Here is a 144,179-nt window from a genome sequence, read left to right as displayed (position 1 = left end):
GAGTTTGAGAAGGGTAGGCATTAGCTCTTCTCTAAATGTTTGATAGAATTGTCCTGTGAAGCCATCTGGTCCTGGGCTTTTGTTTTTTGGGAGATTTTTGATCACAGCTTCAATTTCAGTGCTTCTAATTCAGTTGTTCATAATTTCTATTTCTTCCTGGTGTTCAGTCTTGGAAGACTGAACTTTTCTAAAGATCTTCCATTTCTTCCAGGTTATCCATTTTATTGCCATATAGTTATTCATAATAGTCTTTTATAGTCCTTTGTATTTCTGCATTGTCTGGTATAACCTTTCCTTCTGCATTTCTAATTTTGTTGATTGGATTTTTTTCTTTTCTTGGTAAATCTGGCTAAACGTTGTCAATTTTGTTTATTTTCGCAAAGAGCAAGCTTTTAGTTTTATTAATCTTTACTACTATTTCTTTCATGTCTTTTTCATTTATTTCTGCTTGGATCTTTATGATTTCTTTCCTTCTACTAATTTTGGGGGTTTATTGTTCTTTTTTCCAGTTGTTTTAGGTGAAAACTTAGGTTGTCTATTCGATGTTTTTCTTGTTTCTTGGGGTAGGATTGTATTGTTATAAGCTTCCCTCTTAGGACTGCTTTTAGTGTATCCCATAGGTTTTGAGTTGTCATGTTTTCATTGTCATTTGTTTCTAGAAATTTTTTTATTTCCCTTTTGATTTCTTCAGTAACCTGTTGGTTATTTAGAAACATGTTGTTTAATCTCCATGTGTTTGTGTTTCTTACACTTTTTTCTTGTAATTGATATCTAGTCTCATAGTGTTGTGGTCAGAGAAGATGTTTGATATGATTTCAATTTTCTTAAATGTACTGAGGTTTGATTTGTGACCCAAGATGTGGTCTATCCTGGAGAATGTTCCATGTGCAGCACTTGAGAAGAAGGTGTATCCTTCTGCATTTAGATGGAATGTTCTGAAGATATCAATGAGATCTATCTCATCTAATGTGTCATTTAAGACTTGCATTTCCTTATTAATTTTCTGTTTTGATGATTTTTCCATTGGTGTGAGAGGGGTGTTAAAGGTGTTAAAATCTCCTACTATTATGGTGTTACTGTCAATTTTTCCTTTTATGTCTGTTAGTGTTTGTCTTATGTATTGAGTAGCTCCTTTGTTGGGTGCATAGATAGTTTGTTATGTCTTCCTCTTGGATTAATCCCTTGATCATTATGTAGTGTTCTTCCTTATCTCTTGTTAAATTCTTTATTTTAAGGTCTATTTGGTCTTTTATAAGGATTGCTATTCCAGGTTTCTTTTGCTTCCCATTTGCATGGAATATATTTTTCCATCCTCTCAATTTCAGTCTGTATGTGTCTTTAGATCTGAAGTGGGTTTCTTGCAGACAGCATATATATGGGTCTTGTTTTTGTATCCATTCAGCCAGTCTGTATCTTTTGGTTGGAACATTTAATCCATTTACATTTAAAGTAATTATTGATTCATATGTTCCTATTGCATTTTCTTAATTGTTTGGGGTTGATCTTGTAGATCTTTTTTCTTCTCTTGTATTTCTTGACTATATCAGTCCCTTTAACATTTGTTGTAAAGCTGGTTTGGTGGTACTAAATTCGCTTAACTTTTGGTTGTCTGAGAAGATTTTTATTTCTCCATCAATTTTGAATGAGATTCTTGCCAGGTACAGTAATCTTGGTTGTAGATTTTTTCCATTCAGTACTTTAAATATATCCTGCCATTCCCCTCTGGCCTGCAGAGTTTCTGCTGAAAGATCAGCTGTTAAGCATATTGGGTTTCCCTTGTGTGTTACTTGTTGCTTCTCCCTTGCTGCTTTTAATATTCTTTTTTTTGTTTTTAGTCTTTGTTAGTTTGATTAGTATGTGTTTTGGTGTGTTTCTCCTTGGGTTTTTCCTGTATGGGACTTGTGACTCTTGGACTTGATTGACTATTTCCTTTTCCATGTTGGAGAAATTTTCAACTATAATCTCTTCAAAAATTTTCTCATAGCCTTTCTTTTTCTCTTCTTCTGGGACCCCTATAATTCGAATGTTGGTGCATTTGATATTGTCCCAGAGGTTTCTGAGACTATCCTGTTCGTTTCATTCTTTTTACTTTATTCTCCTCTTCAGAAGTTATTCCAACCATTTTATCTTCTAGCTCACTGAGTCATTCTTCTGCTTCAGATATTCTGCTATTGATTCCTTCTAGAGTATTTTTTTTATTTCAGTAATTGTGTTCTCTTTGCATGTTTATTCTTTAATTCTTCTAGGTCTTTGTTAATTGATTCCTGAATTTTCTCTGTTTTGTTTTCAAGGTTTTTGATCATCTCTACTATCATCATTCTGAATTCATTTGCAGGTAGTTTGCCTATTTCCTCTTCATTTATTTGGACTTCTGTGTTTCTAGTTTATTCCTTCATTTGTGTAGTATTTCTCTGCCTTTTAATTTTTTTTTTTAAACTTATTGTGCTTGAGGTCTCCTTTTCCCAGGCTTCAAGGTTGAATTCTTTCTTCCTTTTGGTTTCTTCCCTCCTAACGTTGGTGCTATGGTTTGTGTAAGCTTTGTATAGGGTGAGATTTGTGCTGAGTTTTTGTTTGTTTGCTTTTCCTCTGATGGGCTAGGCTGAGTGAGGTGGTAATCCTGTCTGCTGATGACTGGGTTTGTATTTTTGTTTTGCTTGTTTGTTTAGATGAGGTATCCTGCACAGGGTGCTACTGGTGGTTGGGTGATGCTGGATCTTCTATTATTACAGTGGTTTCCTTTGTGTGAGTTCTCACTATATGACACCCCCTAGGGTTAGTTCTCTGGTAGTCTAGGGTCTTGGAGTTAGTGCTTCCACTAAAGGCTTGATCTCTGGTCAGGAATGAAGATTCCATAAGGGGTTTGTTACGGCATTAAGTGAGATTAAAACAAATATCCAAAAATGAGAAACCAAAAATGAACCCCTCACAAATGTCAGTTACAAAATCAGGCAAATAATAATTAAAATAATGGAATATACACATATACATATACAACCATGAGCAAAGTCAAAACAGTCCAACAAAAATAAAGTAAAACAGATTGACCTGGTGAATAAAGAAAATAAAAAAGTATATTTACCAGTTAAGAACAAAACTAACTAAAGCACAAACTGGAAAACAAAACTAAAGCAAGGTACCAATTGGGGAATAAAGCAGTGAAAATAAAACCACCAAATATGTTGAGAGGAAAGGAAAGAAAGAAAAGAAAGAAAGAATAGATACGCAAAGTTAAATAGAGGTAGATGAAGATTTTTATATGTTAAAGATTAACTGCAAGGGGAAAAGAACAGTAGGAAAAGCAAACAAAGGAATAAATGTCGAAAAATAATAATAGGTTTAAAAAAATAAAATTAAAAAAAAGAGGAAAAAAAGGAAAACTCCCCAGAACTGCAAAAGGCCAATGTAGAGGCAGAGGTTTATAACAATAAAAAAATGTGACTGAGAAAAGAAAAAAAAGCTCAAAAGCTTATAAATTTCATAGTGCCAGTAAAATCGACAAGTACAACATATGGAGTATAAAAAGGAAAAAAAATCCAAAAGAATCTACAGAACAAGTCAAAACATAAGAATAATAAATGTTTTTCTTGAGTCACTGCTGTCAGAGTCCTGTCCCTTGCACAGCCCACCTCAGCTCCCTAGGATGCCCTCTAACACCGTGCTATCTCTTGACCTGTTGTGAGGGCAGCTCAGATTGTAATCTGGTCCTTCTCCTCTGTGTTCTTGCCTCCAATGTTCACAGCGATCAGTAGTGTGTTTTCTTTTGTGGGAGCTCTCAATGACCTTTTATGTATTCCATAGACACAGAGGCTGCCTAGATGATCATGTGGATTTAATCTGCAGCTTGTGCAGCTGGTGGGAGGGTATTGGATCTTCTTCCTTAGCCACATTGCCCCTGGGTTTCAACTGTGGCTTTATTTCTACCTCTGCATGTGGGTCGTTCACTGGGGTTTGCTCCTGAGGCTGCCCTGGAGGACTTGGGTCTACTCCTGTGAGGGCCAGGTGTGGAGGTGGTGCAGCTGCTTGGGTCGCAGGGGTTCTGGCAGCATCAGGTTCTCAGGGGAGTTGGCAGCTAGGGCAGCAGGAAATATAGTGCCCTATAAGGGCATGGCAACCAGTATTGGCCAATACACTCCAATATTCTTGCCTGGAGAAGCCCCTTCCCTGACAGAGAAGCCTGGCAGGCCACAGTCTGCAGGGTCGCAGAGTCAGACACTGTTGAAGCAACCCTGCCGCAGAGGCACAAGACTTTCTTTGACAGTGGCAGCTCTGCCCCAGTGAGAGCTGAGCATGAAGGTGGCACAGCTGCTTGGCTTTGGGGACCCTGGTGGTGTGAAGAGTGCAGGGACACGGACTGCCTCCGCTGCAGGAGTTCCGGCCCTAGCAGAGTCTTTTTTCGAGCCTCTTGTAGCTGGTGATCAGAAGGCCCCTTTGGCTGGTCTTTCTCTGTAGCTCCACCTGTTCAGGCACTTAGAAGGCTTCCTTGCCTGGGGTCCTTCTATGTGGTTCAGTGCATCAGGCACATAGAGGGGCCACCCTGACTGGGGTCCTACTCTGCAGATAGGCATGTCAGGCACTTAAAGGAGCACCATGGGGTGCATCAGGCATTTGATGGGCCAGCCTCTCTGATGTTCAGCTGCCAACACTGGTGTGTGGGGGGAGAGAGGCTATGGTGATGGCTCCACCCCCTCCGTGTGACAGTAGTATCTCCTTGTTTCCATGGCTGCCCAGCTTTCCTCCACAGTCATTTCCCACCACAGTCTCCTCCCTCACACTCCCTCCAGCTGTCTTTCCACAGTCAACAGCAGCTCTCACCCAGGGATTGCTCCACACTCCCTGGACTCCAGCTCCCAGCTGCTGCATGGTCTGGGGTATGTATGCCTGTGGGGAAGGACTGTGTGATTCTCATTCCATTTAGGCCGCCACAGATCAGCTTCACTCTCAGCCTTACATGTTTCTTCTCTGACTCAGACAACTGCCTTGATGTGGGGATGGGACCCCTGCTTCAGTTCCCCCACCCGCCAAGGGCAGGCCCGCCAAACTAACACTGCTGTTTTTCTCCTAGTTCCTCTGCCCTACCGAGTTTTACGTGGGTCTATATATTCTTTTCCTCTGGTCAGGTACTCCTGTCCTTTCTCAGCTGGTGTCCTGCATGTACTTCTGTGTCTGAAGGTGTATTCCTGTTGTATCCGTGGAGAAAAATGTACTCCACCTCCACCTACTCCTCCGCCATCTTGTCCTAAACCTCTCATATTTCTTACTCAATAGAAAAAACCAGAAGAGTTCAGGAAAAAACTTCCACGTGCTCTTGGTATCTGCCAGTATATCTACATATACACCCACACACTCAATGTCCCCTATTATCACTATGGGTAAACTGTTCAGGCCATTTTCTAAGTCCTTTCTTCAAATACTGGATTCCATTCCCCCTCACTCAACAACTTCCCTCCCGCAATCATTATATCATCAATTTCCCCCCTCTATGCTCTACTTAGTCCCATCAGGACATAAATGACCCATAGAATTTCATAACCATCAAATATTTTGCCCTGACACCATATTCTCCTCTACATTTTAGAAGGTAGTAAATTGCAGGGAGTCAGGTGACCTGGCTCTATCACCATCTCACCTTGGGTAGCTGATCTCTGGCACATCTCAGTTTTCCCATCCATACAATGAAAGGGTGATAGAAGTTCATCTCTAAGGTCCCTTCCTTGGTTAGCATTTGACATCTATGACATGTCACCTTACAATGTATATATGCGGCAAGGCACCAAGGAAAGTCAAGTTGTTTAAGAAAGCTGTCAGGTTCAAGAAGCACCACAAGAAGGTCAGGGATGGGTAAGACACACATTTTTCCCCTGAGAAAATGTTGGGGGACCGAGACAAGAGCACAATGATCCTGACTCCATCACACAAGAGATGGAGAAGTTCGGGTGAGATTCAGCTCAAACGTTTGAAGATAAAGGAAATACTGGTAAGAAGATGAGACTGCAAAAATAGGCTGGATCTTGGGATCTTGAGGTTTGGATGAAAAGCTTGTATCCTTTACAGGCCACATAGAAACTAACACTGGGAAAACTAAAGATGATGGAAACAAATAAATGTTGCAATTTAGTTTGAGTCGTGCACACGTCCCACCTTCCTCCTAAAATTGTGTAACTAAGGTCTGGTCTCCAATGGAGTGAATGGGGATCATTTGATTAATTTGGTCAAAAGACATTTGGAAATTTAAACAGAATAAATAAGAAGAGCCCAAATATTATTATTTTTTCATTTATTTTTATTAGTTGGAGGCTAATTACTTTACAATATTGTAGTGGTTTTTGCCATACATTGACATGAGTCAGCCTTAGATTTACATGTGTTCCCCATCCCGATCCCCCCTCCCTCCTCCCTCCCCATCCCATCCCTCTGGGTCTTCCCAGTGTACCAGCCCTGAGCACTTGTCTCATGCATCCAACCTGGGCTGGTGATCAGTTTCACCCTTGATAGTATAGTTGTTTCAATGCTGTTCTCTCTGAACATCCCACCATCGCCTTCTCCCACAGAGTCCAAAAGTCTGTTCTGTACATCTGTGTCTCTTTTTCTGTTTTGCATATTGGGTTATTGTTACCATCTTTTTAAATTCCATATATATGCGTTAGTATACTGTATTGGTCTTTGTCTTTCTGGCTTACTTCACTCTGTATAATGGGCTCCAGTTTCATCCATCTCATTAGAACTGATTCAAATGAATTCTCTTTAATGGCTGAGTAATATTCCAAGTTATGTACCATAGCTTCCTTATCTATTCGTCTGCTGATGGGCATCTAGGTTGCTTCCATGTCCTGGCTATTATAAACAGTGCTGCGATGAACATTGGGGTGCATGTGTCTCTTTCAGATCTAGTTTCCTCAGTGTGTATGCCCAGGAGTGGGATTGCTGGGTCATATGGCAGTTCTATTTCCAGTTTTTTAAGGAATCTCCACACTGTTCTCCATAGTGGCTGTACTAGTTTGCATTCCCACCAACAGTGTAAGAGAGTTCCCTTTCCTTCACACCCTCTCCAGCATTTATTGCTTGTAGACTTTTGATAGCAGTCATCCTGACTGGCGTGTAATGGTATCTCGTTGTGGTTTTGATTTGCATTTCTCTGATAATGAGTGATGTTGAGCATTTTTCATGTGTTTGTTAGCCATCTGTATGTCTACTTTGGAGAAATGTCTGTTTAGTTCTTTGGCCCATTTTTTGATTGGGTCATTTATTTTTCTGGAATTGACTGCAGGAGCTGCTTGTATATTTTTGAGATTAATCCTTTGTCTGTTGTTTCATTTGCTATTATTTTCTCCCATTCTGAGGGCTGTCTTTTCACCTTACTTATAGTTTCCTTTGTTGTGCAAAAGCTTTTAAGTTTCATTAGGTCCCATTTGTTTAGTTTTGCTTTTATTTCCAATATTCTGTGAGGTGGGTCATAGAGGATCCTGCTGTGATTTATGTCGGAGAGTGTTTTGCCTATGTTCTCCTCTAGGAGTTTTATAGTTTCTGGTCTTACATTTAGATCTTTAATCCATTTTGAGTTTATTTTTTGTGTATGGTGTTAGAAAGTGTTCTAGTTTCATTCTTTTACAAATGGTTGACCAGTTTTCCCAGCAGGTTGTCTTTTTTCCATTGTATATCCTTGCCTCCTTTGTCGAAGATAAGGTGTCCATAGGTTCGTGGATTTATCTCTGTGCTTTCAATTCTGTTCCATTGATCTATATTTCTGTCTTTGTGCCAGTACCATACTGTCTTGATGACTGTGGCTTTGTAGTCGAGCCTGAAGTCAGACAGGTTGATTCCTCCAGTTCCATTCTTCTTTCTCAAGATTGCCTTGGCTATTTGAGGTTTTTTGTATTTCCATACATATTGTGAAATTATTTGTTCTAGTTCTGTGAAAAATACCGTTGGTAGCTTCATAGGGATTGCATTGAATCTATAGATTGCTTTGGGTAGAATAGCCATTTTGACAATATTGATTCTTCCAATCCATGAACATGGTATATTTCTCCATCTATTTGTGTCCTCTTTGATTTCTTTCATAAGTGTTTTATAGTTTTCTATATATAGGTCTTTCATTTCTTTAGGTAGATATACTCCTAAGTATTTTATTCTTTTTGTTGCAATAGCGAATGGTATTGTTTCCTTAATTTCTCTGTTTTCTCATTGTTAGTGTATAGGAATGCAAGGGATTTCTGTGTGTTAATTTTATATCCTGCAACATTACTGTATTCATTGATTAGCTGTAGTAATTTTCTGGTAGAGTCTTTAGGGTTTTCTAAGTAGAGGATCATGTCGTCTGCAAACAGTGAGAGTTTTACTTCTTCTTTTCCTATCTGGATTCATTTTATTTCTTTTTCTGCTCTGATTGCTGTGGCCAACACTTCCAAAACTATGTTGAATAGTAGTGGTGAGAGTGGACACCCTTGTCTTGTTCCTGACTTTAAGGGAAATGCTTTCAATTTTTCACCATTGAGGATAATGTTTGCTGTGGGTTTGTCATATATAGCTTTTATTATGTTGAGATATGTTCCTTCTATGCCTGCTTTCTGGAGAGTTTTTATCACAAATGGATATTGAATTTTGTCAAAGGCTTTTTCTGCATCTATTGAGATAATCACATGGTTTTTATCTTTCAATTTGTTAATGTGGTGTATTACATTGATTGATTTGTGGATATTAAAGAATCCCTGCATTCCTGGGATAAAGCCCACTTGGTCATGATGTCTGATCTTTTTAATAAGTTGTTGGATTCTGTTTGCTAGAATTTTGTTAAGGATTTTTGCATCTATGTTTATCAGTGATATTGGCCTGTAGTTTTCTTTTTTTGTGGCATCTTTGTCTGGTTTTGGTATTAGGGTGATGGTGGCCTCATAGAATGAGTTTGGAAGTTTGCCTTCTTCTGCAATTTTGAGTTTGAGCAAGATAGGTGTTAGCTCTTCTCTTAATTTTTGGTAGAATTCAGCTGTGAAGCCATCTGGTCCTGGGCTTTTGTTTGCTGGAAGATATCTGATTACAGTTTCGATTTCTGTGCTTGTGATGGGTCTGTTAAGATCTTCTATTTCTTCCTGGTTCAGTTTGCCACCAAATATTATTAAAGAATTTTTCTTTCTGATTACTACTATACATTGAAGTCTGGCATCCAGTCTCTCCAAATCAAAAACATTCAAGTCACCACAGGAGAATACCCATTTTTTGTTTCATATTGGGACGTGCTGTTATTTGTGGGGTGACCAAGACAAGTTTTGTTATAGGAAGGGCAGTTGTTTAATGATATGACATACTCAGTTCTAAGGTCAAATATACATTCCCATTCAACTGCTAACATATTCTTCTTTGTCTTGTATAAAGCTCAACATTAAACACTTCAATGCCTAAGAAACTTTAACACTGATGCCAGTTGCAAGGTTCATAAAGCTGTTTGAGGAGCCCGAGAGCCTGAATTCTATCGACCCCACTACCATTCATAGGGTGTCCTTAGGGAAGGACCTGACTCTATTAGTTGGAAAATTGGAAACTTGGGGACTTCAATATTAGGTTCAAATTCTGGCTTTTCTACTGATGTGACTCAGAGCCCTAACTCTCATTGTGCCTCAATTTCCTCATCTGTATAGTGGGGATAATAACTAGCTTCACAGGATTCTTGGGAGGATTAAATGTGTTCTTAGATAGAATAACCCCTGGCACATAAGGGATTATACATACTGACTGTTATTATTACTCACTTCAGCATGATATTTCAGCCTCTCTGAGGATATCACTGCTTACTGAAGATTTTAAATACAAAAGGCAAGAACATAGTTTCAGTACACTCAGATGACTGAGAAACAGATTTCAGGATGTTCAGAAATGTGACATTATACTTCCACTTCTTCTAGACTCACTGATGTGTATCCTATGGTCAGAGACCTCTGGGAAGGAAGAAAGAAGCTCTGTGAGAATTTTTCCTTTGAGCTGGTCACAGTCATCCTCCAAAATAGCATGCTCTTTGAGAAAACTCTTCCCCTCACCTATCATGTAACCCATTTCCATCTGCCTTTTTCATAGTTCCTTTCCCTTTTTTCCCTTTGGTTGCTTCACTGATGCCGGTTTCTCTTTCCTTCCCTTCACAGCCCATTTTTCATGTGTGTTTATGCACATATTGGGGGGGGGGGTCCCAAAGGCTCAGTGGTAAAGAATCTGCCTGCAATTGTAGGTGACACGGGAGATGCAAGTTTGATCCCTGGGAACCTGCAAATGGCAACCCACTCCAATATACTTGCCCAAAAAATCCCATGGGCAAAGGAGCCTGGCAGGCTACAGTCCAAACTGCCACAGAATAAGAACAACAGAGCAAATGTGCCAGAGCTCAAAGCCTGATAACTTGGGTCAGAATATCTGTGTCTCTCATAAGAGGTTGATAAAAGAGAGTGCAGAGCTTCTTGGTTTACACAATGAAAGAAAATGTTTTGGGAACCATGTAGAAGACTTTCAACAGCAAAATTTCCTCTGGGAAATATAGAGAATATGCATTTTCTATTCCTGTGTGCTTTGCTCACACATGGAGGAAAGAGACTTTAAATTTCAGCTCATGAGTGCCCTGTCTTAAGATGCTCTTAAGACAAGGTAAAAATGCAGTTGAGTTCAACATACTTTCAGATCTGACCCTCTGGAAAATCTCTGCAAGGTCACAGCTCACCAGTACCATGACAAAACAAGGACAACCTGTATAGTGTGATTACTGTGGAATATCTCCGGAACAGCCTCAAATGCCAGTGAAGTTCTAGTCTCCAAAAATGCTCACCTGCAACTGTCATATCCCGCAGTCCCAAATGTTTACAAGAAAGGAAGTACTAAAACTCTAAGACATGAAACTACAATATGCTATTCCTGTCCATAGGTCACCCAGAACAAAGGTCAGGACTGACAGTTCTCTGCTGGAATGTGTTTATTTTCAAGTCTTCACAGCAAAGTGCGATTCTTTAAATAAGATAGCAATAATTTGGTGAGGAGATGGCCAGTTCTCTTGGTCTTTATCACTGAATGCAACATCCTTGTCTTCCCCCTCTCATTCCATGACATATCTACTTGAGGAATCTTGACATTTTCATCACTTCTTTCCTCTGTCTTCAGGTTGGTTGCCAGCCCTTGCTAACACAGCAGCAGGATGTAATCATAGATTAAAACTTACAGAACTTCATGAACTTCTTCTGTTGCACTGTGTTCTTTTCAGGCATTTGCTTTGGCAAAGTCCTTGCATTTATTATATTAGACTTAAGTGGCCAGAGGTCATTGCTGAAAGATATAATTCTAGTAGATCCTTACAGTATCCAGAGTCAAAGGTTTGGTACTGAATTTACAAAGGATGCGATGATGATTCTTCACTAGTTGTAGATTGTGGTTTCCAGTTCACAGTTTATCTTCAGCTACATTTTGAGGTGATGAAGTATAAATATAAGAAGACAATAAGCTTAGAGACAAAGGTCAGATAGATTTTTTTAAAAAAAACTGAGAGGTTGGGGTTCAAACCCAGGTCTTCTAATTTCAGAGCTTATGTTCTTTCTGCAACATTTTACCAAGTTAAGTGCTATAAACAAGGAAGACAAGGAGAAAAGGAATCTTCAGCTCTTAAAACATAGGATATAATTAAGCCTTTATAAATAGGAGCAGGCTCTCTTTCACCAAAGAACGCAATGTTAGTGAAAATATATCCATCCTTTACGTCTTTATAAATAACTCATGCAAGACCAAAAGTCATTTAGATATTTAAGCAGAGCAAGATATTGATTTTCCTGCCTCTTCTTCTTCCTACCTTCTCCACCCCTCAGTTAAAATGCATGGCTTTCTAGATACATGCCTAATTGGTCTTCACGATAGTATTACAGTATAAAGTAAAACAAAACATAAAAATGGGTGTGAAACTGTTAAATACTGCTCATATCCCTGGCAAGAAGTAGGATATTTTTTAAATGTGTTGTATTTTTAAAATGAACTTCCTGGGCAGTTCAGTGGTTAAGACTCTATGTTTCCACTTAAGGGGGGATGGCTTCAATCCCTGGTTGAGGAACTAACATCTCATATACAAGGCAGCCAAATAAATAAATAGGACCTGAGTTTGAGCAAACTCTGGGAGATGGTGAAGGACAGGGAAGCCTGGTGTGCTAGTTCATGGGGTCACAAAGAGTCGCACATGACTTAGCGACTGAACAAAAGAAACTCTGTATTAAAAAAATAAAATAAAATGTGGTGTAGTCAAGGAGTGCCTATTTTAATTGTCACAGCCAGAACTATAAAGGCCAGGGCTTCTGATTGAGAATCCAAAGTGGCACTTAGCTCAGTGTCCGTGAAAAAATTACTTAATGCAGGTGTTGTGCTCAGCGCTGTAGATACTGGGGTGTTTAAAACTGGTCCTGCATGGTTTCCCCTACTGAAGGGTATAATATAGGTGGGAAGCTGTTGTCTTTTGCCAAAACCTACATGGAAGGTTAACACAGTTCCTTTCATTACTGCAGCAATATGAAGAAAATATTTTGTGGCAGGCAGCATCCAGAGGTCTACTTGCAGAGCTGATGAAGCTTGACAAATCTGAATACCACAAAGTTTTCCCAAGTTGCCAATAGGTAGAAAGACGACTGCAGTGATAGAAATACAGCTGCTAAAGACCTTACATTTATAAGCTTGAACCTAGAGAAACTGCTCATAGTGACAAGTAACTCTCTGAAATTTTTTGCTATGTGAAAAGAAGGTCACCGGTCTCTAATAGACCACCTGGATACCACAAGCATATGCATGATGCAGACCAGCAGAATCTGAATAAAAGCAGGACTCTCATGAATCAGGTATTGGCCTCCTAATGGTGACATTCTGCTGGAAGAAGAAAGTGTTATCAGGGACTGAATCATCGTAAATGGGGAGTTGGTGGCTCCCCTTCTGAGGATGGGCATGTGGTCCCCAAACACATTCAAAGGATAGATGCTAGTATTTAAAGAAAGATGGGGGGGGGGCGCGCTTCCCTTGTGGTCCAGTGGTTGAGAATCTACGGTACAGGGGATACCGGTTCACGGAGCAACTATGCCTGTGTGCCACAACTACTGAGCCGTCGTTCTAGAGCCTGTGACGTGCAACTACTGAGCCAATGAGCCACAACTACTGAAGCCTGCACACCCTGCAACTTCTGAAGCCTGTGCCGTGCAACAAGAGAAGCCACTGCAATGAGAAGTCAGTGCACCGCAACTAGAGAGTAGCCCTTGCTCGCCCCAACTAGGGAAAACCCACGTGCAGCAACAAAGACAGAGTGCAGCCAGATATAAAGAAAGATGTCAGAGTGCGACACGGGAAGTTCTAGACAGGGACAATTCTCAGAGTGATGTGGAAGCAGTGAAATGCACAGCAAGAAAGGCTAGAATTATGGTCTGGCCCTGATTAAGTAGAAAGCCTATTTATCACCTTGCAGTAAGTGGGTCAATGAGTCTATGTGCTTCCAGACATTCAAATACCAGACATATGGCAGTCATGGAAAACTGGGCAACTACATGGTACATTAACTGTTACTATTAGATTTCAGCATTTTCTCCTGCTCAGCCCAGGAGGACAGCATGGTCATTCTTACCACAGTGATGCAAGTAACTGTAATCAGAGTTAGTATCCAAAACATAAGCTTTTTGCAACACTTGGACTAAGCTTTTTCCAGACCTCTCTTATGAGTGGGGAGGGACCTACTAGTTGTGTATCAAGATTCTCACTGGATGCAGGACTTCGAAGGGAAGCTTTCAGGTAGCTGATCACATTTTAATGCAGAAAGGAGGACTCAGAATATACACTTCTTTAGTCCCTCTGGCTAAGGATTTTGTCCATCCCCTGTTGTAAGAGAACTGATCATGAATATGATTCACACTTGTCCTGCATGTTTACAAGAAAATTTTAAAATTTAATATCCCTATCAGGCTATGAGATGCATGAAGTTTAGAATTATGACCCTCTTGTACAAGATTATATTCCAGGAGCTCAGGGCATAGCTGCTGCTTGACCATTATTTTTTTGAGTACGTAGTAAACTTGTTAACTCCAGTAGGACGCAGTAGCATGGGTTTAGTTGCTCACAACTACAGCTGATTCTATTTGTGATCCTTATGTTCTATAAAGTTGCTGCAAACACTAAACACTGAAACAGTACTTCTTTTTTTTTCCATTTATTTTTATTAGTTGGAGGCTAATTACTTTACAATATTGTAGTGGGCTTTGTCATACATTGACATGAATCAGTCATGGATTTACATGTATTCCCCATCCCGATCCCTCCTCCCATCTCCCTCTCCACCGGATCCCTCTGGGTCTTCCCAGTGCACTTGTCTCATGTATCCAACCTGGGCTGGTGATCTGTTTCACCCTAGATAATATACATGTTTCGATGCTGTTCTCTTGAAACATCCCACCCTCGCCTTCTCCCACAGAGTCCAAAAGTATCTTCTACACATCTGTGTCTCTTTTTCTGTTTTGCATATAGGGTTATTGTTACCATCTTTCTAAATTCCATATATATGTGTTAGTATACTGTATTGGTCTTTATCTTTCTGGCTTACTTTACTCTGTATAATGGGCTCCAGTTTCATCCATCTCATTAGAACTGATTCAAATGAATTCTCTTTAATGGCTGAGTAATATTCCATGGTGTATATGTACCATAGCTTCCTTACCCAGTTGTCTGCTGGTAGGCATCTAGGTTGCTTCCATGTCCTGGCTATTATAAACAGTGCTGTGATGAACATTGGGGTGCATGTGTCTCTTTCAGATCTGGTGAAACAGTACTTCTAAGAGAAATACAAAGATGAAGTTCCTTTGATCCTCCGGTCACATTTTCATCAAGCAATCAATTCGTCACTTTGTCTTATGTGTGTCTCTGTTTAAAGATTTTTTGTGTGATATAGACTGTTGATTCATTAACATTGAATTCATGGCCAACAGTACTGTAACTGATGCCTGAATGAAGCTTATTCAACACTTTATGGAGTTATTTTCTCCATAAAGCACACCATAGCCTTCTTGCATTTAGCAATATGAGACAGCACTTCAGCACTCTTCTGGGAGCCACTTTAAACAGAGAAATCAATAAGGAGCAAAATTGCCAAATAGATGGCACAAAATAAACACAGAAAGGAAATGTGCTTATAGTACGAGACCTGAAATGCGTAGGCAGAAGCAGCACCTTGATCCGCATCAATTATTTTGCTGTCCTGAGGAGGAAAACACAAAACCTCTTTGGTATGATTAAGAAGAGTCATGGACCCAGAAGGCAGTCTGTGGTTACCATTGGGTGCCCTGCAGTTCCCCAAGAACATGGGGCCTGATCAAGAGCTATTTCCATCTGGGGATGGTGACACAAGACAGCAGACATTAGGAAGATGAGTGTGGCACAATTTAATTTACAATTTAAACCAAACTGTAAAAAGCTTTGTTTAGCTGGTATTTCTAAAACCTTATAAAAGGCATTTTTAGAAAAAAAAAAGAAGATTCTATATCACAGAGTAAAAATAAAAATCACAATAAACTGGAAAATTCTTAAAGAGATGGGAATACTAGACCGTCTGATCTGTCTCTTGAGAAACCTGTATGCAGGTCAGGAACTGGACATGGAACAATAGACTGGTTCCAAATAGGAAAAGGAGTACGTCAAGGCTGTATTATCACCCTGCTTATTTAACTTACATGCAGAGTACATCATGAGAAACACTGGGCTGGAAGAAGCATGGGCTGGAATAAGCACACGCTGGAATCAAGATTCCCGGGAGAAATATCAATAACCTCAGATATGCAGAAGACACCACCCTTATGGCAGAAAGTGAAGAGGAACTAAAAAGCTTCTTGATGAAAGGGAAAGAGGAGAGTGAAAAAGTTGGCTTAAATCTCAACATTCAGAAAACTAAGATCATGGCATCTGGTCCCATCACTTCATGGGAAATAGATGGGGAGACAATGGAAACAGTGTCAGACTTTATTTTCTGGGCTCCAAAATCACTGCAGATGGTGACTGCAGCCATGAAATTAAAAGACGCTTACTCCTTGGAAGGAAAGTTATGACCAACCTAGATAGCATATTAAAAAGCAGAGACATTACTTTGCCAACAAAGGTCTGTCTAGTCAAGGCTATGGTTTTTCCAGTGGTCATGTATGGATGTGAGAGTTGGACTGTGAAGAAAGCTGAGTGCTGAAGAATTGATTCTTTTGAACTGTGGTGTTGGAGAAGACTCTTGAGAGTCCCTTGGACTGCAAGAAGATCCAACCAGTCCATCCTAAAGGAGATCAGCCCTGGGCGTTCATTAGAAGAACTGATGCTGAAGCTGAAACTCCAATACTTTGGCCACTTCATGAGAAGAGCTGACTTATTGGAAAAGACCCTGATGCTGGGAAGGACTGGGGGTGGGAGGAGGAGGGAACGACAGAGGATGAGATGGCTGGATGGCATCACCGACTCGATGGACATGGGTTTGGGTAGACTCCGGGAGTTGGTGATGGACAGGGAGGCCTGGCGTGCTGCAATTCACGGGGTCACAAAGAGTCGGACATGACTGAGCGACTGAACTGAACTGAACTGAACTGAAAAATAAAAAAAGCACAGTTTGGAAACAGCTTCAGAAGTTCAGGACATTCAGAAGTGGCTTTTGAGGACAGACAGGAAGTGTTAGAGAACTCTTAATCATGTACCACACTAAATTTTGGATTCTGCCAAAATGATGTGAAATGCACATTTCTTCTCTGATCCCTAGCTTGACAAGACACACACACTGATATGGTAGCCAGGTAGGTGCAGGTGAGCTTTAGTTGAGAGTAAGGGGAGGGGGGAGACAGTGAGCATCCACTCTTTCTCTCTGTGTGTAGATGCCCAGCTGTCAGGAAGGGCAGGAACAGCTCTGTCCACATAGGCTTTACAGCTCAATTCAGTTATTCTGGGTGACCCCATCTCCACCATCACAGAAGACTGCACAAAACTCCTCGGCAAGCCTACCGCATCATCTCAGAGTCTTGCTTCAGGCTTCCATGCCTTGTTGGCTACTACCTTCAGGTCTAGTATTTCATCATGAATGAGGCAAATTTGGACCTGAAACCCAATCCTCACTTATATTCACCTTTCCTGAAAAAAAAGCAAATTATTAAGAGCTAATGTGGTGAAGCAAAGCTGCTCACCCAAGGAAAGGCCATTTGGCTGAGACCTGACTTGCACTTGGCTCATGTCCTTTCTGCTCCCATGCCTTATTAAATCATTCCCAAATCCTGATTCATCAAGTGGTTTTCCTGCTTTAGATCTAACTTCTTTGATAACATAAGCACAAAACACAATCTTTACTTTTAACAATTATTTAAAAGCCTACTACACATTGGGGACTATTCAAGGAGACGCTGGGAATATGGCAATGCATAAAAAGGAAATATTTATACCCCAAGTCATTCATATGTATTCATGTATCTATTCATATACACTATATAGTATATAGGAATGTGTGAACTCATACACATTATATATATATATATATATATATACACACATACACACAATACATATAGTAATATAGCCCACCTAGTGGCTCAGATGGCAAAGAATCTGCTTGCAATGTGGGAAACCCATGTTTAATCTCTGGTTCCAAAAGATCACCTGGAGAAGGAAATGGCAAACCACTCCAGTATTCCTCTTGCCTGTGAAATCCCATGGACAGAGGAGCCTGGTGGGCTACAGTCCATGGTGTCACAGGGTGGGGAATGACTGAGCAACTAAAATGTATGGTAATACACTAGTGTGATGTTTAAATGGGTGTGGCATTGGAACCAACCCGTCAGAAGAGACACTAGTCACAGTCTTGGAGTGGGGTTCTAGAAGGGTAAGTGGCATTAACCCTTTAGCTGCTAGATTATAAAGAGATAGGAAACTGGGGGATGGCTGGGGTAACAAAGGATATTTGGAGGGCTCAGGAGAGTAGCTATATACCAACGCATATAGAGTATTCCAATATTTTTAACAATTGATGTGGCTCGATATGAATCCTGGTAATAAGTGCAATGGGGAAGAACTAAATGGTATGACCTGACCAAAGTATGAATAGAGAGACTGGTTCCAAAAACGCTAAAAGAAAATACACAAATTTCAGAATGGGACTTCTTTGGGAGATTGCAATGAAAGAAAGTAGGACAGCATGTACATTATCTATGGTGAAACAGACCACCAGCCCAGGTGGGATGCATGAGTCAAGTACTCGGGCCTGGTGCACTGGGAGGACCGTGAGGAGTCGGGTGGAGAGGGAGGTGGGAGGGGGGATCGGGATGGGGAATACGTGTAACTCTATGGCTGATTCATGTCAATGTATGACAAAACCCACTGAAATGTTGTGAAGTGATTGGCCTCCAACTAATAAAATAATATTTAAAAAAAAAAAAAAAAGAAAGAAAGTAGGAAGGGAACAGTAAGTTATTGTAGTACCCTAATATTTTTAAGTCACCATAATCAACAGATTTTATTTGTATAACATTCTGTGAAAACAATTTAATCTTACTATTTACCTGGAGTGAGTCATGATCTTAAGGTCCTGATGTAAATGATAAGGGTATATAAAGAATAGCTGCCTTATAGAAGAAAACAAAATTCAGCTAACATCTGAATTTAATTACGTTGGAGTATCAATAACCCCTTCTCATTGACTTCACAGAAGGTGGTGGGGTAGAGAGTAAAGCTGTAAGTGACTGACAAGAAGCAACAGCAGAAGACCTCTTCGGAGTGACTTACTGGATTCAGATCCGGCAGTGAGGAACAGACACTGCTCTCTCAGCTGTATTCCTGAGGGTAAAAAATTGCATGTTCATCTTAATAGGGCTTGGTTTCTCCCTTTTGATGTTGAAGCAACTTGGACCCAATAAAAGTCATTTTTAAGTAACATATTTTGAAAATTATGATTTGTAAGAGAATCCAGTTTTAAAAAGTATGCCTGGGAGCTATGAGCAACTGTAGAGAAGAAAATGTTTTAGGCCTTGTTTAACACTTTTAATATCATGATTTAAAGTTATCTTGACAAGAAGAAACAAGACACCTCCAAATCCTGTTTCCATATTTAGGGTAAGAATTATAATCAGTATTATTCAGAGTTGTGTAAATAGTATCTTCTTTCAGCAGCTAGCCAAATACTTAAGGCAAGGTTTCTCAGCCTGAAATTTATCTGAAGAGATGGTTCAGAACTTTAAATTATTTCCCAAATGTATCCCTGATCTTAAAAAAGATTAAGGACCACTGGCATAATGGATGAATTCATTCATTCATGAATTCAGTTAAGTATTTGTGCAATGTTTATTATATGCCAGGTACTAGTCTAGGCACTGGGGGATTTAGCACAGAGTAAGTCCAATGAGGTGCCCACTGTCATAGAGTGTTTTTTATAGGGAAGCTTAGAGGGTTGATAGGAGTCAGACACCTGGGTTTAGACACTGGTACTGTAATCTGGAGCAGATTATTTGCCTCTGAGTTTCCATTTCTTCATCTGTAAATGAAGATAAGATTCATCCATCTGTAAATGTGGATAGTAAGATTGGAACTAAAACGATTCAAGTATCAGCACAAAAGCATAAATTCAGTTAATGAATAAACGATAAATATTATTAAACTCCCTTCGCGAGGAAGAAGTAGGTGTGGGTCAGAGAGTTATTACTTCATTTTCATAGATAAAAAGGTTAAGCTGAAAGTGGCTGCATGACTGTGTTAGAGTAGGGAGTGATTAATATAGTTATGACCTGGGCTAGCTAGTTGATAGATCAACTAGCTCTTAATTTTCTTCCTTTGCATTGCTTTTCCCTAGTGAGATTCATTAACTTTAAAGAATTATTGAATTATTTAAAAAGAGGTTGGCAAAACTAAGGCCCACTGCCTGTCTTTATATGGCCTTCAAGCTAAGTGTGACTTTGACATTTTTAAACTGCTGAAAATAAAGAGAATTTTAATATACTTGAAAATTATTTAAATTCCAGCCCCTGTAAATAAAGTCTTACTGGAACACAGGCACACGCATTTGCTTAAGCATTGTCTATGGCTGCTTTCACATTACAGCAGCACAGATGAATAGTTGTGACAAGATACCATATGGCCTGAAAAGCCTAAACTATTTACTGTCTAGTCCTTTCCCCAAAATGTTTGCCAACCCCTGATTTTAAATGTCATTTCCTCTGGAAGGAGATACATACCAAATATATCATACATCTTCTGAACTGGTAATACGACACAACTTAAAATTAAGGGGCCAAATGCCTCAGTCTGCAAAGGTGAGACATTTTGATCATAGCACTTAGAATATTTAAAGAAGACAACAGCTATTTGAGAATTTTAGAACTATTAAATCATTGGATACTCACAACTCTAAGAGGTAAGTACTTTTTACACATGAAAGAACTGAAATTCAAAGAGATAGGGAAGTAAGTCCAAGGTCATAGAGCTAGTGAACGGCTGAGACACAGATTTGAATAGAAGCCTCTCAAAGAGTGCCACACTACTGAGCACACCTGTACACACTCACTATGCTTCTGTATGCCAGACCGATGTCACTAATGGGCAGCCCGAGTTTAAGAAAGATGCTTCGTATTGGTAGTTACCCAATCTTCTCTGCCCTTCCAAAACCTATTCCCTATGGCCAGCTTCTTCACTTTAAGAATCCCACTCCCCGCCCTCCCCTCATAAAATGGGTGAGATAAAGCTTGCAAGCTTTATCCTAAGGATGAGAGGTAATATATTTCACAATGCCTGGCATCCTGTAGTCGACAGCTGCTAGTATTTCATTACTGTTCTGTGGAAAATGCTTTTGCAACATGCATGCACAGCAAATCTGCTGAGGTAACTCTGGGGGCAGAGGGGAGGTGGCAGCTCTAAGACTGAAAAAGTTAAATATGGGCCATAATCCCTGAAAAGTCTATCGATCAGTCTGAGGTTGCCAATTGCCCAAATTAGGCAGCTTATCCTCCTAGAGAGGGTTTCTGCACCCCTGATGTTGGAAAGGAGCAATAAATACTGCTGAAGTTGGGGTGAGGGTGTGGTAACCCACCTTGGAAGGTCAGTCTGTTTTTACAGCTGATGGACAGTGCTTGCTTCTGTGTTCAGTATGGGCCCTCCGTGAGACTCAGCATCAGCACCAGTAGAGAGGAAACAGCTGGCAATGCAGAAATGGGAGAGGATGCAGTTGTGAGATAAGAAAAGGAACTGTAAGTTGCACTCTAGAATTTCCTCTTCTTTGAGGAAGGGATCTGGGGAGACTGAGGTCAGGAAAGTGCATTGCCACTACTTTGAAGCCTTAGGGTTTCACTTTCATTAGGCTTCAGGGCAATGAAGTCTTAGGGTTTCACTTTCATTAGGCTTCAGAGCAATCTGGTGGCGGGTATTTCCCCTGGTCATCACCCTAGGGGTTTCTCTTTCCTTGATGAACAAATACATAATTGCCTTCATGGTGTGGGTCAGGCACTATGTCCAGTGCTCTAACTGTATTTTCTCCAGAGATTCTCACAACCATCCTGTGAAGCAGATATTGCCATCTACATGTCATGGATGTAAAAACTGAGGGTGAGAAGGGCTTGTTCACTCGCTTAGTTGTGTCTGACTCTTTGTGATCCCATGGACTGCAGCATGCCAGGTTTCCCTGTCCTTTACTGTCTATTTCCCAGAGTTTGCTCAAATTCAAGTTCAGTGAGTCGGTGATGCCATCCAAACATCTCATCCTGTCGTCCCCTTCTCCTCCTGCCCTCAATCTTGCTCAGGTTCATGGTCTTTTCCAATGATTTGGTTCTTTACATCAGGTGGCCAAAATATTAGAGCTTCAACTTCAGCATCAGTCCTTCCAATGAATAATCAGGTTTAATTTCCTTTAGGATTGACTGGTTTGATCTTCTTGTTGTCCAAGGGACTCTCAAGAGTCTTCTCCACTACACAGAGAAGGGCGAAGTGGCTCTAAACCCAGAACAGCACTGCCAGTGAGCATCAGTCAGGATTTAAATCCAATCTTTTGACACGGATTCCACTGCCCTTTCAATTACTCCCAAGTTGCCACCCCCTGGCTGGTGGCTTTGTGGGTATTAACTTATTCAACGAATATTTATTGAGACTTTCTACCAACGAGAGCAACACAAAGTGTCTCAGAGGCAGGACACATGGCAGTAAGGTCCAGATGCAGGAGGGAGGCTGAAGAGGAGTGGGAAGGGGGAATGGCAGTTCACGGCTATGGGATTTCCTTCAGGGCGCTGATGACACTCTGTGTGTGTGCTAAGTCGCTGCAGTCCTGACTGACTCTTTACGACCTTGTGACTATAGCCCGCCAGGCTCAACGTAGACAATGGTGATGGTTGTGCAACTCTGAATGTCCTAAAAGCCACTGAACTGTACACTTTAAATGCTTGAATTTTATGATACGTGAACTATATCTTATTAGTGGTTCAGGCAGTAAAGAATCTGCCTGCAGTGCAGGAGACCCAGGTTTGACCCCTAGATCTCGAAGATCCCCTGGAGAAGGGAATGGCTACCCACTTTAGTATTCTTGCCTGGGAAATTCCATGGACAGAGGAGCCTGGAGGGCTATACTACAGTCCACGGGGTCACAAACAATCAGTCCTGACTGAGCACCTAACACTTTCACTTTCAAAGCTGCTTAAAGAAGGAAAGAGAAAATAAAAACAAACATACCAAAAAATGATATACTCCATAAAATTAGAATAGAAATAGAAGTCTTTATATTCAAAAAGAATATAACATAGAATTATATTATAATCTGATTTTGGTACATGTTACAATAAATTATAAACATAAAGATAAAACAAACAAGAAAAACACTAGATGCAGAGTGGCTTTACACTGTGCCATTTCACTACTGTGACTAAAACATGGGATTTTTGCCTTTTTCCCGCTTCTTGTATAACTCCTGTGGGGGTTAGATGAGGTTCAAAACTGAATTTGTTTGTTCAACAAACCAACAAGATGGATTCAACAGGAAAGTGTTAGTGCCTCTTAGTTCTGGTCTTGCACTAAGTGTTGTACAAAGCAAATAACTTGCAACATTTTCGACCTCACTTGTCACATGGGAAGGATGATTCCTCTATGACTTTGAGGCCAGGTCTAAATGCATAGGGGCATATACAAACTTAGACTTAGATGCTCCCATCTGAACTAAAATGCGAGTAGTTCTTGTCTTGTTCCTTTCTTTGAGTGAAAGCCATAATAGTTAGTCTTTCAATTTATTTCCCAGTTTTAAATAATCTGATGAACTACAGTAAGCCACCCATAACATCAATAAACATAACTTATTTAAATTGAAATTTTAAAATTGTAACTTAGGAGCAAGAGGAAAAAAATCAAAGAAGCTGATATTAGGATCTGACTTTAAAGATGTTTTTAAGTCTCAGATTGTATTCTTAGAGCAGTACCTATTCAGCCTTATCTCTGAAAAAATTTCTAACCACATAACCACTAACCACATAGGATTAAGAGAAACAGTATTAAAAAGATAAACCCAAGGTGCTGACAGATCTAGATATGCATTTTAAATCATTACATAAAGCAAAAATTAACTTTAATATGCATATATTACACTTACTAAATGAGACACAAAGATTACACAAGAAAAACAAATTTCCAAAAGGCTGAGAACCAAGTTATTTTCTGGTTGAAGCAAATTATTTAATTTATAAATAAATGGTTTTTCCTGTTTCAATTAATCTAAGGTTACTATATATAACTAAAGTTCCTTAAGAATTTACTGTCTCTCAAGGTTGGGCATATAAGTAGATCGCGTCCGTGTATACTTTAAAGTTTACAAAATTCATTGATTGAGATCATGGCTGCTGTCTATATTAGGGCTTACTGGGACAAACACCACTCACTGACTTTGGAAATGTTTATTTTTTCTGAGCTGATACATTTCTAAGGAACACTAAACCATGTGAATAAAAGACCTCTCACCATTTCAAAGGGCTGAAGTCCTATGGGTTGAAAGAGGATGTGTTCAAAGAGTTAACAGTTCAAAGAGCTGTATCTCCTTACAGTTGTTTTTTAAACTAAATACTTAGTGTAAGAAAATATCCAATGCTTGCTGACTGTCAGGTGTTATTTAACATTTGTGTACATTATCTCTAGAGAGATATCCCAACATCCAATTACCCCCTACTCTACAGATGAAGGGAAGGGACAGAGTTGGGGCAATTTAGCTAAAGTCACACTAATAAGTGTCAGAGCCAGGATCACAATGTGACTCTCAAAATTAATATGGATGCCAATCACTGGGGGAACCTTGATAAGATGCACATTTTGATTCCATAGTTCTGGGGTTAGGCCTGAAGAGTATGCATTTCTAAGAAGTCAATACTCTTGATCCACAAAATTGAAGTAGTAAGATATATAAGATATATAAGTAAGATATATAAGATATATAAGAAGAAGTAAGATGCAGTAACAGGCATCTGGATGCCTCCATATTCTTTCAGCTCTAGAGTACAAGCACATTTGGTGTAGAGGGTCTGAACCAGGAGCTTCAGTTTACAGATACATCCTAAGCTATGCCATGGGATTTTGTCTCAGGCAAAGTTGTGATCATGTGCCAACATCCTTCTCTGACATTTGACATCTCTCTAGTGGAGCATTTCTTTCATTGCAGGGCAATTTATTCCTATGTGGTTGGAACATATTTTTTAATATTTTTTCTAGCATGTAGTAGACTGCTTGATTATTGCCAAAAGTTGGGCACCAAGTTCCTATGCCTTTCTTCCTGGGCCCCCAGTTACTCTACATTCCCCAGCTCTTGACCTTGCTGTTAGGTATAGCCAATGATTGAGTTCTAAATAGTGGAATATGAATGGAAGTGCTATGTGTCACCTCCAGGTGACAAGTCCTCCGGGTTCTTCCCCTTCTGCCTGCTTGAAAAGGAAAAGTGTGTATCCTTTGAAAGCCATGGAGCTTCCCTGATGGCTCAGAAGGTAAAGAATCTGGCTGCAATGCAGGAGACAGGGGTTTGATCTCTGAGTCAAGATTTCCTGGAGAAGGGAATGGCTACCACTCCTTATTCTTGCCCGGAAAACTCCACAGATGGAGGAGCCTGGCTGGATGTCTAGTCCATGGAATCACAAAGAGTCAGACATGACTGAGCAACTAACAATTTGAAAGCCACATGTTGAAGATGATGGAGCCACAAAATTGAAGGAGTTTAGGTCTCTGAATCAGGACTAGGAGTGCTTGCTCACCAGTAATATCTATTCAGGCTTTATGTGAGAAATGCATTTTCTAACGTGTTTAAGCCATTAAGCATGTTCATTGTTATTTGTTACGGCAGCCAGCATTATTTTAATATACAGATCCTTAGGAACTATTTACTGAATGAGTAGAAGTAGTACAGCATCTGTACTGTATAGGATCTCTGTACTGTGATCTTGCTTACTGACTCAGGAAGAAGTAGAGAATTTCTATGCTATAAAACTACATGACAGAAAAATGGGCTCATAGATAAGAATTTAGTTTCTCCTGCAAGAGCCTCCACAATGTTAATACAAAGCCTATTTTGGTGTGCTTTGGCACTGGATAGGGTAGCACTGGATAGGGTAGCTAAAGTCTGTGCAGTTCTCTAGGTGGTATACGTTTATCATATTCAGATTGGCATTTTCTCAGTGTTTCCAAAATCAAACGCTTTAAAAGCTGCTTTCTTGTTCAGTTTTGTTGGAAGGAGGAATTTTTACTTAAGAGGTGGACAGTGAATGGGAGTGAATGGATAGTTGGGTAAAACACTAAAATCATACACCTATAACTTCAAATGAACAATTATCTCCCATCCCCAAATATTTCCACAGTCCCTGAATGACCAATAACCTCTGCTGTTAATTCCTCAACTTGGTCCTTCCCTGGAACTTGGCTAAGTCAAGTGCAACATAAATAAAAAGATGATAAAAAAAAAAAATCTTCCTTGGAGGACATAAGAGGGAATGTGAAAATCAAGCAGCTGGGCAAACACAGTTAAACCAAAGAGCTCCAGCTATAGATGTCAAGGTCATCTTCAAACAATCTGCAATCCGCAGGATCTGGTGAGGCATCCAGGCTGCCTTAACTTGTCTGGGCCTCTACTTCTTCATCAGTAAGATGAGAGAGTTCAGTGGTTTTTTATTCTTTGAGAACCAATACCCCCTTTCATATAAAATTTTAAAAACCTACTTTTACTACAAGAAATAAAATTCATAGAAAACATAACCCACCTATGCTTAAAAAGTCAATGATGTCATAATTCATAACTAGTATTTCAGAGTGAAAATGCCAGACACATCTGAACTAGGAGACATAATGAAACAGTCAAATGCTTCATATACCTACTCCTACAGAGAACAAATCTGGATTTTAAAGATGCAAAAAACCAGAGGGCATTACATCCAAAGAATAAGAGAAAAGGTATAAAGAACCAGTTTTAAAATTAATAGAAGAAAGAGGAGACTAACATGAACTGAGAAAGGGCTCATAACCCAAATCAATTAACAGACTGCTAAAATAGAGAAAATCAGGTAGAACTTGGCCATGTCTGTGATATGAAGCCACAGAAAGATTTTTATGCTGTGCTATGGGGTGAGGCAGTGAAGTAACACACAGAACACAGCTTTTATCTTGATAACTCACGTGGACAGAGAGGCACACATTCATTGAACTTAAAGATCTTGATGATGGGGTGGGGGGAAAAAGGCTGGATTGGAAAAAGAATCAGTAACTTCCACAACAGAGATTATCCTGCTTCTACGTAAGATGGCATAAAGGGAAGTATTTTTACAATAGATTTTAATAAAATTCAATGACTGCCTCACATTTTGTGTGGCTCCAACTAATTCTAATCATTTATCCAAATGTTTACTATCTTTGTTAATAAATGAGTTCCTCTTACAACTCCCTCCTAGTATATTCTCCCAACACCTAATTAGAGAAAAAAAAGCAAAACAAAACAAAAAAAGAAATAAACATCTGGCCAACAGATGTGTTTGTTCATTTTTTAAAACTCTAGCTTTTTTTTTGAACAAAAACTAGGAAATGATCGACGTACTAGTAGGAACAATTTTAAAGAACAGTTAGTACAATTTTTAAAAATGTGTCTCACAGGTGAAAATTAAGATGTTTGTGTATTATTTCTCAGACTGTCAAGGAATACCAGGATAGTATCATGGGAAGAGGGAATTATTTTCTGCAAAAAAGCTGCACTGAGAGAGATTCAATAAGAATCTCATGTTATATAAGACCATTAGTTACAGGTCTTAAATATGCAAAAGAACAATAATGGACTCAAGTGAAGCCTAATGGACCTAGTATCTTCACTGGACCACAACCTAGCATGACAGCCTTTAAAACAAACTTACATTAACTATGTGTCAATTTGATTAGAACATCATACAATTATTAAAAGGAACCTAAGCCATTTCCCCTTCAGGGAAACATTAATTCTATAACAAAATTTTTGAGAAAGTACAATTTAACGTTAAATAACTTTTTAAATAAGTAACTTAGTGCTGACATTCTATATTAATTATTTTTTATAAGAGCATGAGCTTTGCAGTCAGGATTTGAACCTCAATCCTACAACTGAAGCCCCAATACTTTGGCCACCTGATGTAAAGAGCTGATTCATTTGGAAAAGACCCTGATGCTGGGGAAGACTGAAGGCAAAGGAGAAGGCAGCAGCAGAGGATGAGATGGTTAGATAGCATCACGGACTCAATGGGCATGAATGTGAGCAAACTCTGGGAGACAGTGAAGGACGGGGGAGCCTGGCGTGCTGCAGTCCACGTGGACACACGGAGTCGAACACGACTTAGTGGCTGAACAACAACCATCTACAACTCAGTACGTAAGAGAACACACGCAGAGAGTTTAGCAGCATTAGAGGCACAGAGCGAATCGACAAAGGTTAGTTATTACTACTTCTAATCAAAGCTATGGTAGCTACCATTTATAAACACTTACTATGCATGCTTTATGAATATGATTACATTTATTTCTCTTAACTATTCAATCAGTATTATTATCCCTATTTAATACATGAAAACAGTGGAATTCAGAAAATGCTGAGAAACATGCCCAGGTCTGAATCCAGGTGTGTCAGAAGCCAGAGGACCAGTGCTGTTAACCACCATGAAAAATTCTTGTTGGGAGAGAGAGAGGAGGGGAAAGGGGAATTAAGAGTCTCTGTGTGTATGTTTGTGGGATGAGAGCCTCAGGAGTTTACTATGAGAATTAGACAGTTTTCATGTTGATGGAACTTCTAAGAAATCAGCATTCATGTTCTGAATTATCTGAATAACTGCCTGAATAATTTAAGCCAAATATGTTTCACAATCCCAGTTTGTATCATTTAACTTGCGTGTTAAAGCCAGGATCTGCGCTAGTTGTGGAAGTTTATGGAGAACAGAGACTAATTTAATAGGGGAATGATGTACTGAAGCTACATGAAGAACAAACGCCACCACTATGTGCTACACAAAGAAATGTTACAGTTTGAACAGAGAGCGGGAGAATGGAGTCGCCACTCACATGCTAGTAGGGGCATGCTGAATGTATGAGCTGTGTTACAGTACTCAGTACCGTAACCACTTCACAGCTTCCCCTTGGCAAAACGCCGTCATCCACCACACTTAGTCAACGTTATTTTAAATTGCATTAGTTTCATAGTTTGTGTCTGATCTGTAAACTTTTGATTTTATACTTGTGCAAGAGCTATAAGCATAAGGCATTTATATGTAACTTTATATATACATAGATAACACTATAATAAATAAAGTAAAAAACCGAGGAGCTAAGAGAATTTTTCTGTATTAAAAGGGGATGTGCGTTATTCAAGTTTGAGAAATACCTCTCTATACTGCACTGCTTGTGTCTTTGGGCTTTAGCAGCACTGAACTTCTATCACCACGTACTTCAGAGAATTTGTTAAGAGGATTAAATGAGATAAGGAATGTGTGAATGCCTGGCCTGCAGAAGGTATTATTACAATGATAAGTTCTATCTCTTTTACCAGAAACAGGGACAATATGGAAGCTAGATACAGCCTAGGCTCTTGAAGTGTGGTCTTTCAACCAGGAGCATTGATATCACTTAAGAGCTTGTTGGAAATTGAGAATTGGGAACTTCCTCAGTGGTCCAGTGGTTAAGATTCTGGGTTTCCAAGGCAAGAGGCACATGTTCAATCCCTGGTCAGGGAACTAAGATCCCACGTGCCCTGTGGCATGGCCAAAAAAAAAAGAAACTGAAAATCCCAGGCTCCACCCTGACCTACTATATCAGAATCTGCATTTTAATGTATTCCTGGCTGATTTAATACATGCACATTAAAATTTGAGAAGCACCAGCCTAGGTCTCCACAGAGAAGGTTGACAATAAAATTTAATGCATTTTATACTGCTCTGTAGGCTAATTTAAGTGATTAGAAAAATGCCAGGTATAGTGGCCATAGAAGACTGTCCTAACCCTGGGGTTCAATATAAACATTACCATTTTACTAAGCAGCTCTTAATGGCTGTATTCGTATAGAGGCGGACTCTCTTTAAAAGAGATCTAACTTCTAATTCAAAAAGAACAAAATATATTTTTAAATGAAAAATATTCAAAACTTGTGAGTTTTGAATAAACAAATCTCAAGATCACATCAATCAAAACTTTGTTAGGTCTCCTTTGCCCAAAGGCTATTAAAATCATTTACATATGTTCATCTCTTGTTTAAATGTTTTGGTCCACAACATCTGGTTTGACAAAATCTTGGCTCAGTTTATGATGACTGTGTGATCACACTAACAAAACACACCAAAAAAAAAAAAGATATGATTGTGTACACAAAACGTGCTGGTTTTAACTGCTCAACACAAATACTAGCTCACATTCAGCAGTTATGGTTTTGTCAGGGTAATTTACCCAGAGCATATTTATACTTCTCATCTTGAACTCAGACTTTGTTCATGTTAGTTGCTCAGTCATGTCTGACTCTTTGACATCCCATGGACTGTAGCCTGCTAGGCTCCTTTGTCCATGGAATTCTCAAGAATACTGGAGTGGGTAGCCATTCCCTTCTCCAGGGGATCTTCTCAACCCCAGGACTGAACCTGGGTTTCCTGCACTGCAGGTAGCTTCTCTATCGTCTGAGCCACGAGGGAAGACCTGAACTCAGAGGTCCTATACATTTAAATCATGTTGTACTTAAGATTCAGAGATACTGTTCTTAGAAACACAGAAAACAAAGTTAGTAACTAATATCCAAGGGAGTCACTAATATCTAAAAAGACCTTGGTATCATCTTTTCAAGGGCTATTTTGGTAAAATCAAAGCTTAAACTAGGCTATTTATTGCTTTATGTTCTCTACATATGGGCCATTTAAACCACATTCAAAGAATGTAAAACAAACCAGATTACTGTGTGTAAATATAAATATGTATGTAGATATAGATATACATGTATAAATGGTTAGACCTTCTAGGCAATCCTCATAATCTGTGTTTATGACATGACCTTGATCACAGGTTAAAACCCTCCTTTATCTTTCACGTTCTTTGGCAACTGCAAACCAAGAGTCCATCCCATACTATGAGGTATACTAGCACTGACCTAGGTGAAGCCTTCTAGTGCTTGTTGATTATGATGACTATAACCTAAGAGAACCACAATCTGAAAGTCACTGGCTGACTCTAATCTTAGAGGTTTACATGCTATCTTGTACTTTTGGTCCTTAATACAATCAACCCCTGTTACTAGAACCATAAAAATTTCCTCTTTCCAGGGCAAATTCCAGTAATTTCTGTTCATATATTAAGCAATTTAAACTATATATACACACACACACAGACAGTGTGCCAGGGGAAACACCAGGAGTGGTTTTTTTATATCATACTGAACCTACATTTTCTGGCTTTCCTAGTAACTGCAGCAAAGGAAAGATTAAACCATTATCTATAGTTTGAATTCATTAAATAACATCTAAGCAAAGAGAAGACAGGTAGAAAAAGGCAAGCCACGCTTTGCTACTACAGTGATTATACCCATCTCTCTCTAGAAATGAGAGATTAAATCATTTTGAACTTCAGATATTTGATTAAAAAAATCTATATCCATTTACCCTAAAAAGTAATCTAAAAATCCTCTATTAGTCTCAACTATTATGGAGGGTTTACTTTAGAAAAAATAAATATAATGGAGCATCAGTCAATGAAATAAGATATATATTAAATAAAGAAAAAAAATCTTTAAGATATGAACCACCTGGTCTCTAAACCTTGAGTCTAATAAATACTGAGCTTTTCTCAGGTCTTTTCGCCATCAAGAAATTGCAAAATAGATGAGTTAAGGATGAATATAGATGAGTTAGGAACCCAAATATATACTGAAGCAAGAAACATACTTAAAAATCATATTATGTCTTCCATGAACTAATTTAAATTAACTTAACAGCCTATAGGCAGTTTCTCCCTCAATTCAACTAGCATTTGGCATGACAGAAATTTAATTAAATTAAGAACTTGAGGATGCTTTGAATTAATATCAGATGCTAGGGGTCATCACCCATTTATTCTCTAATGTGTGTATCCTTGAAAGTGGTATGTGTCACCTAGGCAGATATACCCTGAACGTTACTTTATCATTTCGACATCAAGGTCACTATGCTCCCTTTTTAGGATTTAGTACGTTGAAAGAACTTCATTACATAACATTTCAGGCAGCTATATAAAAGCATGAACTTGGTCCAATACCAAATTCAGTTTCACTGAGAAGAGCAACCTTATCTTAAATTAAGTCATCATTAAATTATTAAATGCAGTTGATATGTATATAGCCCCATACCACCTTTACACTCTAGGACATCGATTGAACATTCCTGCTTGTTATTAATCATTAATATATTGCTGTGAATATTGCAAAGGGACATCTTTTATAAATTACTGCCTATAAGAAACTATAAAATTTGGTTCTTTCCAAACAGCAAAGTAGCTTGAACCCGCTAAGGAAATGATTCAGGCTAGATGCCAACATGAGGTAGCCAAGTCCAGCTATAACAGAGAAAAGTAGGTGTATTTTTACAACTGGTCCTAGTGAAATGCCACCTCAAATATGATCTAAGAACTGACTGGAGAAGATGAAGCTAATTTTCCAGATTTTTAAAAGTCAAGGCTCAAAGGATCGAAGTAGTACTGTTTGAGATGAAGCTTAATACCAGACATTTGACTGGCTGTCTAGACCTGATGACCTCGGGAGCATAAAAGGAAGTCCTTAACAAACAAGCATATGGAAGGAACAAGTGGTTTTGATTATTGGCACAAAGCAGATGTGTCCATTACATGCAAAAGACAAGACTGCTTTTCTGAGAAATGTAAAGGCCCTTCTTGTTTATGCAGGAAAACAGAGGATGGGGTTAACACAACTACAGGGGCATTTTTCTATCACAAATGGAAAACGATGTTTCTTTTTATCTCCACTGAAGAACTAATTTGAACCTACAGGAGTGGGACCCTTGGAAGCATCAATCCTGAGCACATTAGAAGAATTCTAATTTTTCTTCTACGAACTGCCAGTGTACATGATGGGGTGAGGGAGATGAGGGGGAATGGTGAATGCAGGAATTAAAAGGAGTATGAAGAAACCCAGATGGAAATGATGTTGGTGTGACCTTCATTCAAGAAGTAACATTTAAAATGGCTAACACATGCCTCTCGCTAAAGTGTAGCACTGGAGGAGGAGTAGGCCAGCAGACACCTGGACAAAATAGGAGGGGATCCTAAGGGTTGGGATTTTGCACTAACAGCTCTTGTTCCAAGAAAAGGGAAGTCACTCAAAACGTGCCAAGGACATGCGGAGTGTCCTGTAGCACTCCCTCAAGGATATTTATTCTCATTGAAAAAGTAACTGAAGACACCCCACTGCACAGCATTTTTCATCCAAAGACATCAAAAGCCCTTTCTGAATGCTGTCCTCACGATACCTATGTGAGGTAGCTAGCATCATTCTAATTTTTAGTCAAGCTAAGGCACAAATAAAGACTGAGTTGCAAAAGTGGTCTGGCGTTTTGTTCATGCCAACACACTTCCTTCATATCGACGTAGGCAACTCAAGACACACTGCTAGGAAATGTCCTCAGAGGAAGTAGACCTAAGAGCCAGATAAAATCATTCACAACTCTGGGAAAGCCGTGCTCTCTCTAAAGCTCACTGATGGCGTCTCGGGAGACACCCTCTACTAGGATTACTAATACGTGCTGTCCTGCTGAACATGGAGACAAAACTACTTCTGACGGTAGGAAAAAGGCTGAAAGAAGTCTTCTTGTTTTTCCTCCACTGTTGAGACCATAACAGGGACAATCTTAAATCATACAAGTTCAGGAACTTGAGTCTTTAAGTCTGTGTCTTAACTGGTGCAGTAAAATTCTAAGGCCTGTATCTTGCTAATGATTTCTGACACTTTTGATCAGATCCATTTTTTTCTACATCCTTGATCCCAGATGATTCTCTTTTATCCTCACCAAATTATCTGTTATAAAACGTTAATGCCAGGATGTGAAGCAAACAATGCATCTGGTCAGCATACATTGGTTCTATATATTTTGAGAAACACTTGCATACACACAGAAGGCGTGCAACGTGAGAGGGATGATGTGAATGATATTGTGGCTTGTCTAATGGAGAACCCAGTGTCCTTCCAGGAAACTGAAGATACTCAGAAGTTGCTCCCCAATTGCTATTAACAATCCTCTAAAAGTGAACATTTTCATTTGATACAAATATACAAATTTAAAATAAGTGTACAGTTCAGAATGGCCTACCATTTTCAGATTGCCTATGTGCCAGAAAATATACAGTCAATAAAAAAATACCAGAGAGGCGGGGGACAAAAGGCTCTCTGGAGCTGTACAGCAAAAAGGAGCATCGCTTCAACAGGGAGTGGATCTGCGGAGAAAGTGGAGTCTTTAGAAACCAGGAGCGCTGAACGACAGCAGGTCACAAATCTGGTGATGGAAGATAAGACGTATAGTAAGGCCCATTTTCCTGCAGAAAGGAAAAATGACAAGAACATTAAACATTAAGACCAATGTAACTGGGAATATAAAAGAAAGGGATTTAGAGTCAATGATTTAATGTATGTGAAATGTCCAGCACAGGCTTGGCGCTGAGCAGGTTTCCGTCAACATAGCAATTCCACTGGGGTCAGTCAGAATTGCTATAATGTAGGCAGAGGTAATCAGGATAATGATACTTAAAAATATTACCATTTATCAACATTCAATATGCAGACACTTAAGCAGTTCTTTTCTTTCATTATCCTTTAATATCCTCACATAATGCCATGAAGTAGGTAACATTCTCATTTTACAGAACAGAAAACTGAGGGTCACACAGATTAGGTCACTGAGCTGGTAACCAAAACAGTCTGAATTTAAATCCATGTCTATCCAAATCTAAAGCCCAGATTCTTTTGTATTAGACTGTGTTGTCCTGCTGTGTGCTGAATCTTTGAGATAAGAAACAAAAATTCTCCTTGAGGAATTTAATAACCATATTGGCAGAAATGAGCTTCTCCATGACATGCCTGAGTGGCAAGGTTTTTAACAAGGACAGTTTTTAGGGCATTTAAGATCCCATCACTTCATGAGAAATAGATGGGGAGACAGTGGAAACAGTGTCAGACTTTATTTTTGGAGGCTCCAAAATCACTGCAGATGGTGATTGCAGCCATGAAATTAAAAGACGCTTACTCCTTGGAAGGAAAGTTATAAACGACTTAGATAGCATATTAAAAAGCAGAGACATTACTTTGCCAACAAAGGTCCGTCTAGTCAAGGCTATGGTTTTTCCAGTGGTCATGTATGGATGTGAGAGTTGGACTGTGAAGAAGGCTGAGCGCAGAAGAATTGATGCTTTTGAACTGTGGTGTTGGAGAAGACTCTTGAGAGTCCCTTGGACTGCAAGGAGATCCAACCAGTCCATCCTAAAGGAGATCAGTCCTGGGTGTTTATTGGAAGGACTGATGCTGAAGCTAAAACTCCAATACTTTGGCCACCTGATGTGAAGAACTGACTCACTGGAAAAGACCCTGATGTTGGGAGGGATTGGGGGCAGGAGGAGAAGGGGATGACAGAGAATGAGATGGCTGGATGGCATCACTGACTCGATGGACGTGAGTATGAGTAAACTCCGGGAGTTGGTGATGGACAGGGGGCTGGCGTGCTGTGATTCATGGGGTTGCAAAGAGTTGGCCACGACTGAGCGACTGAACTGAACTGAACTGAACTGAAGATCAAGATGGAGAATCAAATGCCAGAATTTTATTGTCAAATGCAGAAAGCAACAAATCAGTGTAAGGGGAAAGTTTTTGACTTTATCTTGGCTAACTTTATGTTAAAAATCAAGACAGTTTTATGGTAGCTGGACTCTAAATTAGATTTATGAGATTTAAGATTCATTTCGTGTTATTAAAGTATTTCTTTGACAAGTAACTTTTTTTTAGTAAACTATAAACAAAAAATGCTCAAAATAAGATAACAATTAGATATGAAGAATGAGGTAGGGTGAAACAGTAATGCTTGAAAGTATATTTGCATTACAGTTCTGGAGTATTAAATCTATTCAGTCTTAAACACAGTAGGAAGGTAAATGTTATTTGAGTGACTAGGTTAATCCAAAGCTCTGTATTCTTCAGGGCAGACGCTTTGGAGCAGAAATTGATCTGGGACCATAATCAGGAAAACAAAGAGAATATCTAGAAAAACTTTCTTTTTTTAAACTTTCTGACCAGGTAGCAAAAAGATTAAAAAAATTTTTTTGGTAGAACCAAATCAGAAGATTGGCTACATTTTGGGATACTTGGAAAAAAAAAAATAATGGAAACTTTTTTTTTTTTTTAATTTTAGAATTTCCTACCAAGATCTGTTATACTAACCCCACCAGTATCCTCAATATGCACAGATGCTATGCTTAAGATACATGCTTGAAGAGAGAAATCCTGAAATTCAACTAAGAAGAAACAGTTCATAATCCATCTTTAAGATTTCTCCATTTTATTCCACTATGGTATTTTTCTAAGCTTCCTATATCAACATTAAATTGTGATAAAGTAAGAAGGGAAAATCTAATTCTTAATGCCATGAAATAGATCTTTTATATTAGTCTCACACTGTGGAAGAGCTTGCTGAGCAATCAAATATTTTCTCTATTTCTGGAAACAACTGTAAAACTTTGAAAAATTGTGACCAGATAAATCTCTACACTCTCTTCTCTGACTATACGAATGCTGACCAGCTCCCTTTCTGAAATGGTCTCAGTACCATTTTGATCTAGATAGATAAAAATTACCTTCTAATTACCATCAAAAGTGCTTTTTAATCCTATAAAATTTATGTTGCTATTCTAAGTCACATAATATCCAGAAAAATAGAAGCTGACGGCCAGTAATGAACAGTGTATCATATCTTCATCAAATAAGTAATCTACTACGGGCAAAGCATTCTTGAACATGATAATCAAACTGACCAACAATACACTCATTTCTTTTTCTCTAAGCATATTTTTAATTCTTTCTAGGAAAGGAAAAAAATTTCTTTACAATGAAATATCCAACTTCTAGACCTTCACTTCAGTGTCTCATTTGTTATTCAGTCACTCAGTTTGTAACCCCATAGACTGCAGCATGCCAGGCTTCCCCATCCTTCACTATCTCCCGGAGTGTACTCAAACTGATGTCCATTGAGTTGATGATGCCATCCAATTATCTCATCCTGTGTTGCCCCCTTCTCCTCCCATGCAGCACCTCAAACCTAATGTGTCACACACTTAAGAGACCACCTGTCTCCTCTCTCTGAGTTCCCCAGTGCTACTTCTCCAAACTGCCTCTCTGGTATGGTGGCAATAACATTCCCCAAGTTTTCCAAAGCAGAAATGTTGGCAGTCACCTCAGGCTTCTTTCCTCCTTTATTCCTCCCAGTGGCTGGCTGCTTGGTCACCATAATCCTGGGCATTTTATTCCCTAAAATATCTAATTTTAGCTGTCTCTTAAGATCTTCAAACCTTACCATTATCACGCCGAGCTCTAGTCTCAAGTCTCCCCTGGCTTTCTTGAATAGCCTCTTACTTGTCTCCTTGCCTATGGTCTTACTCTGTCTAATCCTTCTCTACATGGTTTCTTTAGCCATCGTTCTAAACAGGAACACAGGAGTTCTCCGTGTACAACACTCTCCACTGACCACAAAGGCACCAAAGGACTGCAGCATAATGTGAAGAGCTCCAGGATCTAGGGATATGCTCTCTGCCTGCTCTGTCCACATCATCTCCTGACGCCTTCTTTTTGTTTCCTCTCTCTTCTTATTCCTCTCTTTGGCTTTAGGTATAGAGCACCTAATATTTCAGTTTTAGAAAGCTCTAGTACAGATACAGAGATAATCCAGAGATGATGTTACATTGCAGGTTATTTAATTTTGATTAATAAAATTATTAATTAGGCCTGTATTTGATAGATAAAATCTTAAAAAAAAAAAAACACAACAAAAACCTAAAAGCACATACATGTAAGACAGAAAAACAAAATGAAGCTTGAGGATGGTGCCGATATCTAATGAAAGCCTTCTTTGGGGGCCCTTAGGTATATAGAAAGGGCTCGCCTGGTGGTTCAGTGGTAAAGTATCTGCCCGCCAGCGCAGGAGATGTGGACTCGGTCCCTGTGTCAGGAAGAACCCACTCCAGTATTCTTGCCTGGAAAATCCGATGGACAGTGAAGCCTGGCAGGCTACAGTCCATAACGTCACAACAGTCAGACATGACTGAGCACACATACCTATCACATAAAGGGGAACAGAAATCACAACTGAAGTTGGAGAAATGCTAGAGAAAAAAATGTCTTGTAGGATATTTACTTTACTATATATATGTTGTACAATAGTTAAGGAAGAATAATTTACTTTAAGCTTAAGATAACCTACAAATATATGCTCTGCTTCATGCCCCAAAAATATGCAACCAGCAATAGTTAAATAAGGCAACTGATAATTGCCTTATTATCACTTGCCTTATTTGGCAAGCATGTTAGACTTTTTTGTTTCTAACTACTAAAGTGAGTGCGAATAACCACAAAGGACTAGAGCTCTGATGAAATTCTAGAGTAGCCATTTCTTAGTGTTTAATAGATTGATGTAAGTAACAATGCTAATATTATTGGTTGACACTCTTACAAACATTATACAAATGGAACTTTTAGTAGGGTAAAGACTAAGATGGCTACTTGGCTTACAATGAATGCTGAAAAATGCTGGACACCAACAGACTCTTCTGGTTCTATTTATGTAGATGAAAAGTCATTTAGTCTTAATAAAATTAGGCAGAGGTATGTCTCAGAGGTGGTGGAAAACTGACAAATACAAGCAAGGATTGGATTTATACCTACAGCAAAAATGTTTATCATTGAAAAGAGGGGGGAAGGCCCTCTCTTAGAATCAAGCATTTTCCTAAAAGTTACCTTAGGAAAAGAATGTCAAAAAAAAAAAAAAAAAAAGTCAAATGATACTATCAAATTTACTAAAACATGTTAATTGTATTAACGGCATCTTATAATGAAAAGATTATGTGCTTAGACCTGTATTGTAAAATAGTTACAATAATATACTAGGTGAGGAAGAATTCCTGGTACTTCTTACCCTGGCATCATATTCAAGGACGAAAGGAGGAAAGTCGATCTGTTCTGGAGAGATGGCAGAAAACAGCTGGTGGAGGCTGTCCACATGGTGGATTTTGTCCTTCAGTCCTGAGACAGAAAAGGTGGTAAAAAACCATGTTGATACCTGATTAATAGAAGAAAAAAAAAAATGATTTAAGCCAGTGGCAAGAATCAGAAATACACATAGGATTTTGAAAATTTATGCTAGATAAAAACTATTTCAGAACTGAAGTTGGTATCAAAAAAATCTTGTAATAAGCAGTGTTTTTTGAAATGCAGGTTGTAGTGTGTCACTGAATTATGCAGTAAGTTTAGTGGGCCGTGAACAGTATTAGAAACAACAAAAAGAAACATGCTAGCCAACAACTACTAAGGAATGTAGTAAGAATGAGCTCTGTCTCCTGAAGCCTCAGTTTCTGTTATATGAGTGCGTTCCCGTGCAGGCAGTGTCTTGTGATGTGATACAACGTGCTTTTTGTGGGCAGTGGTCAAAATCACTACACTCTTTGATGGAATACTGATTCACTGGTACTGTGAAAATGTTTAACATCTCCAAATCTCAGAAACTCTCTCACTTAAAAAAAAATGAGATGGAAACCTTTTGCCAAATTTTGAGACATTTACTTTTCAGTTGACACTTGGCACGCAATCTCTCAAAGTGCATTCTTTGTGGATGCAGAGCCACCCTTGCTCATTTTACTTCACAACATTTAATTTTTCTATGAAAACTAACCTGCAAAATTTGCTCATTGCAAAAAAAAAAAAAGAATTCTTGACAGCAAACAATACTGGCATGAACTAGGCAATAGCTAGAACTTACAAATTATTGCTCATCTACCCAAATTGACAATCATAAATAGTCATGTTTACCACAGGCTTGTACAACAGTTCTGTGCGGTAGGTACAATGTTACTGCTATCCCCATTTATAGAAGAAGGTAACCTAGGTATATGAATTCTCGGTGTACTGGCACAGCACACTCCAGGATATAACTGGGTACATTATAAATACACTACATGACACTTTGGGCAATTGCCAATCATTTTGTTAGTTTCTCTTTGACACCCTATCATGTTTTTCAGGGCTTGTTCCAAACCTTTCACATATTCCCAGTCCCTAATGCAAAATACTTTCTTCATGCTTACTTATGAGAAAAAGCACGGACTAACAGAGCCAACACTGAACTTATCTTTATCAGAATCTTGCCCAAACTTCCAGGCTTGGCAGAGACCCATCTCCATTTCTCCATGACAGCTCCAAACAGATTATCCCATCTATTGAATTCTCACAACCTTATGTTTAAATCTCATGTACAGCACTTATTTCTATTTCACAGGAATATAAACAGTTTCTTATAATTTCCCTAGCACTTGGCAGACAATCATAGAATGGTCTAAAGTTTTAAAAGCTACAGACAGAAGCATGCATTCATTGAAAATGAATGAATGAATGGAGATAAGGTCTACTGCATAATGAGGTTTATGACCTGGGTCACCATTTTATTTTGGTTGTACTATGAATAACTGGTATAAGGCCTCAATATTAACATTATCCCCTGCACCCTCCCACCTTAACAAGTTTATTTGGAGGGTGGTGGAGGGGCGGGGGAGGCACTCAGCCTTTCCAGAACAAAGTGAGTTAATAGAAATCAAATTAGGCAGTCGTTTAATTACACACCAATCCCCAGTTTTTTTACATCTCTTTTTTTTTTAATACAAGCTGTTATATACCTAACTGATATAAACTGCTGCAAACTAGATGAGTGAAAATTCTAGATTAGGATACAACCAGCCAAGAGTTAGCTGATAAATTAGTAAGAGCTACAGAGACACCATGGAGATTTTAGAGATCCTAGGAAGAGTTCAAGAGGATAAGACTGCAGAGTCAGAACAGAGAAGTATCTCAAGGATGTGTTAGGAGATGCACTTGCACAAGGAATCTACTAAGTTCTGGGAATCTACTAAGTTCTAAGCACTGTGCACAGCTGTCAGTAACACAGGGCAACGGTGACATGGCCATTCCTCTAATGAGGAATTAGATTCTAGTAAAGGAGCCAGCTCATAAGCAGAATAATGATCTCCTAAGGCAAAAAACAAACAAACAAACAAACAAAAAAAACAACTAAATGCAATGAATGGTTCAAAGACATACACAACTACATATCCTAGGCAAGGCACTGTGCTACTTGGATAAAAGTATAAAATTATGGAGCCAGAAGAAATTACACAGGGAATTCGTGTTCCACGGTCTCTTACCTCAGGACATTTTCACATGCTGCTTTGTTTACTCCTAAACCCCTTTTCTTCAATTCTTTGCCTGGTGAAAAACTGTCCTTCAGAGCTCAGGTCAGAATTCACCTCCGTGAGAAAGCTTTCACTGACCACCCTCCACCCAAAGTGCAAGGCGCAGCTTTCCTTAAGAGTTCCAACAACACCGTGTTACTCAAATTACCGTGTAACTGACATTCTCTGTGGTAGGAGCTGATTCTTTCAACCAATTCCCCCTGTGGGGACTGTCTCCTTCAACACTGTATTTAGAGGGTCTAATCAAAGCCCAACATGAAAAGTAAGGAATTCAACATATGTTGAAAGAAATAACAAAGAGCTTCTGGACTTACTACTTTACTATGTAGAGATGGTCTAATAGTCCTCCATTCTACAATAAAAACAAATGTACTTCAATCTGGGCCCAGTCTCTTCATCTACAAAATGAGGAAATTATACCTGAATGATTTTAAAGTCCCTCTTAGTTATACAGTTCTATGAAAAGACTCGTCTACGCTGCACATACTGACATGGTAAGGGGTGGTGGTAAATTCAAAGACAAGGCTGGGTTTAGGAAGAATGGGCAGTGATCATATACACTCAGTATTTGAAGGTCAAACATTTCTCCATTGCATTTTTTCCTCATTACCTCCCTTACATTCTTCAGGCATTAACAAGAGAATGTTACTCAAAGCAGACAGAAGTTGAACCTTAGTTAAAAGTTTTCTGTCAGGGAGACCCAAGAGCATTGTCTTCAGTTTTTTATTTGTTTGTTTTATTTTTATAAAGCTTAGCTTTTAATTTTCAATTCAGTTCAGTTTAGTACCTCAGTCATGTCCAACTCTTTGCGACCTCATGGACTGCAGCATGCAAGGCCTCCCTGTCCATCCCAACTCCCAGAGTTTACTCAAACTCATGTCCATTGAGTCGGTGATGACGTCCAATCAACTCATCCTCTGTCGTCCCCTTCTCCTCCCACCTTCAATCTTTCCCAGCATCAGGGTCTTTTCAAATGAGTCAGTTCTTCCCATCAGGTGGCCAAAGTACAGCATCAGCCCTTCCAATGACTATTCAGGACTGATGTCCTTCAGGACGGACTGGTTGGATCTCTGTGCCGTCCAAGAGACTCTCAAAGAGCAGAGGCACAGAGGCGTGAGTCAGTGGTGGCCTGCTGCAGGGTCAGGGGTACCAAGTGTGGAGTGCTGCATGGGACCTTTTGAAGGAGGTTGCCATTATCTTCATTACCTCCACCATAGTATGGCCTCAGGTCAATTAACAGGGAGGGAACACAGCCCTGCCCTTCAACAGAAAATTGGATTAAAGATTTACTGAGCATCCGCCCTTCAGAACAAGACCCAGTTCCCCCCTCAGTCAGTCTCTCCCATCAGGAAGCTTCCATAAGCCTCTTATCCTTCTCCATCAGAGGTCAGACAGACTGAAAACCACAATCACAGAAAACTAGCCAATATGATCACATGGACCACAGCCTTGTCTAACTCAATGAAACTATGAGCCATGCTGTGTAGGGCCACCCAAGATTGGATGGGTCATGGTGGAGAGTTCTGACAAAACGTGGTCCACTGGAGAAGGGAATGGCAAACCATTTCAATATTCTTGCCTTGGGAACCCTATGAACAGTAATTTTCAATTACTTACAACATAAGTCATACATATACATTTATTTAGGTAAACTTCCATTACTCAGTATCTACTATTTTAAAAAAACGAAGAAATCTTTCCAGGTAAGAATACTGGAGTGGGTAGCCATTCCCTTCTTGAAGGGTTCTTCCCAACCCAGGTCTTCCAAACATGGAAGCAGATTCTTTACCATCTGAGCCACCTGGGAAGCCCAAAGAAAACTAAACATTTGAAAAAAAGACTCCTGGAATATTCTGTGAATTCCAAAAATTCTTTCACCCAATCATTCACAAGTGCAGAGCCAAGAACATGGGATCACAAAACAACATAAACTAGGAAAAGATTGTTCACATGTGTGCTCTTAAGTGATCTAATAAAGCCAGAATCAACAGTGGGTTTAAATATTATTAGTTTGCGTTCTATTAGGAAATATCAAAAAAGAAAGAGAGTGGTGATTTATATGAGCAGTCAATTTATTATCACTTTGGGTGGAGTGCACTGGAAAAGATCTGAGAAGTATGGAAATCAGAAGAGTGTGATTCAATTGTTTTATTATCTCTTGATTTCTTTTCATCTCATTCTTTTATAATTACAACCACTCCATTTACAGTTTTTGACTTAGTATAAAATAATGGTGGATTTCTTTACATATGAGCTTTATTCTCTCAGTCCTCCAAAGGTTTCTCCATGCCAAAATGTTATGGAAAGGTAACATAATGGTTCTTACTTCATACATTTTCCCTTCAGTCTCTGCCCAACCTGTCATTTGTACCGACTCCTACATGAAGCAGTTCTAGTGACAGCCAAAGTGAGTGGCTCTAACACTGAAACTTCTGGTAATGTTTATCCACTGATGTCACAGTGAGGGAAAGATAGCTGTTCACTGACTCTCGTGTGGGGGAGGAGAGGCTAAGTCAGATCTTAGCAAACAGTGGCTATGTATTTTCATAAGTCTGGTGAATTCACAAAGGAATACTCTTTAGATAAGTTTGAATTTGTGATAGAAGTAAAAAACAATTTCGACCATTGAAAAAATTATGAAAATGTTCCAACATTTACCAAAGTTGAAAGAATTTTACAAGGAACATAGGTACAGAAACCACTCAGACAATCATTAACATTTTCCTTAAGCTTTTTTTTCCTAAATTTTTTTTTATTAGTTCTGTCATTCATAATAAATTAACAGGATTCAACTTTTTCTAGCTTTATGAATAGATACTGAGGACCACAAAAACATCTTTTAAATTTTAGCCATTCTAATAGGAATGTAATATCTCATGTTGCTTTCATTTGTACTTTTCTAATAACTAATTGTGCTCGACATCTTTTCATCTGCTTACTTGCCATATGCATGTCTTCTGGTTAAGCCAGATTTCTGTACAAATCTTCTGTCTATTTCTAAACTGTTTTCTTATTACTTAGAGATTTCTTTATATATTCAAAAGAAAAGACCTTTATTAAATAAATGTTTAATTTACAAAGATTTTCTCTTAGGCTGCAGTTGATCTTTTCATTCTCTTAACTATCTTCAAAAGAGCAGAAGTTTTAAATTTTAATAAAGTTCAATTTCTTTTATAGATTATGCTTTTGGTGTTAATTTAAGAAATAACTTGCTTTACTCAAGGTCACACAAATCTTTTTCTCTTATACTTTCTTCTAGAAGTTTAAAAAGTTTTATGTTTTACATTTAGGTTCTTGATTCATTCTCAGTTAACTTTGTACATGAGGCAAGTCACAGATCAAAGTTCATTTTTTTTGCATACTGATATTCAATTGTTCCAATATCATTTGTTGAACAGACTATCCTTTTTCCACTGACCCAACTTTGCACTTTTGAAAAAGATCAGTTATCCATATATATGTGAATCTATTTCTGGGTTCTTAATTCTACTCTGTTGATCAATTTGTCTACCTTCATGCCAATACCTCACTGTCTTGAGTATTGCAGCTTTAGAATTAGTACTGAAAGCAGATAGTGTTGGTCCTCCAACCTTGTACTTTTCCTGAGTTGTTTTGGCTATTTTAGATTTTTTTGCATTTTAATTGGTCAATTTCTACCAAAAAAAAAAAAAAAGCTTCCTGAAATTTTGGTTAGGACTGAACTGAAGCTATAGCTTCAGCAAGAAATGACAATTTAACAATTTTAAACTTTCTAATCCATAAAGACCCAGAGGGATGGGATGGGGAGGGAGGTGGGATCAGGATGGGGAACACATGTAAATCCATGGCTGATTCATGTCAATGTATGGCAAAAACCACTACAATATTGTAATTAGCCTCCAACTAATAAAAATAAATGGGAAAAAACCCATAAATACAGTGTATGTCTTCATTTACTTAGTTCTGTTTTAATGTATGTCATCAATATTTCACAGCATACAGTGGGCTACAGACCATGGGGTCACAAAGAGTCAGACACAACTGAGCAGCTAATACTACCACCACTATTACTAACTTGTACAATGTATGAGTCTTTCACGTTTTTTGTCATAGTTATCATTAAGTACTTAATATTTTTGATGCTGCTGTAAATCATAATGCTTTGTAAATTTCAAATTGTTTCTTTCTAATATGGATAATAGATTTTTGAATAATGATCTGAAACCCTGAAATTTTGCTAAAAAGTTACTCATTAACTCTAGTATTAATAGCTTTTCTCAGGATACTACAGGGTTTTCTACCTAGATAATCATGTCATCTGTCAATCAAGACAGTTTTATTTACTCCTTTCTAAATTGAGATGCTTTTTGTCCTTTTTCTTGCCATATTACACTGGCTAGAACCTCTAGTACAATTCTGAGTACAAGTGGGAAATAGCAGGCATTCCTGCAAAGACATACTAAAAATCAAGCTAATCCTTCTGTGTGTCTCCATTTAAGAAAAAAAATTCTGTAGTTTCTGGATTAATAAAAATGAAAACGCATGATGAAATTTTGGGAAATAGTCAAGCATTACTTCCATAAGTGCTATAGAAAAAAAAAATTAGCCACCTGCTGAGCATAATGAAATTAACTTTTCCCAAGTTAATAGTATACTATCTGGTAAGACTATGTAGTCAGAAGTCAATTAAAAGAAGAGCAGGAAAGACAATTATAAGTGATTTAACTGACTCCTCACACATTTTACGTTTTTAAAAAAGCCTGACCAAGCAGTGTTCCTATAAACGTAGCACTTAATACTGCGCTGTTCTAACACTGAGGGACCAAAAGGAAATTTGCAACTTTAAAAAGAATTATTTAAAACACTTCATGCAAAATTTAAAGATGGCATTTCAATAAGAAACAACAATTTTGTAACAGTGACAAATTCCCCAAAGTGGAAAACATTCTCACCGAAGTCTTCACTCATCTTAGTTATGAAATATAATGAGGACTTTTCACTAATCTTATTTAATTTCTCTACAGCACTTTAAAATAATAACTATTTCTACCATCTCTGATGCTTTGCCCATCCACTGGCTTCCACAGCATTAGTCAACCTTGGTTCTCCTGGTGCTTTTTTTATTAATGCTCGGACTTCTTCCCCTATCCTAGTGCTCTGTCTTCAGCTGTTGTCTTTGGTCTAAGTCTGTGATTTTATTCATTAACACTTTTAAAGAGTTAAAGTTCTATTTACTTGATGATGACTCTCAAAATTTATATCCCAATCCATGACTGCTATATCTGATGACTTGTAGGAGTACCTACTAGTGGCAGGATTGGTCAGAGAGGTTTCTTTTTCTTTTTTTTACATGAAGTAATTGTTGAGCTGAGATCTGAAGGATAAAATAGGAATTAGCCAGGAACAGGGGCAGGAAAAAGCCCAGATTAACTAAGAGCTGTGCTTAGCCGCTCAGTCATGTCCGACCTCTTTGCGATCCCATGAACTGTAGCCTACCACGTTTCTCTGTCCATGGGGATTCTCCAGGCAAAAATACTCAAGTGGGTTGTCATGCCATCCTTCAGGGGATCTTTCCAATCTAGGGATCGAACCCAGGTCTCCTGCATTGTAGGGGGATTCTTTATCTGAGCCATCAGGTAAGCCCAAACAAAGAGCACAGAGAGGCAAGGACAGGGGCTGATGGCTTGTAAAGGTCACCAACAAAGACACCCGAGTTACACGGGACCAAAGCATTAGGGCCACAACTCCAGATCACTTAAAAATGAACGGCAACAAGGAAATTAGCAGTCACAACGGTAACAGCAAGAATTAAGATGACGAAATATATCTTAATACGCAGGTATGTAGTGCACTTAACTTCGAGATTTGGCAGAAAGAAGAATACCTACCTTTGAACGAAATGTTGGATGAACAAAATAAACAGCCTTCAAATTCCTCTTGTACCTGATTCAAAACAAACCAAAAAAAGGGTCAGTATAAGCCATGCCTAAAACCAAATCAACACTAAGAACAATTAACTCTTTCTCCAAGAGTTTAGAAGTAGGAAAAAGTTTACATATGAATTTACTCTGATACAAAATAAACTGGAATTAAGGGGAGCCTCCTATTATTAAAATACCCAATCTATATATTATAAAAATCTGTTATATGAACTATCCCTTCACAGAATACACCACAATGTTTGCTACTGCTCAATACCAGGAAAGGAAAAAGTTATTGTTCCCCTTCAAAATTTGAGAAAGTAACTAACTTGACATCAACGACATCATAGAGTTTCTTCAGGAAGTCTGAGTCCAGGTGATTGTATTCGCTGGTCAGTGTGTGAAAATACACTAATACATATTCCTTCACAGCAATGTGGTCCATTACATGGATAAAATATAAGAGAGCCTAGAAGAAAAAGAAATAAAAGCAATGATCATTTTGTATAGGAGTCTATTTCACAATGCGTGTGTGCTCAGTCGTGTCTGACTCTCTGCGACCCCATGGACTATAGCCTGCCAGGCTCCTCTGTTCATGGGATTTTCTAGGCAAGAATATTGGAGTGAGTTGCCATTTCTTACTCCAGGGGATCTTCCTGACCTAGGGATCGAACCTACATCTCTTGTATCTCCTCCACTGGCAGATGGATTCTTTTACCAATGTGCCACCTGAAGCCAAGAGAGAAAAAACCCAGGAGCTTAATCTAATCTATGTTCCAGACACTGCAGACATCAAGAACAAGTATCTCTTGAAAAAGATCTTCCCATATAGTTCCCATAAGGCTATGGTACATTCCCTTTCTGTCCTAAGTGATGGAAGAGAATATCTCCATCCTCTCAAATGAGCTCTGTGTATATACAAAAGAGCTCTTCAGTCAACTACCAGGTCTTTTCTCTCTGGGATAATGATTTCAAAACTGTTAGAGAATTTCTAGACTTTTAATCATTCTTGAAGGTTCTACCTGAATTCAGAGACAAGTTTTTGCAGTCTCCACTGGGATGTGGACTCACGCCTCACGTGGCTCACTTTGAGGGCTAATGTGCTCAGTATCTTTAACATTGAACTGAATGAGGAAAATGGGAACAGGTTCAGTGAGCAGAAGGTAGTGGGCTGGGCAGCACTTCTGCTCTGACTCAAACTTAATGAGACCTGGATCAGTTAGAAAAGTATGCCATTACAAGAAGGATGAAATTTAAGAGAAACATTAGGTATAAAGCAGAGATACAACGTGGGCGGGGCCAGCATGACCCACCGGGATAGCTATAAACGATGACACACAGGACGCTAAGAGGCAGCAACCGAAGGATTACTATCAAGCAGGCTACTTCCCCATTTTTGCCTCAGGGCAGTCCTTGGCACTCACATGAATGGACTACCAAGGATTAGTTAGCATGGGTCCAACTGCTACCAGAGCAGACAGAAGAGAGCATTAAGGAAACGCATTTTATTTCCAGTCGTTGGCTGGCTTGGACCTCACGATGTAAATGAAACGATATATCACAAGCATTCAGAACACCATGCAGTTACACATCAGAATCAAAGGGGTTCACACTTTAACTGGTATGAATCACATTATTAACGCTGTGAATAAATGTCATACTGGTTATTATAAATGGATGAGTGTTTAAGGGGTGTGTGTGTGTATGTGTGTGTTTATTATTTCTGCTCTTACTAGACTGCTTCTGGTCCTCTTTCTGGCCACTTACCACCTCCTGCCCAGGGCAATTAAGATACCCATTTTCAGCTTAAAATTTTCCATCTTTGACTTAAATTTTTTCATTTATAAAGAAGTATAGCCACATGACAGAAAAATATAGAAAAGAAATTCTCCCTAAAACTATGAAATCCATTTTAAGATAATGACTTCCAGTATTTACCTTTATGTTTAAACTTCTGTCCTGCTCCCCTCGCCCAAAAAAAGGTCAATGTACACACACTGTGTAACACTTTTTCTTCTATTGATACTATATCATAAACATTTCTCTATAGTACTTAACTCTATAACCATAATTTTTTCAGGGTCACAGAACATTCCATGTATGGATGCAAAATAATTAACTTAACAGAATTTGTTATTTTGTGTCACAAATGAGCCTGTAAGTAACATGCCAGATCCAAGGCTTTCACAATTTTTTCTTTCATCTAAACACCAGGGACCAGGTATGATCATCTGCTTTTGCACAGTGGTGTTTTATCTTAAAATTGTATGCAGCTTTTACACTTTTAAGTACTTTTTTTTTTTTTTTTTTACTATGGTTAAAAATTATTTATTAACGGGAGTCTCTTCCTTTGCAGTCAGTTTCTATTACAACTGACGTTCTAGGATGATCTATATAATTATCCTTTGGATTTGACTGTCCCTTGCCCAAGTATTCCAAAATTTTGGCAGTTTCTTGGCCTAAAGTTATTTCATTCCTAGGATTACTTCCTTAGTAGTTAGTACAAATTCTCAGAAATGAAATTACTAGGTCACTTTGATAGTTTTAATTAATCTTTGATGACAATGATTATTATTTAAAAGTAATGGCTAAAAAATAAAAAATAAAAGTAATGGCTAATTTTGAAGGTGAAAAAAGATACCTCATTTTAATTCACTTTTTTTCCCACTATTAATCAGGTTGAACATTTTCTTATTTACTAGTTATACGATTTCTTCTGCTATGAATCATCAGTTTCTGTCCTTTATCTTCAAAAGAAGAGATTACGAAATGACGATATCTTGGGTTAACTACATCTCTGGTTTCTTCTCTTCAGATAGATACTCAAAAGTTTATGTTTCTTTTTTCAAGAAAGGCAGATAGTACAGAATGAGTCCAACCAAAATCTTACCGTTTACGTCATGTCTGAACCACAGTAGCTGAGTTTTTAGAGATCACATTGTGGCATTTCGGTATTCTGCTTCTCCTAGAACTCAAGGCCAGACCCCTGACTGAATGAAATGCTATGTGCCAACTTGTAGAACCAGGGCCGCTACTCAGTCACAGACATGCAACTCTGTCTCATCTCATATTCTAAGCCCTGATTCCAAATTCATGCCCTACTTCTTTTTTTAAATCAGTGTTATTTATAAAACAAGGCCTTTTTATGGCTTACCTTGTCCATATCTATTAACGTTACAGGAATGTTTCTTCCGACTACCACCATCACCGTGCGACCACAGTTATCCACACCTACAAACAGGAAATGTAATCAGCACCCAGAAACTTCATTCCAAGAGTATTATTTGTCCTGGGCTCTGACCTTATAAAAATATTCTACACAAATGTAAAAGAGTAAAAACTGGGAACATGAGCTTTTCAAATTTCATCTTCGGATTTCTTTCACTATGTGGAAAACCACTTTTTAATTTTTTTCAGCTTCATGAAGTTTTGATGACTGTCCTTGCTTTTAAGGTAAGCTCTGTTACAGGTTTTAAATCTGGGGAAACCAAAGGTAAGGTCACAGGGTAAAGATCATTTTATAAATAGCTTTCTATTTAAGTTAACTGCAACTTTTAATAACATTAGTGATCCAAGAAAAACTAAATGGAACTTACATCTGAAAATTAACAAGTACTGTCTGGAAAAGAAATATAAAGGGGGAATCTGATAACTTTCACTGTCTCTGTTATATATTTATGTAAGGTTTGAATTTTGTATAAAGAGATTATGGTACTTTAAAACTAGAAAAAAATTTATAAGACACAAAAAAGGAAGAAAAAGGACTTCATTTCCGAGAAGAAATGAAGTTTGCCAATAAAGAATAACTAGTTGAAAATCTTATAGGTTGATTATGATATTTTTAACATATTGGTGATGAGCAAAATCTATCTTTACTGTACCAAAAAAAAAAAAATCTATATATAGACAAAATGGGCAAAATCAGAGAAGAATGAAGTCCATGATAGCATGCCAAATAATGTCTTTTAATCAGTAAAAGAATAAGTTACTATGTCCTTAAGCTCACCTGTTTGGTATAAGGCTTTTAGAGAAGCAATATCAGATAGATCCTCAGATCTTGCTTGACACAACCAGCGATTATAACTAGAGAAATAAAGAATATGATAATTATAATAAACAGTTGTAAATCTATAAATGAGACTTGTTTTTAGCTTAAAGAATGTTTTATTATAATGAGGAAGGAGTTAAAGAGGCTGTTCACTATGCTGAATCTCTGTTATTAAAAAACAAAACAAATGAGTTACTGAGAAAGGAAGATGTTCACACCAGATGACTTAAAAAAATTTTTTTTGAGCAAATGAAGATTACTCATATAATTGGCTAAGATACCAAGTACTCAAACTAACATTGTTTTTAAAATACTATTATTTAAAAAAAATTATTATTTTCCTCTACTTGAAAAAAAATGCAAACAAAGCTTAAAACAACAGCAGTTTTTCCACAAGAGATGTTCAACGAAGACTTACTAACTGCTTATTTCACGAGAGGTATTGAGAATACTCTAGTGAATAGACATGGTCAGACACTCAAGGAATTTACTTTTCAGAAGAAAAACAGCTAAGTGTTGTACATGTTTTGCCAGATCACAAAGAAACGAGGTAAATTTTTTTCTGGGAAGTCCGGGCTTATTTAACGACTAATTACACTAGCTCTACTGATACTCCATATACCAGATCACAGAGATTGCATTTTGGCTTTGGCTAAGAGAATGTTAAAATCGGAAAAAACATTAAAAATCTCAAAGAGCTTTTAGGCTCTGAAGCTTTCAGGTCTCATTTAGCAACATCCTACAACATTAAAAACAACAACAACAAGAAACTAAACCAGGAGAGCGGATATTTGGGTTCTCATCTCACCACTTTCTATGCAACCTTAGTAAAGACACCTCAGCTCTATGGACCTCAGTTTCCTGATCTGGAAAACAGTGTTTCTGCAGAACACCCTTCGGCTATAAAACCACACACAACTAAGGATATTTAATAGGAAGTCTATTACACAGGGATTGTAATCAACAAGCAATATGCCCGGTAGTTTCACGGAAATTGTTGCTTGTGAAAAATAAACTTAGTATTAGGAATTCCCTGGCAGTCCAGTGTTTAGGACTCTGTGCTAGATTCCTGGTCTGGGAATGTAGATTCCACAAGCCATGCAGCATGGCCAAACATTTTTTAAAAGCTGGAAGAAAAAAAAAAACAACCACTTAGTATTGCACAGTTCTATAGTCTGCCTTTTTAAATTTAGAAACATACCCACCTGTGCTAACTGAATTTAAAGTCAATAGCTTTTAATGTTAGTTCAAGATATAATGTGCAAGTCAAGAAAGGATCTATGTTTATTTTAGTTCTCCCTATTCATACATACAATTCCATATTTTCAGACAGAGTTATTTCCCAGGTTATTTACACTAATCCCCCAACTGTACTGCTTTCTAATTGTTTTATGATTAAACCATCTCCATATCAAGACTAAAGAGAGACTAGAATATCTTAAGTGTCTTATGAGCACCACAGGTCATAACACAAACATGTAACAGGAATTCAGTAAATATCTGTTCATTTCTGTACTCTGTGTACTCAATACCTCATTTTTCAAAGACCTATTGCAAAAATGCAATGCCTGCATCATAGCAGGGACTCAAATCTTTGTTCAATGGAATAATAAACATAAGTATTACTCAGGGTATTTTGGAGCCCTGAGAAGAGTAACAAAAGGCCTTTGGATTCAGAGTTTAAGGCTAAACATATGAGACAGACATATTACAAAGACAACTAACACTGTAATAATACAGTATCAGACAAGCAATCTAGCAGACATCTAAATGCTCTATCAATCAAGTATGTCTCTAAGAGGGGGACTGTAGGAGCAGGGGTCTGGGGCAGAGTGAGGAGCAGGGGGAAGCAAGTTCCAGAACTGTGGTAGAACTGCTTACCGCTTCGTATCACAAAGATCAGCACAAGGCTTCTTTCCCCACTCACTGCAGTATCTGTGTCCATTCTGCTAGACCTCGAGATAGGGACTATGTCTTCATTGTCTCTATATTTCTAGCAAGTCTCTAGGGTAGTTCCTGACACTCAGTCACTATGTATTCATAGTGAACTCTAAAGAAAAAAACACTTTAAACTGGAACTCAGACGCACAGGATAGAACTAATCACCTTGCTTCAAAACACTCTCATCACTGGTACAGGTATGGTTGTCTTTTAAAAAGTAGTTATCTAGTTAGTTACTTTTAATGATGTAATAAGCACTCCAAAATCTACCCAAAACAAAAGCACGCACCATCACAAACTTCCATCTGATCACCAAGATCACAAACCTCCATCTAATCACCATGGTCACTTCCCTCCAATTCAAGCCACTGCCTCTCCTCACTTGTCATCTGGAATCTCAGGTTCCTCATCTTCTAGTCTTCTTTTTTATATCATTTTAATTCATCTACACATATTCCTAAAAAGCTTTTTGGCTGTTTTTAACTACTCAAAAAAGACAAAAGCTTATCACAAAATTTTGGGGGTCTAGTTTTTGGACTTATTATATTGCTAAAATTCACCTCTATTGTTGGGTATCAGTGTTGTTCATTCTCTTTGACTATTACCCATAATGCACTTACACTACATGAAAACTGTAGTTTTCATCCACTCTCCTACTGACAGGCACTCGGGCTATTCCCAGGTTTCTGCCACTGTGAACGTGCTGCAACCAACTTATTTTACATATTTCCTGGTGTATGCGTGTTTGATTTCTCTTGGGGACACTCCTAGGAATGGAAGTGGAACATTTCAAGGTCCAAACTGTTTTCCCCAGTTTTGTACCGGTTTATATTTCTGCAAGCAATGGAACAGGAGGTTCTAAGAATCCATGTCCTCGTCAACACTTGATCTGAGCAAATATTTTAATTGTCAATCAGTTGGGTTTGAAATCGTATTTCATTTTCCTAGTTGCTAATGATGCTGAGATCCTGTTCATATTTCCTGGCTTTTTCTGTGAGAAGCCTGTTCATACTGTTTGTCCATTTATCTATTGGGTTGTTTGTTCTTTTCTCACTTATTTGTAGGAGTTCTTCATGTATTTTTTTATCTAATCATTTGCCAGTTGTGTATATTGTGAATACTCATATTCTGCAATTTGCCTTTCACTTTCTTTAAGCTTAATCGCCCCACTTTCTGTAGTTCTTATCTTTAATACAGTCAAGATTAATTTTTCTTTTGTAGTCAGTGCTTTTTATATTTTAAGAAACCTGTTTTTTCTTATTGGTATGAGGAATACTAACCTATGACTCCTTTCATGAATTTTAATTTTTTAAAAATTTAAGTCTTTAACCCATCTAAAATTAATTTTAGCCCATAATACGAAGTGAAATAGTGTAAACTCAAAAATGTTTTCAACCTCATCTGCAATTAACAACTTGAGATCCTAGGATAGGCAAATCCTTATGAACATGATCATGGAAGAAGGTTACAGCTTATATCAGATTCTTAAAGGCTTTATGATTTAAAAAAGGTTCAGAATCACTGCTGAGACACTGGCAACTGTTATAGCTTCTAAGAACCCTGAGATGAATTCCAACGCAACAACTCACAACTGCCATCTTCATCTGGTTTCTTCTTTATTCTAACTGTCCCCTCCATTCTATAGATTGTGTAAATTTGCTTTGATTATCCCTGCTTACCACCCCCCCATTCAAAGAATATTTTAAACTTTTCGTTGTATTTCTTGAAAACTGCACCTCACTTTTTGCTAGTTTCCATTTTACTTCAATGAAAACATGGAACCTTTCATCCTAATCCAACAATCAAAACAAAAGCTAAAAATCAAACAAGAAAAAACAGCCCAACCTCAAAAGCTTATTACTTTGATAGGCAAAATATAATCACTGGTTAACAGTCACACAAAATACATCACAATGGCAGCAAAAGTACCTACTACTGTGCTCTCCAGGCAGATATACTGAGTAGATGGTTTCTCAATAGACTGCAGTCAGTTAAGGTTGGATGTTGTCCTCACAAAGCAAACACAAGGCCGTTTTTCCTAGTTAATAAATTACCATCCAACTGCACAACCAGGTGTTGAATAATGGAGAAAATTCAAGCTAACTTACTCTTAAAAGTCCACTAACTAACCTACTTATTGGTATACAACCAACAGTCCAGGGAAAATTTTCACTTTGAAATTAACAAAAGTTTTTCCTGACCTCATGCAGCTGTCCCACATTGGGCTTAGTTAAACCTCTTGTTATATATACCCGTAATGCAGCCTGTAATTTAAATTCATTTTCATATATAATGGGCCTTCCTGGTAGCTCAGCTGATAAAGAATCCTCCTGCAATGCAGGAGGCCCCGGTTTGACTCCTGGGTCGGGAAGGTCCCCTGCAGAAGGGAACAGGCTACCCATTCCAGTATTCTTGGGTTTCTCTGGTGGTTGAGACAGTAAAGAATCCGTCTGCAAGGTGGGAGACCTAGGTTCGGTCCCTGGGTTGGGAAGATCCCCTGAATAACAGCTGCCCACTCCAGTAGTCTTGTCTGGAGAATTCCATGGACAGGGGAGCCTGGCAGGCTACAGTCCATGGAGTCGCAGAGTCGGCCGTGACTCATGCAGCTGTCCCACACTGGACTTAGTTAAACCCTTGTTATATATACTCACATTGCATCCTACAATTTAAATACATCTTTATACAGTAATTAGTTTAACATTTCTTTTCTCTGCAAGACCTTAAACTCATCGAGGCCTGGGGCTAGATTTGCCTTGCATGTCACTTTGTTGTGTTTCTAGCTTGGCACAACAGTAAGGGTTCAATAAATATTTAATAATGAATGAGATAAAGTTTTTACTGTGAGAAATGACATAAGAGTTATAGGCAACTGGATCTTAAGCCAACCAAGGCAAAAAGAAAAAAGTATTTGAAAAACAAATTAAGAGTTTTAAAAGCTGGATCTTTGTAAAAGAATATCTAGATTGCTTGCTAATTTTTGTAAGGAAGCCAACTCCTATCTTATGATACACCCAGATTAGTGTCACAATTGGCTGGAAGTCCTGGAAATAATAATCAAGAATTAGACAACTTATCTAATTATTTTAGATGTTAAAGTGAATTATTACACAGAGAAAAGTCAATGCTACAAAAGGAATGGACTAATCCTATAACCTATCCATATGACCATTAGTTTTATTACTGAAGTAAGAACTGAAGGCTTTCAAAAAGATATTCCTAACTGAAGACTGCCCTTTGTTTCTTGGTCCAGGCTTAAGAACCAGAAGTGGTACTCATCACCAAGCCTGTAGGTTACTGTGTGTTAACTAGTTGTCCACAACAACCAGAGCATCATACATAACACACCCTGACGTGTTAAGGTAGTGTGGCTCACTCATGAATTTCTAAAGGGACTATCTTCTTTACCTATTTCAGTTCTAGAATATTATCTTGAATAGAGTAAATATCCAATGTTTCCTGAGCTGAACAGAAATTGTCAGCTCTGAGACTAATTTCAATCTCAAGATCATCACTTTCTACCAAGGGCAATGCTTTACATGCTGCATTCACAGTCCTTCCTAACCTACCCCTTTGCTGAGGATCCCTTTCCTGAAAGCACAGGCTCAGTGAATACAGATTTATTTTAATAATACTGGCTTGAACAAGTCATTATTAAGTGAAACAAATCTCCTCACTAAAAAGAGACACAAGACAGGCAAGTATCCAGTCCAGACACAAAGAAATGACAGTTTAACTGTATTACCCACAGAGAAATGAAAAAGGTGTGTGTGTGTGTGAGAGAGAGAGACAGGGTGACAGCAAGAGAGACCAGGGTAATTGGTTTGAGAAAGGTGATGACAATGTAATTCTCTGCACATACATATAGAACATGTCTGGTCCTTTCCCCAGCTTCTCTGAATCTGGTCTTTGTAGGTGGCTGGAGATGGTAGTAGAGAAGGGAGATGAGCTTCTGTAGCTCATCCTCAATCAGTTGTAACTATGGTCAAGTCACTCTTGGTGGTCAATTTACCCTTCTATACGTTAAAAGGACCAGACCAGATCAGGCACAAAATAGTCTAAGAAATCATTTAAGAAACCTTAGAAGGATGGACCCTGAGCCCTCCCCACAGAGGTTCTGATTCAAAAAGTTTGGTGTGGGGCCTATGCATTTTTAGAAAGTACCTTTGGTGATTCTAATGCTATACTACATTTCAGAAAACCACATCAGGTAATTACCACAATTCCTTTTAACTATAAAGTACTGCTAGAAGACCCAGACCAGTGGTTCTCAAAGTGTGGTCCACAGTCTGAAGACATTTTCAGGGGCTCTGCAAGGTCAAACTGTCTTCATAATAAAACCAAAACATCATTTTTTTTTTTTTTTTTTACTGTGTTGACATCTGCACTGATGGTACAAAAGAAACTGCTGCGTTAGCATGAATCCAGGTGGAAGCACCAGATCATACTAGTAGTCATCGTGTTCTTAACTGTCAAAAAACTCAGGGAAAAAAAAGACAGTTTCATTTAAGAATGTCTTTTATGAGGAAGAAAAAATTACTAATTTTATTACATCAACCCTTGGGAATACATCTTTTTAATATTAATGTGTCACAAAAGGGGAAGAACACACAAAGCATTTCTGCAGGCCGAAGCCTGAGGTTGTCCTGAAGTAAAGCATTAAGTGTCTGACCTGCTAACTGAACTAGCTGCTTTTCTTTCATGAAACACCATTTTTCTTCAACTAATGACTGGCAAACTATGATTATTCAATATGAGTATTTGGCAGATATTTTCTCAAAAATGAATAAAGTGACCCTGTCATATCAAGAAAAGCAACCAACAGTATTTACCACCAGTGATTAAAACTTGAGCTTTTATATATATATATATATATAAAATGTTGGAAAATTTGTATCCATCACCAGAAGCTAACCATTCTTAATACTTGAGGACTTTGCTGATGAGAGCAGTGGTGATACTAACAAATATTTTAATATTGTGTAATGTAATGTGTCAATATTTAGAAAAACTGATTAATTCAGTGAGTCAATACTTTCCAAAAGGCCAATGCACCATGTTATAAATTCATGCCATAAATTCCTACTACAAAATCTACTCAAAGTGCAGGATAAAAACAACACATTCTAATATAACAATATAAAAATTCACAGATATAGTCTGAGATTCCATATTACAAATAAACATTATTAAAGTACCATTTATTGAGTTATGGTGTAATATCAAAGAATATCCCCAACTATTTTAAAAGGCTAGAAAAATACTTCTTTTTCCAATTATGTATCTAGTGAGGTCAGATTTTCTTCATATACTTCACACAAAACAACATATTGCAATAGTCTGAATGCTGATATTAGAATCCAGCTGTTTTCTATTAAATCAAACATTAAAATATTTGCAAAAATGTAAAACGATTTTTTTACTAACTTAAAAAAGTTATTTTTTTCATAAAAACATAATGGGTTATTTTTCAAATGAATTAACAAATAATTCTGTTGTTATCGTTTAGTTGCTAAGTAGTGTCTGACTCTCTGAGACCCCATGGACTACAGCCCGCTAGTTTTCTCTCTGTCTATGGGATTTCCGAGGAAAGAATACTGGAGTGGGTTGCCATTTCCTTCTCCAAGGGATCTTCTTGACCTAGGGATTGAACCCATGTCTCCTGCACTGGCAGGTGGATTCTTTATCATTGAGCAACTAGGGAAGCCCAAACAAGTAATTTATCATGTAATAAATATCATTGGGTACAAGCTGTAAAGATAAAAGCTCTTTGGGGTCCTCAATAATTTTTAAGCATGCAAAGCAGACCTGAGAACAAGCAGTTTGAGAACTACAGCTCTAATCCAAACAAAGGTATCCAAATCTAGCAGCGCATGAATCATGATATGAAAGTTTCAAAATGTACATAAAGGCCAAAGTCCCAGACATGTGAGGCCAGGCACTGTATTTAAAGAAAAATGTTTGTCAGATGATTCTTATGTATGGTCAAGTTCAGAAACCACTGAAGCTATCATTTGATGGTGCGTGCCTTTGGAAAAGCTTGTTTATTGATGCCCCCTAGTGGCTAATTTGCTTTTCTTTATGAAGATAATAAAGGGAAGGGCAGGAACTCAGGAAAAACAAAATTTTAATTCTATAAGGGACTTGGAGATCATCTAGTACAACTTCCACTTTATATATGGAGACTGACAATCGCACATCATTACAGTATAGTGTAATAAGTGCTAGGCTATGCTTTGGTTGGTTAAGTATAGGGTGTAAAGAAAAAAGCATATGGGAGAGGCAGACTTCTGTTCCATCTACTCCAACTTATCTCCAGGGAGCTAAGTTTCTGGAGGCAATCAAGTCTGAATTGAAACCTGGAGAACAAATTGAAGGACAAGAGTAATGCAGTCAAAAGGGGTGGCAAGTACCCAAGCTCAAAGGTACATAATAGGTCAAATTTTGCTCAATATTAAAGAGAACAGCAGTGGCCAATTTTAAGAGCTTGCTAGAATTACCAGGTACTGTGCTAAGTCCATTACACTATCTTATTCAACACTCACAATAACCCTAAGAGATGTTACCTTCTCAATCAACCCTAAAAGATAGTGAATATTAACCAATTATGGTTTATGATTTTTCCTTTCCTCTAAAATTTTTTTGAAAAGCAGCTTGTTTTCCAAGGATAATCTGTTAGTCCTTGGACAAACTTACCTAGAAATACCAAAGCTGCTTTATGTTTCAAAAAGGGTTTATTCAGAATTGTTTTAGAAAACACCTAAAAGAAATGCAATGACTTTAGAAAGTCCTTGGGATAAATCAGGGGGAAATAAAGCTCTTTAACCATTAATACAACAACCATAGACTATGCTTTAATTACAAATATAGTAATGTTAAGTAAAAACTCTGTAATTTGGCTTCCCCTTTTCCCTTTCTGCTGTTAGAATATAACATAATTTTATAGAGGTACTACAACTGCAATAGAAAGTGTAGAAGCTCTGAAATCAGAGGTGCATCTGAACACTGACTTCATCACATATTAACTGTGATCACTGATGAATTAACTTTGAATTTCTGCATCTACTAAATGGGGACAGTATCTTCCTTACTGGATTGTCAGGAAGAATAAATGAAACCACGCTATATGTAGACCATTGAGTAGAGGTGGCCCCTATCTCGTTTCTCTAGTCCTTATGTGTCTGTCTGTCCAAAGGGTTTGTCTTACTTTCTCTGATGCTGCTTCTGCAGAGCTGCCTCTGATAACTGCCCTTGAAGGATCAGTCTTCTTTGCTTGTCAATATCTCCTTCCATTCGGGCAAAAGCATGAGAGCCAATGAAAGAGAGATCAACTCCCAAGCCTTCGTCCTCTTCTTCCTGGTTATCTGTAACAAAAAAGCTATCAATAGCTTATGGCTATTTATCCATATATGATCATTTTATGTGTTGTTAGCAGCTAATCCTTTGGGAATGGATCACCCCTTAATGTGTTCCCCACTGCCTCACCAGATCTTTTTGAGGGGGAAAAAAAAACCAACCTAAGACAAAACAGTTTTTTTTTTTCAAGAAAGAATAGCAAACAAACAGAATCCTTGGACCATGGCAGGCTTCCCAAGCCAATGCCACCATCTGAGCTGTCCAGCGGGGACTTCACATCTGTATCACCATTCCTCAAAGTGTGAAAGGCAAGATTTTCAGAGTTTGCTTTTATTAAAAAATACCACTAAATGAATCTTCTTTCAATCCCTCAAGCTGATTTTATGTCTCCTTTAACAGATTCAAAGTTCTATCTGAAAATATTTATGAAAACTACAGCCTATGAGGTAAGAATATTTTTGTGAGATACAGATGGAAGTCAAGCAGTGTTTGAGGATGGTGGACAGAAGGGAACCTTGTGGCTAATGACAACCCAGCACTGCCACCTCAACTGGTTTTGCTCTTCACTACCCATTTTCATACAAAATGCATTTTGTGCATTTAAGAAAAATGATATTCTATCATGGCAGTCACAATTCTGAAGATTTCCAAATGACGCTGGACATACTTCAAGGCTGTACTTTACTAGAGTCTCCCTAAAGTATTCCTCCAGCAAAGCTTGGTTACCAGACATTTTCTGATGCTAAACCATTTATTATTCCCTGCATTTGATTTAAATTTGTGTATTGGTAACAAAAGAGATGAGTAGCCTTCAACAGATTTTAACTTGATGCTCATTTAAAAGTGTTCACAGTAGAAATCTCACAGTAATTCTTAAACCGCTTAATTTTCAGATCGGGTCCCAGTGATGAAGCTTGTGAGGCATGTCTCCAACTATGATCTTGAACATGTATCCATGAAGATCAATACAAGCTGTCACACAGAACAGCTCAGAGGGGCTCCCATCCTGCCCTGCTCTACCATCACTTCAATCTACATTGGTATGTAACCAAAAGAAGCAAAACACATGGTTACAGCACTCTTGTTTTAGGTATGGCTTTCAGAGGACATAGCTGAATCTGCTGAAAATTTTAATGATAATATATTGTTTCCTCAACAGTGTCCTGTGTGAAACCATAAACTTCACGAGGGTACGAATGTTGTCATACCCACCTCTGAATCTCTACTGCCTAACACAAGACTTCACATCACATATATAATTTAAAGAGTAAATCTTAACAAGAATAAGACTCTAAAAACACTTAAGTTGGTCTTGATCTTAGTGTCACACTAAAAGCTTCCTTAAGAACAGGCTGAACCTGCTATGTCTTTGGTGGCTGATGTTTATCAATACCTCTGCTTCCTGAAGAGGGAAGTTAAGAAAAGGAGAGAACTCACCCTCCGGGGCACCAGGTTTTTCACTTATTCTAATCTGCCGTTCAGGTACCACAGGCTCCCCTTCTGCATTGCCAATATCAGCAGGTAGGTATGGCAACGAACGACTCTCCTCCTTCAGTGACCTTGGGAAGTACAGAGGTAGCAGCTTTTGGTAAGTAGCCTGTGTAAGAAAAGCCAAACATTCTGTGAAAAATACCGGAGTGATGAAACAGGTATCAGCAGTGCTCATACCACTCCACATACTGTGAAGACAGCCTCCATCACGAACTAAGACCTCAGCAAGTCTAAGCTCAGACTGGATGCTGCCTGGGACCCTCAGTCAGTTTTTGTGTCAAAGACCAGGATTTGTCAGTCACTCAAGCAGACCCATGAGTCCTGATCCTGACAGCTCCAGGCCATTGAGCCTGGAGTGGATATGTCCTGTGACCCCCATCCCCGACCCCTTCTTCACCTCACTAATGACATCTGTCTTTCAAGAGTCAGCTCGGACACAGACGCTACTTCCTTAATCCTCAGTGTGCCATCAGGGTCCATGCAACCTAGATTTGATTTTTGACATTTTTGTTTTTAAACAGTTCTCTCTGAAAGGATCGCTATTTCCTGACTTTTATTCTTTCTTAGAGATATCTTTCCCAAACAACAAAGAGATATCTTACTTAAAAAAAATTAGAATAAAATTCACTGTATCTTATAATTTCCATACAGGTTGGTCCACTGGACTCATTCTAAATCCACAACACATTATGGATACTTAGTGCTCTTACTTTTCCTCAGTCTTGAAGCATTTTTCTTTTTCTCATCATCCTAGAGTCATTTTATCATTACTCATCTATTATCACTAACTATAACAAACTAAAACAGAATAATAAGAAACCAAAAGAATGATGGAACTGCCTAGAAGGACAGTGAAATCACTGAAGAAATCATTATTCATCAGTCTCCTTACTGTGTCACCCACAACACTGCATCATCTTTCATGCATATAAATATATATATGAGGCATATAGGCTCAGCTGGTAAAGAATCTGCCTGCAATGTGGGAGACCTGGGTTCGATACCTTGGTTGGGAAGATCCCCTGGAGAAGGGAAAGGCTACCCACTCTAGTATTCTGGCCTGGAGAATTCCAAGGACTGTGTAGTTCATGGGGTCGCAAAGAGTTGGACACGACTGAGTGGCTTTCATTTTCATTTCACGAGGCATATAAGAAGACTGGATTGTAAGTCAATCAAAAAAAAAATTGTACCTCAATATAAAAAATAATAATAATAAAAAAGACTGGAGACACCATCTTTGTAGCCTTTTTAAAAAATCGAAATAAAATTCACATACCATAAAATTCACATTTTAAAGTATACAATTCACTGGGTTTTAGTATATTCACGAAGTTGTGGAATCATCACAATTAATTCCAGAACATTTCATCATCTCAAAGAGGAAATCTAAATTCATTAGCTAGGTCATTCTCCATCCCTCCCTCCCCCAGCCCCTGGCAACCACTAACCTTTCTGTTGTGTGGATTCGCCTATTTCAGAAAACACATTGCATTAAAATGGAATATGGTATATGGTTTTTTGTGTCCAGTTTCTTTCATGTGGCATATGTTTCTGAGGTTCACCCATGCTATACGATGTACCATCACCCTACACTTTTTTTATAGGTTAGTAATACTCCACTGCTTGTATATACCACACCCCCCTATCCATCAGGATATACCATCACTCCACACTTTTTTATAGGTTGGTAAGATTCCACTGTTTGTATATAGCACCTCTACCTATCCATTAACGACATTTAGGTGGTTCCACTTTTTGGTTACCATGAATATTGCCGATACAAATGTCTGTGTGCAAGTTTTTGTGCAGACATATGTTTCCAATGGGCTTCCCTGGTGGCTCAGACAGTAAAGACTTTGCCTGCAATGGAGGAGACCCAGGTTCGATCCCTGGGTGGGGAAGACCCCCTGGAGAAGGAAATGGCAACCCACTCCAGTATTCTTGCCCGTGAACTCCCATGGGCAGCGGAGCCTGGCGGGTGAAAGTCCATGGGGTCACAAAGGTTCGGACATGACTGAGCAACTAATACTTATGTTTTCAATTTTATTCTGCATATAGAGGGGAATCTCTAACTTTCTGAGAAACGGCCAGATTGTCATTTTGCTACTCCTAGCCTCAAATTTTGGAGAAGGAAATGGCAACCCACTCCAGTACTCTTGCCTGGAAAATCCCATGGATGGAGGAGCCTGGTAGGCTACAGTCCATGGGGATGCAAAGAGTCTAACACAATTGAGCGACTTCACTTCCACTTTTCACTTTCAAGCACTGGAGAAGGAAATGGCAACCCACTCCAGTGTTCTTGCCTCGAGAAGCCCAGGGACGGAGGAGTCTGGTGGGCTGCCGTCTATGGGGTCGCACAACTGAAGCGACTTAACAGCAGCAGCAGCCTCACATTTTATGCAATACATTATACCCTTTCTGCTATTTCTTACATGTGTGCCTGTACTTGTATGACTACCATTATTTGCCCTTCTTCTGGAAAATCGTAGTTATCTTTTACAATGATTTCAACTCATATATCACTTCCTCCAAGAAGTATTTCCTAACTCCATGCCAGACTGGAGCTGTGTGCCCCTATCCCTCCCATGCTTCCACTAGTACACTTGTCACAATTACTGTAACTTAATCTGACTTGTCTGTCCCCACCAACAGACAGTGGGTTTCTTGGGGACAACGATTGAGATTCATTCAGCGGTGTAGTCAGGTTCTGGGACTAGTAAACCTGATATACGCCAGACATTCAAAAATAAAAGGTCATTGAGAGAATGAATAAATAGGTAAACCAGGTAAAACAAGAAGAGATACAGCAAACATGGGAAATGTGTCTGTCTTCAGCAAATTCAAGATGGTTTATATCTCACATATATACCTATATATACTCTGAATGGAAGTACAGAAATATGCGAAATACATGTACTAATTCATTTTAATTATAAAACTCCTGTGATATAAGTACTATCAGTATTCATATTTTATTCAAACACACAGAGGTTAAACAACTTGCCCAAGGACACAAAATCCAGAAATAATACAAGCTGAATGGGACAGAGAACACTACAGCGGAAGAAAGCTTAAGATTTTAAAAAGAGCTAATTTCCTAAAACAGCTCTAAATTAAGTTGAAATATAATACACCTCACCACATACAATGAAACACAAACCTCAAAACTTACGCAATACTCGCCACTAGGCTAGCCTGTCACCTGCTTCCAGGTCAGGCAGACACCAGGGTTTTTCCAGCAGAGGTTGTTTTCCGGCTCTGCTGCCCAAGGGCCCAGTGCTTAGGTCACAAGGTAATGCCTTGAGATGTCTTGAGAGCTAACATGTGAGTAAATCAGAGCAGCTCCGCCTTGTAAGGTTTCACTATGTGATAACAATTTACCAGTGAAAAATATGAACAAAATGCTTCCTCTTGACTTGCTTCTAGTCTCTAATATAGTCTTTCATGGCAATGATGGTAAGTCCCACTGCCAGATATATGCACAGATAATGAGGATTTGCCTGCTGGCAATTCAGTTAACAGATAATGAAGACACAAAGGCGAACACAAGTGAAAATATGACTTAATGCAAGATAATTAGCAAAATACCTCTTCTAGTTCAGAGACAGCAAATACTACTTTTTCAAGAGTCTCTCCATGAATTTCGAGGAATCTCCTTACAGTGCCTAAGGAAAATAACAGAAAGATTATTAATAAATAATAATAAATGAGAAGTTACTTATGTGTGAAGAAAAATCAGTCCCTTCCAAGTTTTATTTTTGTAACGGATCACTCCTCCATTCGTTCAGGCTTGTACTCAATGACACCTTATCAGTAAGGCCTGCCCAGGTCACCCTATCTAAAAACTCTTCCTTGATTTTGCTTTCCTCCACAGCAACTATTTTAGACATTTTGTGACGCTTCCTGTTTATTGTGTATCCTCCCTCTCTGTCCCTGCCCTATCCATTAGAATGAAAGCTCCAGACAACAGCAAGAGTTTTGTTTTATTTACTGCTTTATTGCCAGTAAACAGAGGCTGGCCATAGAAGATGCTGACTCCAGATGCTGATGCCATCCAACCATCTCATCCTCTGTCGTCCCCCTTCTCCTTTGCTTTCAGTCCTTCCCTGCATCAGGGTCTTTTCCAGTGAGTCGCCTCTTTACATCAGGTGGTCCTCTCAATATCCAATCAAACCAAAACTGAATTATTTTTTCTTCACTTCTATCTTATTCTTTCTCTAAACTTGCTAATAATGAGACCAAGTTGCCTTTTCTCAGTCCTTAACTTACCGGCGATTTCTTTCTAGATGCTAATGCCCCAACTTTTAAAAATGTTGTCCTCTCCACGTTTTTTGTTTTCTTTATATATATATTTTCTTGAGCTCACTAATTTGATGCTTAGATAGTACTCCAAATGCTGATGGCTCCCAAATTTTTACACTGTTTTCTTCTTTTTTAAGTTGGAGCACAGCTGCTTCACACTGCTATGTCAGTTTCTGCTATAGGGGAAAGTGAATCAGCCAGCCATGTGTATATAAACCCCTTCTTTTTTTGGTTTCCTTCCCATTTAGGTTATCACAGAGCCGTGAGTAGTGTTACACAGTAGGTCCCCATTAGTTAACTATTTTATACATAGTGGTGTACATATGTCAGTAACAATTTCCCGATTCATCCCTTTCTACCCCCTCGCCACTACTATTTCCTCCTTGGTATCCATGTTTGTTCTCTATACTCTGCTCAATGAACAAAAAAACCCTGAAATTCCCTACTCCCCACTGAGACCTCAAACTCAACATGTCCCAACCTGATCCCAACAGGACCAGACCTGACTTCCGCTTCTCCCCACACTGCTGCTCCTTTACCGCACTCCTTATTTCAGTTACACAGTGACATCCAACCCCTCACCTAAGCTAGGATCCTGAATTTTCTTGACACTTCCTTCACGTCTTCCTTCATCCTGTACTTTCAATGGGTTATCATGTACTTTATATTCTACTGCTAATATTTCTCACAGCCATTCCTGCTCTCTTCCAGCTGCTCTCAGGCTCTCAATGCTTACAAACACTTTGGCAATAGGCTCTCAACTGCTCTCTTGTTTCTCTTTTCCAAGCCTGCATAGTCACTGTTGCCCCTAAATTATCTTATGTTACCCACTTTGCTAAACATTTTTGATGGCTCCACACTGCTTAAAGGTTCAGATCCAAAGGCCCCAGCATGGCTCTCCACACTGACCACTAACTACCCTTCCACCTCCACCCCTTAGTTCTATTTCCAACTATAGCATAAGCTTCAGCCACTGGCTTCTTTGCTGGACTCAGAATATGCTGCTTGCTGTGATATTTCCCTGCCTCTGCTTTCATGGTTGCCTTTGACTAGAATACCCTTTATCCACCATGACCCTCTCTTAGCGAACGCCTGCTCATTTCCCATTACCCAATCAAAGACCATCTCCTTCGCAGATAACGCGATCTGTCCTTATATTACCCCTACGATTGTCTGAACAGCCCTCCTTTTGTGAACTTCTCACAGCAGTTTATAGCTAGACTGTGAGCTTTCTGAATGTCAAGTAAACTTAACATCAATATTACTAAGGCCTACCACACCTTAGGAATATGGCAAGCAATCATTCAAAAATAACTAATAACTGAATGAATATTTTATGGCTTTGGTTATTGACATAGTATAGCCTGCCTTCTTCACTACTGTACCTCGAGAACCTAACAGAGGAGACCCATTTGTTGAAGGACTGAAAAACTTCCTAATTCTTTCTCCATTGGGGACAAATTTCTCATCTTTCCCTCTGTTCTGCTTTAATAATTAAAAAAAATTTTTTTTAAGAATTTCTTCCATCCTGTTCACTTTGACACCAAGTTTTAAAGTTTAAACACAATAGTTTCCCAGCATAAAACTGTGGGATTTTCTTTGGAAGACAAAATACAACACTAACTAGTAACCAAATTGAATTCTTTCAATAGCAGAGTTCATTCAGAAAAGTAATTCTGCAAAAAGGAGAAAAAAAAAAAAAAGAGTGCTATCATGGCTACATGGTTTTAGTACTCTACAACCAATCAAAATGCCAAGTGCCTAACTTCTAGTAAAAACTGTTCAACGGGAGACCCCGGTTCAATTCCTGGGTTGGGAAGATCAGCTGGAGAAGGGATAGGCTACCTACTCCAGCATTCTTGGGTTTCCCTTGTGGCTCAGCTGGTAAAGAATCCATCTGCAATGTGGGAGACCTGGGTTTGATTCCTGGGTTGGGAAGAGCCCCTGGAGAAGGGAAAGGCCACCCACTCCAGTATTCTGGCTTGGAGAATTCCATATACTGTATAGTCTATGGGGTTGTAAAGAGTCGGACACGACTGAGCAACCTGCACTTTCACCATTCACAACGGGTGAGAATGACATATAGGACATTAAAATTTTCAACCTGGGAACACAGTAAAGATATCATTGCCTTTTTCTCTCACCATTGTATTCTCTACTAAACAGCACAGCTTAGAACACAGTAGTCACTCAGACTTCTGTTGAATGAGAAAATAACCCAATAAATTTATCTAAATGCAGATGGTTCTTTAAGGTTTCTTCTGGAGAAAAACTAAACTGCACATGAACTAAGGAAAAATAAAAAGATAAACAGCCTTGGTACAACTATCAAGAAGATGTTACTTAGACTTCAGATGAAATAAATTTCAATAATAGTTTAATAAGTGAGACAGCTTTTGGAACTAAGAACTTAAGAGTAACATCCGTAGATTTGTTTTTGGCCTGTATATGCTATAAAAACCTAAAGGCCATTTATTTCCCAGGTGCTCAGAAAGCATATGGGCAAAGGGCACAATTGTGTTTGTGTGTGTGTGTGTATATTTTTTAATGAAATGGTATAGTTTTGCTATTAGATTTAAGGTGTAGTAAGTCAAGCAGGTCTTCTAAAATACAAGTTAACATGCTTATCTTAAATCTTTACATTTCCTTTGTGCTAACTAAATTTCTGGAAATTGCTTCACCAAAGTCCCTTATGCCTGTTTTTGATCTTTATCTGCTGTTTCTACAATTACTGTTCAAAGCTGACTCCTTTATGGTACTGCATCAAGTGACTTTTCTGGGGGCCACAGAATTAGAATTAGATTAGCAGAACTGGGACCAAAAAACAGTAGTCTTAAATTGTTTTTCAGAGCCTTTTCTCCAAAACAATGGTGCCTCTTTAAATTCTAATCCATATGATTACTTTACTAAAAAATGAAGACACAAAAGGCCTATCTCAAGCTATGAGATACAGGGCACAGGTTAAGTGAAACCAGAGACAGTTGAAACCTGCCAAAAGCCTTGCCAGGAAGAATTACATAGAGGCAGGAACTTTGCTTTGGTAAGGGATCACTCAGAATACATGCAGGCTAGCCATAACATAGTAGTTTCCCACCAAAGCAGTTTCCTAACTCAAGCATAATGAATTATGTAGTATAAGACACAGGTTACTAGGCTTGGGAATCAGAAGGCCTGGATATATGTTCCAATATATCCAGGAGTATATATCTTAGAGTTGCATAACTCTAAGAACATGATAAATTTCTGAGCCTCTTTATTTGTAAAACAGATACTATACTATTTAAAGCTCAGGGTTAATGGAAGAAATAAAATGGAATTTCTTTATCTCTTTTTAAGATACGTATTTCTTCAGCAAGGACCATTTGTAAAGTACTAGAAACACACAGATGATAAGAAATAATCTCTGCTCCTCAAGAAACTTAATATAAGTATGATGTATATAAGCTGTAACTATAAAATATATCAATTTACTATAAAATCCTTGATTAAGAAGAATTTTTGTTTTTGAAATAACTAATCATTAAATACATTTAAGATTGAATATGCTCTCACTCTAAATTCTAGACATATAACCTAGTAATAGGAATAATAATTTCAACATTCACACACTTATGTAATTTTTTGGTGAATATAAGACTTCCAGCTTCCCATCTTTAAATTCCAGAAATAGAAAGGGGTTGTAAAATGATCTCGTATAGTATCCTTCCCAAATAAAATGATCATTCAGCCTGGGTGTGAACATTCTGAATGACAAAAAATTCACTTAAAATGCCTTTCTATTGCAGACAGTCCATCTCAGGTGGGACCAAATCTTCCCTGTCACTTGGTCTTAGACCTATCCTGTAAAGTTGCACATCTTACCTACGATCTTTACAAGGATGTGTGAACTTCCTGAAAGAGCATGTAAATGTCCTACGTATGTACATTACTCTGGGAAAGGGTCCACAGCTTTCTTTCATCAGGTGCTTATTATAGTTTATGACGACTTCCAAAAAGGCTAAGAACTACTGCTCTAAAAATGTCCACACAAGACTCCTTGAGACATCTGGGTACTATGCATGCTAAGACCATGCTCTTCTTCAGAAGAAATACCACTAATGTGTCAAATTGTTTGCCCTCCAATTTGTCAGACTCATGAGATATGACATGGAGAACTATATACAAAACTTGATATGTGGTCTGAACCTATATAAGACAGTAAGATCAGGGACTCCCTAGAGTTGAGTATCATATTTTCACATAACATATATGACATTCTGCCTCATAATGATTGAGTCTAGTCTTTAAAACCTAAATGCAGGGTTTTATATTTAAATAGCACATGTGAAATATTGTTTAAACTGCAAAGTGCTATATCATTCTGATATTATAAAATCTGTTTTGACATCATTGTTGCAATCTGCTAAGATTATTCTGAATTATGATTTGAATACCAAATGTGTCTCAGCTTGGTATCATTTTTCAAACTTAATAGGTAACTTTTCTAAGCCTTTATTCAAATGGATTAAAATGTCAAACCTAGAAAGTAAACTGAGAGCTCTGCAATCTGTCAGTACAAACTTCCCACCAGGGTGCCATGATCAGTTAATCAACAAACCTTCTTTAGCTATAATTATTTAACTACTGATAAAAAGCTTTTCTTTTAAAATTCAATTTATGTACAGCATTCCCCATCCTACTTAGGAAATGTTATGCTAATTTACATAGTTTCTCTAACATTACTTACGAAGTGCTATGTGTGTTGCATCCTCTAAAGGGTATCCTCGTTTTGCAGAGTTGATGACACAGAATCCAACAGAGGACATGGACTGCTCTCTGCAATCAAACAGAAAACACAAAAATTATACTACAAACCTTCAGAATAACTAAACAAAAAAGGCAGCTTTATTTCCCCTTCCCTGTCCCTTCAACAAATCTGCCACAGTTAACCCAATTGCACTATGTAATAATTATATTAATATATAACTTAACAGCACCATTTGGGGGAAACACATTCTGAGTAAAATGGGAACTAAGTGAAATGGGAACAGGTTAAATTCCCAAGTCACCTAAATCCACTCCTTTTATTCTGTCAAGTTTGAGAAGATGATGAATTCTACTTTCAGGGTCCACCTAAATTATCTAAATTCCTCAAAATGTGACTTTCAAAGCTAGGTTTCACTTTAACAACACATGGCGTGCTCTGTCTAGGGACTGAGTGAGCCGTACTTTGCCAGCTGGAGGACGTTCCTGTAGCAGCTGTACAGAGAACTCTCAGCAGCGGTGCGATAGCGGCTCTTGTATTTAGGTCCCACCGTATGAATGATAAACCGGGCGGCTAGATTAAATCCTTTGGTCAATTTTGCTTCACCGGTCCGGCAACCTGGGAATAATGGAGAATATGTAAGTCACGGAGTTGTTCGGAAAAACAAGAACAACAGCAAACCAACAGAACAATGCATGAAACAGAGAAAGTATTAAGAACTTCGAGAAATTTCAGTTAAAAATATGGACTGAACACAAATATTTGTCTCTAATCACCAAATGACAGTAAAGTGATACAACAGGTACAAAAATGGAGACAAAGACGGTGGGAGAGAACATGAAGCAGAAAAAAAACACCAACAAAATTTTGGAAGGAATAAAGTCAGTGGACTAGAAGCAACTGATTAAGCAAAGCAGAGAAATCTAACTGCTTGCAGAAATGGGATGACCAGTATGAAGCAGACTGGTGTGCTCTGCAAGGCAGTGTTGGAGAGAAGACAAACTGGTCTGATTCAAATCCTGAATCTACCATGTTCCTGCTACGACACTTTGGACAAAGGTTTGGCCTCCAATTTCCTATATAAGAGAAATACTAGTAGTACTTAATTCTCAGGATTAAATGAGTTATTAATATATGCAAAGTGAATTCAGAAATTAGCTATTAATATTATTGTTGCTGTTATTATTGAAGAACACTAGAAAGGCTCAGAAATTGGAGGTCCTAAGAACTTCTAAAGACTATAATGTGAAGTGGGACTAAAAAGAGTCTGAGTTAAAAGTCTGTATAAAAACATTCAATCTGCAACAACCTCTCACTCAGCCAGTACAGTGAGGTGATTTCTTTACCACCACCACAAAGGAAGGTTTACTCTCAGCAGATACTGAACTAGAGAGTTTCTGAACTCCAGAACCCCAGGCACGGCTGAAAAGACGGGATTTCATTAAAGTGTTATACTTAGAGTAATAGCTCCAGATCTCTGCTCCTAACTGGCTTCTAACACAGACATTCATGTTTACACCCTTGGAAGATTCTCTTTCAGGAAACTAAGAGGCTCAAACCAAAAGGCCTACGGATTCTGATAAATTAGGGATGAAACAACAATGAAACAACAGGGTTCCTGCTCATCATCTGCTTTAAGATCCACCAAGCAATTAATGACCCCTGCCTGTGCTCACAAAGCTTCCCAGCAGCTTCTCAATTCTTCCATGCTGAGTAAGCTGACACTTGAGGATCACCAGAAGTGAGGAACTGTTTCTGTTGCTGTTCAGTTACTAAGCCATGTCCAACTCTTCACAACCCCACGGACTGCAGCAAGCCAGGCTCCTCTGTCTTCCACTATCTCCTGAAGTTTGCTCAAATCCATGTCCATTGCATCAGTGTTGCTATCTAACTATCTCATCCTCTGCTGTCCCCTTCTCCTTTTGCCTTCAACTTTCCCAGAATCAGGGTCTTTTCCAACGAGTTGGCTCTTCGCATCAGGTGGCCAAAGCACTGGAGTTTCAACTTCAGCATCAGTCCTTCCAATGAATATTCAGGACTGATTTCCTCTAGGATGGACTGGTCTGATGTTCCTGCAGTCCAAGGGACTCTCAAGAGTCTTCTCCAGCACAATTCAAAAGCATCAATTCTTTGCTGCTCAGCCTTCTTTAGGGTCCAACTCTTACCCCTGTACAATGCTACTGGAAAAACCATAGCTCTGAATATACTGATCTTTGTTGGCAAAGTGATGTCTCTGCTTCTTAACATGCTGACTAGGTCTGCATAGCTTTCCTTCCAAGGGGCAAATGTCTTTTATTTTCACGGCTGCAGTCATTGTCCACAGAGATTTTGGAGCCCAAGAAAATAAAATCTGTCATTGCTTCCACTTTTCCCCTTCTATTTGCCATGAAGTGATGGAACCAGATGCCATGATCTTAGTTTTTTTTAATGCTGGGATTTAAGACAGCTTTTTCACTCTCCCTCTTTCACAGACAATGTTGGGACTTCCTTGGTGGTTCAGTAGCTAAGAATCTGTTTTCCAATGCAGGGGACGTTGATTTGATCCCTGGTCAGGGAACTAAGATCCCACATGCCATGGAGCAACTATGCCCACATGCCACAATGAGAAGCCTTTGTACCACAACTAGATAAAGCCCATGCACCATGACAAAGACTCAGAGCAGCCAGAAAAAAAAAAAAAAAGAAGACAATATTGGGAAGGAAAATTTAAAAATGAGCAAAAAACACCTAACACCATAATTACTGCTCTTGGAGAGATAAAGAAAACAGTACATCTGAAACAAAAGCAGAAGGTTATATTTAAAAAAAGAAATATTCAGAGAACAGGAAAAGGCACTTATCTAATTGTTATAACTAAGTGAAAAATATAACAGCAGGCATAAAAAGTTCAATAGACAAGTCAAAGTTAAAGTTAAGGGGATCTACCAGAAGACAAACAGATGGAAGACAAGAGGTAACAGATATAAAACTTGGAGGATGAAACGGGAGGTACAGATTCAATCAGGTTTCTTCAAAGACAGAACAGAGAATACAGAGGGAAGGAAATTATTAAGGAAATAAAACAAGAAATTTACTATAATGGAAAGATATAAGTTTGTAGACTCAAAGAGCGTATGGAATAACCAAACTAGACCACACCACATCACTTAAATTACAATAAAAGAACATCAGAAATAAAGATGAGATCATAAAGGTTTCCAGAAAATAAACCAGTAACATACAAAGAATCTGGAATAATAACATCACATTTTTCAAGAGCAATAATGAAAACAGAAAACAATGGAGCAATGCCTTCAAAAGTCTGAAAAATAATTTCTAATCCAGAATCTTATTTCCACCCAAACTACCAATTAAGTTTGAAGGTAGAAGTAAGATCTCAATAGTTTTGCCCCATTCCACCTTTCTCACAAATCTTATGGTGGATTTACTCACAAAAATGAAGGACTACATCAGAGGAAGGCAAGTGATGTTACTGGTTTTATTATTACAGTTTTGTAGTATAGTTTGAAATCAGGAAGTGTGTTGCCTCGACCTTTGCTCTTCTTTCTTAAGATTTCTTTGGCTATTTGGAGTCATTTGTAGTCCCATAAGGTTTTAGAATTGTTTTATCTATTTCTGTGAAAAACACCACGGGGGTGTGGATAGGGATTGTACTGAACCTATAGATGGCTTTGAGTGGATATTAACAATATCACAGTAACGGTTTTACTTCTTTTGGATTTGGATGCCTTTTGTTTCATTTTCTTGTCTAACTGTTCTGGCTATGTTGAGGTACGTTTCCTCTACATCAAATATTTTGAGAATTTTTATCATCAAAGAGGTGCTGAATTTTGTCAAATGCTTTTTCTTCATCTGTTGAAAGGATGATATAATTAAATTGCTGCTGTGTTTGGTTTGCTACCATCCTGTTTTTGTGTCTATACTCATCAGGGATATAGGCCTGTAATTTTCTTTTCTTGTAGTTTCCTTGTCTGGCTTTGTTTTCAGGCCTCGTAAAACAAGTTTGGAACTATGCACTCGACTTTTTGACTGAGTTTGAAAAGAACTGAAATTTATTCTTCTCTATATGTATATATATATGGTATAATTCACCAGGGAAGCCACCAGGTCATGGGTAATCTTTGTTGGGAGGTTTTTGATTGCTGATTTAAACTCCTTATTCTTTCCATCCATTCAGATTTTCTATTGAATCATGGTTTAGTCTTGGTAAATTGCATGTTTACTAGGAAGTTATGTTTTTTCTAGGTTATCCAACATGTTGGAAAACAACTGTTCATACTAGTCGTTTATAATCCTTTGTCTTTCTATAGTGTTAGCTGTGATACTCATCTCCACTTGCATTTAGAATTTTGTTTGAGTCCTTTTTCCCTCTTTGGTTAGTCTGGATAAACATTTCTTCTTGTTTTAATTTTTTTAGTTTTAAAGTCAACTCTTTATTGCTTTTTTTCAACTGTTTATTTTCTAACTTTTATTTCTGCTCTAATATTTATTATTTCCATCCCCCTTTGATAATTATAGGTTTAGACTGATCTTTTTTTTTTTTCCCCTAATTCCTTGAGGCTTAAAATTAGGCTGTTTGAGATTGTTTTCTTCAGTTCAGTTCAGTCGCCCAGTCATGTCCAAATCTTTGTGACCCCATGAACTGTAGCACACCAGGCCTCCCTGTCCATCACCAACTCCCAGAGTCTACCCAAACTCATGTCTGTTGAGTTGGTGATGCCATCCAACCATCTCATCCTCTGTCATCCCCTTGTCCTCCTGCCCTCAATCTTTCCCAGCATCAGGGTCTTTTCAAATGAGTCAGCTCTTCCCATCAGGTGGCCAAAGTATTGGAGGTTCAGTTTCAACATCAGTTCTTCCAATGAAGACCCAGGACTGATCTCCTTTATGATGGACTGGCTGGATCTCTTTGCAGTCCAAGGAACTAAATTTGGCAATAAGGAGTTCATGATCTGAGCCCCAGTCAGCTCCCAGTCTTGTTTTTGCTGACTGTATACAGCTTCTCCATCTTCGGCTGCAAAGAATATCTGATTTTGGTGTTGACCACCTGGTGATGTCCATGTGTAGCATCTTCTCTTGTGTTGTTGGAAGAGGGTGTTTGCTATGACCAGTGCGTTCTCTTGGCAAAACTCTGTTAGCCTTTCCCTTGCTTCATCCTGTACTCCAAGGCCAAATTTGCCTGTTAACTTCCTACTTTTGCATTCCAGTCCCCTATAATAAAAAGGACATCTTTTTTTGGTGCTAGTTCTAAAAGGTCTTGTAAGTCTTCATAGAACTGTTCAACTTCAGCTTCTTCTCTTCTCTTAATGTAGGCATCTATTGCTATAAATTTCTCTTACAATTGGGTTAAAAAATTTTTTTTTACATTTCATAAGTTTGGCATGTTTTATTTTCTTTGTCTCAAGATAGTTTTCTGATTTCTCTTTTGATCCAATGGTTTTTCAGAAGTATGGTGCTTAATTTCCACATACTTGGGATTTTTTTTCATTTTCCTTTTGTTATTGATTTCTAGTTTCACACCATTGTGGTCAGGAAAGATTCTTTGCATGATTTCAGTCTTCTTAAATTTGATAAGATTTGCTTTGTGGCCTAATATAATTTACCAGAGAGAATGTCCCATGTATGCTTGAGAAGAATGTGTATTCTGATATTTTTTGTACATGTCTGTTAGGTTCATTTGAACCATACTGTGATTCAGGCCTGCTGTCTCCTTACTAGTTTTCTGTCTGGATAATCCATCCAGTGTTTAAATTAGGGTACTGATGTCCTCAATTATTACTCTATTGCTGTCTTATTTTTCCATTCAGTTCTATTAATATTTCTCTTTGATACATAGGTGCTTCAATGCTGGATGAACACATATTTACAACTCTTATATCCTCTTGATGAATTGATCCTTTTACCACCATATAGTGACCTCTGTCTCTTCTGACCAACTCTGACAGGAAGTCTATTTTCCCGATATAAGTACAGCTACTCCTACTCTCTTTTGGTTTCCATTTGCATAAATATCTTTTTTAGTCTCTTCACTTTCAGCCTTTATGTGTCATTAAAGCTACAGTGAATCTCTTGTAAACAGCATATTGTTGGAATTTTTTTTTTTAAATCCTTCAGCTACTCTGTGTCTTTTAGTTGGAGAATTCAGCCCTTCTGCATTTAAAATTATTATTAATAAGTGATTATTGTCATTTTGCTAACCGTTTTATGGGTTTTCTTTTTAAGTCCTTTATCTTTTATTCCTCTCTTACTGTATTTTTTTTTTAACTAGTATGCTTTGATTTCATTATCTTTTGTGTATCTATCATAGGTTTTTTCTTTGTAGTTCTCATGAGGATTACATCAAACATCTTATAGATATAATTGTCTATTTTAAGCTGATAATAAACCTTCACTTGTGATGTTATAAAATGATGCATCTGATACTGTTAGTGTTTTCAGTAGAAATGATGCATTATCACCTCTGAGTCTAAGTTAAAATCCCAGGGAACGTCTATTCATTTATTTATTAGCTACTGAAAGGATGCCTTTACTGTTCTTGGGACTGGGAACACAGAGGACAGTAAGATATGCAGTTCCTGTCCTCATGGAGTTCAAAGTTTAATGGGGACATAATCATTACATAAACAATTCATAAAATTACAATTAAGAGCTCCAAGAGAAGTACTGTAGGCTGGAAGTTATACCATGGGTAGAATCATCAATTCTGAAGTAAAAGAAAACAGTGCTTTGAGGAAGAGATTGTAAGCAAAGACTTAAGAATAAGCGTTAAGAATTAAGAGAGAACAATAGTACATGCAAACCTGAAAAGGAGCTGCATGACAAGCCAGCAGGAGATCAGTTTAGTTCAAGCACACTGAGGAAGGTAAAAGGGGCCCTGGAAGTGAGTGCGTGAGATCTTGCAAGCCCCTGGAGACCAGTATAAGGAGTCAGGATTTTATTTTAAGTGTAATGAGAGGCCACTAAATGGTCTGAAGCAGGGGAGCAATAAGAAGGGATTTACAATTTAAAAAGAAAATACTTCCTGTATGTGGAAAACAGATTTAAGAAAAAAATGGATGTAGGGAGACCAGTTGGGAGGAAGGCAAAGACTATCAGCCAGACGGGGATGATGGCAGCACAGGCTAGGATGAAGGCAGTGGTAACACAGAGAGATTCAAGACTGATTTAGGGCTGAATGACAGACATGTGGGGAAAAAGAAAGAGCAAAGTGTTAACCCTGAAGATTCTTGCATGAAAAATGCAGTGGATGATGATAGTGTCATTTTAATGAGACAGCAAATTCTCACCTAAGAAAAGCTGTTAGATTGCATTTTCCCATTTTGAACTTGGGTAATTAATGTTTTAAACTTACTGCAATACTTTTATATTCATCCCTGTCAATTTTTCCATTTTTTGGCTCATACTTCTAGTCAGTTCAGATATTTAAGAATCTTTAGTCTATAACCTAACGTCTCTCCTTTGTTACTCCTCTTACCATTTTTATCATCTACAGATTCGGTAAGTCATACTTTGTAATCATTTACTGAGTTGTTATTAAAAATGTTAAAAAGAGGACAGACTTAAGTATTTAGCATCACTGATAATCTTTCTCCAGGTTGGCATTGATTCATTAAGCAATACAACTGAGTAGTGTAGCTAGAACCATATATAATACTGAACACTTAGGACGTGCCTGGCATTTAATATCCATTACATAATTTATTTTTCATGATAATAATTTTTTCCATTTTCAAGTATTCATTGAGCTCTCATTATATGTCAGGAACTGAGGTCAGGATTATTATCAGGAACTACTATCATTATCCCCATTTTAGAGATAAGAAAACTGATGCTCAGAGGCAGAGTAACTAGTCTTAAGTCACATAGTCAGTCAAGGACAGAGTTATAATATGAACCCCAGCTTGAAGACTCTCCAAAGATATGCTGCTAAAAATTGAGTTTTTATTTTGTAAACTTAAATTTCATTATTTTATTTTTTTTAAAGTCATAAGTCCAGATTTAAGGTGTAAGTGAGAATATGCACATACACACACATACACACACACACACACAGAGGCCATCAGGAATTTTTCCAGACCAGTTTCTGTTACTCTTTTCAAAGAACTTAGTTTTATCCCTAATACATTTTGCAATTTCTGCATGTTTCTCATGGCATCATGCTTTTAGTTAAAACTGAGGGCTTTCCCCCCACTTCCCCCCTCACAGTTAAAATTTAGTTTCTTGGATCAGATAATCTAACTCTTCTCTCTCTATCCCTTCTTTCATGGTCAATATTATAAATGTTCCTGTTCAAATTCTAATATCTTTGTTAGGTTAGAAACCAAGAGTCAGTGTTAAATGGCAGTGGTCTAAGAAATGAAGACTTTTATATAGATGGGATTTATTGTTTATATTTTAAGAAAAATTGCTTTATTTCATAAATATTTTTATAAAATGGGATGACTAAATTTCACAATATTCTCTTTGCACTCAAATAACAACAACAAAAAGTTGCCAGGTTGGCAAATTAAGAAAATAAATGCAAATAAAGTAAACAAGATTCCTCCTATTTCCAATTCCAAAGAAATATTCCCAGAAGAACAACATTCTGGTTAAAACAAACAAAAACAGCAAGTACAGAATTAACCCAGAATGTATTTGCTCTTAAAATGCACTTTGGTTTTTTGCCAGTAATTCAATTTCATTACAAAAGTGCAATGCTCTTATGTCCAGAAGGTATGTAAAAATTTCTCTGTCAATATCAAAACTCAATAAAAAAAGCTTCAGTTTAGACAAAGCACAGTTGTTTTATAAGGCTTATCAGTGCAAGACAATATACAGCCAAGAAAATGTTACCAAAGATCTAACTGGCTATGATAACTGTCATTTTAAAATTCAGGAACACGACAGAGTTTTACTGAGTAAACGTCTCGGCATTAACACATTGTGGGTTTATCAGAGGCCGTAATTTAATAATTAAAGAATGAAAACTATACTTCTTCAAACATCAAAATATATGCTTCCTAAGCACTAACAGACCTAAGAAAGTTCACTTACCTCTAAGTTTCTGGAGGTCCTCCTTCAAATCAGGCCCTGCAAGCATGAAGATACTTTCTGACACGGGATTCTTATCCGTAAGACTTTCATTGCTGGTATTCACAATAGCCGTACAGTTCAGTAATGCCACATCTCCTTTCCTGAGGAAACAATAATTAAAAGCAAGTGTGGGGAAGAGGAGGCATATAAGAATGTTAGTTTCTGATTCTTTCAAAACATTTTGTCTTCATTGCCTTCACAACATTGGTTTTACTAGTTCACAAACTTAAGCAATATTAAAAAGCTGTCCTAATTCAGAAAGGCTAATAAGGCATCTCAGACAGATCCTTAATGGAAAGTGCTACAACTGTGAAACCCATGAAACTATCATGTCACTCCTTGGCTTCCTCCATATGCCTGTTACATTGTAACAGAAGTCTTACAGAGCTGTAAGTAGGTGGTTTTTAAAGAGTTTAAACATAGCAACATTATTCCTAATAGCCAAAAAGTGGAAACAATCCAGGTGTCCATCTCCTAACTGATGAACTAAATGTGGTACACCCATGCAACAGAATATTACTTGGCCGTAAAAAGAAATAAATTACTGATTCATACTACAACACAGATGAATCTTAAGAACGTTATGCTACATCACAATTGATTCCATTTATTAAATGTCCAGAACAGGCAAATCTAGAGATAAAAAGTAGATTAGTGGTTGACTGGAGCAGAAAGTTGGGGATGGGTACATTTATTTATTAGCTCACAAGATTGAGCAATATTAAAAAAAAAAAAGTTGTTCCTGACTCAGAAAGGCTAATATACCATATCAGATCTTGAATACAAGTGTTAAAACCTTGAAATTCACAAAACCATTATGCCATTCTTTTGCTTCTTTCTTAAGAGATGTGTATAAGATAGGGAGTGACAGCTAATGGGTACAGGACTTTGGGTTGATGAAAACTGTCCATGGTGATGGTTGCACAGCTTTGTGAATGTACTGAAGACCACTGACTTGTACAATCTAAATTAGTGAATTGTATAATATATGAATTGGGGCTTCCCAGTTGGCTCAGTGGGTAAAGAATGCACCTGCAATGCAGGAGATGTGAGTTCGATCCCTGGGTTGGGAAGATCCCCTGGAGGAGGGCAAGGCAACCCACTCCAGGATTCTTGCCTGGAAAATCCCATGAACAGAAGAGCCTGGTGGACTACAGTCCATAGGATTGCAAAGAGTTGGACATGACTGAAGTGATTGAGCATGCATGCATGATATATGAATTCCATCTCACTGAAGCTTTTTTAAATAGAGCTCTTAAAAAGTTTTTTATAAAGAGAAGTGTACTACTACTACCAATACATGCAACAATATAGCTCAATTCTCAAATAATTATGCTGAATGAAAGAGGCGAGACTAAAAAAAAAGTACGTGATTCCATTTATAGAAAATGCAAACTAATCTATAGTGACAGAAAGATGAACGGTTGCTTGGGGATGTAGAAGCAGGGAGGAGCAGGAGAAAGGGATTACCAAGAGATACACAAAAAACTTTTGGGGGTGATAAATATATTCACTATCTTGATTCTGATGACTGGATCACAGGTGTATTCATGTCAAAATTTAACAAACTGTACACTTTAAGTGCAGTTTATTGTATATCACTTATGTCTCAGTAAAGCTGTAAATGTATATATGAAAAGTAATATTTCAATAATGAGAGGCTTTACAAAAAGAGTTTAGAAAAAATTATGAAAAAAAGAATTTAGAAGAAATTATGAGAGTATTATATCATGATATGATTTAAACAAGGAATTACCAAAGAACCACTTTTCCATTGATATCCTTATTATAAAGAAAAGGTGATCTAATAGTTTCTTCCTGGTATGTTTCAGCTGCAATCTCAGAAGCATTTAATTGATCTTCACAAGAGTTCCCCCAGCTTGGCAGTGTATCCACATCCACAAACTGGGAAGGTGCACCCAAGGGATCCATGGAATGGAAACTTCAGCTTGTCTTTTCCCAAATTTCTCAGCAATTCAATATTCACTGGAGACTTTAGCTTAAGAGAAAAGAAAGAATCATTTAAATAGAGAAGCATAGATACTACTTTACTTCTACTAGAGCAAAAAACAAAACTCTACTGTGAAATGCTCCAATAGAACATTGTGTGATTATAGTCACTTACATAGTCCATTAAAAAATCAAATGTACAACAATGAATTACTACTGTTTTCTTAAAAACAGAAAGAAAGAGAGATTATTTAAACATAATTATGTGCAAAGCATCAGTCATTTAAATAATCACATGGCCCACCAGTTCTACTTTCCAGAAACACAGGACTATTCACTCAACATTCTTTGAGTGTCTGCTACTGGCAGGGTGAGGGGTGTGTTAGATGTTGCAAGAGATACAAAGACAAATAATATGTACAACTTAAAGAGTTCAGTCTACTGTGGAGGGTGAGAAGAGGGAGGTTACTGCAATCAGGTAAGTAAGAGATAACAAAGGTCTGAACTATGTAGAGGAGGAGGAGGAGAGGAAAGCATAGATTTGTGAGGCAACATACGAAGGAAGCCTTAACAGGATTTGATGATTCAGAGAATATAGGGTATGAGACACTGATGTGGTAGGAGGTTGGTTGTCCAGAAATGTAGAAATTAAAGAAGAGTGATAGGAAGACACAGAGCGTCAAGTACCACAGAGAGAACTCATGGGAAATTTAACATGAGAAAAGGATACTTCATTTGCCAGTAAGTCAAACAGCTGTTTCAGTAAAATGGTAGACTCACTCATTCAATAAATCTTTGGAAGCATCTGTTAGGTGTCAAGCATTGTTTTAGTCACTGGGGACACACCGGTGAATAAGATAGAGCAGTCCCTAAGCAGTCCCTTAGAGAGCTCATGTTTCCTTTAAAGGACATGAAAAACAAGCAAGCAAACAAGCAAGCAAGCAAGCAGGTATCTCTAACAGAATGGCTGACGGCAATAAGTATTATAAGGAAAAAGGTGACATTTGAGCAGAGAGCTAAATAAAGTGAGACAGCAGCCATGTACAGCTCTAGGGGGGTGTGCCAGACCAAGGCAATAGCAAGTACAAAGGGCAAAAGGGCAGGAGGGAAGGTACTCTGTTCCAGGAAGAGTGTGGAGGCTGGTCTGACTAGAGTAGAATGAGCTAGATAATGAGTAGCAGGTGATGAACTTGGTGAGCAAGGGAAGGTCAGATGAATCAGTCTGTAAGTCATGATAAGAGGTTTAGATCTTAACACAAATAAGGGCAAGCTATTAGAAGATCCCTGTAAAGATAATGACTTAGTGTAAATAATATTTGAAAAGATTATTCTAGCTACAGTGAAACTGAGTGGGGGCAAGAGTAAACGCAGACACCATGAGAAAACAAGTGGAGTGATCCAGCTGAGATGGCGATGAAGGTGGTGAGGAATGGTTAGAATTGGATGAATTTTGAAGATAAGAGTCAACAAGACCTTCTAAAAGCACCTGAGGGGTGAGGGAAAAGAACAAAGATTGCTCTTAGATATCCTGCTTGAGCAGTCAAACAGATGGTAATGCTATTTACAGAGAAAAAGAAGACTGGAGTAGGCTGCAGGGGGAGTAATAATCAAGGTCTTTTTTCCCTTATGTTTCTGCATGTGTTAGGTTTGAAATGGCCATTATATGCTCAAGTATTTGTATTAGACATGCAATTGGTTATCTGAGGCTAGAGCTCAAAGAAGAAATCAGGTTAAATTTGTGAAACTGGAGGTCTCAGCATATAGATGCTATTTAAACCTATGGGAACTGGGCAAGACCACAGAGACAGAGAATGCAAATAAAGAAAAGATCCAAGGACTCAGTCCTAAGGCAAAATCTGGGGGCTGGAAAAGAAGAAAACTGAAAGAAAAAAAAGAGAGAGAGAGAGAGACATAGAAAAGGATAAGAATGGAAGGAAGATCTGGAAAAGTGTGGAAACATAAAAGCTAAGTGAAGAAAACAACTTTAGATGGAATGCTCAAGAAGGATCATCCAGAGTTAAATGCTACTGAAAGATGCAGGAGTAGGACTAAAAATTAGTGCATATGGTAAGTGAAAGATTGCTGGTTAACACTGTACATACAGGAGAGCAGACACATGATTAGGGAATGACAGCTGGTGTGTGAACTTCCTCAAAAGTTTTTCTGTATGATCCTAATGTTCCTTAAGAGTCAAGGAAAACAAGCATGCCCTTCTATACCTAATTTCTTGGTGTTTCTTGCTGAGAGACATGGGATACTAATTGGAATGAACTACAGATCTGATACAATGTTCTAATTCCTGTACCAACACTGTGTGGGAGGAAATGTGCTCATTTATATAACAATTTCAGAAAGGTCTTGTAGATTATGAAAGTAGTGAAAGTGTTAGTCGCTCAGCTGTGTGCGACTCTTTGCAACCCCATGGACTGTAGCCTGCCATAGGGTTCTCTGTCCATGGGGATCCCCAGGTAAGAATACTGGAGTGGGTAGCCATTCCCTTCTCCAGTACATCGTCCTGACTCAGGGACTGATCCCAGGTCTCCTGCATTGCAGGCAGATTCTTTACCATCTGAGCCACCAGGGGAGCCCAATTTTGTATCAGAGGATTAGTCTCATTTGTTATTAAGTACTGCTTTGATGTTATTTTAAAATAAAGAAAAAAATTCTATCTAGAAGTTGATGTTCAGTCCTGTCCAATCAGCCTTTGAAACTAGAATGTGTGTGTATGTGTGTGTTCAGTCATGTTCAACTCTTTGCAGCCCCATGGACTGTAGCCTGCCAGGCTCCGCTGTACATGGAATTTTCCAGGAAGGAATACTGGAGTAGGTTGCCATTTCCTATTCCAGAGGAAACTAGAGGCAACCACAAGTCCTGTTGATCTGTTCACAAGTATTCAGCCTGGAACTGGACAACTGAATAGAGGAAATGTGGAGGCTATAATCACCGTCTATGGCTTAACTGCTTTGAGTTCAACACAATGACACTCTGTAGAAATTCATATTTTCCAAAAATTATCCAGGATTTTGGTGACGGACTCATGCTGAAACTTAACCAAAATATTAAAAAATCCATTAAAAATTTACTTCATTTTGCAAACTTTAATGTCAAATTACAGGACAAAACCACTTACTTTAAAATAACGTTTTTCCCCAATTCTAAGTAATACTCATTCATAGAACACTTGAAAAGTACCAAAAAGGGGAGAAAAAACTTTCAAAATCTGATGTAGTTCCTACCTTTTTCTATGATAGGTACATATAACACAATTTTGAATCCAGTTTATTTAGTATTTTAAGGTAAAAATTTCCACATGAAATTGCACTCTGAGGTAGAAGTAGGTTGGTAAAAGCTTGGGCTCTGGGCTTCCCCAGTGGCTCAGATAGTAAAGAATCAGCCTGCAATGCGGGAGACTTGGGTTTGATCCTTGGCCGGGAAGATCCCTTGGAGAAGGGAATGGCTACCCACTCCAGTATTCTTGTCTAGAGAATGTCATGGATGGAGGAGCTGGTGGGCTACAGTCCACGGGGTCACAAAGAGTTGAACATGACTGACTAACACTTCACACTTCTCTTATCAGAAGGCCTGAGTTTGGGTCTAAGACCTACCACTTAATAATTACATTATCCTTGACTCTGAACCCGAGTTTTCTTATTTCTAAAAGAGTTAGAATGACAATTCTTTTTGAGGATTAAATGATTATCATCTGTAAGATTGCACAGCAGACCACCTGGCACAAAGCGAGGCACAATAAATGCTACGTGTTATAACCTTGTCAGTCAATATGAAAATCACCTGCACCACTGTTGAGATACAGATGTTTTCACATGTGGCAAAGACCAACATGCTGTCAAAAGATTCCCTAGTGAGCACCAGATAAACCAGACACAAACTGCTGAATTAAGACACACTCTTATTTATCTGCCCTTATAATGATTTGTTAATCCCTAAAATACCTAGATCAACCCAACATCTGTTTTCTCTGATTCTGCTCCTGTGCCACTAGGGAAAGAAAAATCAGAAATTATTCTCTCTGCTGTCAAAATAAATGCATGTTTTCTTGTGTCAGCTGGGCCCTGCATCAACACAGAGAAAACTGTCTGAGTCATTCTTGGATGACTATGCTACTCCACACAGCATCCGTGGTAGACAGCCTTCAAGATGTCTTTCAACAATACCTGCTTTCTGATACGAATGTCCCTGTGTAGATCTCTTCCTTATGAATAAGGCTGGCCAATGTACCCAACTGGATACTGCAGAAACAACAGTGTGTGACTTTCAAGGATGGATCATAAAAGATACTGGGGCTTCCACCATGCTCATTTGGACACCCTGTTCTGGGGAAGTGAGCTCTTGTAATGTGGGGACACACTCACACAGCTCATGAAAAGGCCTCTGTGTGGAGAAACGGAGTTCCTGCTAACAACCACCGTCAACTGCCAGACACACGAATGAATCACCTTGCATCCTCCAGCCCCAGCTGACATCCTGACCACAACCTCATGAGAAACCCTGAGACAGACCCACACGACTAAGCAACTTTTGAATTCCTGACCCATAAAAACTGTGAGGTAATAAATGCTTATTTGCCAATTATGTCCCTGGCATTCATTCATTCAAGCACTGTTAAGTGCCGAGTCTCTAGTGGAAAAGACAGCTCCACAAAAATCGCACAAACTTATAATTATAGCAATAAATACATATTGTTACAACAAAGAAGGGGAGGCTCTTTAGGCTGAAGAAGCAGAGAATGTCTCTTCCAGAAAGTGAGAGTTGAGACCAAAAGTAGCAGAAGAGTTCTAGAGACAGCAGAAAGCAGACATCTGGGAGCCTTAAGGTACCAAAAAGCCTAAGACACTAAATAAACAAAAGAAGGCCACAATGGAAGGTGTGGTGAGCCACGAGGTATCAGATCTGTTTGAAATACACTTTCTAATCTTTATAATAATCCCACAAAGTAGATATTAGAACTCTTATTTTACAATAAGGGCCCCAAGAACTAGAGATTCAATTACCAGCTCAAGGTAACAGAACTAGTAAGTAGTACCTTGAGATCCAGATCGAAGACCAGCTGACAATAAAACCCATGCCATTTCCATTACATCATATCACATTTCCTCCCTTCTTTTCCTGATGCTCTGAGAAAAGAGAAGTCATTGTTCAAATTAACTTCTCTACAAATCAAAATGTCTCTATCTTCATTCACTCTTTTCAACTTGCAAGGGATTTTCTGTGTATTTCACACTTTTAAGCTTGCCAAATCACCTTCATTTAAGCCTTTTACTGCACCTGACTAGATCTCCTCTAAGGGAAGGTAATAACATCGAGTTTCCCTTCACAACATCTGATCTCTCCTTCCCCTGAGTCTCCTACTCCAATTTTTTTTTTCCTACCCCATTTCTTCAGAATACCAACAAACTCCACATTTCACCATTTAAGTTTTTAAGAGTAATCTGTTTCACAGCTCTCCTTTCTTTTCCTCCATGTACTTAACCCACTGCAGTTCTGCTTCCATCTTTGTAATAACACTAAACCTGCTTCTTCAAGGTCAACAATAATTCTCCAAATGTCAAGTTCAAGAGCTAATTTAATTAAATTTTAGCTGCATCTACTATTTATTATTCCCTCCTTGAAACTCTATTATCTTCTTTGATAATACACTTTGGTGGTTCTCCTATATCTCTAACCACATCTTGTCAGTATACTATAAATGAGTAGTAAGAAATATTCAGAGCTCTTACTGCAGGGCAAAGTTTAATGGCATTATATGAAACTGTCATGGTATTTAACAAAGGGTGAATTCTTTTTCAGGTCCGTCTTTAAATAGAAACATATTTTTCTCATTAAAAAGAGATTTAAATCCCCCTTCCCTCAACACACACACTTTGGCAATAAAGCAAAAGGAGCAGCAAAGCCAAGCTAGTCAGAACAAACTGATCCCTGATCCTGCAGGAACAGGGCTTCTTAACATTCTTGGGGTCATAGACCCCTTTGAGACAGATAAACACCCTTTTACCAAACTGTGAGTGCATGAGCTCATACAAGCACTGATCTGGAAATAAACCTGAGGGGTTTTCCAGGCTCAATTAGCAATCCCACTGATAAAAGAATACAGAGTGCTCAGGTGATGGAAAGAGGAGAGAAAGGTTATAATAATTTACAACTGTATACAGAATTTCAGAGGGCTTCCCAGCTGGCGCAGTGGTAAAGAATCCATATGCCAGTGCAGGAGACACGGGTTTGATCCCTGGGTCAGGAAGATCCCCTGGAGTAGGAAATGGCAACCCACTCTAGTATTCTTGCCTGGAAAATTCCATGGACAGAGGAGCCTGGTGGGCTACAGTCCATAGTGTCTCAAAGAGTTGGACACGACTGAGCACACACACAAAGAATTTTGGAAAGCATTAAAGAAGAGCGGGACTTTCTACTGAAAATCAATTGATCATTTCTGTCTTTTAAACAGGTTCATAAGCAAACACAAAACCTTAGTAAAAAGGCTCCTGAAGCAAGACTTTTATGTCCCAGAATCTGAAAGTTTACCTAGAACAAACAGAAGATTCCAGAATCAGACCTACTTCCTTAGCCATAGTATCTTAAGGGTTGTCTTCAGTACCTGTCTAGATGAGGATAAAGAGAACTCACAATGTACCTTTTATAATTCACATTTCTAATGAGTATAAATAGTTCTTATTACAGTGTAGCTTGTCTTTTTTCTCAAAATCTTGTCATCTTCTAGTTTAAGAAGTCCTCTAAATAGAGCTTTATAAGAATAAGTGGATTGGCTAGAGAGATCAGATTTTTAATGTTCAAGACAGGGCAGAATCAGGCAGAACATCTTAGATCACTGTCTCAAAAAAACCCGATATTTTGCCTGAATAAAGAGAAAACTATATCATTTAAAAGAGAAAAGAACTCCAAATCTGTCTTCTTTTTCTTCAAAATGCTAACATTGATTAGATAGGCCTGTATAAAAATACAGAGAGTTGTTGGTCCATGCTTTTGATCTCCACTAATTACCAGCTCCATTTCACTGTTTTTGCATAAACTAAACGTTTACTATTCTTTATGTCTTTGTATTTCAATATTTAAAATTTCAAGATACGTTAGATACTTCTGCACAATACCCCTACTCCAGCACCAAATCTATTATATTTAAGAATCATTCTATGCAAACAGAATGAGTTTTTTAGACAAAAGAACCAATGGAAGCAGTCAAATTATGTCAACAATAAATACAGTATAACAAAAATATTCTAAGCTGTGTCAGTGACCCAGGTCAAACCTAACACCATCATTCAAAACCAGCACAAGCTCCAATGGTGAGTTAGTACTACCAACTTTATATTAAAAGAACTTTACTACGTTTCAGTTACAATATTAATACATTGAGCAATTCTGAAACTTTGAAAACTAAGTTTATGCTCTTGAAGTGGTGTATTGGGAATTTATAAGATGCATTATCTTAGCACTCATTCATAGTTGATCTTAAAACAACTTTTATTAAAATTATTTTTTCTATTTGTGGTTGTCCCTCCCCATAATATATAATAACATTAATTTTTAAGAGAGAAAATCATGACTCATTCAAATACAAAAATGAACATGGTTTAAGATTTTTAACTCACAAAGGAACCTGTCAGATGGCTGATAAAGGGGGTAAATCAGGTACATCAGGTACCCATAAATCAGGTACATTAATAGATCAAGAATACTGAGCCCAAAGTATATGAGGCAAAACCAAACATCTAAGAGACATTTCCATGTCTATAGACAAAATTATTTAGTATTTACATTAGTTATCAACAGTTTACACAATTGTAAAATAGATTTCTTAGAATCAGATAATCCAAAGGGTATCATCGAGACTGAATCTAGACTAATGAAGCACATTTATTTCTCATATATATAAATACATTTTCATGTATGTAATATAATGCACATCACCTTAAGACATATACTAACCATACCTCGATTCGTCCTAGGTCGCTTCAGTCATGTCCGCCTCTTTGTGACCCCGTGGACTGGAGACCACCAGGCTCCTCTGACCATGGGGATTCTCCAGGCAAGAACACTGGAGTGGGTTGCCATTTCTTTCTCCAGGGGATCTTAACCACCCAGGGATCCAACCCATATCTCTTAAGTCTACTGCACTGGCAGGCGGGTTCTTTACCACTAGCGCCACCTGGGAAGCCCAGGTTCCCATACACGTTCACCTAAAGGCTCCATTCCCCATCACACTTACTGAAATAATAGCCCATTGCTACAATTACTTCCCTTCTCATTCATCCAACTCACAGTAAGCTTCTTTGAAACATCTACACTTTTACATCTATTTACAGGTTGATTGTATCCATTCTCTACTATGGCAATTTTCTTGAAAACGACAGACTAGGTGAACATGTCTTAAAAACTCAAGAGACGCCTGAAGAAAATCAGATAATATAGGTAAAAGTCTAATTTCTAGGCTAGCTGAAGCTATCCTGTACAGTAAGTGAAGGGACAGTCTTATTTTATATAGCTCTATGTTAACTTTAATTTTCCACAGCTACAGACCTCAGAACTCCTTCCTGTGCAGAACACTTCTAGGCAGCCCAAGAATAAATCGGACGAAACTATAAGAGAAAAAAGCTAATTCTCACTTGGTAACAGAGCACCTAAAACCTCAATTACCAAACAAGGAGGAGTCAGTGCTGGTCACTTCCCCCTCCTGCGGCCAAGGAGCGGAAACCGAACGCCAGACCAATGTCACTCCAGGGACTGCGGGGATCCAGACAACTCAGCATCCTGGGCTCGGTGTCTACTCAGCCCTGATTCGAGCCGCTCTCGATTCGTGGAACGCCCAGTCCACACGGACGACCACACAGACTCGACTCTGGGGCTACAACCAGCAGGGCACCCGGCCGCCCAATTTCATCTGCACCCCAGGGCGCGTGTCTCCCCGGGGGCAACGAGAAGCACTGTTCCTCGTGCCTGGCTCTGCCTACCCTCTATCGTCTGGTGGGTAACTTGTCCCTGACAGCGCCTCAGGCGAGGCGAACCCGAGCAACAGCAGCAAGAAAAGCACCAGGCTCTTTTTTGCAGAGAACGGAGAGAACCAGCCTTCTCCTCCCGCACCCACAGCCGGGGGCCAAGTCCCGCGCGCCGGCCGCCGCGCCCCCGGCCCGCTCCGCCCCGCCTTTCCTCCCGGCCTCCGTCCCGCCTCTCACAGCATTCCGGCGGTTCCATCCGGGCAGCAAGCGTGACGGGCTAAGTTCCTCGTTGAAAGCGGCCGAGTTGCATCGCCGGACAGCCCCTGCCAGGCGTTAGGCGGGTAAGACGAGCCAAAGTCCCAAGAGATTGGAATGACCAGCTGCAGGAGCCGCGAGCTGCGAAACACCGCCTTCCGCTCCCGGCTGGTGCTCACCAATCGGAGCCCGGCTCTTACGTCATTTCCCCCAGAAGGCAAAGGGAACGTTGGGCGGAAGAGGGTCCGTGAGCGGACCCGGAAGGGGTGGATTCGGTGGGCGGGTTTAATCTGCTCCGAGCCGCGTGGAGGCCCAGGTAGGTACCGTAGGTGCGCTGCGATCGAACGCCTTTGCTCGGCTCTTCGGATTTGTTTGGTCCCAGCAGAAGCCTTCGTGGTCCTAGCAGCAGACGAGGCAGGGGGATTTGGGGCCGGTCTTGAGGGTGGAGGAGCACCTGGATTACTATGACTCCCGGGAGGACGCGGCCGGACGCCAGAGGTTCACCGGTGAGATGTAGAGCGGGTTGACCGTCGCCTGCAGGGCTCGCTTAAAGATGCTCTGGCAGCGTGGTGGGTGTCCGGAACCCCCACCTCAGACTCTCCTGTCTAAAGACTTGGTTTAGGGACGTCTGACAGTTCTGTTACCGCGGTCCAGCCTTGCAGCGCATCATAGAAGCATGTTTTAGGGTACTGTGGGTTAGGAAGCAGGGGTGGTAGGAGCATAGAGAAAGGTTAGTTGTGAACTCTCTCCAAAAAGAGTAGAAATATATGCATGTGAGACACAAGTGACCAGCACTAATATTGATACTATACAAAAGACTTTAGCCTCGAAGGAAGTGGGTCTCAGAGGAAAACACTTAGGGAGACGGGAGAATGTACGTTATTCTAAGTACAGTGTGAAGGAAGGCAAGGTAACAGGACAAGGAGGGAAACCAACCAGCCTGACAGACAGGTTATGCGAGATGTAAAGAGGAATAGGTAGGATGAATTCTTGGGAACTGCGGTTTGGCCCTTACCGGGCTTCGGGGTAGGAACAGCATGTTTGAAAAGATTAGTCAGGTAGTATTAATGACTTTTAAAAAGGAAAGAATGAAAAACATGGAGGTGGGAGTGCTACATAGAAAATTAGTGCAGGAACCCAGTGATAAAGAGCTGAAACAGAAAGAAGTGGAAAGAGAGAAAGGATCCTATTTCAGAGAAACAAGTTTCTGAAGAGAGAGGACAGAGGCAAAGAGAAGTAGTTTAGTGGTTAAAAGAAGAAATTTGTTGGAGTTTAGATTCTAACCTGGCTTTGGCATTTAAAACCAACTGAATGATGTTGGGCTAGCTATTTCGCATCTCTCTACCTAGATTCCTTGTCTGTAAAATGGGGTAAGAATGGTACTGTGCAAGGTAGTAGTGAAGGACTTTTAAAAGTGCTTTACATGTGTTAGGGCTTCCCTGATAGCTCAGTTGGTAAAGAATCTGCCAGCAATGCAGGAGACCCTGGTTCAATTCCTGGGTTGGGTAAATCCCCTGGAGAAGGGATAGGCTACCCACTCCGCTTTTCTTGGGCTTCTCTTGTGGCTCAGCTGGTAAAGGATCCGCCTGCAATGAGGGAGACGTGGGTTCGATCCCTGGGTTGGAAAGATCCCCAGGAGACAGGAAAGTCAACCCACTCCAGTATTTTGGCAGAGAATTCCCTGGACTATATCGTCCATGGGGTCACAAAAAGTCAGACACAACTAAGTGACTTTCACTTTACATGTATTAATCCATTTAATTAACTCAACTACTATATGTAATTATCTGCACGTTTACTCAGTTATATACATTTTATGTATTAGTTACCAGATAGTAAGCACTCTTAAAGTATTGGTTGCTTAAATAATATTATTAACGAGCCACAGGTTACTACAAAGTTTTGCATCTGAATGGCTTAGAGAGTTGTGTGTCTCAGAGTCAGAAAAAAAATGAATAGGGTTCAGGAAGCAAGTTAATTTTGTTTTTATACATACTAAATGTGACACTATAAGGTATTTGGATGGAGATGTGTGATAAGTTCTCAGAGCTCTGTAGTTAATATTATGTCTTTGGGCAGGACTGGAAATAGAGATGCGGGAGTCCCTGGGCCTAGGCATGCTATATGAAGTCTCCAGGGAAAGTACTGTGGTAGATGGCCAGAGACTACCAAGAAACAATTACAGTTAAGGGGCTGAGGCCGGGAGAATAGACAAATGGGAAAGAATCGATCAAATGGCCTAGGTTAAGAGCATTATTGCCATGCTAATATTATCTTTCCTTCATTTTTAACTGCCTATATGTTGGTTCCTAGAAGAAAAATGAAGCCAGTGGGTTCATTAAAATATTAATGAAGCCAGTGGGTATATTAAAATATAGCGAAGAGGAATATTAGCAAAAACATTGACTATTTCCCTGTTAAAGTAGACTAAAAAAAGAGGTTGTACTCTGAAAGAGACACCCTGTAGCATTAAACCAAACTGAACCACCATCAACAACAAAAAAACCAGCTCTGAAAAACTGTTTAGTATTGTGGTTTTTAGTTGCACAGGTGCTTCAGGGAATACTTTTCATATTTCCATACAATAGACAAGCTTGTTATCTCCTTCACCTGTTGTCTCTTTCCTCCATAATCAAGTGTTTCCAGTGATTTTGATTTACTGCTGCTGCTGCTAAGTTGGTTCAGTCGAGTGTCCAACTCTGTGCAACCCCATAGTTGGAAGCCCACCAGACTCCCCCGTCCCTGGGATTCTCCAGGCAAGAATACTGGAGTGGATTGCCGTTTCCTTCTCCAATGCATGAAAGTGAGAAGTGAAAGTGAAGTCACTCAGTCATGTCTGACTCTTAGTGACGTCATGGACTGTAGCCCACCAGGCTCCTTCACCCATGGGATTCTCCAGGCATGAGTACTGGAGTGGGGTGCCATTGCCTTCTCCATTGATTTAGTGCAGTTGTTACCAAACCAAACTTGGATCCGCTCACCCGTGAGCACTCAAGCTAATCTCCTGACACGGGGTTGTGGTGAGGGAGAGTGCAACATTTATATTGCGAGCCCAAACAAGGAGAAGGTGGGGTAGGGTGTGGTGGGGTGGGGTTGGTGGGGGGGTAGTGGAAGGAGGCAATCTGCGTGCACACACATACAATTGGCTTTCAGGGAAAGGTTTTTAAAGACAAAATGAGGGAGAGGAGGTGGGATGTGTAATCTGCTGGTGGACATGATAATTGGGAGTCAACACCATCAACCTGGTCCAGCCAGTTTTGGGTGTAAGTGCTGGTGGTCAGCATGCAGTTAACTTCTTCCTCCTGGAGGGGATAGCAATATCTGAAAAATAACTCAAGGATATGACTCAGTATTGGAGAAGGCAATGGCAACCCACTCCAGTACTCTTGCCTGGAAAATCCCGTGAACGGAGGAGCCTGGTAGGCTGCAGTCCATGGGGTCGCTAAGAGTCGGACACGACTGAGCGACTTCACTTTCATGCCTTGGAGAAGGAAATGGCAACCCACTCCAGTGTTCTTGCCTGGAGAATCCCAGGGACAGGGGAGCCTGGTGGGCTACCGTCTATGGGGTCGCACAGAGTCGGACATGACTGACACGACTTAGCAGTAGCAGCATGACTCAGTATCATCTGTATAGCCCTTGAGAGGAAACTAAAGGTCCTTGATTTTGTTTAATGGCTAAATTATTAATATTTTGTCTTGATTAATTTCTTTGTTTCTGCATTTTCTCACTTTTGATTAAATTTGCTCTTTGGAACTCAGGGAACTTCAGGAGGCTACAGTTTTTCTATTAGGAGGCAAATGGAGGGGACTGTTGTCTGACTTAGCAATTTCGGGCTTCCCTGGTGGCTCTGTCCATAAAGAATCCACATGCAATGCAGGAGACCTGGGTTTGATCCTTGGGTTGGGAAGATCCCCTGGAGGGGAACATGGCAGTCCACTTCAGTATTCTTGCCTGGAGAATTACCGTGGACAGAGAAGCCTGGTGGGCTATGCTCCATGGGGTTGCAAGGAGTCGGATATGACTGAGCAGCTAGCACGCAGCACACACATAGTGTCCCACTCAGTCACACAGGAACGATGGCATCTGTCAAAAATAGTGTGCAATTTGTATTATTTTTTTGTGCCAAGGGAAGGTAGCTGCCCTGATGTAGAAATCAAGGATCAACTTACACATATAGTACTTCTCAAAATGAGGAACTGCAGCAGCATTACCTGAGATCTTGTCAGACTTGAAAAATCTTGTGCCCCACCCCAGACCTACTGAAACAGAAATAGACACTAGGGAGGTGAGGTGGAGGTGGTTCCTACCATCTGTTTTCATAACCACTTGGGTGATTTAGATACAGTCTGGAGTTTGAGAGCTGCTGTGCCCAAAGATAAGTGACACGAGATGAGGCATTTTTGTTTTACTCAACACCATATCTCTAGCATCTAGATCAGTGCCTGTCTAATTATTAGTAGGTTTACAATAAATGCTCATTGATAAATATTTTCAGTCTGAGACTATTAATCTCAGTGTAAAATCTTTGGCAGTTGAACTTGGTGGGCAGAAGCAAATTGTTCAGGTGCATCGAAGCCTAAACAACTGTCAGATATTTGTGAGGTGGGCATGACAGTGTGACCAGTTTGAAACTTGAGGAATGAGAGATGACATGTTGAGTCACCCGTGAATAAAAAATGAAGCTGTTCAGGTATTTTATGTCAATGGTATATTCAGAGTAAATGAAGGTTTAGCAGCCACGGGGTCAAAGGCTTTTAAGCACATGATGAATAGCTGTGACTGCTGCTGCTAAGTCGCTTCAGTTGTGTTCGACTCTGTGAGACCCCATAGACAGCAGCCCAGCAGGCTCCCCCGTCCCTGGGATTCTCCAGGCAAGAACACTGGAGTGGGTTGCCATTTCCTTCTCCAATGGGTAAAAGTGAAAGTGAAGTCGCTCAGTCGTTTCTGACTCCTAGCGACCCCATGGACTGCAGTCTACCAGGTTCCTCTGTCCGTGGGATTTTCCAGGCGAGAGTGCTAGTGTGGGGTGCCATTGCCTTCTCCGGATGAAGAGCTGGTGTTCACCAACTCAGCAGACCCAAGGTGCCTGAAGCACCAAGTCTTCTTTGTTTGTAGGTGCAGCCGCCTCACTTGCGGTATCAGATGTTAAAACATGGGACTCACCAAGCAGTACCTGCGCTATGTTGCCAGTGCCGTCTTTGGGCTTATTGGCAGCCAGAAAGGTAACATTGTCTTTGTGACACTTCGTGGTGAAAAAGGACGCTATGTGGCAGTACCAGCCTGTGAACATGTTTTCATCTGGGACTTACGGAAAGGAGAGAAGGTAAGCCAGCAGTCATCCAGGTTGATACTGATTTATGGGTATTTGAGGGTGGAGGCAGAAGTGGGAGAGGTCTGTTTTATTATGCACAGATTTTTTTCTTTAATGTGTGTGTTTCTAGAAATTGTTTTTTTTAATCTTTGAATCTGGATAGCCAAGTACTGTATTGTGAAATAGAACACTATAGAAAAGATTCTTTTGTGTTCTTACACAGTGGAAAAGATTCTATTGTGTTCTTCTACACTAAACTCTGAAAAGCACAACCAAATAGGAGCTTATCTCTTAGGTATTTCTTTGTAGTGATGTTTATAGGTAATCATTTGTTATCATTATTCCCAGCATGTTTGTTTTTCTCTGCCAGTTCTCCACTTTTCAAGTTCTGCTTGCCCTCAGAACCAATTGTAGAATTGTTATAGTTGTTTTAGTCGCTAAGTCATGTCTGACTCTTTTGCAACTCCATAGACTGTAGCTTGCCAGGCTTCTCTGTCCATGGGATTTTCCAGGCAAGAATACTGGAATGGGTTGCCACTTCCTTCTCTAGGGGATCTTCCCAACCCAGCAATCGAACCTGCATCTTCTTCATTGCAGGCGGATTCTTTACCGCTGAGCCACCAGGGAAGCTCAATTATAGAATATTAGGCATTTAAAAGGAATATGTTGACTGAATCTTCTTATGCCGATGAGGCCAAAGGCTTGTTAAACTAGCCTTTGATATTTTGTATAACTCTGAATTCCTAAGCCTGCCACTTCTGCCAAGCCAAATACTGGCATTTTGATCTTGTCCACTCTCTTTGAGACTCCCAAGAGGTTAATACTTTGATCCTTATTGTCCCTCAAAGTGACGTGGGGATATACCACTGTAGCACCCTAGTGCCATGCACATTGGTTTCTGAGATGGGGCTCAGTTAAAGCAAGGATGTGTTTATAAGCCTTTATGGAAAATCATTTGGTGTTGACATAGAATAAGGACTTAGTAATTTATTCCTTTGCCTGGGAAATTTTGGCATGTATTATTCTAATGTAGAGCTTTGGAGAAAGAGTGTAGTATACCTTTACCTTTTCTTGAATGTTTCATTACCTAGTGCAAATAGTAGTTTCTGTATTAAAGAACTTGAAACTGAATGCAGAGTTTCATTATTATTCATAAGAGCGATTTGGAATTATTGATGCTTTTAATTTTACTGTGCCTGATTAGTCCCATACTTTTTCCTTGATGACATGCTTAACTCCTATACATTATTTTCAATTTTTATTATTTCAGATCCTCATCCTTCAGGGGCTTAAACATGAAGTCACTTGCTTGTGTCCCTCCCCAGATGGGCTGCACTTAGCTGTTGGTTATGAGGATGGATCTATCCGAATCTTCAGTCTCCTGAGTGGAGAAGGAAATGTGACCTTCAATGGACATAAAGCAGCCATCACATCCTTGAAGTATGATCAGCTAGGAGGCAGGCTGGCTTCTGGATCCAAGGTGAGACCTTCAGTTAGGTGCCCAGACTTTGATCTTGCAAAGGAGCATAAGACTAATGCTGAAACAGGTTGTTCACAAAAATTGTTGGCTGAAACAGTGGGCACTCTGTGTACAAAATAGTATCAACGGTAGTATAGAGTGAGATGGATTTGAATTGGGTGGTTCATTTTGTTTCCTATCAGATTCTCTGATTAAAGCCTGTAAAATATAGGAACAAGATGAGGCTGTCCATGATAATTACCGTGTGACATCATTGTACATTTGCCTACCCAAAACGGAACACAAGTGGGTGGGTGAGACATAGTGGAAAGGCAGAGTCAAAATGATGCTTCTTGGCCATTTCTTTTGGTAAAATATCTCACTTTCCTATATCTCAGTAATCAGTTAGAATGTAAATGATTCCATTTACAATTGTGTGTTAAGTAATGGACACAAAAATACTGTGAAACTTTACTGAAGAATGTAACAAAGTCTTGAATGAGTAGAGAAACAAGCCATGTTCTTGAATGGCAAGACAAAGTGTTGAGATGATACTATTATGTTCTAATTAGTTTATATAGATAAAACAGATTAAATATATCAAAGATTTTTTTTGCTTTTTTTTTTTTTAGTATGACCAAATGATTTAAAAGCACATGTGTAAAAACAAATGAGTGATAAACAGCAGAGTTTTGGGAAAAATTAATAAAACGGTTTCAGATTTTTTTTCAAGGTTGGGTTTTTTTTTAAGAGGTTTCAGATACTACAATGCATTATGAAGTCATAATTTATAATATGTTATATCAAGCTGGCATTAATACAAAATAGTCAGATTATTGCAACCAAATGGGAATACTAGAAACATATCCACTTGATATACCTACTTAGTGTGTGTATGTGTGTGTGTATATATATTTCCTAATTAGTTTTATTTTAAAGGTGACATTTTTGAGTAGAAAAATGATGGATTACTTCTGAAGTAGTATTTAAACAATTGGTTCACCACATGGGGGGGAATTTTAAAGTTAAAACTTTACCTCATGCCATGTACCAGAATTCTCAAAGACTTAAATCATGGTATTTTAAGTAAACTAGAAGATACATAAATAAATATCTAATATCAAGGTGATAAAATATCTGATATCAATCTGGTAAAAAGACTTCAAGCCTTTATCGGTAAGGAAAAAAATTAGAAAGGAGAATTTAAATGCTTAATATTTGAATATTTACAATGTATTTTAAAACATTAAAACAATATAAGAAAGTTGTTAAGAGTAAATCCTAAGAGTTTTCATCACATGGAGAAATTTTTTCTCTTTTTAATGGATTTAAAGAAGACGGGTGTTAGCTGAACCTATTATGGTAATCATTTCACAATATATGTAAATTAAACCATCATGCTGTATGCCTTAAACTTATACAGTGATATATGTCAATCATTTTTAAGTAAAACTGGAAAAAATAAAGGACAATGAAAAAAGGAAAGTATTTAATTGTTCTGATGTAAAAGGCAAATATTAATATCATGTCTTAACAACAAACAAGTAAGTAAGACCCAAAGGAAGATGAAAGACATGACTTGACAGTTCACAGCAGGTACAGAAAGGCCAGTAATCACCACAGAGCATGCACAGAATTTCTCACTGGTACTCAGAAATGCAGATCAAATATTGAGGTAGCCTTTCACCTTGTGAAATTGGTAGTGGTTTTTGATCAACTGATAATACCCAGTGCTGAAGGGAGAGAAAAACTGGCCTTGTCACACATAGCCCCTGTGGACCGTTAGATTGCTACAACCCTTCTGGAGATCACCCTGAATTGCAAATTAAATCCATTAAAATTATTATTCTATTTAAAGGTATTAAAATAGAAAAAGTACCTTTTAACCCAAGAATGTCCCTTTTTAGTCTTTATTCTGATCAGAGATATATAAAAGATTGATGTACACGAATGGTCGTTTCCACATATTTATAATAGCAGAAATTGGTAACTACCTAAATGGCTGAAATAGAAAAAATTTAAAATAAATAATGATATATCCTTAAGGTTGGTTACTACATGACTATTAAAAATGAGAAGAGTCTTTGATGACGTGGAAATAGAGAAATTTATTAAAGGAGAAAAAGAAGGTTCTAAAATGGTAGTAATAGCGTGATCTCAGTTAACAGCATGTATGTACACATAAAGACTGGAGCAGTGTACAAAAAATGTCTATGTTGATCATGTCTGGGTGGTGAAATCAGCTGGCGTTTGTTTCTTCTCTACTTTTCTGTATGCTTTCCAAGTTTTCTATAAGAACTACATATCAACTTTCTAAGACTATTACACCCTATTGTTTGTCAAGTTAGGCCTTATGTGATAAAGAAAGTTCTTCTCTGTGATTTGATTCCTTTAGGACACGGATGTTATCGTGTGGGATGTGATCAATGAAAGTGGCCTCTACCGTCTAAAGGGACACAAGGACGCCATCACACAAGCATTGTTTCTACGAGAAAAGAACCTGCTGGTTACGAGGTAAGGTAGTAGCAGTTTCGTGTCCAGTTCTTTTTCTAGGTGAATTCACAGCCAGGCTTTCACAGCAGGAATTTGCTTGATTACTTACTTGTTTCTTCACACTACACTCAAGCTCATGTGCTAGTTTCCGCTTCTCTCTGCTTTCCTCTCCCCCTGCCTCCCCTCCCCAATAGTATCATGGATGCTATGCAGAGTTCTTTATAGCATTTTTTAATTCCCTTTTCTGATTTGTCATTGTTTTCCCCTGATATCAGCTTTTCCATGTTCCTTAACTCTTTGACAGATGCATGAACTGTCTACTTTCTGGATCCCTAGAAAGTCAGGAAAACCGAATATGGAACAGGGGGCAGATGTGACTACTAAGTGTTTGTTTTAGCCTGCCTCTTTAAAAGAGACTTACTTACTCCATACTTAGGGCTCCTGAACATCTAATAGGTTGAACCATTTGTATGGGTTAAAAGTGATATGTCAGATACCAGCAATTTCATATAGTTCAGCCTAAATGTAATAGTTACCATTCCTAAGGAATGGCTACCCAGGAAAGTTTGAGATCCGAAATTTTGCCAGGCAGTAATTAGAAGGACCATAGTAATTAGTCAGAACCACAGAAGAACCAGAAGCAGTATAGAGGAGCAGCACAAAATGCTGTCCAAGTGGTAGATTTGCCCCTGTGGGGTAGGATACAGGGGTGGTGGTGTGTCTTGTTCAGATAACATGAGGCAGTGACTCTAGAGTTCTGCTAGAATATACCTACACCTGATAGCTTAGGGGATGTAAGGAAAAGGAAATAACACCGGGAGGTAGGATTGTATAGGAGAGGTTTTGTAAATCGGGTTTTAGGGTATTTCCAGTTTTAATCCTGGTACCAGCATTATGGTAGATTTCTACTGGTGAAGAAGCAGAGAACGGAAGCAGGCGGGAAGAGTAGAGCCTGTTGGCCGGGAGATTAAGAGCCAGTTAATGGAAGGTTTGGGGAATGGTGCCGAAGAGCTTGATTTTGATTCCATAGAGAATCTTGAGTTAGTGCAAAGTTAGAAAATTGAGATTATCTGCCAGTGGTGTATTGGATGTGATGAGGCAACAGGAATAGACAGAGACTACATAAGTTACTAAAATATAATTCAGGCAATAGGACTTAGATTCAGATTTGTGTACAGAAATGGATTGGAAGGAATCAAGGCTTAGAGACTTCCCAGAGGAGGCATTTTCAGGACCTGGAGACTAGCTGAACATTGGAAGACAAGGGAGCAAGAGAGGCTATGCTGTTTCTGAGTTAGACAGTATGGAGGAATGTTGATACTGTGGCTATGGAAATGATGTGTAACAGACCAAGTTTTATGTTCTGTAGCACTCTGAATTCAAGGTTATTTTTGGAACATTTTTTCTACCTGAGAATAGACATTCTAGAATGTCTAGAATAGGATTCTTTTTTTCTTACCTCCCAGCAAAAATGGATTTATTTAGGATCAGCAGAGAATTGCGATTTCATTCCCACTCAGCAAGGGGAAAAAAACACTTTTATAGAGGGGAAAGGAAGTTGGGTGGCTATAATCAGCAATGAGTCCATGGCTTTTCATTGACTCGGTTCTTGCCAGGAAAGAAGGGGAGTGTTTTGAGAGTTAGGATTCTTTTTTTAAAAGAAAGGTAAATACTAACATTAGACATCGTTGCTGTATATTATGTTTTTTTAAGGCAACAAATGAGTCCTTGGTCTTCATATTCATTTGATTCTTCCTAATAAGATTTTTTTTTCCTATTTCTTCTTTTAGTGGGAAAGATACCATGGTGAAATGGTGGGACCTTGATACCCAGCACTGTTTTAAAACAATGGTTGGCCACCGAACTGAGGTACGTGTAGGGTTATGGGGCCAGGGAAAGAATGGCAAGGCAGAAAGGAAGAGAGGATTTCTTTACTGCTAACAATAATTGGTACATATTGTCTTGAGAGAAGTTGGTATGGTAGACAAAGTGCCAACCATCAGAGCAGATAGAGCTGCTCTGGCATTTGTAAATATTGCCCTTACATTAGTTTTTAACCATGAATATGGGTTTCATCATTTTAAATTGTAAGTGTCCACATTTATGATTGTAGGGAAGTATAGTGATACTTCCCTACAAGCAAGTGCCTGGCCTGGTGACATGTAAATAGCAAATTGTAGCCATTATAATAGTTACCTGAACATAGATATGTTCCATAGAGATCAAGGAATATTTTACATCTTTGCATCCTCTGTGCTTTGTTCATATTAGACAGAGGTGAAGGTGAATTAGGGGTAAAAACTTCCAGTTGTGGGATGTAATGCATTTACAGGGCATATAGTCAATAATATTGTAACAATTTTGTGTGTCAGTGGAATGGTAATTCTTCTTACTGTGGTGATCGTTTCAGAATATATAAAAATTGAATCACTGTGTTGTATGCCTTTAGCTAATATAATATGTAAATTATAATTCAGTTATATAGATTTATATGTATATATATGTATGTGCATGTGTATATACACCCTAGAATGTATGAGGAATATACACATCCTAGAATTAATGAGGAGGAAAAGCAAATTAGACTTTTTTGTTGATTTGCAACAATGCTGTTATTTTCACTGTTTATTCATGCATGTTTGAGTCTAAAAATGATACTCTGATAGACATTAATGGAGCACCTTTTATTTGTAAGCACTGCTGAAAGCAAAGAAGTGCCAGACTTAAAATTATCACTTGAGTGGCTTCTAATTAGGATTTTTTCTGAACAGCCATTATCTAAATTTAAGGATAGGAAATTATAGAGACACTGCTAGCAACCATATAAACAACAATTCTATCCTAGATCATTTCGTTTCTAAAAGTGAGCTTTCTTTTAGTGTCTTTTGAAAAGGTTGCAGTATATTAGACTTTGCAGTGCCAAAGTGATTTGACTACAGTGTACTTAGATTTTTGGGATGTTGTGTCCTATATCCTGGATTCCCTTAAATCATATTATTTGAATCTTTTTATGCTCTGTAGGTCTGGGGGTTGGTTCTGGTGTCGGAAGAAAAGCGACTCATCACTGGGGCTTCTGACAGTGAACTGAGGGCTTGGGACATATCTTATCTACAAGAGGTAATTGCTTATTTTCTGATCACGGGCAGGGTCATGTTTCAGCAGTTACATAGTTTTGTTGAATTTAGAATCAGATGTAATTACTGAGTACTTACACATTGTATTGGAATTTTCTCTTACTGATAACCTGTGACTTCCACACAATTTTGTTTCCTCCATTCTGTGTTTTATTTCTGTGCTCATACGCACTTGGAAGAAGGATAGCTTTAGGCTTACAGCTCTCGGTAATGTTAATGTTTTAGTTTATAGGGCTCTTGGCTTGATACTCCTTGATCTTTGGGTGTCCATGGATGGACTTCAGGATATCTGTGACCCTCTTCTCTCAAACAAATATCTATGTAGAATTTCTGTATGTTTTTATAAATATGTATATTCTGAGAAGATCTATAACTTTTTCTCAGATCCTCAAAGATTTTGTGTGGATAAAAGGTCATGTACCTTTTATCCAGGGTTTCACTGGGGTGAGATATGTGCTGATGTACCCAGTAGCCGTTCTGATGGGTTGGACATTAGTAGGCTGGAGTTTATCTTTTCTTTATATGAGAAGAAAATGTAGTCTCCCATACAGTGCATTTGCAATTTGTAATGCTAGTTTGAATCCTTCCTTCTAGAATATGGTAGATGTTTCACCTAAGAAGGTTTTAAAATTAATGAGGTCATCATTTTTTCACTCTGTCATGGAGCAATAGTCCTTATACTATGGGAAGTTATTAAAACTAGTGTGGTGAATAATGTTTTGTGTTTGATGTAGTCTGTTTTTAATATATTCTGATAAGTGTGCTGCCATCAAAGAGGCTTGATCAGAGAGGCCACTAAATGGAAGTTATCAGTAGCAATGAAGACAGGTTTTTAAGTCATTAGGGGTAAGAGTCACCTCCTGGAACTAATTATTTCAATTCTTATTTTCTCATTTTTATAAAAACAGATTGAAGACCCAGAAGAACCAGAACCCAAGAAAATCAAAGAGTCTTCTCCTGGTATACAGGACTCACATGAAGCAGAGGATGGTACCCTTGAGATGGATGAAGCTCCTGAGGATGTAATTCATTTTTGTTTCTTACTTTCAGTTGAGTTGAATGCTGGGAAGATATTCATTTTAGGGATGATCTTTGTCACCTGCATTTCTTGGAATCCTGTCTTTTCAGGGGTCAACAGAAATAACTGTAAGGCTTCACCTTTTCTCTTGCTTCTTCTGCAGCGCATCCTTACATGCAGAAAAGCTGGATCCATAATGCGGGAAGGAAGGGACCGAGTTGTGAACCTTGCAGTTGACAGGACAGGCAGGATTCTTGCTTGCCATGTGAGTATCAGGCTCAGGAAAAAATAACAAGGACTCCGCTGTTCCTTTCAGAGACTCATTTAGTATTTGGTGTGGACGTGAATTTTTCTTTGGTCCTTTTAAGATTTCATTATATGGTACTTTGTGAATCTATACTCCCTAGCTTCCATTAGCATAACAGTAATTGCTATTATCACTGTTATTATTAGCAAACACTGATTAAATCCCTGCTTTTCTAAACAATTTAAAAGCATTAGCTTATTTAGTCTTCAGAGGAACACTGTAGAAAGTGGTATATTTCCACTTTACAGATGAGACAACAATTGCAGAGAGATTAAATTGTCTATGGTAATACCAATAGGGAAGAAAAAGAAATGTTCTTATAGAGAAAAAGCTAAATTAACAAGTTGCCTCTCTTGGACTCACATCAGCCTTTTCTTTTTCTAGGGAACCGATTCTGTGCTAGAAGTGTTTTGCATCCTTTCCAAAGAGGAAATTCAGAAGAAGATGGACAAGAAGATGAAGAAAGCTAAAAAGAAAGCAAAGTGTGTCTTCTTAATATTTACTTAATATTTACTTCTTAATATTTACAATAAAGTACCCTGGGTGGGCCACATTGTACTGATAGAAAAACTGGGGCTTCTTTAAAGGAATATTTACTCCATTTCCAATTACCATTAAATGCTAGGAAAGGTTTTAAGGTGTGCTGGTAGCCCAAGTTTTAATTTCTACGTATAGTTTTTAACTTACCATATTCCTAGATCTTGCACCGAGAACCACACAGAACTAGAAAGACAGTACAGATATTTAAACATAGCTTCTAAATAATTTGGTTTCCCTGATAGCTCAGTTGGTAAAGAGTCTGCCTGCAATGCAGGAGACCCTGGTTCGATTCCTGGGTCGGGAAGATATGCTGGAGAAGGGATAGGGTGCCCACTCCAGTATTCTTGGGCTTCCCTTGTGGCTCAGCTGGTAAAGAATCTGACTGAAATGTGGGAGACCTGGGTTCAATCCCTGGGTTGGAAAGATCTCCTGGAGAAGGGAAAGGCTACCCATTCCAATAATCTGGCCTAGAGAATTCCATGGACTGTATAGTCCATGGGGGTTGCAAAGAGTGGAACACAACTGAGTGACTTTCAGTTTTCTAAAGGATTTAATTCTGAGAGGCTAGCAGTGTGTCTTCAATGACAGCAGCCTATACAGAAGGGGACTGGGTTGCTTGGTGCTAACCTGTGAGACTGAGAAGGAAGACTGGTTGGACAGTTACATAATTGAAGTTTAGGACAGTATCACCTTATATAGGTCATTATAACTACAGAAATCAGTTTCTCAGTGGTTGAAATTTATCAAGTCTCAAAGCATCCTTTCTTAAATTTTTTATTTGCTGGAGCAGATCTTATGAGACCTCTGGTTTATTTGACATGGTTGAGTTGCTAAGTGTATACTAATGGATTTTCTTAAAAGTCCCAAAGATAGATAAGCTTACCAGAAACACTTCAGTGGAATAGTTTGAACTATGAATACTCATCCCTAGCAGTTTTATGGACTTCTGCATTTGGAATCCATTTGTTAAGGGTACCTGTTAGATGGAATAATACTTTATATTAATTGCATTGTGGTTCACAATGCATTTCTACATACACTTCATTGTTTAATTTTCATGGTAATTCCATGTGGTTAAATGACTTTCCCACATGGGTTGTTGGTCTCGGACCAAAACTTGACTCAAGTAATAGCAAAATTTCTAAAAAAGTGATAGGATGATACTCTTTTTTTCTTTTCTCCTTTAGATTAAATTCTTGCAATGAGGAGGAGGAAGACCTTGAAGTCAATGTCAAAATGACTCTGCAAGATGAAATCCAACGGGTGGCTAATATCAAAGCTTCTGCCAAAATCAAGTGAGTGAAAGTGTAGTAGCTGAAGTATCTGGAGTGTTGTAGAAATCGTAAGCTGCAAAGTTGTATCAGCTTTTCATGTTGTTTGTAAGCAGTTGCTACAAATTATATCTGGACACAGTGGTCTTGGGACTCAACTTCTCCTGCTCACCATGGCCTCACTTATTCATAGTCTTCTATTTGTTTCATTATGATAGCCTTTTATCTTTTCATTTATAGTTCTTTACTGCTTCTAATTACAAAGAAAAATGGATAGCCCGTGTTCCAAAAGGATTTTAGGTCACTTAGAAAACATACACAGAAACAAATCAGATCCAGTATCTGAGCTCAGGTTTCTTGGACTTAGCCTGTACTTGGCTACTGTCCAATACTCAGAGCACTCTTATAAGTAAAATCCTTTACACTTGTTAACTTACAAGTGGAGGGCATTGCAAAGCCTTTCAAGGTCCTGAAAAAAGTTAACACTGAAAATGAAGATGGTTGCTGGAACATTTGAACATCTGTGAATATTTTCTCATGCAGATCCTTTGACTTGATTCATACTCCTCAAGGAGAGTTAAAGGCAGTTTTCCTGCTGCAGAACAACTTGGTGGAATTATATTCACTGAATGCTTCCATGCCGGGTCCTCAGCCTGTCCGGACAAACAGGATTACCATCGGAGGTCATCGCAGTGACGTGCGGACTTTGTCATTCAGCTCAGACAATATTGCTATCCTTTCAGCAGCTGCTGATTCCATTAAGATATGGAACAGGTTTGTGAAGTGATGTCCTTCTGTAGCTCTACTCAGTAAAGTTTTCTTCCCTTTGAGTTAGTTTCTAGTACTCTTGATGAGTTTTCCTAAGGGCCCTAAATACAGTCCCTTGAAAATGTATTTTCAGTGCATTTTGACTGTAGACCTGTGGAGTTTAGAGTAGGAAACATTGCCTTTTTAGATTTGGTGCAAAAAATGCAAGTTTATTCCATGTCTAGAGCTTATTGCTGTACTTGGTTAGACACAAGCATACCACCTACTCTAAATTCAAGTAGGCTTTTAGTCCTTTCCAATAACTTTATCTTGATTTCTAATTCCTCACTTTTCTCGATGACTGTCACACCTTCTTACTTCTCATACCTCACACCTCTTGCCCCTCTAAGCTGATGACCTTGTTTCCTAGTTCACTGAAGAAATCAGTTCATTTCAGTCTCTCAGTTGTGTTCGACTCTTTGCAACCCCATGGACTGCAGCACGCCAGGTTTCCCTGTCTACCACCAACTCCCGGAACTTGCTCAAACTCATGTTCATTGAATTGGTGATGCCATCCAACCATCTTAGCCTCTGTCATCCCCTTCTCCTCCTGGCTTCAATCTTTTCCAGCATCAGGGTCTTTTCCAGTGAGTCAGTTCTTCGCATCAGGTGGCCAAAGTAATGGAATCATCCAAAAACATTCATATGCTCCCATTACAACTGGCAATTTAGCTGCAGACTGGTGATGCTCCTAACCAAAAGTTAATCACAACCTATATATATCTACTTCTACCAGTTTTCCTCCCTCTCTTGTATCATTAATTTTCCTTCTGTTGGGTCATTCCTATCAGCATAAAGATACCTGAGGAGGCACTAGTGGTCAGGAACCTGCCTGCCAATGCAGGAGACATTAAAGAGACTCGGGTTCAATCCTTGGCTTGGGAAGACCCCCTGGAGGAGTCCATAGCAACCCACTCCAGGTTTCTTGCCTGGAGAATCCAGTGGACAGAGGAGCCTGGTGGGCTACAGTCCAAAGGGTTGCAAAGAGTCAGACACGAATGAAGTGATTTAGCATGCATACGTGCATACTATAATATCTCCCATCTTAAAAGAATATGCTGTCACGTCCTTACCTCTCTCCCCAGTTATCTCTCCCATCCGCTGATCCTTTTCTTCATCAGGCCCTTATCCCCACCATTTCACCAAAGCAGCTCTTGTCATCTGATCAGTGGTCTTCGCGTTTTTAAATCCAGTGACCGATAAGCTTTGTCTGACACTCTCCTTGAATTGGTAACTTTTCTCCTCTTTGAAATACAGAATTTCATTACTTCCTCTTCTTCTGCTGGCTGTTTCTCCTCAGTCTGGGCTGAATCCTTTGTACCTTACTGACCTGTAAATGTTAAAATGCTTCAGAGCAAAGTTATTGAACCTTTTCTCTGTCTTCACTTACTTTCTGTGCTCTCTAGTCAGGTGGCTGTCTATGCTGATGGCGCATAAATTTGTGTCTCTAGCCTCAGTCTCTCCCTAAACTTCAGACTCATATCCAAACCCTTTTTGTATCACCCCTTGGATATCTAGGGGTTCCCTGGTGGCTCAGAGGATAAAGCGTCTGCGTGCGATGAGGGAGACCTGGGTTTGATACCTGGGTTGGGAAGATCGCCTGGAGAAGGAAATGGCAACCCACTCCAGTACTTTTGCATGGACAGAGGAGCCTGGCTGGCTACAGTCCACGGGATCGCAAAGAGTCGGACATGACCGAGCGACTTCACTTTCACTTTGGATATCTAATTAGGCATCTCAAACTTTTGTATGTCTAAACCACATGTAATTTGTGATCTTCGTTTCTTCAATAGCCTCCTCAACCCTCTCTTCCTACAGACTCCCCTATCTTAGTAAATAACTACTTCCTGCAGTTGTTAAAAGCACAAATCCTTGTAGCCATTCTTGATTTTCTCTCTCATGTCCCATGTCCAATTCATTAATAAAACCTGTCAGCTCCACCTTCAAAATGTACCTGAAATTTCAACCACATCTCACCACCTTCACTGCCATGATTGTGTTCAGACCACCACCGCCTCTCATCGGGATGGTGATCGCTTCCTGACTGGCGTCCATGCTTCCTTACTTGCTCCCTGTGGTCTGTTCTCAGCCTGGCAGCCAATGTAATCTTTTTATCATGGAAGTTCCATCACTTCCCGGAGCTCCATCTCATGCTAACTGGATTCCGTCACAGTCCTTCCAGCCGCTGTCTCTCTCACTCTCGCCCTCTCGCCTTCTCCACTGCTGCCCCCTGGCCTTTTCGTGACCCTTTCCAGGCAGCAAGAACGTGCCCGTGCTGTGGCCTTTGTGCTCCCTCTTCTTTCTTCCTGGAACCAGCTTCCCATTCGGCTATAGGCCGTCCTCCCTCTTGTCGTCGTCGCACGGCCATCCTGCTGTCCCCTTCCTGCCCTTGTACTCTGAGTCCCCTTCCCCCAGCTCTGCGTTTCTCTTCTCCACAACACCAGCTAGCATCTGAGACACCCATACATGTCTCACTTCCAGAGGCTGTTAAGCTTTATGGAATTCAGGGCATCTTGTGTTTAACTCACTGTCTCATCTCCAGCACCTGGACCAGTACCTGGCATTCAGTACATACTGGAGGGAGTGGGTATTTGCTGAATGGGTGAATGTTAATGGTCCACTAAAATGAACTTGACTTGTAGGGATATAATATGCTAATTTGACTTAGTCCTCTGGGCTCACACACTTCTTTGTAGCAGCAGATCGGGTTCTATTGAACCCAGCAGATGGCTTTTTCAGCTCTGTTTTTGTAGAATCTGTTCCTTAGGATTGGGAACCTCCTATAAAGAAAACAAAGTTAAGGACTGTTTAATATTTTCTCCCTGACTATAATTAAGTCAAGAATCTGCCTGCCAGTGAAGGAGACATAAGAGACTCAGGTTCAATCCCTAGGTCAGGAAGATCTCCTGGAGGATGGCATTGCAGCCCTCTCCAGTATTCTTGCCTGCAGAATCCCATGGATAGAGGAGCCTGGTGGGTACGGTCCATGGGGTCACATGAGTTGAACACGACTGAAGTGACTTAGCATGCATGTGTTCAGGCTTTGTCCTCTCTTATGTTGATCATCGTGTGTGGCTGCTGCTACTGCTAAGTCACTTTAGTCGTGTCTGACTCTGTGCGACCCCACAGATGGCAGCCCACCAGGCTCCCCCGTCCCTGGGATTCTCCAGGCAAAAACACTGGAGTGGGTTGCCATTCCCTTCTCCAATTCATAAAAGTGAAAAGTGAAAGTGAAGTCGCTCAGTCATGTCTGACTCTTCGCGACCCCATGGACTGCAGCCTACCAGGCTCCTCCGTCCATGGGATTTTCCAGGCAAGAGTACTGGAGTGGGGTGCCATTCTCCGTGTGTGTGGCTAAGTGTGTATTAATATTAAGTGTACATGCTGACTTTGCAGGTGGAGAAGCAGGTTCTCTTAACATGTGAGTTCTTTATTCCTTCTTCCTCACAGATCTACACTGCAGTGTATTCGCACAATGACCTGTGAATATGCGCTCTGCTCATTCTTTGTACCTGGTGATCGGCAGGTGGTCATAGGAACAAAGGTAAACAGACTTTTCCATGGATTTAGGGGACTTTTCTGCTCAATATTCTTCAAGTTGGTTAAGAAACCTGCTTCCTTTGTTAGCATATGGGAAATGTATTAGAGCTGGATAATATGAGAGTGTGATAGTTCATTGTCATTTTTTTGAGGTTTTTGTTTTTTTAAGTTTTGTTTTTTTTGCAAACCAAACCATATGTTAAATTATGAAGAAAATTAAAATCATGACCCAAGATAACTATCATTAACAATTTGGCAACCAGTCTTTTATGCATATTTTTATGAGCACACATGTAATTGTGTTTTGAGAAGACTAATAAAATACATTAAGTAGCAGCATCAGGTGTGGCAGATAGAAGCATTCAGTAAAGAGACCAAGTGACCAAGTCTTCAGCTGTAATCACATGGGGAGAGAATCATGAGGGAATGCACAAACATGGATTTGGATTCAGATTCTTCCCCCTACAAAATGGGTAACTTGGAGCAAGTTGCATAAACTCCTAGTATGTTTCCTTATCTGTATTAAGAGATGATGGCACTTGCTTTTTGACAGAGCCTTTTGCGCCAAATTGCCTGGGTTTGAATCCCAGCTCTTCTACTCACTAGCTCTGAGTTGGGCAAGTTACTCCACCCTGTAAGCCTTGATATCTAAATGTAAAATATGTAAATAACCTGCCTCACAGTCTGCAAAGCACTTAGCACAGAGACTGGCTCCCAGAAAATAACTAATAGGAGCTGGCAGTAGAAGTAGCATGAATGGTGATAGTCGGGGTTATAGTGGGAATAAAGTGTAATAGGTCTATGGAATATCTTGAAAAGTGCTTTGCAAGTATTTATCATTATCTCCTTAAACCAATGCCATATGTGCATTTTATTAGAAAACCTGTTATCACAGTGGATATTTTTTTTGCCCACCAAAAAGTATAAAATAAGCTGGAGAGAGTTCAAGAGTCAATGTCAGGGAACTTTAAATTTTAGTTAAAAGTACCCTCATTTTTCATTCATTCCCCAAATGTTCATCCACTATTAATCATTTCAAAAACTATTTGTATGACTCAGAATCCCTAGCCTCGTCTCTGTGCTAGGCCGTTAACATACATTATCTCATTTAATCCCCACAACTGGTTAGGGAGGTTATTAATATAAACTCCATTTTTCAGATGGAAAAACGGGTTCATGGAGATGAATTTACCCACAGTCAGAGTTAGAGAGGGGCAGCCCTGGGAGTCAAGTCTCCTGCTTACATTCTTTCCACCACATGTTTACAGACTCACCACACAGCGTGCTTGACCACTGTGTGTGTTCTGTTCTATGCTGGTCCCAAGACCACAGCGTATACAGGGTCTAAACAGGAAGTGAGGCTGATAGTTTTCTAAGCTACCACGATTTTTTTTTCAAGTTCATTGTCCTCCCTAGCATTGTGGGTGGTATTTCTTCCTGTCAATGTATTCTAGAGGGGAAGCCAAAACTAGATGGAGAGGAGTTGTTAGTCCACTTCAAGGATTGATTGCCTTTTGAAGGTTTTAAGTCCCCCACTTGCTATGGTGTTTACTCTGATACACCTCTGGCTGTGATATTTCCCATTTGAAGTTGGGGGAACCAGTAAGTGACCGTAGTCCTGTACTACAAGCTTGGACCATTCCATAGTTGCAGAGTATAGTGACCCCGCCAAGATGAAACCAGTATGTCTACAGCAGATTTAACAGCACTTACTCACAGAGGAAGTCCAGCAGGTAGACCATGGGAGCCGTTTCCTGAGCAGTTGGCCCCATTGTTGCTGCTTGATTATGAAACTATAGATGCGCACTGTGGAGGTTGCGGGCGTGTTCATCTTGTGTCTTCCATAGACAGGGAAGCTGCAGCTTTATGACTTGGCCTCGGGAAATCTGCTGGAGACAATAGATGCACACGATGGAGCTTTATGGTCCCTGTCTCTCTCTCCAGATCAGGTAACTGAACCAGATGTGACGATCTGGACTTGAGTACTCTGGCTGTACCTCCCATCTCTTGTATCAAGTTCTGCTGCTGCCTAACAGGAATTTAAAGAAAGTCCACTCTTTGTGTAATCTCTATATATGGTGCCATATTTTGTACCTGATAATACGAAGAACTGTCACTGTGATCTGAATTCTTGTTCAGCTGCTCTTGATAATGAGCTACATGACATCAAAATACTTATCCTCCTACATTACCAGTGATTTGTGATACTTCTTAAGAGGAAATATTTCTTTGGACAACACAATGCAGAAGTTAGAGCAGTCTTTTCTGCTCCCCTTCAGTCTATGTATCTATGACTATACAAGTCTAGTGGTTTTTAGTCAGTTTGTGAGCTTTTTCCAGTCAACAGCAGTGTGTTTACTTTCAAAGGAGTCACTCTGGAGTCCTGAAGTGGTGCTATTTGTTGCTCAGAACATTTTCAGATTTTTTTTTTACAATACCTGAAGGGATTGTGGCCCATTTATTTGAATGTCCTCAGTAGTGGCAAACCTGCATTCCCTGAAAGTAGATATTTTTGGGAAAAATGGAACCTGGAATTTAGATTGAGTAATGCCATTGGGGACAGAAATAAAGCAGCTTTTAAAATGTAAGTAGTAGTTAACATCTGGGTTTGTGGAGTGTTCTATTTTCCAAAGTGTTTCCACATCCATTATGTCATTTACTATTATTTTCACAATGGTTTTATAAACTAGGTAGTCTTTATCTCTTTAGCAACACTAAGGATCATTGTAAGGTTTTCTTTCTATGTTACAGATCTCTGAAATGGCAGAATAGACATTTGAGATCTAGTTTTCTTACTCCATGTTCCTTATACTTGACACTAACCCTAAAATGTGATGAGACCAGTTTAATACTTCACAGTGAATTCTTTTGACTGTTGCGTTACCCTGTAGTATTGCTGAGTCTTTCTTCCTGACACCGGATGAAAGTGTAACTGGAACTTTACATCAGTTATCATCTGACTACATTAGGCAATGCCAGGAGTTAGTTCTCAAATGAGACCTGTGGAGGCAGCCCTGAAAGAACAAGAAAGGGGGTTAAGGAAAAACCACACATCTTAATTCTTACCCCTTCCCTTAAATAAAAATGGTCTTTTGTACTATTGTATTTGTATTATTGTATTATTATTATTTGTATTATAAAAGTTTCTGTACTAAGATACTTTTCTAACAGAAATGTCCTTTGATTTTCAGCGTGGCTTTGTGACAGGTGGTGCAGATAAATCTGTCAAGTTCTGGGATTTTGAGTTGGTGAAAGATGAAAACAGTACCCAGAAAAGGTGAGTAGACTTTTTTTTTTTTTTAATTTGTGTCCGTTTGTTGGAAATGAGGCACCACTGAGTGGGTTTTTGACACATGTATTTCTCTTGAGCTCTAGAGGGAGAAGGCAATGGCACCCCACTCCAGCATTCTTGCCTGGAAAATCCCATGGACAGAGAAGCCTGGTAGGCTGCAGTCCATGGGGTCGCTGAGATGGACACGACTGAGCGACTTCACTTTCACTTTTCACTTTCACTTTTCACTTTCATGCATTGGAGAAGGGAATGGCAACCCACTCCAGTGTTCTTGCCTGGAGAATCCCAGGGATGGGGGAGCCTGGTGGGCTGCCGTCTATGGGGTCGTGCAGAGTCGGACACGACTGAAGTGAGTTAGCAGCAGCAGCTAGAGGGTCTTGGGATGTCTACTTTTGTAGAGTACTCATTTTTCTCCATGCTTTCTGTGATGCTAGGCTTTCTGTGAAGCAAACCCGAACCTTACAACTAGATGAAGAAGTCCTGTGTGTCAGTTACTCTCCCAATCAAAAGCTGTTGGCCGTGTCTTTGCTGGACTGCACTGTGAAAGTTTTCTATGTTGACACTTTAAAGGTACGATGGTTATGTCTGTGTTCTTTCTTACTGAACTTGGGTTGAGACTATAGATGTGGCCTTGACTGTTTCCAGCAGTAGTAGTTTTTTGAAAGCTTGTTTGTGAATCCAACTAGTAAGGATGGACTTCTGAAAGAATCCTTTGGTTCATCAGTTTTGTTTAAAGCAAGTTATATTTCACATGTTCAGAAAAATCTGTGGACAGGAAATCCTGTTGCAGCCAGTAGTTTTAAGAGCATTGCTAGCTGTCCTAGGCAGTGATCCCACGCTTGGCGGTACATCAGGATCATTTGGGTTGCTTTTAAAAATATGGATCACTGGGCTCTACACCTAGAGTCTCGGTGGAACTGTATTAGGCCTGGACGTACTGTCGTGAACCAAGTGCTCCCAAGACTCTTCAGCTAAGAGATCGGAGAGCATCTCTGTGCTGTGTTCTGATGGAGGGAGCAGGCCTCAGCAGCATCACGGGCTTCACTATACTGCACTGTTCTTGCAAGAGCATGCAGGGTTTGTATGCTAAGTTGTATGGGTACAAGTGACCTTCAGTGGTTTGTTGTCTTCTTTGAAACACAGACATAAAGCAGTCCAGGACAGTGTTTAGCACTGTATTTAGAGTTATAGTTTAGATCTACATATAATAAATTATGCCTGCATTTTATAGACAGACATGAGTTGTTTATATTCTTTTTTTTTTTTTAATATTTAGTTTTTTCTCTCACTGTATGGACACAAACTGCCTGTCATATGTATGGACATCTCTTATGTAAGTAAAATTTATTTAAATAGTTTCTCAGTAACAAGTAATCTTTTCTAAGAACTTTCTTTGTTCTATGCTTGATAGCTTCATTTTAGTGTTTTTCAGTCTGGTATATAACTGACTATCCTAAAAAAATTATAAAAATATTTATTATAATCATATCTTAAATATATATCTCTTTAATCCTCTTAGAATGTTTTCACAGATACCTGAATTAATTCTCATAACTAACTACCTGGTTTGGAGTCCCCAAATAGTATTTTCTTATCTAAAGTACTATAATTGGTAGAATACCCTAAATTGTGAAGAACTTTCAGAAAGGCATCCCTGCTTTGTTCTGAAGTATAATAATGCTCATAAGGAAAATGGAACTTTGCAATATTTATGATATTTTTCACTGTGTATACTTTTAGTCTTTTGACCAAAGTCATATGTTTTGCAGTGTCTAGTTATGATTAGGAGTGGCAGTATGGAGGGGTGGGATGGGGTGGGAGGTGGGAGGAAGGGGGCATACGTATACCTGTGGCTGATTCATGTTGATGTATGGCAGAAACCAATAGAATATTGTAAAGCAATTATCTTCCAATTAAAAAAAAAATCTAGTCTGTGTAAAAGGAACTGGTCCCCCTGCCTTACCTATCTGCACTCAGGGCATGAACCGCATAAATTGGTGTCAGAAAATATTTTTCTTCTTCCGTTGACAGCCATTTGAACTAGGTGCTAAAATAGAGAAACAGTGATAGGAGACATGGCATAAAAATGTCTAGGTCATAAGTATTCTAGTAGCTCCTTTCCCAGGCTCATTCTTCTCTTTTCCTCTTTTCTCCCCCCAAACTCTGTCGAACTGTGACAGAAATTAGAGAGTCTTTAGTCTATCAAGTTTAACAAAGTAAACAGATAACCTACATCAAAGCACAACACTGCCCTGTAGCAGGACCAAAAACATCTAAACCACACAGTTCTTGCTCACTTGACAAGCTTTTTAAGTAGATTTGTAGGTAAGAGCAAGGATGTGGGTGCTCTTGATAAAGAGATGAAATTAATTTTTTGGTGCTGACAGTGACATTTTTGAAAGAAATGGGATAAATGTTCTGGTTAGCTTTTCTCTATCTAATCAGGGTTTCAGATGATCTAATAATGTTTCACTTCTCTTCCTTCTAGGATGGAGCACTGATAGCAACTGGCTCTGCAGACAGGAATGTGAAAATCTGGGGTCTGGACTTTGGGGACTGCCATAAGTCTCTGTTTGCGCATGATGACAGGTAGATGTCGTCTTTTCAAAGACCTCCTGTTGGGTTACCTATCAATGTCGTTTCCTGGGAACATCTTTTAGTGTTCTCATATAGTTAGAAATTTAAAATTCTATTAATAAAACTCTAGGACTGACTGTCCAAAAGCTATTTATGTGTGTTTAAAACTTTAATAATGAGGAAGTTGATGACGTTTGATTATTTCTCTCCCTTTTCAGTGTGATGTACCTAAGGTTTGTGCCCAAGTCTCACCTCTTCTTCACTGCTGGGAAAGACCATAAGATTAAACAGTGGGATGCAGACAAATTTGAACACATACAGACTCTAGAGGTAACCTCTTGCCTGCTTTGACATGCTCAGTACTTAACTTCTTTTAAGACTGAGCATTGATTTCCCACCAATGTAGCAGTCTATAAATAAGGTATTCTTACTCAGGTTTTGTCTTTACTCTCTGCAGGGGCACCACCAGGAAATATGGTGCTTGGCCGTAAGCCCCAGCGGGGACTACGTTGTATCATCATCCCATGACAAATCTCTGAGACTTTGGGAGAGAACAAGGGAGCCTCTTATTCTTGAGGAGGAAAAGGAGATGGTAAGGACTTCAGGTTTGCTGGGTGTCAGTCCCTGACACGCTGTCTTGGCTGAAGGTTCCCGTCTAGTTCTGTCACACCTCACATGCAGTGCTAGCCCACTGGCCTCCAGAAGATGTTTCCAAGACTGCTGACACCACTTGGGCAGCCAAGTGGAGATAAAGATCCCATGAGGGGTTTAGATTGTGAAAGAAGCAGCCTCCCACTGTCTCACTTCACATGGTGATCATGTTTTATCTTTGAAATTAACTTACATCCATCTCTTGACAGCAAAGGGAAGCAGAATATGAAGAGAGTGTGGCCAAAGAAGACCAACCAGCAGTAAGTAGATCTTTCGGGATCCTCATTCTGTGCCCTGTCATTATCTTACTGGCATTTACTGTAATTTCAAGAATTTCTAATGGAATTAGGACTGGGGCTAGATGCCAAAGTCATCTGCAGCTGATGGGAAAGAATCTGTGTAGTCCTTCTTAATTCAGCTGTATATCCTGATTTTATGGGACGAGTGACTTGGTATTAAATGACTGTCATTCTGGCTTTTTTTTTTTCCCCCCAAAGGAGGCTCTAGGGAACTGTTTCACTGTAAATCAAACATCAGAAAAGAACTGCAAAATTAAGCAATCTCTTTAATCATGTGTTGTAGAGCCGAGTATTCTTATGATAATGCATGTAACACATTTAACATAGTGTCTGGCACTTACTCCTGGAGAAGAGAATGGCAACCCACTCCAGTATTCTTTTCTGGAGAATTCCATGGATAGAGGAGCCTGGTGGGCTACAGTTCAAGAGGTTGCAGTCAGGCATGACTGAGTGACTAACACTTTTCACTTTCTTTCACTGGCAGTTACTAATTTCTCATTTAATGGTAGCTGATAACACAGTGTAACAACAATCATCATAACATAGTATGTCTATTCTTTTCTGGATATAAAATTAATTTGTTGCTGCTTTAACACCTGTCAGTGTTATGTTAAAAGGATCTCTTTGTTTCTGGCAGGTTCCAGGAGAGACTCAAGGTGACAATTACTTCACTGGAAAGAAAACTATTGAAACGGTCAAAGCAGTAAGTTGATGTAGAATGTTGTATCTCATTTTAATTTTTTATTTTCAAAAAGTATTTTATTAAAATCCAGAGAAAAACAAAAGAAATAATTACAAGAAATAAAAACAGCATGAAATTGCCCTGTTCCCATATTTGACCCTAAAACCACCAAATAAGCTTTAAGAGCCTCTAATCTAATCTATTTACTTTATGGCAGTAGTTCTCAGAGTAGAGCCCCCAGACCTACTGAATCTGAACCACAGGGGTGGGGTTAGCAATAAGTGTGGCTTTTTTGTTTGCTTTTCTTTATTATAGGCTTTTTTAAAATTGAAGTATAGTTGATTTACAGTGTTGTGTTAATTTCTGCTGTATAGCAAAGTGATTCAGTTATGTACATTCAGTTCATATATATGTATCTATACACAAACATTCTTTTTCATATTCTGTTTCATTATGGTTTATCATAGGATACTGAATATAGTTTTCTGTGCTATAGAGTAGGACCTTGTTGTTTATCCATTCCATATACAGTAGCTTACATCTGCCAACCCCCATTTGCCACTCCATCTCCCCCAAAGCAACTATGAATCTGTTCTGCATGTCCATGAGTCTGTTTCATAGATAGGTTCGTTTGTCATATTTTAGATTCCACATATAAGTAATATTATATGATGTTTATCTTTCTCTTTCTGACTTACCTAGTATGATAATTCCTAATTGCATCCATGTTGCTGCAAATGGCATTACTTCCTTCTTTTTTATGGCCGAATAGTATTCCCTTGTATATATGTACCATACCATCTTTATCCATTCATCTGTCAGTGGACATTTAGATTGTTACCATGTCTTGACTTCTGTCAGTAGTCCTGCTATGAACATAGGGTTGTGTATGTCTTTTTAGATTGGAGTTCTGTTTGATTGTATGCCCAGGAGTGGGATTGCTGGGTCATATGGTAATTTGATTTTTAGTATTCTGAGGAACCTCCATACTGTTTTCTGTAGTGGCTGTACCAATTTACATTTCCACCAACAGTGTAGGAGGTTTCCGTTTTTTCCACATCCTCTCTGGTAATTGTTATTTGTAGAATTTTTAATGATGACCATTCTGACCATTGTGAGGTGGTACCTCATTGTAGTTTTGATTTGCATTTCATTGATAATTAGCAGTGTTTAGCATCTTTTCTTGTGCCTATTGACCATATTTCTTTGGAGAAATGTCTCTTTAGAGTTTCTGTCCATTTTTAGATTGGGCTGTTGTTGAGTTGTAGGAGCTGTTAGTGTATTTTGGAAATTAAGCCTTTGTTGGTCACATCATTTGCAGATGTTTTCTTCCATTCTGTAGGTTGTCTTTTTGTTTTTTATGGTTTCTTTTGCTATGCAAAAGTTTTTCCCATTTGTTTTTTTATTTCTATTGCCTTGGGAGACTGACCTAAGAAAACATTGGTACAATTTATGTCAGAGAATGTTTTGCCTATAATCTTTTCCAGGTGTTCCATGCTGTCATGTCTTATGTTTTAAGCGTTTAAGATATCTTGAGTTTATTTTTGTGTATGGTGAGAGGGTGTGTTCTAACTTTGATTTATGTGCAATTGTCCAACTTCCCAATACTTGCTGAAGACTTTTTCTCATATGTTCTTGCCTCTTTTGTAGAAGATTAATTGACTGTGTATGTGTGGGTTTATTTCTGAGTCTCTGTTCTGTTCCATTGATCCATATGGAACAGTTTTTGTGCCAGTACCACACTGTTTTGATTACTGTAGCTTTGTGCAAAAAGTATTGTCTGAAGTCTGCCTCCTGCTCTGTTCTTTTTCTTCAGGATTGCTTTAGCAATTCTGGAACTTTATGGTTTCATATAAATTTTAGGATTCTTTGTTCTGTGAAAAACAAACTTGTTAGGGATCACTTTAAATCTGTAGATTGCCTTAGATAGTGTGGCCATTTTAACAATATGAATTCTTCCAATCTAGGAGCATGGGCTATCTTCCCATTTCTTTGAATCCTCTTCAGTTTTCTTTATTAACAGTTTATGGTTGTCAGTGTGTAAGTCTTTAATTTCCTGGGTTGGGTCTACTGCTAAGTACTTTATTTTTGGATTGAGAATTTGAAAGGTGTTCTGGTTGTTTTGGGTGTAATGTCCTGAAAATATCAATTAAATCTAACTATTCTATTGTATAGTTTAGAATCTCTTGCTTTATTGATCTTTTTAAAAGATCTGTCTATTGATGTGAGTGGGGTGTTAAAGTCTCCTACTACTACTATATTCTTGTCAGTTTATCCTTTTAAGTCTATTAGTGCCTGTTTTATGTATTTGGGTGCACCTATACAAAGGTCCGTCTGGTCAAGGCTATGGTTTCTCCAGTGGTCATGTATGGATGTGAGAGTTGGACTGTGAAGAAAGCTGAGTGCCGAAAAATTGATACTTTTGAACTGTGGTGTTGGAGAAGACTCTTGAGAGTCCCCTGAACTGCAAGGAGATCCAACCAGTCCATCCTAAGGAGATCAGTCCTGGGTATTCATTGGAAGGACTGATGCTGAAGCTGAAACTCCAATATTTTGGCCACCTCATGCAAAGAGTTGACTCACTGGAAAAGACCCTGATGCTGGGAGGGACTGGGGCAGGAGGAGAAGGAGACGACAGAGGATGAGATGGCTGGATGGCATCAGCTACTCTATGGGCACGAGTTTGAGTAAACCCTGGGAGTTGGTGATGGACAGGAAGGCCTGGCATGCTGCGATTCATGGGGTCGCAAAGAGTTGGACACGACTGAGCGACTGAACTGAACTGAACTGAACTGATACATTGGCTGCATATATGTTGATGAGTATAAAATCCTTTTCCTGTGTTGACCCTTTTATTATATAGTGTCCTTCTTTTTCTTTATGACCTTTGTTTTATTATTTATTTATTTATTTTTCATTTATTTTTATTAGTTGGAGGCTAATTACTTTACAATATTGTAGTGGTTTTTGTCATACATTGACATGAATCAGCCATGGATTTACATGTATTCCCCATCCCGATCCCCCCCTCCCGCCTCCCTCCCCATCCAATCCCTCTGGGTCTTCCCAGTGCACCAGCTCTTGCACTTGTCTCATGCATCCATCCAACCTGGGCTGGTGAGCCTTTGTTTTAAAGTCTATTTTGTCTGATAGGAGTATCGCAACCCACACTTTTCCTCTCATTTGTGTTTGCATGGGCTGTCTTTTTTACATGCCCTCACTTTCAATCTATGTGTGTCCTTTGCCCTAAAGTAGGTCTCTTGCAGGCAGCATATTGTAGCTTTTTTTTTTAATCCAGTCTTCCATTCTGTCTTTTGATTGGAGCATTTAGTCCAACATTTGACAATTAAGGTAATTATTGATACATATTTATGGTCATTTTAACCATGTTCATATTGATTTTACATTTTTTCTTTGTCTCTTTTTCTTTGTGTTGTTCTTTTGTGGTTTGTTTCCCTTTTGATTATGTTCTCTTTTTGGTTTTTGTGAATCTAGTATATGCTTTGAAGTTGCCCTGTGTTTCAAGTATGTGGACCCCATCCTATATCTACTTGCCTCAGTTGGTAGTCATATAGGTCAAACCCATTCCAGAAAGTGAAAAAAAAAAAAAAAAAAAACTGCATTTTCTTACTCTCTTCTCTCACAGTTTATGATTTTGATGTCCTCTTTCACATCTTCATCCTTTTGCTGTTCATTGTAGTTATACTATCACTTTCACAAAAACATTTTCTTTTTTTTCTTTAATCTGTATATTAGCTTATTGAAGTGACTTACTTTCCAGTTGTGATTTTTCTCTTTGCTATCTATTCTTACTAGTTTTCTATTTAGAGAAGACCTTTAATATTTGCTTTAGGATGGATTTAGTATTGCTGAATTCTTTTAGTTTTTGCTTATCTGAGAAATTCTTTATATCTCCTTCTATTCTAAATATAATCTTGCTGGATAGAGTATCTTAGGATGCAAATTTTTCCTTTTAGGACTTTCAATATATCTTGCCACTCCCTTATGGCCTGCAGTGCTTCTGTAGAGTAATCAGCTGATTGCCTTATGGGAGTTCCCTTGTGATGAACTTTTTTTTTCTTGCTGCATTGAGAATCCTCTTTATTTTGCCATTTTTATTATAGTACGTCTTGGTTTAGGTCTGTTTGGGTGTACTTTTATTTGGGCCCTTCTGTGCTTCCTGTACATGCATATTTGTTTCTCTAGGTTTGGGAGGTTTTCAGCCATAATTTCTTCAAATACATAATCCCCTTTTCTCTTTCTTCCCCTTCTGGAGCTGTATTATGTGTAAATTGGCACACTTTATTATTATTCCATAAGTCTCTTATATTGCTTTCATTTCTTTTGTTTGGCTGTCTGTTGTCTTGGTTGGGTGATTTCCATCTTCTTTTTTCCAGGTCACTTATCCTGCATTGTTTATTCTCCTCTTTAAGTTGGTGTCTGTTAGACTGAAGAGGTCTATTACTGTGGTCTTGCAGGGCTATTTATATATGGGCCCATCCCTGTGTGGCTTGTGTGGGTTTAATATTTTGGTGTAAGGACTGTTTTTAGTGCAGATGCCTGTTGCCTCTTCCTTCAGTGTGTGCTGGCCATTATCCGCCTGATGGGGGCGTGCAGATAGAGCAGCTGGTGCACTGGGTGCTCAGCGGCAGTGGCGGCTCATGTGCCGCCTGAAGCACACAGTGGGAGCAGAGGGGGCTGGCGGCCACTCCTGAAGCCTGGGGCCTTGTGGCGGCTCACTGCCACTCCTGGAGCTCATGGAGGCCGTGTCCTACAGCCTGAGCGGTCCCTCAGAGAAAAAGGCAGTAGGGTAGATACTGTACCTCCCGTTGTACACTCCCACACAGCAGTACTTGGCCTCTAAGGTGGCCCAGACTTCCTCTGCATGTGCCTTCAGGTGTGGTTGCACTAGACTCCAGACCCTTCAGACTGTTTTTGCACAGCCCATCCCAGTCTTCTTCCTGGGAATGATCTGAAGCCCGAGCTTCCACACCTAGCCCTCGCATGCACCAGTGGACACACGTCGCAGGCACCAGTGGACACATGTCTCAGGCTGGGGGTGTAGAGGGGTGGCACTGACGTTCTGTGCAGACCTCTCTCTATTCACTGCTGCAGACCAGTTGCTGTATTCTCCTCTGAGGCTCTGAAGCTCTCATCTGTCCTGGCTGACCTTCTACTAAGGAGGGGACTTCCCAGGGTGCAGGAACCTTTCCTGTTTCACAGCTCCCGCCCTGGGTACAGGTCCCAACCCAGTCCCTTTCTCACTTTCTTTTGTCTTCTGTTCTACCCGGTTATGCTTATGTGGAGATTTTCTTGTTCTTTCAGAGGTCTGAGGTCTCCCACCAGCGTTCAGTAGATATTCTGTGAGAACAGTCCAACATGTAGATGTATTTTTGATGTACTTGTGGGAGGAGGTGAGCTTCATGTTCCTCTACTCCGCCATCTTGATCACTGCCCCATATCTCATTTTTAAAAAGGTCCCAACCAAATAGCCCTTTTGTGGCAAAAAGAATGATGAAATGTATAGATGGTGATCATAATCTCTGTTTTCCTCCCTTGTAAACAAGGACATGCGCAGTGCTGAGTCTGTTTAATCAGTGTGTGGTTTCTAAGGAAGGAAGGCTTGATCTCAGGTGCACCTGTCAGTGTCCCTGGGAGCTGCCCTGCTCATGGTGTCCTCTTAGTCTCACCTGAATTCACAACACTTAGTCTCCTTGTAAATGAAAAAACAAAAGCCAAAGACATCTGTGAATGCGGTTTGGGATGCTCGTGGCACATCTTTATTAAACTGATTCAAGAATTTAATTTGATAGCTTTTTGTCAGGCCTTCCACTTGCAGTGTTGTGGGATGATTGTATTGTGATGACTTCCATTCTTTGTCATCATCTGTGTAGGCTGAGAGGATCATGGAGGCTATTGAGCTGTACCGAGAAGAAACTGCAAAAATGAGAGAACACAAAGCCATCTGTAAAGCTGCAGGGAAAGAGGTGAGACAGTTCACTACATTACATCCTGAGTAACATTTATTTATAGAGATAATTGTTGAGGAAAAAACATCATTTGTATGGATGTGATAGAATCTTTTCTAATTCAAACTTTAGAAAGAAACAGTTGAGAAGCTCTATCTCAATAAAAAGCCAAGGATAATTGATTTGAAATCGAGGTGATTACTGTATTGAGTTGGAAACTCAGGTTCCTGATTTAGTTTGGGAGGCTGGTGAGCCATTTTGGATTGCTAAATGAAATGTATTACCCAGACTCATTCATAAGCCCTATTGAAACTAAAAATATATTCTTAAATAATAATTCTTTAGCGTCAGTTTTTAGGGTCTCCTTCAGAACTATAAAATACTATTATGACCCTGCCTGAGATAAGCACTATCAAAGGCTTATTTTTTAATTACTTAATTTAATCATTTCTTCATAGGTTCCTCTTCCCATCAACCCCATCTTGATGGCTTATGGCAATATCTCTGTAAGTAGAATGTTTAATGGTTTCCCCCTTAAGGTTTAACCACCATTCTAAGGTTAAATTAAGGCAGACACAAGAGAGGAAGTGAAGAGGCATTAGATTTGAGAATTGATATATTGGGAAATACTTTGTTGTTAAAAATCTCTGTTGAATGTTGGAATCCTTTAGGATATTTTGTATTTCAAAAGGACCATTTTATTGTAACTTTCAAGTCACCTTTTCTGGTTGGACTGGACTGGTGTTTTTTTTTTGTTTTTGTATTCTTTTAGTGCTTATTTATGTTTAGTATCCAAAGTGCTGTCTGAAGATTCTGTTCATTGAAGCTGAAGTTTTTGGACAGAAAGTTGTTACAAATCAGTCAGATAAAAGAGGAGAGGGGGACAACAACGGGACAATGTATACTTCTAGTAATCTTTAATTACTCAATACTTTGCTTTCATTTCATCCTTCACAATAGTGATACACATCAGTGTCTTCATTTTATAGACAGGAGACTGTCCTGACTTACAGACTGAAGGGAACATAGTTGGCAAGTGGCAGAGTGGGATTGTGAACCCAGAGCTGACGCAGTCTAAGCCCATGCACGTATTGCCATTTTTAGAACATAGTTTGTCCTGAGAGAGATCCCTGGTTTTTAGGAGATAGAGATTAGAGAGCTTCAGTTAAGAAGTAGAAGTATCACTAATGCTGTCACACTTCCATTCTAGCCTTCAGCTTATGTGTTGGAGATTTTTAAAGGAATCAAATCCAGGTGAGTGTCAGTGCATGGATTATTGTAAGTTGGCAGCTAACACCATTTACTGAAGACGGGATAAGAACATTATAATTGATGATTAATTGATGGTTATTCCTTAGAGGGTTAACTATGTCAAAACTTGGATGGAAAATAATTCATTATAATGTTCTTTTTGAATTAGAACTACAAGGCTCCTCCTAAAATATGAAGGGAGATACTTTTAAGGACAAATGAAGGGCAGTGCTACTTTACATCATAGATAATGAGATTATTTGCAATTCAGTCAGAGGTACCAACTATTAACACTTTTTGTTGTATATTTCCTTTGAATTGTTTTCTGTGTACGTACAGAGTTGAAATCATATGTATACATTTTTATATCCTGTCCTTTTTCACAGGATAGTTCTGAGCATTTGCTCACGTTAGTAGTTTTCTTCAGAAATACATCATTGAATTAATTAAAAATATTCCATTGTACATAGAGTTACTATTAGGTGTTGCATAAGGGTTTTACTATTATTAATACTGCTTCAGTGAACACCCTTACATATAAATCTTTGCCATCCTCATTGATTATTTTCTTAACGGTCCTAGCAGTCTGTTAACTAATTAATGGACATCAACTTTTCAAATGTTTATGTTGCTTACTTTCCAGAGTGCCTGTAATGACTTTCACCAGGCTTTTAAAAATTCTTTGCTGGTTTGAGAGGCAAAAAGTGGTATCATTTTCATTTTTTTATTAACAAAGTTAAAATTTTATTATATTTATTGGCCATTTGTATCTTTTCCTGTGAATTTTTACTTTCCCATTCTTGTGCTTTATAGATGTTTTTCTTACTGGTTAAGAATTTTTTTTATATCTTTTGTCATTTTTGGAATAATGTTTCTTGTTTTTGATTTATCTTTTGGTTTTATTTGAGTTTGACCTACTTAGTTATCATTTTTATACAGATCACAATATCTGAATATGTCCCATATAAGAATTAAATAGAACCCAAGATAATGAAACTTTGCTATAGAAATGTAAAGTAGAATTTAGATTAATGGAGGTATAGGGTACATTCATAGATGGGAAGACTCTGTGTTTAAAGATTTAGTTTTTCTTAAGCTAATTTATAGGTTTGTGATCCCAATTGAAAGTCTCTTGAGAATTCTAATTGGAATTGATGGAATGATAATAGAACTAGCTCAAGAAAAGTAAACAAACCAACCCAGAACAAGAAAGAGTTTAAAGAACTATAAAAACAACAAAACTGAAACAGTACAGGATTGTCAGAATCAATCATCAAAACAGACTCTAAAGCCTGAAGCAGGCTCTGTTGTACAGAAGGACTCAATAAATGGTAAAAGAAGTATCATACAAAGATAGGATACTCAATAAAAAGCTTTGAAGAACTGAGTTATCTGAAAGAGAAAAAGATTCTCCTACACTGCCATGGATCAAAATGCATCAACTAGGTTAAAATACTAAATATAAGAAAAATAAAACAATGACAAGAGAGCGCCATCCATAATATAGATGATAGCTCTGGATGGGTAAGATCTATTGAAGTATATAAAAGGAGAAGAAAAAAGTTGGAGGGGAAAAGATTTTTAAATTGACAATGTAAAGAAACGTGACGTTTTTAATGTTTGTCTTTCCCTCTCCAGCGAGCTGGAAGAATCTCTCCTCGTGCTGCCTTTCTCTTACGTCCCAGACATTCTCACGCTCTTTAATGAATTCATCCAGCAGGGCTCCGACATTGAACTCCTGTGTAGGTGCCTCTTCTTTCTCCTCAGGTAACGTCCTTTCCCAAGAGAACATCAGATGTCTCATGAGCATAACTCCTCCAGCAGTGCCTCACCTGAAGCTTTCTCCATACTTTGCGATTAAGAAATGTGACACTTCAGTTTCAGAGACTGTTAGGAATTTCAGTGCTGCCCAGCACAGATTATTTCTTATTCTTTGGTGTCAGTCTTGCTCGTAAATTGCTGATAGTGATGACCCACCTCCTGAAGTAACGGGAGGTACTACGCTGCTCAGGATGCTCAGGCAGGTGGAGGTCTCCAAGTTCCAGTCTAAGGCAGTGGCCCCGATTCTGGGTAGGGTGCTGAAAGCCCATCCCTGAATGACCAGTCTCCTTCAGTGGTGTTTCTTTGTAAACTGTTGAGTTTAAACTAAATGTTTGGTTTGGTTTGGTTTCCATAAGAGAATTTTAAGGAGTAGTCAGCTTATTTCCCAGGTCTCTACAAATGCAAATGGAAGAGCAGTGACATATTTGGAGGGAACCAAGAAACATAACTGCTTCCCCGGTAGCTTGGACAGTAAAGGATCTGCCTGCAATGCAGGAGACCTGGCTTCAATCCCTGGTTTGTGAAGATGCCCTGGAGAAGGGAATGGCTACACATTCCAGTATTTTTGCCTGGGAAACCCCACAGACAGATGGGCCTGGCAGGCTGCAGTCCATGGAACTGCAAAGAGTCAGACACAATTGAACAACTAAGCATTCAAGAAACATAAAGAAAATGTTCATTACATTATATTCTTAAATAGGAAGAATTTGTATTAAATATGTAACAGAGGAAAAATGTATTTACAAAGGCTTAGTATATTCTTAGTAAAGGAAATGGCAGCCCACTCCGGTATTCTTGCCTGGAGAATCCCATGGACAGGGGAGCCTGGTGGGCTGCACTCCATGGGGTCATGGAAAGTCAGACATGACTGGGTGAATAGCGCGTACACACAATACATTCTTATCTCCCACTCTGCCCCCCAGTCTCAAGCTGTTGTGTATGAGAACAGGAATATTGGCAAATTTGAGCATTCCTTAAAATGCTGTTAGGAAAACAGCAGGAACTGCTCAGCCAGTACCAAGTAATTAAAAGAAAATGGTATACTTGGTAAATTGGCATTTTTTCATGAGCCTTAACCCTTCATTCCTTTTTCTTTCTTTCAGGATAGTAGCAAATGAAGATATACACATTTACAGTGTATTTCTTATTGCTGTGGCATATGTTGAATCAGGGTTACTGATTCTAAGAGAAACACTGAATATTTCTAGCATGTTGGGATTGTAGATGGGTGCTAACTCACAGGTAGATATGGCAGTTCACAACTTGGATGAGGGTGAGCATGGAAGTTAAAAACCATGAAGTCATCCAGGGCGTGTTGATACTTTTGGTCAGAATTTGATCATCTCTTTTTTTTTTTTTTTTTTGCTGAAATATAAATCTTTGAGTTAGTGTTTCTTAGAAGGCTTATTTTCCCTCTGAAATCCCTATAGAATACTGTTGTTAAAAATCTGTGGCCACTTGATAGATTGCTGGGAAAAGTCAACTTTTTAGATGTTAGAACACTAGGTTTTAAAATTATTAGATAGAGCTAAATAGTAGGGAAGAAACTTCTTTAGCTTTTTTTTGCTAGAAGCATTTCTATATTCCCATGATGGGTGAAATGATTTTTTTTTTTTTTGCTTTGACATTTGTTTTTTGCTGGTTCTAGGAGGTATAGCCAAAACCACTATTCTTTGTGACAATGCTTGGTGTTATTTTTCTATTAGGATTCACTTTGGCCAGATCACTAGCAACCAAATGCTTGTGCCAGTGATTGAAAAATTAAAGGAAACAACCATTTCAAAAGTCAGCCAAGTCCGGGTAAGTATCTTTATAGAGGTAGCCATAGAAGAAGAAGGGGAGGTTCTAGTGTTATGTGTGACTTACAAGTAGCATGGTGTGCTGTGCCCAGTCTTTGGTGATACTGACCTGACATACATACATATTTAAGATGGGTTTTCTGTTGGCGCTGGTAGACATGAGGAAAAAAACAAGAAAAGACTTTAGGGAGGGATGGGTAACAACACATGAAGCTTGGGTTCCTCTGACTCATATGCTGTGACACTGAACTGAAGTGAGGGGAAGTCCGTTTAATCTCTCTTCTATTCTTCCTCAGGATGTTATCGGCTTCAACATGGCAGGTCTCGATTATCTCAAGAGGGAATGTGAAGCGAAAAGTGAGGTTATGTTTTTTGCTGATGCTACCAGCCACTTGGAAGAAAAGAAGAGAAAAAGGAAAAAGAGGGAGAAGCTGATTTTAACAGTGACTTAGAACTGAAGTATGCCTTTTCCAACTTCTGCTTGAGAAGGACTTCCAAACTATGCGGCCATAGCGTTGGTGTAATCTTTAAGAGATGATCATGTTGCAGAAGATCACAACGGTGTGTTTCCCGACTCTGCCTAAAGGAGTTTCAGCATAGGAGTGTCTTGGATTGAAACAGACTAGTTTACAATCTGTGCTCTGAATGGGGAGCCCTCTAAGAGGTGTGCCCTTTATAGTCTAGCAGGAAGCAGAGAACTTTTTAAATTAGGTATTGTTTCACTAAAGTTGAAACTTTAACATTTCAAAATGTTTCCTTATTTATGTCAGAAGATTTGATGAGTAATTTGTTACCTCTCCAGATTAGGTTTTCTAGCCCACTGAGACAGTCAGGTATGTAATTGATCACCTTCCACCCATAAATGTAGTCATGAACTTTCGAGCTGAAAGGGACCGTAAAAGTTACCTGGAACAGCCTCCTTAAACTTAACTTCTTGCAGGTTGTTTTATCTGTATATAAGACAGTCCTAATTGCTGTTTCTACTTCTCTAAGTACTTGTGTCTAATTAAAGAGCAGTCAAGCTGAGATCCCTGGCTGTGCTTTTTGGGTAACTAATATGCTGTATATATATCCTCGTGGCGGGGAGGTGGCAGTGTTTTAGGAAAGGAAATTGACACGTACCTTTGGGGCTGGGCTTTTCTTTGTGGGAAGTTTTTAAATCACTAACTGGATCTCCTTGTTACAAATCGGTGCAGATTTTCCCTATCTTTTTGAGTCTGTTTAAGTAGTTTGTATGTTTCCATGAATTTGTGCATTTCATCTAAATTACTATGTTGTAGTACTACCATTTTCTTGCCAATCACAGCCACAGTTCTTATCTCTCCTAAACCACACATCTATTATTGTTCCTAAGCATAACACAGTCACTGAACTGAAGGGTAAGGAATTGAATAGTAGTATTCAATTCTACTTCAAAATACAATAATACTACTTCAAAAATAGTATTTTTTTTTTAACAATGAGAGTAAAAAGAATTTAGGCATAGTGAAGTCCTTGAAAAGGCAGGAGGAGAGACAGTATGATGGATTCTAGGTACATTCCAGTCTGAAGAATCAACCTTTTAGGCAGTTATTCCTACCACCAGAAAGAGGAATTACTGAAAGTGTTTCTCAGTGACATGTATCATAAATCACATTCATCCCAAAGAAACCTGGCTGAGCACCTAGGGCAGTGACCAAGGAGACAGTGGTGTCTTCACTGGCTCTAGGGTTCCATTCACCCATGTGTGCAGCCTTAACAGGCCAGACGAGGCAGGGGCTTAGGAGGAAGCACCTGGTTTACAAACAGGCTTCCCAGTGGCTCAGTGAATCTGCCTGCCAGTGCAGGAGACACAGGTTCCATCCCTCGGTTGGGAAGATCCCCTGGAGGAGGAAATGGCTACCCATTGTAGTATTCTGGCCTGGAAAATTCCATGGACAGAGGAGTCTGGCGGGCTACAGTCCATGGGGTTACAAAGAGTCACACACAACTGAGAATGCACACACTGCAAACAGTATCTACAACATATCCCTTTCCTCATAAAAGCCTGAGTTTTGAGATATGACTAAGGCTCTTAAGGATAACATCACCTTATATTCTAAGTTCTGTCACTTTATTTCTGAGGTTATGGAATGGAAGCAGCTCTGATGATACACTGGCCCATCCCTTGTTAGACCAAGTGCTAGCTGCCCTTGGATAATGCCTACCCTTGAAGCATAGGCTGGACCTGTTGACCTGCTTCTAAAGAATAGAATTCAATACCTTTAATAGGATATCTCTTCCAAGGTTAACACCCTGAATTCTGCTGTGCTCACGCTCTCTCAGATGCTGATCGCTCTAGTAAACACAAGTTGCCTATTGTGAGATGCCCTGAGAGCAATCTCCCGACACCAGCCAGTGAGGAACTGAGGTCCCCCGTCTAACCGCCTGCAAGGAAGTGCGTCCTGCCAGTGACTGCTTGAGTGAGTTGAAAGCAGATTCACCCCTAGTTGAGTCACAGTAACAACAGCTCTATGCCTGGATTCCTTACCCACACAAGCTACGAGATCAGGAGTGTCTGTTGCTTTAAGTTACTGAGTTATGGAGAAATTTATAGCTCAGTATCTTAATAAGCTTTCATGATGTCTGTTAATAACAGACAGCTGGAGTACTTAGCATTGGATCAGAGTAGAAACACACAGAATATGTTACTTTTTCTGTTTGAGACATACACAGTATAAAACTATAATGATAGTTTTATAGGTAGAAAAGATCGGAAAGAAACAGATGAAAATGTTTTCTGTCAGATATCACAGATTCTTTACAATAGGTGTTTAAAAGATACTCATTGTACTTACATTAATATCATTAACTGATAATATGAACAAAGAGGCATAAAGACGTACCATTTAAGACATTTCTATTAGGTACACTCATGTCATTACTTTTGATAGATTGGTGCCAACAGGCATTATGAATATTGGAAAGCTGTGCTGTAGTTTTCAGAATGGTCCAGCTAGAGTTTCAAACTTCATCACTTTAGTTTAGGGTAACTTCTGAAAGTCATGGGCTAGAACCAAGATAAACCACACCTTAATCAGTGGTTTCTAAAGAATGTTCCTAGACCTTCAGGGTCTGAAGACCCTTTTGAGAATAATCTGCATGGTCAAAAATATTTAAAAATGGTAAGTATAATAGTGTCCTCCAGAAGTTCATCTCCACCCAAAACCTATAAATGTGACCTTATTTGGAATTAAGGAGAAGGAAATGGCAGCCCACTTCAGTACTGCCTGGAGAATCTTCATAGACAGAGGAACCTGCTACAGTCCATGGGGTCACGGAGTCAAACATGACTGACTATTTGGAATTAAGTTATTTATAAAACATTCTCTAACAAATAACCATGTGCAAAAATACACAAAAAATGTATTAGTCCGTAGGGTCACAAAGAGGCGCACACAACTGAAGTGACTTGACACGCATACACAGGAAGCTAATAACAGATTTTGGTACTGGGAAGTGAGGTGCTGCCTTAACAAATACCTAAAAATGTGGAAGTGGCTTTGGAATCAAGCAATGGGTGAAAGCTGAAAGAATTTTGAGCTGCATGATAGAAAAGTTCTATTAATAGACTACCTTGAAATAACTGCTGTAGAAATAATGGATATTAAAAACAATTTTGATAAAGGTTCAGAAGGAAGGGATGGGGACAGTAAAGAACACTTCAAGCATCCTAGAGAATTTCTGTATTGTGAACAGACTGTTGGTAGAAATATGAACATGAAAGGCGTTTTTGTTAAGACCTCACATGGAAACAACGTGTTATTGGACAGTGGAGGAAGAGTTAATGTGGCAGAAAACTTGGCTGAACTGTCTTCTGCTTTTGGATAAAAAGTAGAACTTAAAACAATGAAATTGGATTTTTAGTTGAAGTTTCCAAACAAAATATGGAAGACATGTCCCGGTTTCTTACTGCTTATAGTAAAATCCAAGAGGAAAGAGATAAATTGAGGAAGGAAATGGTCAGCAAAAAGGAACCTGAAGATGATGATTTGGGAAATTCACAGCCTGTCCGTATTGCAAAATATGCTATGGCACACTCTGAAGAGTTTTATCAAAGGTTTAACTGGAAAGCCTAATGGAAAAGCTTAAGTTTGTGACCAGGATGAGTACCATCAGCCATCTCAGCAGAAGCCAGGAACAGAGGTGAGACTTCAGGAAGGACCTGTGGAGAGCCCTCACACCTAATGATGTGGAGCCCCTTCACATCAGTGAAAACTTCTGAGAATGCTCTGTCAGCAGAAACACTGCCTGCTTGGCCTGGGGGACAGAGGCAGGAAATGAAGGGAGGTTGCCAGACTTTCTGGGCTTCTATAAGCAGAAAGCGGGCTACCTAGAGGATAATACTTTATCAGGCTAAGGACAGAGGGTAGGACCCAAAAGGCCTATGAGGCTCCAGAGGGTAGGGCGGGGGAAGCCCCTGGCCCAGAGCACAGATCAAGACATAAATGATTGTGTTCATACTCTGAAATAGCAAATCTGCCCAGAGCATTGCAAACACTTAGCCTGGTGATTGCTTAATTCTTTGCATCTTCTCTTTAGAATGTCTTCTTATGTTGTCCCACCATAGTATTTTGCAAGGTGATAACTTGTGTCCTAGTTTCACAGGTCTGCAAATGGAGAGGACACCAGGATAGGTGAAGACTTTGGGGAGTGTTGGGATGGACTGAGTGTATTTTGCATGTGAGATGGATGTGAATTTTGGGGGACCAGAGGGTAGACTACATTGAGTTTGTCCCCACAAAACACATGTCTACCAGGGACCTATGAATGTGACCTTATTTGTAAATAGGGTCTTTACAGATGCAATCAAGTTAAGATGAAGCCTTATCTTATTCAAGTGCATGCGTGCCTGCTAAGTCACTTCAGTCGTGTCTGACTCTTTGCGACCCCATGGACTGTAGCCTGCCAGGCTTCTCTGTCTATAGGATTCTCCAGCCAAGAAGAGTGGAGTGGGTTGCCATTTCCTTCTCCAGAGGATCTTCCTGATTCAGGGATCAAACCCACGTCTCTGTCTCCTGCATTGGCAGATGGGTTCTTTACCACTAGCACCACCTGGGAAGTCCATTCAAGGTTAGGGTGGCCCCTTCATCCAATGAGAAGCCCCTTGTGGCTCGCACAGTTAAGAGTCTGCCTGCAGTGCAGGAGACTCGGGTTTGATCCCTGGGTTGGGAAGATCCCCTGGAGAAGGAAATGGCTACCCACTCCAGTATTGCCTGGAGAAGACCATGGACTGGGGAGCCTGGCAGGTTATACGGTCCACGTGGTTGCAAAGAGGCTAACAACTTTAAATCCAATGACTGTTTATCTTATGAGGAGAGAGATATAGAAACACAAAGGGAGGAATGCCGTTGGAGACAGGCAAAGATGAGAGTGGTGAGTTATAAGCTAAGGAACACCAAGGATTGCGGGGAAACACCAGAAGTTAAGGTCATAGAACATATGCTCCCTCAGAGGCTACAGAAGGAACCAACCCTGCTCACACCTTGATTCCGATCGTCTGGCCTCCCAAACTGCAAGAGAATAAACATCTACTGTTTTAAGTCACCTGGTCTGTGGTACTTAGTTATAGCAACCTGGGGCAACAAATACAGATTTGTTACAGCAGTCCTAAGAAACAAATGCAAGATTTTACTGGCCTTTTTCTCTCATGACTATACAGTGGAGTCTTCCAGAGACTCTGCGATGTTTGATATGGTGACAGATTGAAGACAGAGCAGCTGTGAGAATCCAGCTATGAGCCAAACATTAAAAGATTTGCCAAAATTTAATCTTCCTCTCATTAATTTTTGGAAAAGTTATTTTTCATTAGCAATTTACTTATAGTAATGCACTGTTTTTTTAAAAATAAATTTTAAGTTTTTCCCAGTTTTAATTCTAATATGGTAAATACTGATAAAAAAAAAATGACCCACATAAACAAAAGCTTTGGGGGATCCTCAGTAATTTTTAAGAATACATAAGGAGGGCTTCCTTGGTGGCTCAGTGGTAAAGAATCCGCTCGCCCATGCAGGAGACACAGGTTTGAGCCCTGGTCCGGGAAGATCCCACATGCCACAGAACAACTAAGCCCATGCACCAGAACTTTTGAGCCTGTGCTCTAGAGTCTGGGAACTGAAACAACTGAAGCCCTCGTGTTCTAGGGCCTGTGCTCTGCAACAAAAAAAGCCACCACAATAAAAAGCCCATGCACCACAGCTAGACTGTGCATAGGCTAGCTATGCTTGCGCCTGCTTGCCACAACTGGAGAAAAACTGTAGCAATGAAGACCCAGCACAGCCATGCATATATATGGGCTTCCCTGAAGGCTCAATCAGTAAAGAACCCACCTGCAAGCGGGAGACCTGGGTTTGAGCCCTGGGCTGGGAAGATCTCTGGAGGAGGGCGTGGCAACCCACTCCAGTATTCTCGCCTGGAGAATCCCCAGAGACAGAGGAGGCTGGCGGGCTGTAGTCCACGGGGTTGCAGAGTCAGACATGACTGAGAGGCTATGCACAGCACATAAGGAGTCTTTGAGTCCAAAAAATGTGAGAACCACTGACCTAACTGTAAATTCTCAAGTACAGAAGGGCATCCTGCTGTTGGTGTTTCTGCCCTTGGAACGTCAGATCAATGTCAAAAATAGCACTTGAAAGAATAAACTTTAGAATCACACTTAAGTAAGTTAGATTTTTACTTCTTAAAGATTCTCTGAGCCTGAGTTTCCTTATTTATAAAGTGAGGGAAGTATCTACCTTGTAATAGTATGAGGATTAGATGGATAATGAGTATAAACGGGTAGCTGTTATCATCATTAAAAACAAGTATTTTAATTCCACCAGACTAAGTGGCTCAGTGGTTGCTGGCTGAATGAAGATGAGAACAAATGTGAGGTCTAAGGCCTCAAATTTGAATGGATGACAATCAAATTACAAATGTATTACTTACCTGACTCCTAATGTGGAGAAATTTTACGGGACATGAAGACTCCGAGTGCAGAGGAAGAAATTGTAGAAATCCTCTGGACCATGGGATTTTCTTTTCCCTGGGGAAAATCTTTTGGTCTCTTCTCATAATTGCTGCTTGTTAAAACTGGTAAAATACCCATTAAGGACTATTATTTTCATGAACAAATGAGTTGTATATGCAAACTCAGATAATATCTTAGAATCTTTAGCATCATCAGATCACTTTTAGGTATTTTCTATTTAATGCAAATTCTATATGCCAAGCTTAGAGGATGAAGGATGGATATTGATCTGGAATTTCTTTGGTCCCCTCTAGTGTATGTTTCTCTGCTACGTGACTGGCCTTTCTATAGGCATCATCAATCACCATAACCAGGTCCCAGACCACATCAACATGCAGATTTCACGCTTTTTTGATACGAAGGAGAGGGAATAGATCTTGAGAAATGGGCTATGAACTATCATTGTTGATCCTGGAAGTAGACTAAAGATTTAGTAAAACTCTTTTCCCATCTCTATGTGCCAGACAGATGGTCTCTAGTCGTAAGCAAGGAAATAGAAATTTTATTAGAATAAATGCAGAATGATTTAATTGCTGTGATCAGCAGCAGGGATTCAGTTAGTCAGTTATTAGATTCAGCATCTAATAACTTGTATGAAGAGGACATAATTCCCAGAGGGGGAAATCCTTCTGATGGAGGTCTTTCCTGACTACTCATTTTAAATTTCAGTCCTTAACGCTCCCTGTACTTCCTTTCCTATGTTGTTGCTATTGTTTAGTCTCTAAGTTATGTTTAACTCTTTGCAACCCCATGGACTGTAGCCCACCAGGCTCCTCTGTCCATCAGATCTTCCAGGAAAGAATACTGGAGGAGGTTGCCATTTCCTTCTCCATCTACTTCCTTTCCTATGTTACATTTTCTATTTCTTACATTGTACTTATTACCATTAGAGTCCACAATTCACTTATTTTGTCTATTGTCTGTCTTCCTACTGGAATGTAAGCTACATAAAGGCAGAGATTTGTCTCTTGTTCATTGCTGTATCCCTGATATCTAGCACATTAGGGACACTTATGATCTTTGAAAGAATGAAAATGCATGCTCAGTTGCTAAATCATATTTGACTCTGTGACGGCTTGGACTGTAGCCCACCAGGATCCTCTGTCCATAGGATTTTCCTGGAAAGAATACTGGAGTGGGTTGCCAGCATATCTTCCTGACCCAGGGATTGAACTTGCATCTCTTGAGTCTCTTGCATTGGCAGGCAGTTTCTTTACCACTGAACCACCTGGGAAGACCATAAACAAATGAATACAACTCCACTTCTATTGCAATCAAGATCATCTGACACAATTTCCCTTAATTTCTCTTTCACCTCAGAATATCTAGACCCTTGGTCATCTTTACTCTCTCCCTTGCCAAGATTAACCCTTCAGCTCTGTTCTTGATTATCCTTTCACCTTCTTTTGGATATTGCTGCCACTATATTACTACTACTCTAAGCTTTCAACAAATTGAACTCCCTGCTTACCCTCCTGAACAATTGGAGCTTTCCTGTTGCTAGTTTTGTTCATTCTTACTATTTTAAGTCTCTTTTCATCAAAAGTTTTTGTATTCTATAAGATCCAGCTCAAATATCAAATAGATATACCTATAACACAAAGTAGTATATGATTCATACTATTGGAGTTACAATACAGGAATCAAGTGTGAAAATTTTATTCCTGCTACCAGTTTATGTAGCTTTTTAAGATAGAGTTCAATTTTCACTTTTATATTTGATAAAATATTTCATATAGTACATTGCATATAATAGGTTTTTGGTGTCTGTATATTCTACATACAGGAGATACCAATTTGAAGGAATGTATGTGCAATTCAATGCCTATTCATTTGGTTTCTATAATAAGGTATCTCCTATCCCCCAAAAAGATGACCAGGTTTTTTCCTTAAGAAAAAGATTTGCTCTTTTAAAAATTTCTGATTGTTTGATATCCCAGAGATGGCCAATAATATTGAGGTTTATCCAACTTAAAGTTACATGTGCTATGTGTCAGGCATTTTGCTAGGTGCTTTCAAAAATGAATGAAGACACAAGTCTTTGTCCTAAGAAATTTAACTCTGTGGTTTTTAAACTAGAATAAATGAAGCTATAGAGGGAAGATGTGAGGGGATTAGGAAACACCATTTTGACTTCTGTGTTCTTGCTCAAATGTAATTTTTACACTATATGTGGTGACTCAAATCGAACTTTAAAGGATATTTGCTTCCACAGGTAAGAACAGGACATCATGCTCAGTCATAATCTCTATTTTGTGAGAGATATGTGCCAATCCCTTGGCGCCATCCTCCCCAATAGCCATGGCAAATAATTCCACTTTCAGGTCTGCCTGCAAACCAGCTGCCACCTGAAATGCACAATAGAGCTTTAGAATCAGACATACAGAACTTCAAAATTTTAACATGATTTTGAGCAAGTTATTCAAACTCTCTAACCTAGCTTCCTCATCTATCAATTTGGCACAAACGAATGCTGCTGTTCCGGCATTTTTAGAATGCCAGAAGAATTAGAAGAATTCTAATTAGAAGAATTACTAATTCTTCTAATTCTAATTAGAAGAATTACTAAGAATTACTAATAATTAGAAGAATTACTTCATGGATTAGTTTTCCATTGAGTAAGTGAGACCCAGGATAAATTGAAGGAGAAAGTCAGGTGCCGTTTAGGAAAAAGCATCAGGAAACTAAATGCCAGGGTGCCGGAGGGCAAACTTTTATGATGTCTGTAAGTGTGCTATTTCTTGAATATCAGTAGCAAGCTTCTATTTATTGTCATCTCTGTAAACAAAGATAAATTTAATCAAAGGTAAACATAAATTTAATCTTAAATTTAAGAGACTGGGTGAATCCCACAATTCCCGTGCCCATGCCCCATGGTTTATCATATTCCTACTGTAGGACTTGTAACATGGCAAAACCAGTAGAGGGAGACAGAATTAGTTTAAATACCAAACTGGTTAGATCTGAAAGATACATGAAAGAGGATGTATCAGCAAAAAAGAAACCTGATATACCATGAAGGAGAAACACAGCAAGGAATGGGCTTCTTGCCTTGTCCCCTGAAAAGAACACTAAGTCAGAAAAGAAAGGGTTGTTTACGTTTGGAAGTCACCTCCCTAGGAGGTGGGTTAAAAAGCCAATGTGAGAACAGTTATCTGGAAAAAATAAATCAGAAACTACCACATGGAAAGCAATTAGGTATGAATATAAATTTTTTTTTCTTCAATTGGGTTTTATAAATAATAGAATTGAAAAACGTTTCCGTTTTTTCAATGCCGTGTTTGTGGACGTCCACGTGCTGGAGGGTATCCAGCAGCTTCTGAGAACCAGGCCCTCAGCCCTCCAAGCCCAACAGTCGGAGCAGGACTGGGGGATGACGCTGCACGAGGGGAGCTGGAGGGCTGCCATAACACAGGTCTACCCGGGTTGGAGTGCATTCATGTAGTGCTGGCAGTGAACCAAGCTGAACAGGGTGAGATTTAGATACAGAGAAGTCTATAGGCTACATTTTTCTGCCAGAGCCAAAACTACCATCAGAAAGAAAAAAGGTATAGAGTTAGTTTGGGTTTTTAGTATGTATAAAGGTTGATCTAGCAGTCATTTAGGGTTTTGGCCTAATCCCTACTTAAAATGAAAAAGATTTGCTAACTTCCCAGAACAGTGGGAGAAAAGCTTGCTTTAACGGTGTTTTTGCTTTATGTTGTGCAGATTCTGAAATTCTGACATGGGACAGTGATGAAGTGTTTCAGAGAGGTACTCGTAAATTAGTTGATTGAAGCCCCAAAAGGATTTCTGTTTTGGAACTGCAGCCGGCATATTACTGTTTTATAGATCATAAGATATTGGAGCTGCAAGAGGGCTAAGAAATGATCAGTCTAAGCTCCTTCTTTTATAGATGAGGAAAGCAAGGTGCAGAGGATTAACCAACATCACAGAGCTGCTTGGTAGCACAGTTATAAGAAAGCAACTGACTTTGTGCTACAGCCAACAGATTCTTCTGTGTCAACACATAGCAACTGTGACTGCTTTAAGATCTCGGGATTCAGTCAGCACCCTGTGCTGGTTATGGGACTGGATGCACTTGCTTAGAGTTCCCATGAGCCTGTGCAGTCCCCATCGCCGATGAATGGTTCATTTATCTACCAGTCTTCCTTATACCATCTGTTACTCAGTCACACATCTCTTGAGTGCCCGCCATGTGCCTGCTTTGTATACTTATGTGTCTCACTCAATTTTAACATCTCTTGTAGCCTGGCACTATCGCTGGCATATGAGAGGAGCACAAAGCTTGTTAACACTCTTGTCAAAGCAAGAGAGTGTTAAAGCAAAAGATGATACACTGACCAAGAGGTAAAAGTCAAGGTTGATGAGTGTGATTTTATTATATTTTGAGATAACCTCTTGTTTAATCATACTATACCTCTGAAATTATATTTTGAAGTAAGCGGCAATACACATTTTATACTAAATATAATGTATCAAATAAAATCAGAACAGTTTGACATTTTAGAGTTCACATTTTCAGAGATTTTTGGAGAAATGAGACAGATGGTTAATTTAAACATGGTACTATGTCTTAATATGTCATTACTATTCTCTGACAAATACCAGGAGAGCAGACCAGATTTACATAAAATGTAAAGAATGAAGTATTTATTTTTTCCAATGACTTTTCACTTTGCAGAAGGATTTGTCACAGGGTATATTTAGGTAGTCAGTTTACCAAATGCATGTTAAATCATATTTTAATTTTTTTAAAGGTATTTTGAAACAACAGTATAGAACTGCAGTATTGGGGCAAGTGCAGTGAACTTCAGAAATGGTTCCATAGCTGGAAGTTTAATTCTACTTATGCAGAGGAGTGCTTATGGTTGTTACAAAAAATAAGTAACAATGGCCAGAGAGTGTACCAGTGCCAAGAACCTGTTGCTTATGATACTAGAAAAAGTTGACTTATAAATGGCTTAAACCAAATTGGTGGAATGGCGTAAAAGCTCACTTCACTGGAAACATATACATATCTGTATGCACATACATATGGACACACACAACACGTAGCACATGGACTTACGGGTCCAGGTTTGTAAGTCACTTTCAGCCCAGTGCTGGGTGGAGGCTGCTTCACCCTAAACCTATCAGGAAAGAAAGATGGGAATAAATTGATGCCATAATGAAAAACATGAGCACAAATGAACTGGGAAGTAATAAAATCAGGAAGGTGTTAATATTGGCTACACGGGAGCAGGGGGTCCAGACTAGTAGAAAAACAGTCTAATATCCAGTTGGAAGGAGAATCTGGGGCCTGTTTCACAACTGCCTTTCCAATAGTTTTCATCGGCGTCAAACTGACTCCAAACCGGGTTTAAACCCTTTGTTATCGGATGCTGACAGGCAGCTTGGGCCTGGGCAGAGGGTTGTGAATATTTGGTTGGCGTGCGCACTGCAGCGTAGCCGCCAGCATGAACACAAATGCTGACTGCCAGATCATTAAGCTGAAGAATAAAGGCTCTTTTGGAAAGCAGTGGAGCATGGGAGCCAGTCTTGCTCTGTCGTGGTATGGGGTTTGCATGTTTGGCGAGAAGAGAAACAGAAAAGGCTCAGAAAATGTAGGAGAACTTGAAAAGCCCTGGACTAACACATGGTACTTGTTGATCTCTTCCCCTTCCTGTGGTTTGTAGGCTCTGCCTGAAGGTTAAAGACCTGGAGTAAATTAAAATGCCAAGGGCAGTCTGTCTCCATGTTGACCCCACCTGGGTTCCCTCTACCATCCGCTTTGCTATCTGCCCTGTAGTGGCTGAACTGAACAAGCTGAGGAGTGAAATGTATAAAACTAAAATTCTGTACTGGACACACAGGGTCTCCTTGGGTGAGTTTAATGAAGTTTGAGGTTGACTCTCTATTTCTTCCCACCCATTTTGTGGCAACAACCCCAAAAAGCAATGATGTCTGATCTGGTGGTGTGATGTCCTCATCAAGTTTTTTCCAAGGAAGTGAACATGATCCCTGAAGTTGAGGACATGCCTCAACTAAAATGGGACAGTGATCTTCTGAATCAGATGCTCCTGTAGCTATGCGCTGTCTAACTTCCAATCCTGAGTCCAGAATCATAAATGCTCTCAAAGAACTTGTTAGTGACACTGAGAATAACTCTGCATTCTGAAATATACGTGTATCCCATTTTTATGGGGGTAAAGTTCCCCACAATCCTGATGCTTACTACAAAATAGTACAGAGGAAATTTTGTAATTGGGAATTGTCTTGGAATAGATGTATGATACATGGACCCAGTGGGAAGGACTGATTTCCCACAAGAAGCAGTGACCACAGCTGTGTTGATAAAGCAAGGTGCTCCAATGAACTGGCACTCAGGGGATCGGAGATCTACCCTTGCTGAAGCCTATAAGACCTTTTAAGACAAGTTACTCAGTTCCTTTATATCATAACAGTCTCCAAGATCTATACACACTCTAAGATTCTATTGGTTTTGACCTGGAAATGAAGGACGAAGTGACTTTCTTGTCACTTCATGCCAGATAGGGTATATTTTCTATTGGGAATACAGACTGTGAGTTAAGTTATTTGCTATCAATTTCGAGTCACATCATTAGAGTCAAAGTGACCTTGATGATTAAGGGTTAATTTTTTTCCTTTTTGCCTCAATCATGCACAATTAACATAATTAAAATTATGTTTAGATCACAGAGTGTCAACAAATATTAGTTGGTGTTATAGTTGGTGGTAGATTTGGGAAATGGACTTTCAAGTTTTCCACATTAGTTATTGTTTTGTGTATTATTTATTGTAACACTTGTACAACTTCCCTTTGATTTTTTTCTGGGACATATCAGGTCTTGAGGTGCTCCTACTAAAGTAAGAATAATCATTAATAGTAAGGCAAATAAATGGGTCTTCCCTGATGGCTCAGCAGTAAGGAATCAGCCTGCAATGCAGGATATGTGGGTTCAACCCTCAAATTGGGAAGATCCCCTGGAGGTTATCAAACTGACAAACCACTTCGGTATTCTTGCCTGGAGAATCCCATGGGCAGAGGAGCCTGGTGGGCTATAGTCCAAAGGGTCACAAAGAGTTGGACATGACTGAGCAGCATGTAAAGAAATACCTACTATATAATTGAGGCTTGGGAAATACTTATTTGTTGAAGAATGAGTGAATGGATGAATTGGTAAATGACTGAATGAATGATGCTAAGATTCAAGAGTTCAGGTGTAATTACAGTTCAGTCCAATAAGCATTCACTGATGTAGGCTACCAAAGAAAAGTCACAGAGCAAGGGAAGGTGATCTGAGCATACACCTGGAGCCTTGGCCTCACCTGCAGAAGTCTACTCCAACATTCTTGAGCTTTACAGTGGTGGCATAAGTGTGTCCTTCTTCGAGCACTCCAAATTTCACTGCGGGTGGGAGAAGATGGAATCCAAAGGGAGATGCATTTATATTGTTAATGGCAGCAGATGCCACAGAGGATGTTCTCACTCTTCCTCCAACAGAATCTTGCCCCTTCATTGAAAAAGAAAAAAAGCAATAAAACATAATAAAATGGTTCTATTTTCCATTTCCAATATAATAAAGACATAAGTGACTCATGTTTGATCCCTGGGTTGGGAAGATCCCTTGGAGGAGGTAATGGCAACCCACTCCAGTACTCTCACCTGGAAAATCTCATGGTCAGAGGAGCCTGGTGGGCTATGGCCTATAGGGTCACAAAGAGTTGGATATGACTGAAGAAACTTAGCATGCAAGATAATAAAAAGGCTCTGGCTCTACACACATACCCCACCCCCAGGCCACACAGCAAACCATGCAGCAAGCCTCCCCTGCCCTACAACCAGCCTTTAGTCAACACACAAGACACAGCCTTGCAGACAACTGAGTAAGGGCCCGTTTTGCCTCCAGCATGCCCACAGCAGTA

The 144,179-nt window shown here is 39.1% G+C and overlaps 3 protein-coding genes across 5 annotated transcripts in view; 1 reads left to right on the top strand and 2 right to left on the bottom strand.

The window, feature by feature from the left end:
- Positions 1–24,431: 24,431 nt before the first annotated feature.
- On the bottom strand, positions 24,432–91,164 carry GDAP2 (ganglioside induced differentiation associated protein 2). 2 transcript variants are annotated; one of them, XM_065906077.1, is made up of 14 exons: positions 90,982–91,164; positions 81,585–81,827; positions 79,790–79,929; positions 71,218–71,371; positions 70,736–70,824; positions 65,296–65,372; positions 61,654–61,813; positions 60,068–60,224; positions 50,881–50,957; positions 50,029–50,105; positions 47,204–47,343; positions 46,842–46,896; positions 38,652–38,795; positions 24,432–34,017 (listed from the first exon to the last, which is right to left on the bottom strand). In XM_065906077.1, the coding sequence occupies exons 2-14, from the start codon at positions 81,758–81,760 to the stop codon at positions 33,970–33,972; spliced, it is 1,494 nt and encodes a 497-aa protein (XP_065762149.1). In that variant the 5' UTR covers positions 81,761–81,827; positions 90,982–91,164; the 3' UTR covers positions 24,432–33,969. The 2 variants fall into 2 exon arrangements, with proteins under 2 accessions (XP_065762149.1, XP_065762155.1); XM_065906083.1 differs by lacking the exon at positions 90,982–91,164 and adding an exon at positions 89,743–89,819.
- On the top strand, positions 90,988–130,249 carry WDR3 (WD repeat domain 3). Of its 2 annotated transcripts, none has more exons than XM_065906069.1 (27): positions 90,988–91,085; positions 96,118–96,325; positions 97,584–97,793; positions 100,168–100,286; positions 102,056–102,134; positions 103,287–103,382; positions 104,308–104,421; positions 104,581–104,682; positions 105,109–105,206; positions 106,452–106,559; positions 107,079–107,309; positions 110,793–110,886; positions 112,730–112,831; positions 114,074–114,159; positions 114,609–114,744; positions 115,451–115,507; positions 116,663–116,763; positions 116,970–117,081; positions 117,209–117,343; positions 117,612–117,662; positions 118,339–118,404; positions 124,278–124,370; positions 124,811–124,858; positions 125,563–125,606; positions 127,242–127,370; positions 129,131–129,224; positions 129,520–130,249. In XM_065906069.1, exons 2-27 carry the CDS (start codon positions 96,155–96,157, stop codon positions 129,673–129,675), a joined length of 2,832 nt encoding a protein of 943 aa, XP_065762141.1. In that variant the 5' UTR covers positions 90,988–91,085; positions 96,118–96,154; the 3' UTR covers positions 129,676–130,249. The 2 variants fall into 2 exon arrangements, with proteins under 2 accessions (XP_065762141.1, XP_065762140.1); XM_065906068.1 differs by lacking the exon at positions 90,988–91,085 and adding an exon at positions 91,239–91,315.
- A 5,926-nt stretch (positions 130,250–136,175) lies between these two features.
- Positions 136,176–144,179, bottom strand: part of SPAG17 (sperm associated antigen 17) — a 241,938-nt gene continuing 233,934 nt past the window's right edge. Inside the window, exons 45-48 of the mRNA XM_065927103.1 lie at positions 143,583–143,767; positions 141,322–141,382; positions 138,454–138,598; positions 136,176–136,315 (exon numbers count right to left, since the gene is read on the bottom strand). Of these exons, the coding sequence (XP_065783175.1) occupies positions 136,176–136,315; positions 138,454–138,598; positions 141,322–141,382; positions 143,583–143,767 (531 nt within the window). The remainder of the gene's footprint in view (positions 136,316–138,453; positions 138,599–141,321; positions 141,383–143,582; positions 143,768–144,179) is intronic.

Source organism: Muntiacus reevesi, chromosome 1, assembly GCF_963930625.1.
Source record: "Muntiacus reevesi chromosome 1, mMunRee1.1, whole genome shotgun sequence".
Classification (NCBI taxonomy): Eukaryota; Metazoa; Chordata; class Mammalia; order Artiodactyla; family Cervidae; genus Muntiacus; species Muntiacus reevesi.
The sequence above is the reverse complement of the archived record's forward strand: the minus strand, read 5'-3'. Positions and strand labels throughout refer to the sequence as shown.

Coding starts and splice junctions, on each gene's coding strand:
- GDAP2 (XM_065906077.1), bottom strand. CDS start 81,760: ATGGATCCCTTGGGTGCACCTTCCCAGTTTGTGGATGTGGATACACTG. Junction 50,958..60,067: donor CAGAAGCAGCATCAGAGAAA/GTAAGACAAACC, acceptor TTATTTCTCTAG/TTATAATCGCTGGTTGTGTC. Junction 38,796..46,841: donor ATCCAACATTTCGTTCAAAG/GTAGGTATTCTT, acceptor TCTATTAATCAG/GTATCAACATGGTTTTTTAC.
- WDR3 (XM_065906069.1), top strand. CDS start 96,155: ATGGGACTCACCAAGCAGTACCTGCGCTATGTTGCCAGTGCCGTCTTT. Junction 104,683..105,108: donor GCAGGATTCTTGCTTGCCAT/GTGAGTATCAGG, acceptor TTCTTTTTCTAG/GGAACCGATTCTGTGCTAGA. Junction 107,310..110,792: donor TCCATTAAGATATGGAACAG/GTTTGTGAAGTG, acceptor TCTTCCTCACAG/ATCTACACTGCAGTGTATTC.